Genomic DNA, 136977 nt, shown 5'->3' on the forward strand with positions numbered 1-136977 from the left:
CACTGGGCTGGATGCCATCTCCTCTCTCCCCTCCCACCTCCCAGCTCCTGACACCAGAGTCTATCTGCTAGGGATGCCAGGGCCTATGAATTAATGATGATGGAACCAGAATGGAGGAGGGGAGGAGGCTGGAGGGGGGATGAAGGGGAGGGGGGAAGAGGGCAATGTCCAGGCATCAGTCATCAGCTGGTAGCCTCCAACATGTTAGATGGGGCATAGGAAGCAAAGGGAGAGAGAGCTATTCCCCTCTTAGCAATCTGTCTTTTCTCTCAGTGGGAGTCTGAGCAGGGGGTACAGAGAAACTAGATGTGCTCAAAGTTAAGGAAAGAATTCCTGGGGTAGCAGAGACCAAGTTGGCTAAAAGAGGTGGACCCTATGAGATATCCCTATCACCAAATGGGCTTCTCAAGGGACCAAAGAGGTCAATGTACCCCATCCCTTGCCCCCATGTAGGATTATCTTCCCATAGGGAAGCTCATGGAAACCCCAATAGAGGCTGAAAATAAAACCACTGAACCAGGGTTCCACCCAGTTTGGGGCAGAGCCTAGAGTAGATGGGGCGGACACTCAAGGAGAAGCACAGAGGAACCCATCACCTCCCCATTCCTCTGACCCACCCTGACTTCCCTGTCTCCTCTCCAACAACCCCACCCCTCCTCTTGCCATCTCCAAGGCTCCCTCCACCCCTCCAAGGCTGAGCTCCCTCGTATCATCCAGAGAGCTTCAACCTGACTCATCTCAGAAACACCTGGGACCCCCACCCCATCCTCTTTTCTCAGGAGACATGGGCCTCCCCAGTTCCAGGGATGCACTGCGGTGGGGAAAGAACGAGGGTGTGGGAAGTTTCAGGCTGCAGTTCAACCTGCACCCCAGCCACACCCTGGCCTGGGCCTTGGAATCTTGGCCCCAACCCCATCAAACCCTCCATCAGTTTCTCCCCTGCCACTGTCTGTCTCTCTCTGCTCACTTACCCATTCCTGAAATCAGGCTGGGACACCTCTCACTGGATGCTGGGAAACAGACCATGTAGACCCTCAGGAGTGAGAGGCTGGGGGACAGATGAAGCCCTGAGACTTTGTCATCTATGCCGATCTCTGGAGCCTCATTTGACTTTCTGTCATCCTAAGCAGCAGAAACAGCATCTATAAGATCTGCAGAGAATTGGTTCCCTCATCTGGACACCTAACACCAATTCCCTGAGCTAAGCTCAGGATAGGAATGGATCCAGGGAGGAAAGTTTGCCTGGAACCCAGGTCAGGAGGGGTCCTAGATCCCTGGATAGCAAAAGCGATCTACTAGTTCTCCGCATGGCCCCCTCTGGCTCAAATTCCTTTCCCTCTTGGGACCTAGGGCAGGAGAGAGGGGACAAGAGGGGCAAAGATGGGGGATTGGGGAGGTGTCAGGGAGAGACCCCTTCACCCTCCTCAGTTGGGGTCCCTCAGTTGGAAATTGGTGGGAGGGGACATGAGAGGCTATAGCTTCAGCTCAGTGCATTACAGGACACCGGACAGAGCGGGCCTCCACACACTCGGAAATGCTCCCACCTGGAGCAACAGTGGCTGAACCCCTAAGCCCTTCCCTCTGAACGCTGGCCTCTGGGTCGTACTTGTCCACTGGGCCAGCAGGAAGGGGTGGCATAACCGGTTTCTCCCCCATCCTTCTCTCTACCGGGAACCAAGGATCATAGGACCTGTGTTCTGAGATGCCAAGCAGGCAGCTGGACAGTTTCATTTTTGCTGGCTGCTTCTTGCCCTTCTGGCTGGTACAGATGCACTCTGTCAAAACCAACACTCCCACCGGGATGTGCGGGAACCAGGAACAAAGCTGCCAGGAGCCAAGAGAGCCCGGCCAGATATTTGGTGCAGAAGAACCCAGGAGGTCTGGGGCAGGACGAAGCTTGGCATCCACATGCAGGCTTCTGGAGCCGGCAGGCTGTAGGTAGGGGTGGGAGAAGAGAAGTCCCTCACTCAGCCCTCGCAGCACCAACTTCTTCCGGCCCTGTGGAGCAGGAGCCTGGAGCGGCCCTGAGGGAGCTCCCAGTCTGAGGGGGAGAGACATTAACCTAACTCTCAGGGAACCCCCGGACTAATGGAAGAAACAGGATCTTTTCTCTTTGGGTAGCTCTGAACCTGGGGACACCAAGACCTACCCCAGACACAGAGACTTGAGCATCTACAAAGCCTCGTTATCCACAAGAGGAAGTGAACAGGGAGCCAACTGTGGGTACCCGGGAGTTAAGGAGCACCAGGTGGGGCCCAGCCCTCACCCTTCCTGTCCTGGGCTCACACACGGACATTTGAAGTGCAACACTGAGCTCTCCTACAGAGGGAGGGCATACCAGCCTCAAATCCAGAAGCAAGCCAACAGCTTGCTCCAACAGGAGGGCTGCAGTTCCTCCATCAGACAAGAGGAGCTCCGACTACAAGGGGTTTCCCCTCATCTTGCAGGGACTTTGTCACCAGCATCCTCACTGCCTGTGAGGAACCATGTCCCAAACCAGGAAGGCAGAAAACCAAGCAGAGTGAGGCCCCAAGCTGCCAAAAGAGATGCCACCACAAGCCCATTCATTCATTCGACATTTATTGAGTTACTACTATGTGCCAGATACAAAGATGAGGCTTTCCCTCCCAGCTCCATCCTCTGCCCAGTTCCCCTATCTTCAGCTGTTCCCCAACCACCCGTGGGGCTCTCCTGCTCCTCTATCACAGCCACTCATAGTGACAGGAGGTGTCCCTTTGCCCCCCCCCTCCACCTCAGGATCCTCAGTGCCCATTGGAAACTAAGGAGCTGAGCCCCCCAGGCACCCCCCACACCAGACCTGCCCTGATCATCTTCCCCTGGAGAAGGGTACCTGAGGGAGGGCACAGGACGCCAAGACCCAGAAGGGGGCCTCTGTGCCTGGGGGTGGGGGACCCGCTGAGTGAAGTCGTGCCCAAGCAGGTGGAGCGGGGTCCTGGTCACCACTGTCCTGCACCCAGTCTGGGCCTGAGCCGTGAGCACACGGAGTTTCAGGCACTGCAGGTCGCGGGGGAGGAAGAGCGTGGAGGAGTAGCGGCTGGCGCTGAAAGGCCTGACCCGGGGACAACGGCCGCCCAGCTAAGGCGTGGTGCTGCGGGAGAGGGGACCCGGCAGGGGCGGGGCGGAGGTGCGGGGGGCGGGTCCGGGCCGGGTCCGGGCCGGGGCGAAGCGAGCGGACCTTCTCAGGCGGGGGGGCGGGATGGTAAGGGAGATCTGCTCGGGGCTGGAGTGGTGGGGCCAGACTGTGAGATCCAGGGGTGGGATCCGGGTGGAGATGACAGGGGTAGGGGCGAGGCTTGTAGGGAAGGGGCGGGGCTCGCTGGCCTGGGCGGGGCTAAAGGAGGCTGGGGCGCGGGCGCGCTGGAGGGGGTTGACGAGCCTGCCTCTCCAGGAAGATCTCAGCGCGCTGGAGGGAGGCTTCTTTAAGCTAAGCGATACCCTGGGGCCCTGCTCTGAAGGCGTCTTCTCTCTGAACCGGGAGAACACTTCCCCTCAGGGATTTTCCTGTCTCCCAACTGCAGGAATACCTAGCTGATCACTTCCCATACTCTGCCAGGTGGATGGGCCTCTGGATCTTAGTGAACCAGAGATTCTAGGGATCCGAGGGGCAGGACTGGGGACTCAGTCCTCTGAATGACTGCAGGAGACTTCTAGTAAACCGAACCCCGTACTGGCTGGGTACATGGTCTACCTACTAAGGGCTCTGCCTGGTGAGGGTCTGGAGCAGGGTTGGGGTCCCTCCCTGATGTGACTGACAGGTCTCCTGGCTTCGACCAAATGATACCAAGCCAGACCTGCAACGTGCAAAATGAAAACTACAGTTCTTGCTTAACATTATTAAGAATTTTATTCTGCCAGCTGTGTCTGTGCAGAAAGAGTTCCTTCCTGACGGAGCAGGTGAGAGGCCTGGGGGTTGCAGGACAGGTGTGAGGGCTGACAACTAGAAGGGATGCAAGAGCTCATGCAGTTCCAGCCCGTCAGTCACAGATGATGTCTCCGGCCAAGAGAAAGAAAGGTACTTCTCCAGGGCCACACAGCAGGCTCCTAGCGGAGCTCTCTATGGAATTCAGGTCTCCAGACTCTTAATCTGTGTCCATTTCCTCTCAACTCTGGCACTAATGGGCAGAGGGGGTAAAGGGTGGGGGCAGGGGCAGAAATTTAAAATTTTACTGCAGACCACCTCTGAGACTGGGGCTTCCCCAAATTCAAATCATCCCATGGTATTTATTCTCTATTGTGCAGATGAAGACCTCCCTGGACTAGAATTTCATCTAGGGGGAGGTAGGGCTTTTCTGTCTTCACTTCAAGCTGCTCAGGGACTTTCAGATCAGAGCTGAAAGTGACCCAGGCCCTGGTAGGATTCTGCAGCCTTGGCATACCAAGGGATGGACCCCTCTATACCAGGGTGCACAACATCTTGTCATCACTCTGTGCCCCCTCTGCCACCCCTTCCAACCTTCAGGTGCATGCCAAGAACACCTGGCTTTCCCTGACCAGGACAAGGGAAAGCAGAGTGGGTCTTGCATAGACCCAAGGTCTATGAGACCCAAATGAGAGGCACTTCGGCTCCAAGTTCTCTTGGAGGCAGACCTACAAAGGCTCCATCTGGGACCCAGTATCTTTTACAAGGATCTAGGGGCTCTGTCCCATCAGGAGGGCCCTAACAATCATAGCTGAGGAGGAAAGCTTCTCTTTCATCAACCATGAAATGGACAGGAGCTCCAACACCTGCTCCAGCTGCATCTCCAGGGGCTCAGGAAGAGCTGGGGTTCTTGGCGGGGGGGATCAGCTGACAGAGGAGGCATCTGGATTTGGGCTGGAACTGGCTGTGGACTCCTTGCCCATACCAGCCTCATGGGTGGAGGCATCAGCAGTGGAGGGCTGGGGACAGCGAGGGCTGGGGACAGCAAGGGCTGACACCTTGAAGTTTGACACACTTCTTTAGTTCTTCAGCATGACTTTGAGTTGAACATGTGTCACAAGACTTTGTCTACTCAGCCAGGAGTTTGGAGGTCTCTGGGCTCCAAAGCTGATTTGGGAATTTGGGAAGAAATCTCAAAGTAGGGGCACCTGGGTGGCTCGGTGGATTGAAGCCTCTGCCTTCAGCTCAGGTCATGATCTCAGGGTCCTGGGATCGAGCCCCGCATCGGGCTCTCTGCTCAGCAGGGGGCCTGCTTCCTCCTCTCTCTCTGCCTGCCTCTCTGACTACTTGTGATCTCTCTGTCTCTGTCAAATAAATAAATAAAATCTTAAAAAAAAAAGAAATCTCAAAGTATTTTAGGGAATAAGAAAGGATTCTGTGGGGGGTCACCTGGGTGTCTCAGTCGGTTAAGCCTCTGCCTTCGGCTCAGGTCATGATCTTGAAGTCCTGGGATCAAGTCCCTGCTCAGCAGGGAGCCTGCTTCTCCCTTTCCCTCTGCCTCTTCCCTCTGTACATGCTCTCTCTCTCTCAAATAAATAAATAAATAAATAAATCTTAAAAGAAAAGAAACTAAAGGATCCTGGGGGGGTTATTTTGTTCAGAAAGGAGAATTTATGGAAGCATAGCTCACAACCTGCAATCTGAACCCCAAAACTTCCAACCTCCAGTAGGCAATATAAACTGCAATGTCGCTGGGACATGTTCTTCCTGCCCCTCCATCTGACAGTCACGCTTCCACTCCAGCCTATCTTCCTCCCTAGTCGGTTTTTACTCAGAGAGGGTCTGGCAGTATATCTGTGCTAGCTGTTTCCCATTCTTGCCAGGATCAGTACCTTACACCCTTCTGAACTCCACTAGCCTATTCCCTTTCTATCCTTTTTGGCCCCTTCCTATAGAGAAAATTAACAATAGTAAAAGGAAAATGGATATGGAAATAACAGCCTGTCCTAATGTCTGCGTTTGCAGTGCACTCTATGGGTCAGAGAGACAGTCAGGTTCCTAGAGAACAGATGGCTTCCTCCCCTAGAACAACTCCCTTCCCTGATCCCCATTTTCTAGCAACTACACACAAATCACAAGCTTAGTGCCCACATTAGAAATGATTATCGCGTTACCTCCCCGGAGTGACCACCAGAGGGAGATAGAGAGCAGAGCTTGCTGCCTACAACAGCACCACGCACCACCCGGCCTCCTGTTTTCAATAAGGCACTTTTAATCCACCCAAAGAGTTCTTACGAATTAGTCTAAATTAAATCTCTTCCAGCACAATTTAAATTATATCCCAGATTCCCCTGATGGTAAACCAAGACTCCTAGGAGAAGGAGCCTCTGAACTCTAAAGGGATTCTCAGGCCTATCCCTAAGACTATGAGGAACAGGGACAGGAGAAGTAACAAAAAGATGGGGTATCCCGAGTGGGTGGGAGGAGCAGCGCAGGGACAAGACTGACATAGATATTTTTATTCCAAAAGCACAAGATCTTCAACTTGGCTGATGCCGCAAACCCTTATTTCTTCTTTACCTTGAACCCTCCAAGCTGCCTTCTTGGAACGTCATGAGGCCGTTTGGGGGATGCTGCAATGGGACAGAGGTGGGATAGGGTGGCACAAAGAGAACAAGTACAGGCCTGGTAGAGTCCAGAGTGAATGAAGGAGGGTGAGAGAAATGAAAGGAGCAAAAATTCCGGGTCAGAAGCGAGAAAGCTGGCTAAATGGACTTCTGAGGTCCTCAAAGAGAACAGATACACATGGGGCTTCTCCAAATCACCAGTCTCCAGGTCTTTGGAGGGTGACCCAGGCTGGAAACTTTGGCCTGCAGCCAGTGGAAAGAGGGTAGACACCAGCGGGAAACTCCCAAAAGTCTCACTGAGGCAATGGTGGGCCAGTGGGAGGGTGGGGAGTGGGGCCCTTCTCTGGAGCTGATTAAAGGATGAGAGACCACACAGCCCAGGATGACATGCTCGATGACAGTGGCATCACATCAAAGCACTGATTAAGAGATACAGAAAGGAAGACACAAGTAGAGATGGAACAAATATAGCACATACACCGATTTCTGCGTACATGTGCCCATGTGACAGGGACCAAGTGACTAATGACAGCCTTCCCACACATCCAAGCCCTTGGTTGGAGCTATTGAAGGAGGAACTACTAGATAGTCACACAAGGCCTGGGGGATAGGAAGGAAGCTGAGCCAAAAGATGGGGGCAGGAACCAGAGACCCCGGAGGTTTTGTTTTATGACACAGAGAAGAGAGATTTGAGAGCATCTGTCATATTGAATGATACTTTGGAGACAATGGTATAATTCGTTTTTTAAGGAGTTTTGCCAAGCGTAGTGTGGTCTGATCTTTACATTCACCACCAGCCCCTCAAGAAAACCTCCAGTAAAGATCTAACTTCTCTTCATCTCATGGTTTTCTTTTTCAGAAACAGAGAGAGAGGGGCGCCTGGGTGGCTCAGTCAGTTGAGCATCTGCCTTTAGCTCAGGTCATGATCCCAGGGTCCTGGGATCAAGTCCCGCATTAGGCTCGCTGCCCAGCGGGGAGTCTGCTTTTCCCTCTCTCCCTGCCTCTCCCCCAGTTTGTGCTCTCTCTTGCTCACTCTGTCTCAAATAAGTAAATAAAATCTTTTAAAAAGATGGAGTCTACGGCCATACCACCGTGAACACGCCCGATCTCATCTAAAAACATGGAAAAAGAGAGACAACGGAGTGCGGAGAGGGCAGGGGGAGGGGAAAATCCTAAGCAGGCTCCATGCCCAGCTCGATCTTACCACCCGAGATCATGACTTGAGTCAAAATCAAGAGTTAGACGCTTAACAAGCTGAGCCACCCAGGCGTCCCTCTTCCTAGTTTTCAAGTCTGCATTTCTTTTTCGATGAGTGGTATATGAGAAGAGCCTCCAAGTTAGAGTATGAAAACAGACTCAGTTGTCTGATATGTCGGGGTATTGTTGATACATATCCCAACACTATAGGAGTCTTGCTTGGAACTGTCTTGATTTGTCATCTAGAAACCTGGCCAGGTGCATCAAGTCTCCTTTAAAATTCCTATCAGGGGGCACCTGGGTGGCTCAGTGGGTTGGGCTTCTGCCTTCTGCTCGGGTCATGGTCTCAGGGTCCTGAGATCGAGCCCCGCATCGGGCTCTCTGCTCAGCGGGGAGCCTGCTTCCCCACCTCTCTCTTCCTGCCTCTCTGCCTGCTTGTGATCTCTCTGTCAAATAAGTAAATAAAATCTTTGAAAGAAAAAAAAATTCCTATCCGACACAGTCTTCAGAACAGCTCCCAAGACGGCTGTACCCTCTAGCCTTGTCACTCACTCTGCTCTGCCACTGCACGTCTTCAGCACGTCGGCTCCTCAACACCCCGGAAACCACTTGGTCTATCTCCATCTCTGCCTACACAGACATAGGTGGCTAGCGGTGCCATCGACACATCTTTGTAGCTAAAACAAAGGGCAGGAGGGAGTGACGTGCAGACAGACCAGCAGAAAGATAGAGGACAACTTTTCAGCCACTCTGCTTTCGATTGGAATCTGTGGACATACAGGATTTCTTGCCCCCTGATCACGCCCACAAGGCCTCATCATGAATCCAAGATGCTTCCCAATGACCATGCTCTTGACAGAACAGAGATGCCTTCCCTCAGCACATGTCCATGTACAGACGCACACACCTCCCACTGCCTCTCGGTGGCCTCTCTCCCAAAGGTGTCTTCCTTCCTCTCCTCTCAACCCAGTGAGCCAAGACTCAGTGGCCACCTGTCTCTGGTCTGGCTCCTTCCACCCACGCTGGCACCTGCCAGGGAGCTCCCCGCCCCCGCAGCCCTCAGGAGGCCAGGGCCCAGGGCCTGGGGCAGGGCACGCATGGAACAGGTTGATGCTGTTCTCCTGGAAGTAGAGCAGGAGAGGGGTGGGGTCACGGGGCAGGCGGGGTCCCTGGAAGCCTACATCCTTGCCTCCAGAGAGGCATAAAGCTGTCGCCCATGCTGGAGAGGGACAGTAGCTCCCTCCACCTGCAGACTGAGCGAGTCCTCGGCCCTTATCCCTGATCTGGCTGCTGGACGGGACCTGAAACGGCTGTCTGGTAAGAGCTTGATGACAGCAGGGGAGGTGGGGGTGTTCTAGGGATGAATGAGAACATGGGTGGGTAGGGAAGGGCCTAGGAGTCCCCTAGAGCCCGGGGAGAACATATCTTCATAAGCCTTGCAGGGAGAAGTGAGAAGTGGTCCTGGGAGCCCGTCTCTGGTAAGGAAGAGACAGAAGTTTCCTGATCCCTTCCCACAGGCATCTGACTGGCCCCTGGAGGTTGTCCTGTCCTATCCCGGCCCACCCGGGAATGAGGGGTGAAAAAGGCACCTTGGAGCCCATGTGATTGGCAGGTGGCCCAGGCACCTGCTTGTGTGCCTCCCGCTTCTCTGACTCTGTGAGGGGCCCATGGGGGCAGTGAGGGCAGTTCCAGGCTAGCTGGTGCGTCCTCTCCCACCCACGGCTGGGCCATGGAGCCACCCAGCCAAAGAACCTGGACTTGAACCTCTAAGGCTGGGACCTGAGGCTCTGAAGTTCAGGCTCTTGCAGACCCCACATTCTCCGGGGCCCTCGCACCCCAGTATATGTCTCCCAGGGCCACGTTCATTCATTCATTTCCTCATTCATTCTTTCCACACAACATCTGCCAGGCTCTAGGCCTGCACCAGGTGCTGTGCTCGGTGCCGACGCTGCCTAGATGACTAAGACTCGTTTCCTGCCGTCTGGGAGGCCACAGTCGAGTAGGCGAGAGCCAGGAGAACAGATCATAACAACACGAACAACATCAGGTTGCAGGTGTTTAGGAACAACATCAGGTTGCAGGTGTTTAGGAAGGGCGCGTACAAAGGGCTCTGGGGACACAGGATAGAGTCACTAGCTGCCTAAAGGGGAGGGAGAAGGGATCCACAAAAGAGGTGACCCAGATTGAATCTTAGAGGGATGAATAGGGATTCTTTAGATTGGAAGGGAGTGTACTAGAAGCAGAGGGAGCCAAGGCAACGATTGAAATGCCTGGGTGTACTGGGTGGCCCCTGGCAGGAATTGGGTCTGCTCTGAGGCAGGAGCCAGGGGGTGGGCACAAGGGAAGTGACCTCCACCCAAAGAAGGGGCAACAGGGCAGGCGAACCTCGTCTGCCTCCTCAGGCCCTCGGCACCAGTGGGGGCTGCCTGCCTCCCCGGACTCCCCGGTTCCGGCCGTCAGAGTTCTCTGGGGAAAGGGAAGCTGGGCAGAGCTGCATGGGAGAAGCTTGACTTCCCTCACGCGTGAAACGTCCCAACCCCGGCTCCAAGTTCAAGTTCGTGAGGGACATGAATGAGCCATGCGCAAAGCGCCCTTGACAGGCAAGGCCTGGCTTCTCTATGCAGCCGTGTGACTTCGGACAAGTTGCCTCAGCTTTCTCAGCTGCTCTTCCTCCTCACAAAGTGAAGGCTCCTTGCATTGCTTTCAGCTCTGACATTCCTAGAGTCCCAGCATCTTTAAAGGCACCCCCTCCCCCAAAGCCAGGTGATCGCTCTCAGCCGGAGCCCTTACCATGTCCCGGTCTCCCAGCTTATCACTCTCCTGTCTCCCCCCAAAACCCGACCCTGACAGAGAAAATGACCATCTTTGAAAATGTCACCCGAGCCCTGGCCAGACAGCTAAACCCTAGAGGGGACCTGACGCCCCTTGACAGCCTCATAGACTTCAAGCGCTTCCATCCCTTCTGCTTGGTGCTGAGGAAGAGGAAGAGCACACTCTTCTGGGGTGCCCGGTATGTCCGCACTGACTACACCCTCCTGGACGTTCTAGAAGCTGGCAGCTCGCCTGCAGGTCAGTGCGGGCGTGAGGCTGGGCCCCGATGGGTGGGCGCCAGGTCCTGGCTTATGAGGGGGAACCCAAAGCTCCCTTTGCCCGGTTGTGCTTTGGTGTCACGTAGCCACGAGTTCTCCCAGGAGGCAGGGGAAGAGGGATGCCGCTCAGCCTGGCCCCTTTCATCTTCTCTCTCCTGCAGATCCGACAGACTCTGGGAGCTTTAGCTTTAAGAATATGCTGGATGCCCGAGTGGAGGGAGAGGTGGATGTGCCAAAGACAGTCAAGGTCACGGGGACTGCGGGGCTGTCCAGGAGCAGTACCCTGGAGGTCCAGACCCTCAGTGTAGCCCCTGAGGCTCTGGAAACCTTGCACCAGGAGAGGTGAGAGTGGCAGGGCTGGGGGGCTACCAGGATGGGTGGGTGGCACTTGGAAAGGCTGCTTTGGGCCCTGAGTTAACGAGCAGGGCCCTCACACTGACCTTCACCTATGGGTCATCACAGCGGAGCTCTTAAAGGTGACCATTCTGGGGGCGCCTGGGAGGCTCAGTCATTAGGCGTCTGCCTTTGGCTCGGGTCATGATCCCAGGGTCCTGTAATAGAGTTCTGCCTCAGGCTCCCTGCTCAGTGGAGAGTCTGCTTCTCCCTCTGCCTGCTGCTCCCCTGCTTGTGCTCGCTCTCTCTCTCTCTCTCTCTGTCAAATAAATAAATAAAATCTCCAAAGAAAAAAAAGAAAGAAAGAAAAAGATGACCATGTGGTCCATGGGGGCATCTCCTAACCACTTCTAGCCATCTCTTTCCACTACTTCCAGTACCACTACCCTCTCTCATTCTCTCTCTCTCTCTCTCTCTCTTTCACACACACACACACACACACACACACAAGTATGAGCATGTTCACATTAACTTGCTGTGTGACCTTGGAAAAAATCACTTTTCCTCTCAGGACCTCAGTTTTCTTTTCTGAAAAATGATGTGGTTCCATGAAAATCTCTAGGGTTCCTTCCTAAACTTGACTCTATAAAAGGGAAAAGGTCTTATCTGCTCCCTACTGAAGCTTGGGCACAGCGTTCTGCTCCCATAAATCAAGACATCTGCCCGGTCCTATACCTACACAAGGCAGCCCTTGGGAACGCTTCTCCCATGGCACAAGGGGTGTGGCTGATGCCATGTCGATGCTGGGCACCTCAAATGGGGGTGCTTGCCAGGGGAACTGACTTTTAAGTAGTTAAGTGGTGGTTGAAAGAAGGGAGGCAGGAGGGAAGTGATGGGGTGCTTAAATATTCACACAGCCTCAAAGGAGTGCAAAACACCCCACTAGGAGCCAGGGTGCATTGGAATATCTTTGTGCAAGAACCTTACAATCTAGGGCTTGTGTAAAAAAAAAATCTGTAAAACATAACTATAATCCAGGGTGAGAGATAGTGCCTAGGAGGATTTTGCCTGAGTTTTGTGGCAGGCTGGAGGGACTTCTGGCTGGGGAAATGAAGGGGGACTTCATGGAGGAGGCAGCCCATGATCCAGGCCTTGAAAGATGAGTAGAAATTGAACATGAAGCTCTGGGAGAAGGACATTAGAAGGACACATGGGTGAGAAATCTCAAAACCACTAGGGAGCATGAAGAGCTGCTTTGGCAGGAGCAGAAAAAGTATGAGCAAGTGGAGGCAGAGGCTAAGGCCCAGATCATGGAGGACCCAGGTGCCTGGTCAAGGATGTGGAACTATTCTGTAGGCTTCAGGGGAACCCCAAGGATGCTTTGGGAGTTTTTTGTTTGTTTTTTGTGGGTTTGTTTTTTTTTTTTAAGATTTTATTTATTTATTTGACAGACAGAGATCACAAGTAGGCAGAGAAGCAGGCAGAGAGAGAGGAGGAAGCAGGCTCCCCGCCGAGCAGAGAGCCCGATGTGGGGCTCCATCCCAGGACCCTGGGATCATGACCTGAGCCGAAAGCAGAGGCCTTAACCCACTGAGCCACCCAGGCGCCCCTTTTGTGGGGTTTTTTTAAGATTTTATTTATTCATTTGACAGAGATCACAAGTAGGCAGAGAGGCAGGCAGAGAGAGATAGAGGAGGAAGCAGGCTCCCTGCTGAGCAGAGAGCCCAATGCAGGGCTCGATCCCAGGACCCTGGGATCATGACCCGAGCCAAAGGCAGAGGCTTTAACCCACTGACCCACCCAGGCACCCCTGTTTTTGTTTTTTTAAGATTTTATTTATTTGAGAGAGAGAGACTCAGCGAGAGAGGGAACACAAGCAGGGGTAGTGGGAGAGAGAGAAGCAGGCTTCCCTCTGAGCAGGGAGCCTGATGTGGGGCTTGATCCCAGGACCCTGGGATCATGACCTGAGCCAAAGGCAGACACTTAATGACTGAGCCACCCAGGCACCCCCTGAGGATGCTCTGATGTGCGTGGTGATTAATCTGGCCAGACAGAGGAAGTGTGACAGCTAGAGGGCAGGCAGACAGGCAAGACATCACTCCACTGTCCATCAGAGATGCAAAATGAGGACGAGAACTGGGAAGAGCAGTCAGCATAAAGAGAGAGGAACCCGTCGGGGCTGGGGCACCCCTGGGGCACCAGAATGGACTGGACTTGATGGCTGATTGCAGGGTGAGGGAGAAGGTTTGGTCGGAGATGATGTTGATGGAGAGCCAATGTCCAACACGATAACTATGTTAATAATTGTATGCTGTCCACGGGAAATTCGCTAAGAGAGTCGATCACCAATAATGCACAAAGTGGTACCTGTGTGAGGAGGTAGCTATGTTCATTAGCTTGACTGTACCAACCATTTCTCTATGTAGAGGTATGTCAAAATATTCTGTGGGGTGCCTGGCTGGCTCAGTTGGAAGAGCATGCAATTCTTGATCTTGGGGTTGTGAGTTCAAGCCTTGCACTGGGTATAGAGATTACTAAAAACAAAGCAAAACAAACAAACAAAAAATCTAAACAAATGAACAAAAAAAACTTTTAAAAATGTTGTATACCTTAAATAAATACTTTTATTAAAATAATTACATATATGAAAACATTAAAAAATAACTCTGAGATTTAACCCAAGTGATGACATGAACAGAAACAAGAAGACAGACTTTAGAAGTATTTGGAGAGAAAGACTGTGAGCTCCTTCTGGACATTTTGAGTTTGTGGGTCCAGTGAGGCATTAGCTGAGTGACCACAGTCAACAACATTGCATTGTATATGTTGTACATCTAAAACTAACATGATGATATACGTCAATTATATCTCATTTTATTTTATTTTTTAAAGATTTTATTCATTTATTTAGAGACAGAGAGAAAGGGACCAAGTGGGGGGAGGGGCAAAGGGTGAGGAAGAGAGAGAGAATCCCAAGAAGACATCCTCCACCCACGCTGAGCCTGGGCCCGACGGGGGGCCCGTTCCCACAACCCCAAGATCATAACCCAAGCTGAAACCAAGAGCCAGACTCTCAACCGACTGAGCCACCCAGGTGCCCCAATTATATCTCATTTTAGAAGAAAAATTTTAAGGCAGTTGGATATGAGGGCCCAGAGCTCAGGAAAGAAGTCAAGGTCAAGATCCCTGTGGGGTGGTCGGCCATATAAAGATGGAAACTATAGGAATGAGGTGCGGGGAGCGGATGTTCAAGGAAGTCCAGACAGCAGAGACCCGAGAACAGAATCTTAGAGAATGTAATATTTTAAGCAACCCAAGAAACTAGCACAAGAGACACAGACAGAACAGGTAGGAATTAGAAGGCTGAAAGCTGGGAGCAGAAGCAGGGTGGCAGGGTGGGACCGAAGCCAGGAGAAGACCGAATCACGGGGAGGCTTTGGGCAGCAGGGTTGGTGTTGTGCAGAGTGAGAGAAGGTCTGTGAATGTGGAGGGTGCGAGGTTGTTGGGATTTCTGTTGAGGAGTGGAAATAGAAGCCAAATGATTAATTTAGGAGTGGACAGTGAGGAAGTAAAGGCAGTGTGAATAGGCCCATCTTTTGAGATACCTGCCAGTGAAGCAAAGGAGAAAAAAACAGAAGGGTAATTTGAGGGAGTGGCAAGATCAAAGGACATGTTTCTGGAAGCCAGCAAGCGGGGAGGAGGAACTGGTGTTAATAGCAAGAGAGAGGTTAAGAGATGGGCCCCAGGAGAGATGAACAGGACTAAGAACAGGGAGGAGGGAAGAGAGGGGAAGGGACCCTGAGGCAGAGGGAAAGGGGGGAAGGAGCAAGCAGGGGGCCCTCTTCCGGGCCAGGAGCCATGCCAGATGATTTCCTAGTTTTCCTCTCAGCATCCCTGGAGGGAGGTGTCATTACCCTCATTTTATGGATGAGGCTCCCCGGACGCAGAGTGGCTGCCCTGCCACCTGGGCTTTGGCCTCAGTCTCCTACTCTAGAGTTCTCACCCCTCTCCCTGACACCACCATGCCTCGCCCCTGTGAATGGCCGAGGAACAGAAAAGCACGTGATGGCCCAGGCGGGGAGAGGTTCTGACCCATCCCTTCGTGTGTCTCCTGCCCCAGGAAGCTGGCAGCCGAGCACCCGTTCCTGAAGGAGATGCGAGAGCGAGGGGAGAACCTGTATGTGGTCATGGAGGTGGTAGAGACAGTGCAGGAGGTCACTCTGGAGAGAGCCGGCAAGGCGGAGGGCTGCTTCTCCCTCCCGTTCTTCGCCCCCTTGGGACTTCAGGTTTGGTTCTCTCTCCCTTTCTCTCTCTCTCTCTCTCTCTCTCTCTCACACACACACACACACACACACACACACACCTGTATTTAGCCTCTCCTTGGAGCCTGCATTAAACACATTCATTTTCTCCATCGGTGCCTACCCGGGATACTGAAAATGACCCATTCCGTCTTCCTGCTATTCAAGACTCAGGCCCCTGTCAGCCAGACCCAGGTCCTCTCTCTGGTCAAGGGTGCCCAGTGTGGCCAGAGGCCTGTGCCAGATGCCACAGGGAGCCATCAGGGAAGGGGGAACTCATAGTCATGGGCCATCCCTCATGGTGTTCCTGGTGTACTGGAGAGAGACATTCTCAGTCTCACGGAGCAGACACACAGGTTAAAACCCCGAGAACACAGGCCTGGAAGATTCGATGTAGATAAGAAATGCTCCACATACCTAAACCTAGTTTGTATAAATATTCAAGGGGTGAGTTGGAACTGGGAGTAGGGTTAGTCATGGAAGGCTTCCTGAAGGAGGCGAGCACGGGCCAGATGGCAAAGAGGAAGAAGGAACTGGGCCTGTGGAAACTCTCAGGTGGGATGGAGATGCCCGGGCAGGTGATGGAGCTGGTCCGTCCAGTTCCTTTCTGTGTCTGCACCAGGAAGGGAGATACACTTCGTCAGAGGGATGATGCCAAAGGGCTTCAAAGTGTATCCCATGGAGTCCAGACTAGGTGGAAAGGCAATCAGGGACACAAATGAAAGGTTTTCAACTTCTTATCTCCCCAGAGGTGCTCGGGCCTGCCCCTCCACGTGCCCCACCCGCACCCCATGTCTCAGACTCTTGGAGGGTTCAAAAGTCTTCACTGTCTGATCCTAGGGATCCATAAACCACAAGGAGGCCGTGACCATCCCCAAGGGCTGCATCCTGGCCTTTCGAGTGAGACAACTGATGGTCAAAGGCAACGATGAGTGGGGTGAGCAGACACGGGCGTGTTCTCCCCTCCAGACAAGAATTACCCGCATTAGCACTAAGGCGTCCTGGTCCCCTCTGGTGGCGAACCAGGGAAGGAGTGCTGGAGTTACTGTATTGTGGTCCCAGCTGTCAGGGACAGAACGCAGGGGGGCTGCTCTGAAGAGGGAGTGAAGGAGCCCCTGGGTCCTGAACACCTCCAGTATGCTAGGCACTGGGTTAGCTGGGGGGGGGGGGGGGGGGGGGGGCACAGAGATGAAGAAGCTCCGCCTTCTGCTCTCAAGAAGTCTGTAGCCCATGGAGGAAACAGACCCAGATACCAGCACTAGGATGCAAGGCAGAAAATAGAGTCATCCTAGGATTTACAGAGGAAGACAAGAGTTCCTTCTGCAACAGAGGTAGAGCAGGGGATTTGGTGGGGCCTTTGGGGACAGGGACCTAGCCCTTAGCGAAGCCCATGGACTTGACAATAGAGAAGGGAAGATGGGCAGCCGTTTAAGGGTCCTCCTGCTCTCGCCTCTCTTACAGATATTCCACATATCTGCAATGATAACATGCAAACCTTCCCTCCTGGAGGTAAGTGAAATTGCTTCCCCTTTCACCCTACCCTGACATCATCTGCTAAAATCCTGCACCTTCTACTAGCATGTGCCATAATCCTTCAAGGAGGCCCTCGTTTTGTTTCCCAAGTCCCTTTATAAAAATATCTGCCCTCAACTTCAGGAAAGGGAGACAGAAGCACATAAATACTGCCCTAGAGAGACAGAGAAACTGAAAGAGACCGGAAGTCAGAAGCAGAAATAAGACTCAGAGATACTGTGTGTTCCCAGACTGTATGTGTGTCGGGGGGAAGGGAGTGAGCTAACATAATCTCCATGTGTTTTTATAATGATCACTGATAAAGCTGCCTTGACATCCGCTCTAGATAAAAAGGCACAAATAGGTTTTATGCTGACATATGTACATTGTTTCTGTCTTCAGAAAAGCCAGAGGAGAAGTTCACCCGTAAGTTTTTTCTCTCGTTTCTTATTTTTTTTTTTAAGATTTACTTATTTATTTGAGAAAGAGAGAGAGACAGACAGAGAGCACAAGTGGGAGGGGCAGGAGTAGGGAGAGAGACTCTCAAGCAGACTCCCAACTGAGCAGAGCCCTATACGGAGCTCTCTCCCTCCACCCTGGGATCAGGACCTGAGCCAAAATCAAGAGTTGGATGCTTAACCGACTGAGCCACCCAGGTGCCCCTTGACACAGAATTTTAAAACTCCAATCTTCTTCTCCTCTTCCCTGAAAGACTGACTATTTGCAGGTCTCAGCAAACAACTGTCCCCAAAACATGGCAGAAATTCCAATGGCTTAGGAAAAAGTGGTGGCAGGGGAAGACTTTAGACAGGCTACTCAGGTGGTCTGATGCCGCAGACCTCTGTCCTCAAGGGCCTCCTTAGCTGTAACCTGTCCCACGCACATCTTCTGCCCTGTTGCCCAGCATCTGGCATAGATGAGTCACTGAGTCACAGTGATGCCCACTCAGTCAATCAAGGGGCCCCTTTTCACATTGGATTAGCTTCTTTCCTGCTCCATTCCTGCCTCCCATGAATGGAGCAAGTGTAGCTTCAAGATAGCTGGGACATCCCAGGAAACAGGATGCATTTCCTAACCCCCATTAATGTTTCATCCCCTGGGCATGGCTACTGTTTTGGAGTACATTCTTGTCTTTTCTTTCCCCCCCCCACCCCCAGATGTTAGCCTGGCATCTGATGCTGGTAAGGAATTTTCTGAGTTTCTTCCAAGACTTTGGAATGAGGCAGTGGGCTGCAGAGAGGGAAAGACAAGTGCTGAGTCCCAGGTCTGGGCAACTGGAGCCGCTTCCAGAAGCTATTCACCTGGACATAGGCTTAGGATGCCAGGCCCCTAGAGGGTCAGGCCAAGATTCAAGCTAACCTCAATCCACCATACCCTTGGATAAAGACTCACCCATCCTCGCCTTCACTCAGTCACCAAAGTCATTCTTCTTTGTCGAATAACTCCAGAAGGGGAAATAGACTTTCCTTCTCAACTTTAAGCTGGAGTCTAAGAGAAAGGAAAGTCGATTGTCTACTGTCACGGGATGGGGCTTGGGAATGTGGGGAGAATCAACCGTCCCCTTAGATGATAATGTAGGTCCTGGTCCACCTCCTTGCCCTAGACCATCCCCCATAACACCTCAAGTCAGGGCTCATGGAAACTTCATAATCATGTTCCCTGGTCAAGAAGAGAGGTCAGGCTCAGGCTGGGAGCAGAGCATGGGGACCCGAGGGGGCTGGATAGGAAGGCTGCCAGACGGAGGGCGCTTGGCTTACCATGTTCACTGTCTCAACAGGGGAGGAACATGAGGACTTCAAGACACTAAAAGAAGAAGTTCAAAGAGAGATCCAAGAAGTAAAGAAGCTAAACCAGGCAGGGCAAATCTCCCTGCTCACCTGCCTCAGCAAACTTCTCGGGAAGAAAAAGGAGCTACAGGACCTGGAACTCACGGTGAGGTCCCAGAGGAAGGTTACTGGTGGGTGTGTGTGTGTGGGTGTCACAACTGGCAGAGGACAGGACAGGACAGAGGTGGTCAGCAGCTGGGAGAATCGATTGTGGGTGTCTTCCTTGAGGCTGGCCAGGTGTCCTCCCCACCCCCACCTGCTGCCACTGCCCTCCTCATGCCTCTGGAAAAGGGCACACAGGACAGCTTCCCTCAAAGCACCTGCTGACAGACAGAGGGTAGGCAGTGGGCCAGCAGGGAAAGTCCCCTTCCTCGGAAAGGGGACTGGAACATTTCCCTCCCAGAGTTCAAGGCTCAGGGACCACGAAATCCAGGAGCCCTGTACTTTTCAGAACTTGACACCTTGAAAAAGAAAACAAGGAAACGAAAGATAGTTAACATATCTCAAGGGACTCTGATGGGCCAGGCACGTGCTGGGCCCCTTACCCGTGTTATCTTAAACCGCTGCCTACCTTTCCCCGCAGCTTGAAGGGGCTCTAGACAAAGGACATGAAGTGACCCTGGAGGCACTCCCAAAAGATGTCTTGGTATCGAAGGAGGCTATGGGTGGCATCCTCTATTTCCTTGGAGCCCTAACAGGTAAGTAGAGAATAAGGTCTTCATTTATGTACCTTTTCAGTGATAGGAATGAATCACCCGGATATATGAATGAATGAATGAATGAATGAATGAATGAACAACTCCATGCATGCATGACAGGCAAATTATACCACTGTTAAAGTAGTTTATATCTACATTTAAAGAAATTGGTTAGAGGGCCGCCTGGCTGGCTCAGTTGGTAGAGCATGTAACTCTTGATCTTGAGGTTGTGAATTTGAGCCCCACGTTGGGAACAGAGATTGCCTTAATAAAATAAAACAAAATAATAAAAATAAAAAATTGTTTACCTTCCTAAGGATTCACCTGGGCACCTTGGATCATCTGAGAAGGTAGCCTAGCCTTGCTAATAGAGCTTGGGAAGTAATCCTAGTTTTACCAGTCACATAGTTAAAATTTCTACATATAGCTAAGCTCATCACTTGTTTAAAAAAAAAAGATTATTTTTATTTATTTATTTGAGAGAGAGAAAACGGGGTGAAAGAGAACAGGAGTGGAGGGTGGGGTGCAGAGGGAGAGGGAGAAGCGGCTCCCCACTGAGCAGAGAGCCTGAAGTGGGGCTGGGCTCCATCCTAGGACCCTGGGATCATGACCTGAGCTGAAGGCAGAGGCTTAACTGACTGAGCCACCCAGCCATCCCTAAGCTCATCACTTTTATATAGAAATTTGTTAGCTTTAATTTCAGAGAGTGACATCTTCTCATCTTGCCCCGAATTCTCTTCTTCCCTCTGCATGAAACATTACCCCACTTAGAAAAACTCCCGGGTCCTTCAGGAGTAAGCTGAGATGTCTGTCCTCTTTAAAAGCCTGACTTCAAGTGCCAAGTCCAAAGTAGACCCCTTGGCTATGGGTCCCTTAACACCCTGTGCAGTCCCTGCACCTGGCTTTGTCTTTTCTGCTAGCCTGCAAGTTCCCTGAGTGAAAGGGGTATGATTTTTACCCGACACCTCTAGCAAAGGTGCCTAGCATAAAGCAGCATTCAACCTGGGATAAATGTGTGGATTAATTAACTCTGAAATTACGTAAGTATACCTCTTTGGGGTCTGAAGTCCCCTTTGTACCAGCACTGCATTTTTATATTTATTTATTTATTTACCTCCAGAGCTAAGTGAAGCCCAACAGAAGCTGCTGATAAAATCGATGGAGAAAAAGATCCTACCCATGCAGCTAAAGCTGGTGAGAGAAAACTTCAGGTGCCAAGAGAGTTTGGGAGGGAGTCAGCTGGAACCCGTGGAAAGATATAGACTCGGCCTAACAATAGACTGTCCTGGCGAGCCTCTGTTGTAGGGCAGGGGCCCACGCTCATGGCTCATTTGTCTCCATGTTCTCCCTTGTTTGCTATTTTGCAACTGGAAGTAGAAGAGTGAATTTCTGGGCAGTTATCTGGGTTTTTCAGCTTGAGAAGACAGAACACCTTGGCTTTGCTTATTCACAGCCAAGACTGTCTCAATTTACTTCTGTAAAATAGGGCTAACAACAACAAAAAAAAGGGCTGCTCACCATAACAGGGTGGTTAGAAGGCCCACGTGGAGTTGTAATGTAATGAAAGGAGTTATAGTAAGAGAAAGGTAGCCCTCTTCGTGGTTCTTTTTTTTTTTTTTCTAAGATTTTATTTACTTGTTTGCCAGAGATCACAAGTAAGCAGAGAAGCAGGGAGAGAGAGGAGGAAGCAGGCTCCCTGCTGAGCAGAGAGCCCGATGCGATGCGATGTGGGGCTCATCCCAGGACCCCGGGATGATCCCAGGACCCCGGAATCATGACCTGAGCTGAAAGCAGAGGCTTAACCCTCTGAGCCACCCAGGCGCCCCCTTCTTCATGGTGCTTATAAGTTAGAAGAAAGGAGGACAGGTTTCCAGTTCTTTCTTTTTATGCTATTTTCGTTCCTTGCAGGTGGAGAACACAATGGAACAGAGTTTCCTACAGGATAAAGAGAGTGTTTTCCCCCTGCAGCCTGACCTGCTCTCCTCCCTTGGGGAAGAGGAACTGACCCTCACAGAGGCCCTAGTGGGGCTGAGTGGCCTCGAAGTGCAGAGATCGGGTCCCCAGTACACGTGGGACCCAGACACCCTCCCCCGCCTCTGTGCCCTATACGCTGGCCTCTCCCTCCTGCAGCTGCTGACCAAGGCCTCCTAACTTGCCTTTCCCACCTGCTTCCTGCCTCCTCATGCCTTCACGACCTCCCTGTGCTGTTTTCTTCACACGCAGGGATATTTTAGAGCCGTCAGGCTGAAGGTGATGGAAACCCCAGCTGATTACCCAAGATAAGTGATATCTGCTTGTCCAGCTCTACCTCTCCCCCTACCCTTTCAGCTCCACAACCCATCTGTTGATGCTTAGATCCTCCAAAAGTGGAAAAGTTCAATTTTTTTGTTTTTTGGAAAAATTCAAACCAAAAATAATTCATTTCTTATCCCAATCCTCCTGCTTAGGCTTCCAAAAATCAAGATTTACTTGAATTAATGGAAAATATTATTTCACTTTGGATGAAATGCCTTTTGATGTTTTTCTTAACCTCTGCCAGGAAAAAAATAAACACTGTCATACTACATATAGATCATGTGTATATGAATACTATTATACTGTCCACGGGCCAGTTGGAAAGCCCAGAGAAATATGAAGGTATGGAATGTAGAATCTAGATTCTAAAGTTCGAAAATCATCAAAGCAGCTTGTCTTCAAAGAGGAGGGTTTAGGGTCCTCTGGACTCCGGGTGAAGGACTGGGATGGGCTTATTTGTGATACAAACCCAAGAGTAAGGCAACTTGCAAGTATATAAAAAAGAAAATGCAGATAAGTCTTTAAAAAAAAAAAGAGTACCTAAGAAAAAGACTGGCCCCCAACTTTTAAAAAGAAATGGTGATATTATCTTATTTCACCTTTCCTTCTGCTGCCCTCAATTCAGGGTGGTTGTAGGAGGAAGTAATATGGGCTTGCCATATGGACCTGCAAATATGGTTACTGAAATCTTATAAAACTAGCGGGTTCATACCATCCTCCTCTGTCTAAAGCTGGGTTTTAACATCTTTCACCAATTTCTTTTAAAGTAGTTTTATGGGTAGAGTAATTTCTCCAAGGTTGTTGGCCCCAGGAGTCAGACTCGCCCCTTTCTTAGCCACCCTCTCCCTCCCTCCAGTTCCCTCACTCAACAAAAATTCATGATCAACTGCCAAAAACTGTGTTAAGCCATCCTCCCCCAGTCTGGCGCACCTTCCAATGCCTCACTACATTGCTCAAAGACATCCTGAATAATTATCTGCTGACCTGGTTGTTTTTCTCTTATGATGTATACTTAATAAAGAGGTGAGCTAACACCCTAACTATCCAGAAGGGTAACTTCGTAAGGATGAATAACAAAGCTCATCTGTTTTCTGTTTTCCTCCTTTACCCTTCTCGCCCACCTTCAGTTCGATAGGGTGTTATGAAGAAGAGGCTTTAATGAGTTTATTCCAGTGATGATTCAAAAGTCCTGTTATCCATCCCGCAGCCCAAGGGGACAGAGAGACAATAGGGAGGAATTGGTCAAGGCATGTTCCCTAAAGCCAGAAAAATGTTTTTCCTTCAGCAAGCAGTTGCTCAGTGCAAGGATCTATTTGCTGTAATAATATGACAAGGAGAAGACAAAGAATACCCTCTTTTTTTTTTAAGATTTTATTTATTTGACAGAGAGAGAGAGCACAACTAGGCAGAGAGGCAGGCAGAGAGAGGGAGAAGCAGGCTCCCCGCCGAGCAGAGAGCGGGATGCGGGGCTCGATCCAGGACCCTGAGACCATGACCTGAGCCAGAGGCAGAGGCTTAACCCAGGCACCCCAGAATACCCTCTTTCTATATGAACATAAAGACTATGGTCAAAGTGGGTGCCTGGGTGGTTCAGTGGTTAAGCCTTTGCCTTTGACTCAGGTCATGATCTCAGGGTCCTAGGATCAAGCCCCGCATAGGCCTCTCTGGTCAGCAGTAAGCCTGCTCCCCACCCTCCCCGCCTACTTGTGATCTCTCTCTCTCTCTCTGTTGAATAAGTAAATAACTTAAAAAAAAAAAAAAGAATTTGGTCAAAGCGTATTCTCTGCCCTCTCTGACATTACGGCAGAGCTAGATCGTCTTGTAGGGTCTGACCTGGTTTAAAACTTTGGACTTCCATCTACAGAAGGGAGAAAAGTTCAAAGATAGGGAGGGTTTTCGTTTTGTGTCGTAAGAAGTTGGGATCTTCCTCCTGCAGAATCACTGGAAGATTCCTTTGAAAAGTGGACAGGATTTCTGGTTCCATTTCCCTCCCCTGGGGATTCTTAGATTCTCTTCAGGTACACTATGACTGTGCTCCCCGTTTCACTACAGTGTCGGTTTGGGTGCAAACAGGCGCCCCGACGCACTCCCTGAAGCCTCTGCAAATAGAGGCTTCCAGCCGCTTACCTCCCGCCTCACAATATACGGCAGAGCAGAGCCTCCAGCTGACTACATTCTGGAGCTGTTTTTAATAACCCCGCGCCCGAGGGTGCTAGCTCTGGGCCGTACACAGAGTGGACCCGTATACTTCATACTGCAGTGATTGTACACAAACGCACTCTCCCCCCACCCGCACTCCCAGGCTGCTGGGATTTTATGTCTTATTTTCAGCACTTGCTAAACTCTGACAAGGAACTCTGAATCCCAATGATTTCTCCTACTCCTCCGTTCGGTGCTCACAATCCCTCTTTCGCAGCTTCTTCCCTCGCGCCGGATGCACTGGGCGGCGGTTAAGTACGAGTCTCGAGAACCTCGACCGAGACCCCAAACGCCGGGTGGGGAGATGGGGGGGTAAATGGGCGCAGATTGAGCGAGAGGCGGCCAGAAACCGCCGTGCAACTCATGACGTCATCACGCCCTGCGCTGCGATAGGCCCTACCCACTCCACGCTGGTGAGGGTGCTCTTAGGACTCCGATGTAACCCACGCTGTAGCCTGAGGGGACATCTCGTGGACGCGCCCGAAAATGCACTCCAGAGAAACAGACAATAATCCTGAAGCTCTCCAAATGCCGGGCGGACCCATACAAGCTCCTCCCTGCTCCTTCCTCGAAGATCCGCCTCCATCCTCCACCTCGGCTGTTGATTTCTTTTCCTTTTGTGGACTCGGTCTTCGGCCTGCCAGGCCTGGCGTCTCCCAGAAGGCCCAGCGTCGGGAAGGGGTTTGCAGCTGCTCCGTCATCGTGCGGCCGGTCGCGAGCCCGCGCTCGTGTGCAGGCCCAGCTCGGTTCTTGGTTTCTGGTTCGAGGATTCACGCGAGGCCCTGGTCTCGGTCCCCGGAGTAGGCCGCGACCCCAGGCGCCATGAAACAGGAGGGCTCGGCGCGGCGCCGCGGTGCAGACAAGGCGAAGCCGCCGCCGGGCGGAGGGGAACAAGAACCACCGCCGCCCCCGACCCCCCAGGATGTGGAGATGAAAGAGGAGGCGGCGGCGGGTGGCGGGTCATCGGGGGAGCCTGACAGCAAAGCGGCGGGGACGACGGCAGCGGCTGAGCACTCCCAGCGAGAGTTGGACACCGTCACCTTGGAGGGTACGAGGGCCGGGGACGTGCCGTGGTCACGCATGATAGCGGCCCGGTGATGTAGCCTATCCTCGGGACCCCAGGGCAGCTTCCACCGCCCCCAATTCCTTAGGATCACTCTCAGTGCCCGTCCCCAACCACCCTGACACTCCTGACCCCAGGCCCAATAATGATCCTTCTCTCCAGGCTCTGGACTCCTTTCTTAATCACACTTCCTCCCGCCTTACCCTGGTTGCATTTAGAAGTAAGTCTCACTGGGCCTGTGGGCTCCCTCTCTCTTCTAAGTCCTCTCCAATCTACTCTGTTTACATCCTCCGAACTGATTCTAACGCCCCCAGTATGTGATTGGGCGTTCTAGAAACCAGTGTTTGTATTTATGTGTGCAAAGGGGGTCAGGGTGACGCAGAATAACGGCCCTGAATTTTTAAGATTGTACAGAAGTTTTCTGTTGTCTTAGCTACCTCTGGCAAACTCCTCTAAGAGAAGCCTCTGTACTCCCTATCTTGCTTCCTTGTTTCTGTAATTAAGGCACCCTAACGATCCCATTGCTCTTTCTCTCCCTTCAGGCCCTTATTTTTGTTCTTAAAGAGTTTAAACACATTACAGACTTTCAAGTTTCTAGGTGTCATCTTTGTTTGAATTCTTAACGCTCAGGTTCGACCTAAGCTGTGTACCAATCCCCCCATTTGTTTTCTCCTAGGTGCTTGTTCCCAGCTTCTTACAGCCCTCTTGTTCCTCCCAAGTTCACATTTCACTTTTCTCAGAGCATCCTGTCCACATTTGGAGTGGGCAGAGTGAGAGCTTCCCACTGTGACTCTGGTGCTGTTTTCCTACCTCTGGATTGAGTGGAATGAGACTCTTTATTGGGTTTTCTCTCTTAACTGCAGGAGAACCTTTCTCAAAAACATGGAGATAAGCAAAGTTATGCTTCTGGGTGGTGTTTTTGAGGATGTAATGTTGACTGCATCAGTCCCTACTCTAAAGTTGGGCCACAGGCTCAGTATCTAATCAAGACACTTTTACCTAAAATAATGATAACCAGTGGCAAAGGTGCTACTGGATTCATACATATGTTTCTTATAAAGTACCTCATGTTGTTGTTGTAAAGTAGTTCGTGTTTCATTGTAGGAATTTTGGAAAATATGAGAAGTCTAAAGTAGCAGGGAATAACATCAGCCATGGTTGACACTTTTTTTCTATGAATTTTTGAGCTGCTCTCCTGTAATTGAGATCAAGTTACATAGATAGTTTGGAGCAAGGCATAACTAAATACAGCTGATTTTGTGTGCTTTCATCTAACATATCCATAAACCTAGCATTCAATTTATTCCAGAAAGGTTTATTGAATACCCGATATAGTGGCTAAGCATACAAGCTCTGAAATTAGTTGCCTCAATCTCTGTATATGAGAGTAATATTACCTACTTCATTGGGTCGATATAAAGATTAAAATGCTTAGAACTGTGCCTAGCACATGGTGAACTCATAATAAACCCTCTGTAGTGTTAGCAGTTACCATTATTATGCCATTAAGCAGACCCAGGCGGTCTGTGCTAAGTGTACAAAGGTAACTAAGAAACTACCAATTCAGTGCGTTCCCTTATTCTTGGACACTTGTTGTTTCCAGTTTTTTAGCATTGTAAATAGTTTTGCAACAGTCATCTTTGTGATCCAAGTTTTTATCTACCTTTATGATTATTTCTTTAGATTCTCAGTATGCCTGAGTTGAGAGGACAGATGTTTTTAAAGTTTTGGATGGGTATTGTCCAGAGAAACTACACTGATTTACATTATACCAACAGAAATATCCTGTTCATCCCTGACTCTGTTATGATTTTTTTATAAGGCACAAACTTTAAATATTAAGACATAGAATGAAAGCAATGTTGTGATTTTTTTAAAGGATTATTTATTTTAGAGAGCGCACAAGTGCACAAGGTGAAAGGGCAGAGGGAAAGGCAGAAAGAATCTAAAGCAGACTCCACACTGAGCACGGAGCCCAACACAGGGACCCTGAGATCATAACCTGAGCCGGAACCAGGAGTCGGATGCTCAACCAGCTGCATCACCCAGACGCCCCTCTGTGTTATGATTTTTTAAGTATTACCAGTTTGGTAGTTGAAAACATTTCTATTGGCATTTATTCAAATACTAGTGAAATATATTTTCATATCGGTTAGCTGTCTGCTTTTTGCTTTGTCTATTTGTGTTCATTTTTACTTATCCTAATTTATGCAAAGCTCTTTGTAAAATAAGATTATGACTCTGTAGTCACATTTGTCACAAATATTTTTCTTTTGTTTACACAGTTACGCAGAAGGATTTTTTGCAGAGTGGAATTGATCATTCATGGGGGCGGGCGGGGCGGATTTCTCCCACTGTTTACATTTAGAAAGTCTTTTCCTATTTAGAGAACTGATAAGTCTCCATGTGTTTGTCTTGTTTGTGTTTCTCATCGTTGCTTCTCCTTTCTTACTCCTTCTGTCACCCTCTACCCTTTCCCCCACGCCAGCTTTATTTTTCTTTGTCTCTTGTTTATGTCTTAAAATCACTCAATGGCATCTATAAGTGTTGCTTAACCATATCAGACAAAAGAAATGGTCAACAACATCTTGCCCTTCTATAAGAGGTTCCCTAGAACTACTTGCCTAGAGTGGTGAGAGAATAGGAATAATTAGAAGTAACATTTTTCTCTTCTGTGGTCCTCCTCAGACATCAAGGAGCATGTGAAACAGCTGGAGAAGGCAGTTTCGGGCAAGGAGCCTCGATTCGTGCTGAGGGCCCTGCGGATGCTACCTTCCACATCACGCCGCCTCAACCACTATGTTCTGTATAAGGCTGTGCATGGCTTCTTCACCTCAAATAATGCCACTCGAGACTTCTTACTACCCTTCCTGGAAGAGGTAAGTGAATCAGGTGCTGTAAGGTACAAGCTTAGCCTCAGACCACACCCCCACACCCCCCCTCAAAGTAATTGTTTCCCATCCTAAAGCCCTGTCTTATGATCTGCTGTAGCTGACTAGCGAAACAAAGCAGCCCATTTTAATACCCATTTGTCCACTAATAAGGGAACCATCCTGCCCGGTAGTGTCATTCTTCTGAGTCAGGGAAAAGAGCTGGGAATCAGGACCCTTGCAGCCAAACTCCGTTCCTGCTGCTCCCCAGCACCAGCACTGTCCTCCCGTTGGGTGATGTCTCCATTGTCCTAGGAGAAGGTACCACCCCCTCTCTGCCTCCAAAGCCTCACCGTGGACGTATAAGACGGTGCTTAAGAGCACAGGTTCTGGAGGTTGCATTTTCATCCCAGCTCTGTCATTTGGTACCTGTGGGACTTGGACAAGTGATCTAACCTCCTGGTGCTTCATTTTCTTCCTTTGTTAAATGTGGCAAACAGATTTGGGGGATGCAGGGGAGGAAAGGAGTATGTGTAAAGCTCTTAGAACTGTGCCTGACACAGAGTGAATACTGAAGTTCCTTTGGTGCTGGCAGTGGACTCCGTGTCAGGAGAGGCCTCTCCTTTTCCTTTCTGGCTGTAAAATCCCCCTTATGTCCAGGTCCTACCCCTTCTCACACCTCATTGTCCTTCAGCCATCTCCCTGTATGCTCATGGACTGTTCCATAGAACAGACTCAAAAAATCCCTTGAGGGGGGCACCTGGGTGGCTCAGTGGGTTAAGCCTCTGCCTTCGGCTCAGGTCATGATCTCAGGGTCCTGGGATCGAGCCCCGCATCGGGTTCTCTGCTCGGCAGTGAGCCTGCTTCCCCCTCTCTCTGCCTGCCTCTCTGTCTACTTGTGCGCTCTCTCTCTCTCTCTCTGTCAAATAAATAAATAAATAAAATCTTTTAAAAAAAAAAAAAAATCCCTTGAGGGGCGCCTGGGTGGCTCAGTGGGTTAAGCCGCTGCCTTCGGCTCAGGTCATGATCTTGGGGTCCTGGGATCGAGTCCCACATTGGACTCTCAGCTCAGCAGGGAACCTGCTTCCCTCTCCTCTCTCTGCCTACTTGTGATCTCTGTCAAATAAATAAATAAAGCCTTTTAAAAAAAAAAATCCCTTGAGGTGGAATGATGATGAATTTATTGTTTATAAACTGTTTATAGGAACAGACACCCTCTTCCGTCTTCACCTGGAAAAAAATTTTTAACCCATATATCTCTACATTTACCCCCAACATGTTTTGCTTTTTGAGCTGTTATACATTATGCCAGTTTTGGTGACTAGATCTGATAATAAGTATGATGTATATTTCAATTTCTCCCAAATTTCCTTTGTTTCCACCAAAAAAAAATTGTATCTCATTATTCTTGACCTCATCTCTAGAATTATATTACCTTATTAAACCCTCTCTGATAAAATTTGCAGGGGTTCCAGGTGTAATGGTTTAATCTCTACTTAGACTGTAGGCTCTTTGAGGGGTCCTTACATCATCCTTTCTGTCACCATTATATTCTTTTTTTTTTTTAAGATTTTATTTATTTATTTGACAGAGATTACAAGTAGGCAGAGAGAGAGGAAGGGAAGCAGGCTCCCCGCTGAGCAGAGAGCCTGATGTGGGGCTCAATCCCAGGACCCTTGGACCATGACCCGAGCCGAAGGCAAAGGCTTTAAACCACTGAGTCACCCAGGCGCCCCTGTCACCATTATATTCTGTAAAGATGTCTGTTACACTCCTGTCAGCATTTTTTTTTTTCATTTTTTTCATTTTTCATTTCTCTTGCCAGCCTTCTTGACTTCCTTTGGAAGGAGACTGTGCCGTTTTTATTTTTATATCCCCAGTACCTAGAAGAATTTTGCATATAATAGGTACTCAGTGAATATTTATTGAAATACATCCTGAGTATTAAATAAATTCTTAACTGGTTGATCTGACTGAGCTTTTCCACAGTAATTCCTGTCTCCTCCTAGCCCATGGATACCGAAGCTGATTTACAGTTCCGTCCCCGAACAGGAAAAGCTGCGTCAACCCCGCTCCTGCCGGAAGTCGAAGCCTACCTGCAGCTCCTTGTGGTCATCTTCCTGATGAACAGCAAGCGCTACAAAGAGGTATCCAGGACCAATGAGCCAGAAGAACGGGGCCCCAGCGGTGCATGGGGTTTGCGGGAGAAACTGTTTCTGGTGAAGAATTGGAGAGAGTCCCTGGGTTCTTCATCATCCCCCTCGACTCTTTCCCTCATGTGGGAATGTGCTGAACCCCACATCCAGGGAAGCCCCCTTAGATCCTGTTGAGACACCGTGAGAAGGGGCTGGCACCGTGCTTCTCTGTGGCATGGTACCAGTGCGGTGGATTTTGTTAGGTAAAGGAGATTTGGAGATAGAATCCTGAGTTCAAATCCTAGCTGTACCTTAGGCAAATCAGTTTCTTCTGGATTTATGTCAAATGGGGAAAACATTGTGTTGCCCAACTCACGACATCACTGTTGGAAGTTAAATAAAATACTAGCACAGTGATCTGCATAGAGTAAGCTTCCATGGTATTTCAGTAAGTGGCAGCTCTGATGACAGGACTGAACAGCTCCGTGAGTACTGCACTGCCACTGGCTCCCCAGCTGGGGCCAAGTTCTTTGTCAGTCACAGCCACTGTCCAAAGAATACGCTCAAGAAATGACAGGTCCAGGGCGCCTGGGCGCCTCGATCATTTAAGCATCCGACTTTTGATTTGGGCTCAGGTCATGATCTCAGAGTCGTGGGATCGAGCCCTGAGTTGGGCTGCACATTCAGCGGAGGTGTGCCTGAGATTCTCTCCCTCCCCCTACCCTTCCACCCTCACCCCCCCTTCAGTGTGTACATGTGCCCACCCAGGTGCTCGTTCTCCCAATAAGTAAGTCTTAAAAAAAGAAAGAAATGACAGTTTCCTCTGCTCCATTTCCTGTTTTATTTTTTTCCTTGACTTGCCACTAATTGGTTTTTGTTTTGAGATATAATTCACCCCCTTTAAAGTATAGAGTTAGGGGGCGCCTGGCTGGCTTAGTCAGTAGAGCATCCACTCCTGATCTCTGGGTCATGAGTTCGAGCCCAACACTGGGTACAGAGATTACTTAAAATTAGTTAAATACATTTTTTAAAAACTAAGGGTACAGTTAAGTGGGTTTTGATGTGTTCATAAGGTTGTACAATCATCATCACTGTCTAATTCCAGAATAATTCATCACCCCAGAAGAAACCCCGTCACAGTTAATAATCACTCCCCATCCTCCCCTCACCCCAGCCTCTGGCAACGACTGTTCATCTACATTATCTGATTCATGGATTTTCCTTTTCTGGACATTTCCTATAAATGGAATTACATAACACATGGCCTTTTGTGTCTGACTTCTTTGACTTAGCATGATGTTTTCTAGATTTGTCCACGTTGTAGTGTATATCTATATTCCAGCTCTTTTTATGTCAGGATAGTTATGAACATGTGTGTACAAGCTTTTTTTTTTTTAAAGACTTTATTTATTTGACAGATCACAAATAGGCAGAGAGGCAGGCAGAGAGAGAAGGGGAAGCAGGCTCCCTGCTGAGCAGAGAGCCAAATGCAGGGCTCAATCCCAGGACCCTGAGATCATGACCTGAGCCGAAGGCAGAGGCTTAACCCACTGAGCCACCCAGGCGCCCCTGTGTATAAGCTTTTATGTGAACATACATTTCCAGTTCTCCTGGATTGATACCTAAGAGGGAAGTTGCTGGCTCATAGGGTAGCTCCCTGTTTAACTTTTTGAGGAGCTCCCACCTGATTCTCATTTGGCTGCCTCCACAGGCACAGAAGATCTCAGACGACCTGATGCAGAAGATCAGCACTCAGAACCGCCGGGCCCTGGACCTTGTGGCCGCGAAGTGTTACTACTATCACGCCCGGGTCTACGAGTTTCTGGACAAGCTGGATGTGGTGCGCAGGTACAGGGAGCCAGAGTCTGACCCCAAGGTTAAGAACTGTCCCTCAGGGTCTTCCCTACACTCCACCTCAAGGGAGGACTGATTGGTAGGTCAAGAATAGAAAGACAGGCTGGAAAACATTTCAGTCCTCAGCTTAAAACTGGTGGTGGCTCCCCATGTTCCTCAGAGAAGAGCTGAAGTCATGACAACATGTGAGGCCTGGCGCCTGCTCACTGCCTTCAAGTCTCTGCTTTCCCCTGCTCCCCTGACTGGCTGCCTGGCCATGCTGGCCTTCGGGTTCTTCCTTCTGCCTTCAGTGCTCTTCTCCCTCCTTCCTTCAGCCTGTGTTTAATCGTTACCTTTTCAGAAAGGTCCTACCCTGATCAAGCTGTTTAAAATTGCAGCCCCATCCTCCTCTCCTCCTGCATTCCCCACTGCACTTACCCCAGTTTCTCCATAGCCCGGATCTCCTTCCGTCGTGCTACCTACGACGCTTACTTGTCACGATCATTGTCTCGTCCATTGGAACGCACAGTTGCGTCCTGTTTGTGCACCCAGGACAGTGCGTCACACCGTGGGCACTCGAGAGTTGAAGAGTCAGTGAATAACCAGAAAAGCAGTTTGTGTCACTTGTTTTGGAATTGAGAGAGTACAGAGGTGACAGCCGTTCAAAGAGTCGTTCTTCGAGACATTTGACATGCTTTTCTCGCCTTCGCGCAGCTTCTTGCACGCCCGGCTCCGGACAGCCACGCTCCGGCACGACGCGGACGGCCAGGCCACCCTGCTCAACCTGCTGCTGCGGAATTACCTGCACTACAGCTTGTACGACCAGGCCGAGAAGTTGGTGTCCAAGTCCGTGTTCCCCGAGCAGGCCAACAACAATGAGTGGGCCAGGTACCTCTACTACACAGGTGAGCGAGGGGCGCGGCCCCCAGGCCGGAGGGGGTCTCTGGCTCCCTGGCGCAGAGTGCTGGCAGATGGGGCGCACTTGGTGCCCGAGGGGCCCTTTTGGCGCTCTGGCTTGTGAGGGGCTTTGGGTGACGCTGTTCTCCTGAGCCACTCTGTCCTCCGCACGCAGGCCGGATCAAAGCCATTCAGCTGGAGTACTCAGAGGCCCGGAGAACGATGACCAATGCCCTTCGCAAGGCCCCTCAGCACACAGCTGTCGGCTTCAAACAGACGGTGAGCAGCAGTTCTCCCCCTGCCGCTTGCTCAGCTGATAATGCCTTCGTTCTCCTTCCTTGCGCGGGGACCCGGGAAGGCCTCCTGAACCTTCATTACCCAGGAGTTGCATCTCATGTCCCTTTGTGCATAGCACTGGTCAGAGCGCACGAAGCAGACGCTGCCTGCGCCTCCCGTGGTTTACGCTTGGAAAATTCTCCTTCATAGATGGTTCAGAGTGTTCCGCTTTCCCCGGCAGTCCTTATAGCCGTGCCAGGCCTGGGCCTGGGTTGTGTTGAGAAACCCTAGGCTCTTTCCTGGTCCCTCGAATGCCCATTTGGGAGCGGTGTTTTCTGTGGCCACAGGGAACCTGGGAAATCTCCGTCAGGCTGACACATTTGGGTACAGACAGATCTCGGCCACCTGAGAGCTCTGTCACCAAGTACTTTTTGAGTGCTGACCTTGGTATTAGGCACTGTGAGCTCGGTAAACAGCATTGACTCAGCAAGGCTGGAGGGCCTGTGTAAAGTCGCAGAGCCTGGTAGCCAGGATTTGGACCCACCTTTCCAAACTTCAGACCTCTGTTCCCACCTTAACGTGAGTGCCACCCCCTCGTCCCCTTGAAAGAGAACCAGATGGAGATGTACAACGATTAGGTCCATCTAGTCAAGATGTGGTTTGTTTCTGTTCAGAGGCTCAGAGAAAGACAGGTTTGGTTTTGGTCAAATAATTAAAGACATCTTAAAAATAATTTAATCTGGTTTTTGACGATGGGTAGACTTTCACAGAAAGGAATGGCTTTTCAGACATTCACGGTACGTGTGCAGAATATTAGATTGCTTACAACATGCAGCATACCCTAAAGTCATAAAGATACAGGTAATCCGTATACAAATTGTGCCGTGCCCTGGGGAGAGGCACTCTGGGGGAGCACAGACTGTACTACCAGTGGCTGTGGGCCCCTGTGGTGGAGGCAGCGAGGAGCAGAGGGAGCTAGAGTGAAGTCTTTGGCCAGCAGACTGTGAGGGAGCCACCCCCCACCCTACCTTCCCTGTCACTAAGTTGCCTCCATGTCTTTTGGATTTGTCTCCTCTCTGGTATCACCAGGGCCTTTGTTTGAGCCACTGGCACTTCTGGTCATCTTCCCCACTTTATGAACCCAGTTTCCACACGCCTGCCCAGCTGAACAGAGCTCCAGGCCCGTCTCTGCCTTGCCCGGGAAGCTTGCATTGCTCCCCACAACCAGCCCAAGAGAGTATCACAAGTCTTGTGAGGGAGGCAGACAGGGCTTATGACGACACAGCCGCCGCCACCGATGCCGCCCACTGTACGGACCAGGAAACCCAGGACTCGGTCACTCAGCCTTTCCGAGCTAGTGAGTGAAGACTGGCATTCGGTCTTTAAACTCCAAACTTGGCCTGGCATTCAAAACAGCACGTCCCCAGACAGGCCCCACGTCCCTCATGATAGCCTTCTGAACTTCTTGAGACATGTGCTCACGCTGGTGAGTCTGTCCCCTCGACCAAAACATCCTTCTCTTTCTGCTTCACCTGAATCCTGACGGCGGCGTGTGCGAGTGTTAACTTGTGCCTCTTTTCTGGGTCTCCCCGCACTCCAGGGAACGGGGCAGCATCGGAGGTGTGTGGGGCTGAGTGTCGGCATGGTCACCCACCACCCATCTTTCTTTCTTTTTTAAGATTGATTTTTTTATTTATTAGAGAGCACAAGCAGGGGGAGGGGGAGAGGGAGAAGCAGACTGCCCGCTGAGCAAGGAGTCTGATTTGGGGCTCGATCCCAGGACCCTGGTATCATGACCCAAACCGAAGGCAGACGCTTAACCAACTGAGCCACCCAGGTGCCCCAACCTACCACCCATCTTAACGGCTTACTTCTCTCATGACTCTTGCTGTCACGTGGTTTAGCCGCCTGTGGTCCTGTTTGTCTTGCTTTGTAGGCAGCTCCTACATCACTGGCATGATCGCCTCCATTGTAATTTCCCTCGCTTGGTGCTAAGTCCACAGGAGGTACTATTCACAAATCCCTCACGGTTTTATGGAGAAAAAAGGGCCGGATCTCCCCGCTAGTTCCAGAGTCCACATGGCCTATTCTCGAAGGTTCTGCCCAGCCCCTTCCTGCGCTCCTGCCTCTGCCCAGGGGCCAAGTTCTCTACACTCACCTCCTTTCCTCCAGTAATAGTCCACATCCGTAATCAGCATCTTTGGCAGATTCCTTAGGCCTCTGGCCCCTGTCTCCTTGTTTCAGAGCCACAGGACCTGCCCATCTGACCTGAACTTCCAGAGCATTGCTGTGGCAGTGTGATGTGTATGTGGAACTTAGAGCTCCGTGTGGTCACGGGGACAGCTCTTCCCTGTCCCTGGCTCTGGGTGCAGGCACAGCTCTGCACGGGCCTCATCGCGGAGCCATTTTCCCCGTTTCACAGTGTGTCTGAGTGCACTGAAGCCCTCTTCCTTTCCCTCCTCCCTCCTGCTGGGGCTCCCTGCCCACTGTGTTCCTGTGTCACATACCACCAGGTGCACAAGCTTCTGATTGTGGTGGAGCTGCTGCTCGGGGAAATCCCAGACCGACTACAGTTCCGCCAGCCGTCCCTCAAGCGCTCGCTCATGCCCTACTTCCTTCTGACTCAAGGTAAGGCTGGTCCCACTCCAGAATTGGCCAGACCCCTGACGCCATGACCTCCTCCGTGGGTTTGCCTGTTTGCGTCATCTGATCCACTCCTCTCCCCCTCCAGCTGTCAGGACCGGAAACCTAGCCAAGTTCAACCAGGTCCTGGACCAGTTTGGGGAGAAATTTCAAGCAGATGGGACCTATACCCTAATCATCCGACTGCGGCACAACGTCATTAAGACAGGTGTGGGTCAGAGTCTGGGAGGGCCACTGGGAGAGCAGGGCGCAGATGAGGCTTCTGCGACAGGTGTCCATGGGTGGGTGAAGGGGCTGTGCCCAGCCTGCCCACGCCATTGCTCCTTCCTCTCCCAGGTGTGCGCATGATCAGCCTCTCCTATTCCCGAATCTCCCTGGCCGACATCGCCCAGAAGCTGCAGCTGGATAGCCCAGAGGACGCGGAGTTCATTGTTGCCAAGGTGGGGCTGGCTTGGGGACTGAAGCCGCCATGCTCCTGCTGCATTTCAGGGCACAGGAATGGGAGAAGACTGGTTAAGGAGGGGGTGGCGTGGTCTTTTCAGGGAGTGCTGGTCTTAGAGTGAAGCCTGGCGGTTTTCAGAGAGAAATTGTACACAAGTGAGCAGGTGAGAGTATAAGGCGGAAAGGGACAGGATGGGATGTTCTCAGGTTTAGAAGATGGGCTTTCTGGTGACCTTGCATCCTTTGGGGGCCTGCAGGCCATCCGGGATGGTGTCATTGAGGCCAGCATCAACCACGAGAAGGGCTATGTCCAGTCCAAGGAGATGATTGACATCTACTCTACCCGTGAGCCCCAGCTGGCCTTCCACCAGCGGATCTCCTTCTGCCTCGATATCCACAACATGTCCGTCAAGGTGAGAAGCCGGGGCTGCAGGGGTGGGGTTGGCAGCACGCAAGGAGTCCTCAGAGGAGAAGAGCCGAGTTTCAACCCATCTCTGTAGAGTTGCTGAATGGCAGGGCAGGGGCCTGGTGGGAACAAAGGACTCGCCCTGTGGGCGGGCCTATCAGACCCTTGACTGCCTCTAAGGATCTGGTTGCCAGGGAGGAGCAGGCGGATTCAGAGTGAAGGCTTCCAGATGTACTTCCCGACTGGAGTCCTTCACCTTCTCTGAGCCTGTTTCTCCCATCTGTAAGGCTGAGAGTAAAAGACCTACCCGACCTGCCTTGGGGCTCAGGTCCTGAGATGCAGTCGCTGCCTCAGGGCACTTAGTGAAGCCTGAACTGTGGAGAAGGCGAGGCAGGTATCTCGTTCCACAAAAGGCTGTTAAGCCCTTATGCTATGGCAGGCACTGACCTAGGTCGTGGTACTGTGTGTCAGATTTTTCCTGGTCTCTTCTTGCCTCAAGGAACTGGGGATATTGTTACCTTGCTTAAAATCAGGTAAATGCTGTGGTCAGGGAGACATGAGAGGCCCTTTGCAACCTGGTCCCCTCCCACTGGTGTTCCTCCCCCTCTCCCCCAACTCACTCTCCCTGATTTTCCTTCCTCCCCCTCCCTTGCCCCACCTACCCCCCACCCCACGCCAGCTAGCCCCACTCTGCTCAGGCCAGGCCTTTTCACACATGGAAACCTCTGCCTGGAATGCTTTTCTTCCATTCCCACAGCAGTCTGTTCCTTTCCTCCTTTCCCTCCTCACTGCCAGTCCCCCTCCCGGCCCATTCAGGGACATTAGTCACTTAAACCTCTGGGTCTTCTAATTCTCTCCTTTAGCAGTTAGCTGGTGTTGTAGTAATTCAGTTACATGCCTAGCTCCCCAGTAGGCTCAACTGGAGATTGAATAACCTTCCTCCTGTCGTGGTGCCTGGTACACAGAAGGAACACAGTAAATGTAAGTTAAGTGCATGCCTTCTCTTCATCTTGCTTCTCTCTCTCCTGTGCTTCAGGCCATGAGGTTTCCTCCCAAATCATACAACAAGGACTTGGAGTCTGCAGAGGTAAGGTGCCTTCTGCTTTAGATCTGAAACATCAGACTTCCTCCAGAGAGGGAAGAGGGAGGCGGTTTCTGGAAAGGCTTGGAGCAGCTCCGAAGCTTTGGCAGTCCCTGACCTTGGGCTGGGTGAAGCACTGTGTGAGAGTCCCACTGGTCCCCAGCAGCCCAGCCCTCACCCCACCTCTTGCTCCAGGAACGGCGTGAGCGAGAACAGCAGGACTTGGAGTTCGCCAAGGAGATGGCAGAAGATGATGATGACAGCTTCCCTTGAGCTGGGGGGCTGGGGAGGGTTGGGGTGAGTGGGAACTGGCTCTTTATCTTTCCCCCTTGGGGTACCCTGCCTGGGGAACTGGCCCCTTTCCGTACATGTCTCACAGACTCATATGTGCGGGGGGTGAGGGGTGCAGGGAGCCGGCCACCCCCACCTCACCCCAGGACCCCTTCCCAGCCAGTGACATAGCACACGGTGGGCAAGAAGGTGGGCAGGCAGCCTCCCCAGGGCAGGGTCCTGGCCAGTGGTGTGGGCAGCAGGATGGGAGGGAATAGCCCTGTGCTCTCCCGGGAGTCAGGGACTGGAATTGGGACATGTGCTGGGATGTATGTTTTTTGAAGCTTCAATTATGATTTTTAAACAATAAAAAGTTCTCCAAAGTTCTTTGTGCATCATTTAGTGACCGTACTTTGCTCTCACACTCTGCAGTGTTGACAGCCAGATTTTTCTATCCTGGTCATGGGAGGACTAACCCAGTGTGACTGTGGATGAGGACAGGGCCAAGGGCAGGGGGAACCAAGGGCAGGGGAGTAGATGCTGATCTGACATCAGAAGGGCCTCTCTCCTCTCTAACTGGCTGGCCAATATTGGGCAAGTCACTAAACCTCAGACTCCTTCCCCACATTTGTCCAATAAAGGATTAGACTCCTGAGCTGGCTCTGAAGTTAGAAATCTAGACCTCTAGAGGATCAAGGGAAAGGCAAGGGACTGGCCCTCGGGTGAGGTCTGCAGAGGAGAGAAGGGGCTCCAGAAGTGGAGAGCAGGGCTTTGCTCAGTTGGCCCTTAAGGGATGGGAGAGCAGAGCTGGGTCAGGCAGGACCCGGCTCCCTGTGGCCCCGCCTACTTACTCCAGCTGTGGACTGGAGTGGAGGTGGGGGGAATGGGTCTGGGTAGGTCTGGAAGTCTTGGCCTCTAGGGGTGCTGCTTCCCATCTTGGCTCATTGAATTGTTGCTGTGTGTGTGTGTCCCCTTTCCCCCAGCCCCTGGTACCTTGCTGTTTGTATCCTCTGTTCCTGCCAAGAACTCTGTTATCTGAGTGGGGCCTGGGGGGGTTTTGCCTCCTGATAACGGTGTTCCCTCTCCTGCTGTGCTCTGGCTCTCCAGCCCATGGATTTCTACACCTCCTCCAGGCTTCCTGCCTCACAATGATACATCCCCCTGGCTTCTGAAACACTCCCTTGAGATCAAATACTCCTAGGAGGTGGTATGAAAGTCCTAACTAGCTTGGAGATTCTTAAGAGAGCATGAGGCGGTTTGTGTCCTCCCGGCCCTTTGCCCAGTGCCTCATACCCTGGGTCCAATGAAGTCTTGTTTGTTAGGAAAGGTACACTCTGTTCATACCAACTGAAGATTTTCATCCCCCAATATCCCTAATTTCCGCTAAAGGTGTGTTTTAGACTGGCCTTGCTTTGGTTCCTGATCCCATCCCAGCCGTGGTCACAGTGACTGGGCATTGCCCACTTGCTTTAAAAAGCTACTGCCACCTCTCAGTGTAATGAAACTCTTAAAAAAAAAAAAAGATTTTCTGGGGGTGCCTGGGTGACTCAGTTGGTTAAGCATCTGATTCTTGATTTCGGCGGGGGTCATGATCTCAGGGTTGTGAGACTGAGCCTTCTGTTGGGCTCTGCACTGGGCGTGGACCCTGCTGAAGATTCGCTCTCTCTCAGCCCCCACCCCCGACCCCAGGTTCTTGTTGGAGCACATGCAGTCTCTAAAAAAGAAGGAAAAAAAAAAAAAAGACTATTTTTAAGTAATCTCTACACCCGATGTAGGGCATAAACCTACAACCCCAAGATCAAGTGTCACATGCTCTACCAACTGAGCCAGCCAGGTGCCCCAAGGTTATGAATCTTATAATCAGCACCCAGCCCAAAGTGCCTTAGACCCTCTCCTGGTTGGTAACAGATTGGAGAGTGTCACCCTGGTCTAGAGAATTGGGGGTCATTTGCCATGATTTCCTGGTTCTTGCCCACCTTGAATCTATGGACTAGTTTTCTGTCTGCTCACTGGAAGTTTCTTGTAATTCATTCCCAGTGGCTTGGTTTTCTCTTCCTGGAGAAGCTTAGTGTCCTTTTTATGCCCACAGAGTTCACAATGCACTCCACGTTCTGTTTTTTTGTTTTGTTTTGTTTAGAGAACTACAGAGAAGCACGAAGAATAACATAACAAATCCCCACATATTTCCACCCAAGTTTAATAAATGGTGACATTTAGTTATCATTTCAAGTTTTCTCAACGGAAGAAAACCATCACAGCTCAGAAACCTCATCACAGGCCTTTCCCAGGCCCTTCCCTACCTTCCCTAGAGGCAGCCACTCCAATGAATTCAGTGGGTAGCCCTCCAGTTTGTCTTTATACCTTGTGTTATGCAAAATATGGTAGTGTTTTGCATTTTTAAATCTTTTAAATGACGTATCTATCAAGTAAATGTAACTTGCTCTCTTCACTCAGTCTTGGTTTTGTGATCTAGTGTTGATACCATTCCTAGCACTTTCCTAAGCACTTTGAAACAGCACAAATAAAGCCAGTTAATTCCTTTCCTCATGGAGTTTTCATCCCATGAGGGGCTGAGGTGGAGGCATCTGTGGACATTGATTTATTTAGCCCTTTCCTGACTGGTGTGCAGCGATTTGCTCTGACAGACAAGGCCCCAGAGGACAGCTCTGTGTTCTCCTGGTATGCAGGGACAGTGGATGTGATGTGCAAACTTTTCTCAAAGGGCCAGATGGCACATTTTTAAGGCTCATGAGCCATATGGTCTGTCACAACTATTCATTTCAGTTCTGCCCTTCTTGAAAGCGGCTGTAAACAATATGTAAACAAATTAAGAACACCAGGGTTTGAATTTCATATGACGTTTACATGTTAGGAAATATCCTTTTGATTTTCCCCCCAACTTAAAAATGTAAAACCCGTTCTTGACACGAGGTGTCCATATCTTGGCTCCCAGGCTGAGTCTGCAACAAATGAGTCACCCGAGAACCCTTTGAGAGATGCTCCGGGTCCTGTACCAGATGAAAACAGGAAGCGTGAGGGCAAGTCTCCGGCCAGTTCTGGCCATTGAGAAACACCTGGGAAAGCCTTCAGGAAGCTGGAAGGCGGAATGACTGCCAGGGGTCTCCAGAGCCAGGCCCTTTGCCAGAAGATCATTCTGGTCTGGCTCAGCCTGTGCGACCTGGCTAGTGACAAACCCTGGCTCTCTACCTGGTCTTTATCATCCCATGCATAGGGCTGAAATGTGGATCGAGCCCTCCTCTGGGGGGAACGGCTCTCCGAATAGGAAGGTAATGTAATGGAGATGGTGCAGGCTGGGGAAACCTGACTCTCCGTCCCGGTTGACCTGGCCTGGACACCAACTCCTTCTTTGATCTGAGGCAAGACCCTTCGCCTCACTGACCTGCCCTTTGTCTCTAATGAGAGCGATCCACATCCTTCCGCTCGGTTTGGAGGATGAATGACGCAAGTGTGATGGAAGGTGCCTGACATATAAGAGGTGTCCAATAATTACCAGCTGAATTTTGGATTCTTTCCCTATGGAATGGAGGCCAGAATGCTTCCGGAGACGGGTGGCTCACTCCCCCTGGAAGCAGCCCACTCCATCTTCTCACACTTCTGACTGCTGGAAAGCTCTTTCTGTTGATAGGAAAACTCGCTGGCTGTGGCTTGCGCTCCTTGCCCCACTTCCAGCCCTTGAGACCAGGCAACAAGCCCTTCCTTCGCTCCCCCAGTCAGAACAGCCTGTTTTCTTCAAAATCTGATCCTGAGTCCTCTCACCATCCTGGCCACCTTTGTCAGAATTAACGTATTTTCTCAACCAAACGTCCTATGCACTTGGACTGTAGGTGAATTGATAAGAGTCTGGGTCTAGGTCTGCCAGGCCAAACAATGATTAAGGGATTTAATGGCAAAGAGGCACCTGGATGGAAACATCGGTTGAGCATCCAACTCTTGATTCATCTTCTGTAAAATGGGAAGTGGTTCCAGTACCTTCCTCATAGACTCACTGGAAGTCATACACTCAATAATGTGTGGAGAGTGCTCAGCACAATGTCTGGGGCCAGCGGAGTCCTCTGGAGGTTCTTTGAGGGAGGGTGAAGGGACATGTTTGTGAAAGTGAATGTCCTGCCCTCCGCAGTTCTAAACCCACCCCTGTGCTCCCGGAGAGCTGGACGCAGAGCTGGCCTCAGTGCAGGCGCAGGCACGGTGGCCAGCCTGCGTGAGGTGGAGTGGCCAACCCTGTCCCCCCACCCCACCAAGCCCACCCGGTGGGACAGGGGACCTGAGGCAAGAGAACAGATCAGCAGGTGAAGTCCCTGCCTGCTGTGGCCACCAGGGGGCACCCGTGCCCCAGAGATGGCCTCACCCAGGCAGACACACCCACTCCTTATCAAAAGGTGTCCGTTCCTTGGCTCCCCGCTGAGGTAAATTGGGACGGAAAGTGACAGCCTTGGGTGTGGTCGAAGGATTGCTAGGCAGGCCCAGTGGCCTGTAGGAAACCCTCAAGCCTGAGGTGAATTTCCAGGCTGTAACTCCTAAAATTGAGTCTGCTCTCCTTGACCTTGGGCAAGGCACATCCCTCTCTGGCTGGGTTCAGGGGGTGTAGACCAGATTCCAAGACTTGCGTAGTTCTAGGATTTGAGGCTGTTTGCAGTTTCTTCTTTCTCACCCCGAACCCTTCTCCACCTCAGGGCCGCACACACTCTGGCAGGCGGTCAACTTGGCCAGGGAAGACACGTGTCACAGACCCTCCCCCAGCTCCAAAGCGCTGGGACACCATTGGAGGGAGAGAAACTCCGGGAGGAAGAGGAAGGGCAAGGTCAGGTGAACCAAGAGACCCAGAGCCTCAAGGGTCTTGCTTCATTTGGGACAGACATCCGGTTTCCTCTGGTTTCTGCCAGGATTCCGGGGGCTTAAAGGAATGAGTCACGGGGGGTATTGGGGAGTTCCCAGCTAACCAGTTCAAGACAGGAATCTGGTACGCTGCCCATCAATGTATGGGGTGGAGACAGGAGGCAAGACCCCAGTGTCCCTACCTCAGGCCCCTGGCCCCTCAGGAGGGGACTTGGGAAGGCAGCCTTCTGGGAGCTTGGGGGGGAGAAATGGGGACAACTAGGGGTGCCTGGGTGGCTCAGTGGGTTAAAGCCTCTGCCTTTGGCTCAGGTCATGATCCCAGGGTCCTGGGATCGAGCCTCAGCCCCACATTGGGCTCCCCTCAGCAGGGAGCCTGCTTCCCCCTCTCTCTCTGCCTGCCTCTCTGCCTACTTGTGATCCCTGTCTGTCAAATAAATAAATAAAATCTTTTTTTAAAAAAAGGATTCAATTTAAAAAAAAAAAAAAAGGAAAGAAATGGGGGCAACTAGCTTCTTCCCTCTCAGAATTCGGGGTCTAGGGAGCAGGTAGTTTGGGAGTCCCAAGGGAGAGTGCAAGGGGGCATGCTCCCCCTCCTCTGGCCAGGAGGGAAGTAGGGAGGGGCCGCTTGGAGACCAGCCTCCTACCGGGTCAGGCTGACCAGCCTCCAGCCTCCACCAGGCACAGCCTCCCTCAGCGGTTCTGATCAAACACCCTGGGGCAATTTCGGGCCTGGGTGGGGCTGAGAGGGAGGAAGAGCATTTGAGGGGGACCAGACGTCAAAGAAAGAGCAGGGATTCCACAATTTCACAAAACTTTCGCAAACGGCTTCTTGTCCCAGCCCCCCTGCATTGTCCTGGACACCAAATTTGCATAAATCCTGGGAAGTTATTACTAAGCCTCAGTCGCGGCACCAGGTAATTTCCTCCCAGGCCTCATGGGCTCCCGTATAAAGGCCCTGTGCAAGCCGGTCCCTGCCAGAGCCTGGCGCCCACAGACCCACCCAGACCTTTGGCTGAGCCTACTGCCCAGAGCCCCATGAAGCTGACCGGTGAGTGTCCCGGCCACTGGGGGAGCGGGGGCCGGGGGAGGCTGGAGTGGCAGAGGGGCTGAGGGGCCCAGGTGGAAGTGGACCGCCTGTCTCCTGAGTACCCCTGTCTGCTCTCAGCCCTGCAGCTGCTATTGTGGTATGAGGCACTCTGGCTGGTTCAAGCAGCCGCCCCCCTGGGCCCTACCAGCTCCCTGCCCCAGAGCTTTCTGCTCAAGTGCTTAGAGCAAATGAGGAAGGTGCAGGCTGACAGCACCGTGCTGCAAGAGAGGCTGGTGAGTGAGAGGCGCCGAGGGGACGAGGGGACGTGGATGCTGGGAGAGGGCCAGTGGAGGAAAGAAGAGGGCATAGCTGCAGGGAGGGAGGAAGGGGGAAGTGCTGAAGGGAGGGGGAGGGAATGGTGAGAAGACATCATCAGGGAGGGGCATGGCAAAGGAAAGACCCCAGGGGAAGGGGAGGAGAGTCAAGAGAGTGGAGCTGCGGAAGGCTGGCTGGGAAGTGTCTCAAGGACAGTGCCCGGATGGCCCAGATTCTAGATCACCATGGAGGGCAGAGTGGGGCTGAGCGGCCTGGCAGGACTGGGAGGGAGGGGAAGACCTTGGAGAAACGGGGAGGACTTGGGAAACAAGAGCAGCCTGGCCCCTCAGTTCCCCCTCATGCAGCATCCTTCCTATCCCCAGTGCACCACCCACAAGCTGTGCCACCCCGAGGAGCTGGTGCTTCTCGGACACGCTTTGGGCATCCCCCAGCCTTCCCTGAGTGGCTGTTCCAGCCAGGCCCTGCAGCTGGTGAGTTTCTGGAGGGGTAGAGGGAGTGGAAAGGAGGGAAGAACGGTCTGGAAGTCTCTCTAGATCTCCAGGCCTTGAAAGGAGCACCCGGGCAGCACCCCTTAACTCCGCCACTCTGTCCCCCAGACGGGCTGCCTGCGTCAACTCCACAGCGGCCTCGTCCTCTACCAGGGCCTCCTGCAGGCTCTGACAGGGCTACCCCCTGAGCTCACCCCTGCCTTGGAAACGCTGCAGCTGGACATCGGCGACTTCGCCATCACCCTCTGGCGGGAGGTAAGCCTCACTGCGAGCCACAAGGGTTGGGGGCCTGGACTGAGCTGGTCCCCAGAGATCATGCTGCAAGCCTGAGGATCCCAGTTCTTTGGGGTCAGCGTGGGAGGCTTCTCAGGGCAAGAGAACTCCCACTCCAGGCCCCTCTTGCTGCCAGCCCTTCACTCTCCCTAGATGAGGGCGGGAGCCAGACCCTGATGTAGACCTGGGTTCAAGGCCAGCCTCCACCATTCACCCATCAACCGTGTGGTCTGATCCCGCACACCCTCGCAGCCCTTCGCATTTCCTTCGCTAATCATGCCCACTTAGCAGATCTCCTCTTCCCCCCACAGATGGAAGAGCTGGGGGTGGCCCCAACAGTGCCACCCACCCAGGGCGCCATGCCAGCCTTCACCTCGGCCTTCCAGCGCCGGGCCGGAGGGGTCCTGGTGGCCTCCAACCTGCAGAGCTTCCTGGAGCTGGCCTACCGTGCTCTGCGCGCCTTTGCCAAACCCTAAGCAAAACCTTCCCCAACCAGTGTATTTATCTTTATTTAATATTTATGCTTATTTAAATCTAATATTTAAAGACAAGAAAAAGCAGGAAGGAGCCCCGGACTCTTGGGTCCTTCCTGCCGTCTCTGAGTTCTGTTCTCCTGCTTGTAGTAGGGAGAAAAGCCCCTGTCTTCCTGTCCCCTGGACTGGGAGGTAGCTAGGTAAATACCACGTATTGACTCCTGTGACTGCTCCCTGGCCTGGCTCTGTGGTGGGCACTGGGAAGAACCCCAGTGAACTCCTTACCCCAAGGGTACCCACCTTAAGACCCCTGGGAGCATCAGGAAGTCTCCCATGTGGGAGACAAGAAAACCCTGTTTAATATTTAAACAGCAGTGTTCCCCTCCTGGGTTCCCCCTCGCTCTGGCCTCACCAGCTCGGCTTGCACATGCCCAGTGGGCCAGGTCTTGCTTCTCCTCCTGTCTATCCCCTTCCCCACAGGCATTAGGCCTCGCAGGAGGCCGCCAGAGCAGGGAGATTTGACCCTGGGGTCCCACGAATTTGCTGGGGAATCTAGTTTTTAATATGTTTTTGGTAATACTTTGACTTCCTGTATGGGGAGCCTGGGCATTGTTTCCGTTCCTCAGCTTTCTGGATGCCCTAGAGCAACAATGACAGGCTCCTGGCACCTGCCCCACCCTCAACAGGGTCAGGATTCTGACCCTTCAAGGGCTGGGCAGAGGCTCCTGTATTGGCCTTGCTGGAGGGGGTGGTGGGACTGGGAGTGTTGGAGGGGAAGATGTGGAAGGTTATGTGATGGGGTATGTGAGAGGAATGCTCAACTCACCTTCCACCTCTGCCCCCACTTTCTCACTGTAGTCAAACTCTGATAATAAAATATCTTGTTTGTCTCCAATAAATGGCTTTCCTCCTTCTTGAGTCCAGCTGGTGCCTAGCCAGGGGTGGGGGAGCGGGGAGTCGAATGGTGAATGAGGCCAGAGGGACGGAAAGAGGAGGTGCAGGGAGGAAGGGGGGCAGTCCTCTAGCTCATCAACACTCACGCCCTTAGCACGGGTCTCTCTTGTACCTACTCTGCAGGAACTGGGCTAAGTGCTAGGGACACCGAAGTGGACAAGGCAGGCAAGGTCCCTGCCCTCACCGAGACGCAGTCTAGTGGGAAGACGGAGGCGGATGGGCCACCATACTGGGAGAGAACGTGGGGGGGGGGGGGGGGGGGGGGGAGTCTTAGATCAGGAGCTGAGTTCAAGATGCCAACTTAGGTCAGCACTCAAATTCCCGGCCCTGCACTTGTCTCCCTCAAGCTCTGCTTCTGATCGGGCGGGGAGCAACAGCAACCTCAGGCCAGCGGCCGCTCTCCTGCTGGTCTGGGCCTCAGGGGCCGAGCCTGAGCTCCCAGGGCCCGGGGACAGGTGTGGGTGAGAGAGAAGCAGAGCGTGGAGGGCTGCTTCACACCACAGGCCGGAAGTACTCCTCTCCGTGTCCTCAGCCTAAGACGCACCTATAGATCCAGGGTGCCTCCACCAGACCCGGGAAAGTCCAGATGGCCCGCCGGTCCCCAGTCCAGCATCTCAAGGCTTCCCCTGGGCTCCTCAGGCCCTCCCACTTCCCCCTCCATCTGGCTCCTTAGAGAGGAAGGTCTGGCTGAGAGGACCAGAATCCCCAGCTGCGTGGCTCAGAGCCACCCACCCCCACCCCGCCCCCCGCCGCGTGGTTGTGAAGAGGTTGGGGTTTGGAGATGTGTGAAGACAAGCAAGGGTTAAACCGATCCTGCCCCTCATCGCCCAGTCCTCTTCTGGACAGAGACAGGTCAGATTGAGCCAGTCAGGCTCTGGGTGGGGTTAGGTCTAGTGAGAGAGCGTCAGAAGGACAGGCCACCCTACCCCAGCACCAGCAGGGCCTTTCGCCAAAACTTCTCCCTTCTCAGAGTCAAGTCTGACTTTGGGGTGTGGGGTTAGGTGGCGCGCGCGAGTTGAGCCCTTACTGCCTGATGCTGGTCTGAGGAGGGGAAGCGCTTTCCCCGTTGAGTGGGCAGACACAGGAACCTGAGCCCAGCCCTCCTCAGCCACAGGACCGAGCCTCTTCCTTGGCCAAGCACACGGGCTTCCAAAGAGAAGACGTTCACTGCCTCCATGGGACTCGGGCACTGACACCACTTGGGACTCACACAGGGGCCCACAAAGATCTTTATTAACAAATGAGCTGAGAGAAACGTCCCTGTGTTACAAAAATATAAACATACAAACCCTGCACCTGCAAAATTCCCAGAGGTACATCGACTGTCGGAAGGGGGAGGGGTGTGGGGTGCTGAGGGCCCCGGGCTAACAGCCAGGCTACACACAGTCCTCAGTGCTGGCAGAGGGCAGAGGAAATTATGAAAGGAACTGGGAGACGTCTTAGAGGTCAGATGTCAGGCTAGGGGAATGATCTGGAAATGACATAGGGCTCTTACATCACGTGGATATGAGCAATGCTGTCTCATCTTTCCACACTGTTCCCTCGTCAGGCGCCTGGGGCTGTGGTCCCCCACTCGGCCCCTGCGGGCACTCCCCAGCCTGTCAGAGCGCAGCGATGGCCTTGGCGGCCACCTGGCGGCCCAGGGACAGACTGAGGTCCGTGATGGCCAGAACCACCTTGGGGCTGGACATGGCTGACACCTTCACCAGTTCTGATACCTGCCGCAGACAGACAAATGGCCGCTTGCAGGGGCTGCCTGCTGCGGGCTGCCAGGTCCCGGGAGGAAGGAGGCCCTCCTACTCTGAGGGCCGCCCCCGCACCCAGGCCCCCTAAGAGCCGCTGCCCCCACCTGGGCCTGGGGGCCACGCACTCACGGTGGTGAAGGGCATGAACTGCAGGATGCTGCCTCGGCTGCCCTGCTCCAGGCAATCCACACACTCCTCCATGAACCACTGCACAAACTGAGTGTGCGGGCCCGCGGTCCGCGAGCCCAGGATGGACGAGATGAGCAGGAAGAGGTTGGCTGCGCAGAAGCAGAAGGGCGGAGAGCGCGCACTCCGTGAGGAGGGTCTGAGAAGACGTTAGGCTGGGAGGTGGTGGCACCGAAAAGTGAGAGGAAAGAAGCCCTCAGAGTGCCCCTCAAATGGGGGTGGGGGGGTCAAAAAGAGGAAGTGTGAAAGGAAAGCAAGCAGGGGTGGGGAGAGGGACCCAACTGGAGCCTGGGGGCGACAGGAAAGCCAGTGGCTAGAGAGATGGAGGCACGAGACAGGGACACTAATGGGTGAAGGGGTACCAGGAGGTCCTCCTCTGGCTGGCAAGGCCGCAGCCCCCCGGGCCGGAGGGCAGTGGGTGACTCACCCAGGACTCGGTTCAGCGGGTCTCTCATGTTAACCGTGTGCAGCTGGGAGGCTGACAGGGAGCTGCTCATGGAGCGGTCGGCTGTGGGGTCAAGTGGAGGGAGCCTTAGGCAAAGGTCCCCTACCTTCAAAACCCCCTTCCCAGGGGACGCCCTCACCCGTCAGGTGTGGACGGTCAACCCAGGGAAGGTCCCGGATCCAGAGTCACAGAGATCTCAGTGGGAGATGAGAGAGAACACTTGGTGAGCACTGCCAAGCGCCAATCTGTGGGCTACACAAAGATCAGGCCGCACAACCCTCACACTCCGACTTCATGGACAAAGAAACGGAGACTGGGATTTGCTGAGTAATCAGCCAAAGGTCATAAGGTCTGTGGGTGCCAGACATAGCATCTCTCCTCTACTCAACTGCACAGCTGGCACCTTAATGCCTAAAAGGCCTTAGAGAAACTTCTAGACTCAAGAGAAATTTCTGGAAACAGGAAAAATTAAATGCCACAGAAGAAGCCCTTGGCAGGGAGAGGTAATGAGAGCAAGGGGAGCCAGAGGTGCTCTTCAAGCAGGAAGAGTGGGGAACAGATCCAGCCCCCAGCCTCAGGGTCCGTTTCAGGGGAAGGAAGGCCAGAGCTGGTGAGTCAAAGGCACAGACTGTGCCTGAGGTAGTGAACTCACTTGTGGTGAGTAAAGGGGAGGGAAGGGACAATGGTGTGTCCAGGGCTGGGCTGTGGTCTGGACGGAAGAGCTTCAGTCTTTGGGGGGAGGTCCCCAGCAACCTCTCTAGTCTCTCCACAGGCAGAAAACAGAGCAGCAGTGGTGGGGGGGGAAATGGGACAAACTCCCAGCGCATTCTCTCCAACCAGCAAAGATGCCGGTGGCCAGGTTCTATACCAAGCAGCTCTCCCAGGCGGGAGTGAGTTCCCGGGAAAGGAGGAGCCCACCCAGCCCAGTCCGCATGCTCACTGGGACTCGAGAGGATGTTGGCATCTTCCTCATTGGAGCTCAGCAGTCGCATCAGCTTTGAGGGCTGCATGTCATCCAAGGGGAAGAGACTGATATAATCCTGGAGAGCAAGAGAGGCACTATTACCGACTCCTGGGCCCACAAATCTCCCATTATCAGGAAGGAGAGCTGGAGCTCAGACAGGTGGGGAAGAGTCAGCTCCCCACAGGCCTCAGTGGGCATCCCCAGTAAGCCCAGCTTCCCCCACCCACCCACAACCCCAGTGAGAGTCCTCCTCACACAGTCACCCCTGGAGATGCTTGGCCAGGGGAGCCCCAACAAAGCCATCCAGGGGCGGGGCCGCTGCCTGGGAAGGAGTCTCTGACCCCAAAAGCCTCAGGAAATGTCTGTTGAGCACATCAACAAGTGAATGGAGGGGTCCCCTACCTCGATGTCTTCACGGTGTCTCTTCTTTTGGCGGGAGGATGCCTGTCCCTTATGGGAGGAATAGGAACTCAGGGCACACCAGACGGCTAGCCTGGCAAAGAGTTCCAGGGAAAGAGGGTAAAGTCAGAGGGCCCCAGAGAGGCCCTGGCAGACAGGGCGTCCCCACAGCCCAGCCTCCCTGGGCAGCCCGAGGTGAGGGGCAGCCAGCTGTGCGCTGTGGGGACCCGAGGCTCCGAGAGAACCCTACTTGGCCAGCGCGGTGCCGGGGGGGTCCATGAGGCTGTGCCACTTGGAGGAATCGGTGAGCAGCCCCGGCAGGATGTGGCCCAGCAGGACCAGGGTCACCTGCTGCATGTCCAGACAGAAGATAGAGTAGAGCAGCTCCACTGCCCGCAGCGTGTGCTCCTTCCGCGTCTCCTTCAGCAGCTCCTGGACGGCAGGGCGGGGCGGTTCAGGAGCTGAGGGCTCCTGCCACGGGCTTCCCAGGGCTCCATCCCTCACTCCGAACAGCCTCCAGCCAGCGCTCCCCAGAGCAGGCGGCTCCCCTCAGAGTCCAGGAGCCCCGAGACTGAGACCCGCAGACCAGGCTAGGGGTTATCTTCTCAGCTGTCTCCCGGAGTCTGAGGAGACCCACTCCCCCAGCCTGGGTCCAGGTGGGGGTCTGGCCCCCAGGTACCTTAATGAGGTTGTTGCAGAACCAGTAGACGCCTCCCATGTGCAGCAGGGTGTCAAAGATGTGGATGGAGCGGCTGTCCACCCACCCCTTCTCCAGCACCTTGGCAAATATGTCCGTCAACACCTCCTTGATGGGTCGCTTGGGGGGCAGCAGGTTCCAGTAGGGCATTGTGTCCACACCCGTGGACGGGAACTTGATCTGGGTGGCCGTCTGCTGCAGCACGTCGGCACACATGTGCTCCAGGATCGAGCTCATGATCACCACCCTAGGGGATAGGGACAGGACCTGATGTTCGGGTTCATGCCACACCAGGTTCAACAGTGCAGCAAACACCCAGGTCAGACCTTTCCCAGAACTCAAGTTACGGAAATGTTCCTGGGGAATTAACCCCGTTCTTCACAGAGGGAGGAAACAAAAGGTAGTCACAAGACCCTAGCAGACCTGACCCTACCAGTCCTGCTCTGGCAGGCCTCTCACCTGCTGGGCACAAAGCCTAAGCCAAGGAAGCAGTTTGCTCTCCTCCCCTAGGTTATTCCAACGATATGTTCATATTTTCTCTCTCACTATCTCCAACTTACCCCCATCCCCCAGACCTAAGCCCTGCCAATCCCTGGACATAAATAAATATAATCACTTCCCTCTGGGCTGAGTGCTGGGGGGTCCCCGCCCAGCCCTGGCCTCCTCCCAAAGTAAACTGTTACTTCCAGGACAGGGGCCCAAGGGCTGCCCCACAAGAATCTTCCCGGCCTTTGATAGCTGGGCAAATAGAAGCGTATATCCAGGAATTTTCTCACGAGCAGTCTTTGACTGAGTTAGCACTCAGATCCGGGTGTGAGTGCTCACTGTTCCTGGAACACTGGGTGGCTCTGGGAAAGCTACTGTGACTTTCAGCGCCACTTTTTCCACCTGCACAAGTACCCACAGATTCCCCACTATTCCTCACCCCAGGAGAAGTCAGGGAGCTTAGCACGGGTTCTGTCATAGCCTACCCTCCGTTACTTGTGGGAAGAATGATTTGAGGGAAGAAGGGAGAAGGAGGTGAGGAAAAAGGTCACAGCTTCACAGACCCTCTCCAACCATATCTCAGCACGATGTGCCCCCTTCTCCTCTCTAAGGCACCTCGATGGCTACCCAGTGCGTCCTCTGGCCTAGCTCACTGGTCGCGCGCATGCCCACTGCATGGCAGCGCTATTCACAGCAGCCAAGAGGGAGAAACCACCCAAGTGTCCATCCACTGAGGAATGGATAATGTGGCGCGTATGTACAACGGAGTATTATTCTGAAGGGGATTCTGACCCAGGCTACGACATGGATGAACCCTGGGAACATCATGAAGTGAAACACACCAGGCACAGCAAGACAAACACTAAAGGATTCCACTTGCGCGGGCTACCTAAAGCAGTCAAATTCACAGAAGCAGAAAGTAGAATGGTGGTTACCAGAAGCTAAGGGAGGGGGGAAAAACGGGTGAGTTGTTACTTAATAGGTACAAAGTCTCAGATTTACAAGATGAAAAGGTTCTGGAGATTTGTTTCACAATGAAGCGAGTACCTCAGCCACTGAACTATATACTGAACTAAGATAGTAAAAGCTATGTATTTTTTTTTTTTAATCCAGAATTTAAAAAAGAAAATTAATGGACGGGGGAATGAACCAATACCATTGAACTCAACACAGATGAAGCCGCCAGGGAGGTCTGCCAAGCCTCTGAAAGGCCAAGGCAGCAAAATGTCACAAAAGAGAGGCAGGTGGGAGGATGACAAGGGGGGTTAGGCCCCTGGGTCATGGTTCGATGGGCTCCTAGTGCCTAGACCACGCCATAGCAAAGACAACCACTCTATTCTCCTGGTAAGCTAGTTCTCCGGAACTTGGGCTCTCTGAAGACCAGAATCATAGCGATTCGGGGTCTGTGCTTCTGGGACACAGCAGGTGTTGGGTCATAAACAGTCCTGGCACAGAGACACACACTCAGTGTCACCGAGTCAGAGCACGAACATGGAAATGAGACTGCGAGTGAGTGAGCAAGCAGCACATTTGGGGACATTAAGAGCAGAGGGGGATACTGGCTACTGGAGGTGCTGCCTTCTCACGGCAGACCAACAGTGTTCCAGGAGGGAGGGCACGCAGAGCTACTGACCTCTCGTTGTAGAACTGCAGTGTGTTCTCACTGTACAGCGGCCCTGCCAGCTGGCGGATCATCTGTAGCGACTTCTCGCGCTCATCCAGCCCCAGCATCCGCACGTGGGCCACAAGCCAAGCCACAGCACACACTGCCAGACTGCACACCTTTCCCTTGATGTTATCTGTGATTTTCTGGGGGAGGGGAAGGGGTGACTGAGGCCACTATCACCCCTTCCCTGACCATCACTTTCCCCGGCCTCCGTGGGCAGCTAAGTTTAGCAGGTGGAGTCCTGGACCGCATCCCCCACCTATTCTCACCACAAATATGCTCTTCCCCAAGTTACCTGGGTGGGAGGGAGTAGCTAAGCCTATGATTACAAGGAAGATCAACATCCAAGAATGAGCTCCTAGATTAAAGGGTCTTCTTGTTCTTATAAAGTGTACCAAGCTATCGAACACTGGCTCTGTGTCTCAGGGAAGAGAGAAGGCTGCTGGAAAGGTGGGGCTACCTGGATGGACTCGAAGGCCAGTACCCCATTCTCCCAGGCATTGAGGATCTCCAAGATGGCCGCTGAAATGCTTAGACAGGCTTCGTGCCACTTCATCTGCCTATGAGGGGGTGGGGGTGGGAGAAAAATCACCATGGGGGAGTGTGGGATGGGCTGAGGGAGAGGGTCTTAGCCTGCCCCCACCGCCACCCTTGGAGCGGGCACCCAGCCACTGACACCAGCTTCATCTCTGAGGAGTTGTTGAGCAAGGCCACCAAGGACTCCACTTTGGTGGAGTCAGGCCAGAAGCAGGGGTGGTCAGGGTTCAGGATTTTGCCCTCCTCGGGCATGCAAGTCTGCATCCACGTCTCAAAGAAGGGCACCTGTGCTCCTGTGCTTGACTCAGACAGAATCACCTAGGAAAGGAAGAGAGCGTCAGCAGCCAGTGCCCTGTGCCTCAGTTTCCAGTCCCATTGCCTTTCCTTTCCAGCTTCAAGAACTAAAAACAAACTGGTCGAAGGGAGAAAGACAGGGGCTATGCTGCCACCTAGTGGTGAGTGTGGATGTGACCCATGGGGCACCCATGGACCTGCCAGCGGTGGGGGCACCTGCGTTCTGCAGCCAGACTAAGTAGCTTGAGAGACAAGCTACTGGGGGTGTGTGTGTCAAGTTATTGGTCATTTCCTTCCCCTTCTTCCCACCCCTAATCCTGGTACCCCTAAACCTGAATGGTCTCCTCTCACTCACCTCTGAACCATAGGTCTGAGCCACGTGGCACAACATGAGGAAGGAGATGTCGAAGAGCAAGGCGCGAACGGAGGCTGCTTTGGCTACGGAGAACAAGAAGGCTGACCCCACGGCCCGGAACAGGGCCCAGAGCCCTGGTCTGAATCGGGAGGGAATCAGGATTTGCCTCAAAGGAAGGTCAGTGACCAAGTGGCTCCTTCAAAGCTCTGAAGCTCAGAATCCTTTTCTTGAGTCTCAATTAGAACATCATCCCTTCCTTGGAATCAAAGACTCCTGATACCCTCCTTCTTCCCGGTAGCCAATCAAGTCATAAAGGGGGAGGGCAAGAGACAGAGGTGGTTTTGGAAGAATCCTTTTCCCAGCATTCCCCTCTTTCAAGGCTCCCCAAAAGCTTCAGCCAGTCATTGCTCGGGGGAGAAAACAGCCTCCCCAGGAGAAGCAATGGCCCTTCTGCCCTCCCCTGTTCTCTCTCCCCACCACCCCTCCCACAGTGCTGACTTACCGAGTTCTTCATTGCCGTGTGTTGTGAATTCATTCAAACTGGGGGAGGAAAAGAGGTCACAGCTAGCAGGGCAAGGGGTCAGGGGGCTATACCTGTCCAGAAAGGCAGTCACTAGAGTCTGAATTAGGGGTTAAACTTAAAAAGAACACCACCGCTACACAGAAAAGAACGCTGTTTTTAAAAGATTTCCAAGGCAGGGCGCCTGGCTGGCTCGGTCAGTAGAGTATGTTACTCTTGGTCTCAGGGCTATGAGTTTGAGCCCCATGATGGGTGCAGATATTACTTTAAAATCTTTATATATATATACATTCCAAGGCCCAGAGAATGGCTCACCGGATGGAACAAAGTTCTATATATCAAATTCCAGGTCAAACAAAAAAGTCGACAGTGTTTGAGAGCCCCTTATTAACAACGGGGAGCACCCAAATCACTCCACATCCACCAATCAATGCCTCTCATCTCATCAAACACCTCCACTTCATGCTCAGCTGCAAAGAAAAAAGGGCTTGACATCCAGGGACCTGGCCCTTCCCCCAGCGTCTCCAAGTGGGATCCTCTGGCTTGCTCTGGGCATCTCCAGGGAAACCCAGACCCCAGTGCCTTGCCCCATTCTGCTACCTCCTCCTTCAGGGCTGCCTCCCTGACCCTGGCCAGGGCTCAGACTTCCTTACTTGATGAACTTCCGGGCGAAGGATTTAAGCTTCCCAGTGGCGGCGGCAGCGGCCAGCAGCAGATCCAGACTCTTCCCAGACAGCATGTGGCCCAGGACTCCTAGCAGGCCCTCTGGGGACTTGGAGTGGTCTGCATCCATCGTCTGGGGATACGACAGGAAATCAAGTCCTGAAGAACAACTGAAGACCTCCCCAGATACAGCCTAACCGCAGCTTCCCTCTCTGCACGTCTCCATTAAATGGCATACCACAACCTGCAATTCATTCTACATCTTTCTGACTCCAATCTGGAAAACCGTTCCCCAAATCTATCCTCGCTCTCTGATCCATCCTTCTTAATTAAACTGCGATCGCGGCAGTGAGGGTGGGGAGGGTGAGAGTCTCCACTGCTTCTGTGGGAGCAGGTGAAAGGCCCAACCACAGGACCTGCCTTCCAAGTAATGCTCAACAAAGAGGAGTTTTCAATGGCTTCCCTGCCTTGCTTGTTTCTCTACTTCCAAAGCAACTACATACAAAAGCCAGAAGACAAAGAGCTCTATGACCTCGGTTTATTTCTCTGAAAGTAGAGCCAAAAGAGGAAAAAAGGAAGAGATGAGCCTGGAGGCAAGGGAAGGGCACACGCACCTTGAGGATATTTGTGACAGTGGGCTCTGCCCGGAGGATGAGCCCAGGATTGGGCTGGATGTTGGCATTTTCTCCTGATTTCAGCTGGGGTGCATGCTCCCGGTCTGCTGCGCTGTGGCCACGAGTCATTGGCCAAGAGAAGGGAAAAGACACAGAGATTAGTTCCTGACGTGCTCCGTGGTCCGGGTCCAGAAGCAGAGGCCAGGGAGGAAGCGTGGGGCACACAGGAGAACCTCTGGGGTTGGAGTGATGTTTATGAAAGCACACCCACTGTTCCAACTGCTTCAGTCTGTCACTGATCATTACCTCAATTTTGAAAGTCCACTTGAGATTAAAAGAAGATTTAGGATTTTTACTTTGCTCACAAAAGAGGATGGAAATTCAAGTATAGCACCCAAGGGTGCAGAACCCTGGTGGGCAGAAACCAGTGTCTGCTGTTCCTGATAACCCTAGGCATGGCCCCAGGCACCTGGACAGGGGGGAAGGCACCCAGCGGTCCACACTGGATGCGAGGGAAGGAAGGCAAGCGGCGCCTCGGCCAGCCCGAGGGAGCTCACGCTTACCGCTTGGCCATGAGGTTGGTCACACTGGCTTCAGACAGAAGCCCCTGCTTGCTACATTCTTGGAGTAGGAATTTTGTACAGTCACAGCTGTGAGGGAAAAAGATAATGAGGGGTCGGGGCACACGGCAGGGATTCCTGAGGGGTGGAACAATAGGCCCCTGCATGGTGTCCTCCCTCCTTCAGGACAGAAGAATGCTTCAAGTGCCTGAGGGATGGCAGACGGGCTGCTGCCTCCTGCCCCTGCCAAGGGGAATGAACCAGGCGCCGGTCCGCTGAGGGCCGTCTAGCACAGAGCAGGAGGAGAGCCCAGAGCACCTTCCAGTAGGAGGGGGTGAGCAGGGGAGTCGTACTTGCAGCGCTGGTCAGCTTTGTCCAGCAAGGGTGTGAGCTTCAGCAGGAACTCGAAAGCACAGCTGACGTCCTCGGTAAAGTCCTGCGAAGAGCCAGGAGCTGCCATCTGGCTTCTAGGCTCTCCGCTCCACCCACAGCTTGTGATGCAGGCTCACGGGGACACCCCACTGGATATAAAGCGTGACAAGCCGGTCACAGCCACTACTGGCTTGCAGTGACAGGACAGGGAAGAGTGTAGAGGACCAGTGCTCTACGCTGGCCCTGGGAACCCAGGGCACCTCACGTCCTGTGTGGTCTGGCTGCCTCCACGTGGACAGCGGGGGCACGCGTGGATGCACGCAGATGCTCAGGTGTGCTCAAGCCTCCAGCCTGCCCCCAGGTGCAAGGACACCAATTGGACCCTTCCCTTGACCCCGTTTCTCCCGTGCCCTCGTGGAAAGAAGGATTTACCAACTCCCACACCCCCCCGTCTCATTTCCCCAACTTACCTTGTCCCCGTGACAGTATTTCTTTAACTTCACCAACACCTGTGGGATCTAGAGAGTGAGGCAAGAGAAGAAACAGGAAGATAGATTTCTTCTCTTTCCGCCAGAACTGAAGGCATCCCCTCCACCTCCCTGCTTCGAGCAGAGAGACAGGAACCCTTCCACCTCAGAAAGGAAAGCACTCTGAGGGCCAAATCAGAAAGCTGGCAGGCATCCAAGGGTCCGGTGCCCGATGCCTACAGGTTACAGGGACCCCTCACTTCTGCTGGCTCCACAAGCAATTGCCATAAGCCCTGGGAACCCTGATTCAAGGACCGGGGCCACTTCTCTTGGCCCATAACTGCCCTGCGCCAGTCTGGCTGATGACAGAGCCAAACGGCACCTGTGTGCTCAGAGATGGCAGGCGCCTGCCAAGTCGTCTAAATATAGCTCTGGGACTTTCAGAGAAAAGACTCGATGGGAATTTGCGCTGGGGACCTGGCAGGTGGCGGACAATGCCGTGGGGAGAAATACAGGACAAAGATCCTGGGTGTCGCTGCTTTTCCTGAGAACCATTTTTAGACTGGGCGCTCTGTTGCTCCCACGTCCCAGGTACCTTGAGGAAGGTGAAAGCTGTCCACTTGAGCTCCTCTGTACCCTCGGGAGACTCGATGAGCCCCACGAAGCAAGCCTTCCAGATTTCCAGGACAAAAAGTGGGGTGGGAATATGCTGTGGGATGATGCGAGAGTGAAGCCTAAGAGGGCGCCCATCCCCCTTCATCTTCTGAAGGCCCCAGGGTGGGGGCAGGGTGGGGGCAAGGTGGGGGCTGGTCAGGCGAGCTCAGAGGCCATGCAGGACAGGTGCTGCCCCACTCCAGGGTGAGGAGCAGGGATGTCATGTGAAATGCCAGCACCATGCACAACAGGGATCCACTTTCCACCGTGAGTCAGGAGAAACCCCCTTTCTCCTAGGAAGTACCAGAAGACTCCTCTCCACAGCCCCACGTGGCCAGCCCACCATGTGGACAGAGCAGCAGCTCTGGGCCGCCCACCTGCATGCGCTTCACCATCATCAGCTGTTCCACCAGGGGCTGTGTCTCGCCTGTCAGGTTCATGGTGCCCTCGAGCAGGACCACCGCGTGGACTGTGGGGTAGCCCGTCTTGTGCAGCTGCTCCGAGTGTACAGCCAGCATCGTGGGGATGCTGAAGGGAACAGATACACAGGGCATAGTGTAGGGAGCCAGGAAGAGGTAGAGGGTAGGTGAGAGCAGAGGGGTGGAGACCAGGGGCCACAACTCCCCACCCACACCCAGGGCCTTTCCTCTCTCCCTCCACCCCAGTGAGCCTGGAAGCCCGGTACCTCCTAATGAGCGTGCCACACTGCTCAGCCTGGCTCCGGAGCTGGGGGTTGCTGAGACTGGCCAGGATCTCCCCAAGCTTCAAGAGAGAATGCTCAATGGCAGTCCAGGAGGCTGGTGGAGGAAAGGCAGACCCACGATGGGAAACAGAGGAGAGGAAGACACTGGCCCTGAGCTCCTTAACTTTGGCCCCTGTGGGCCCTCAAAACCACATACGGAGGCTTCCCCTGAGGATGACATGGAGGCCAGGGGCCTGAGGGCAGCATGCACTGTTTCTAGAACGGGGGTGAGCACCAACAGTGAAGACCCTAGAAACCATCCCCAGAGGCCTGCCTTATAGCGAGGGATGCAAGCGGCCAACTGAGAGCCTAGGTACGGCCTAACATAGGTAGTGGCAGAGAGAGGCACAGTGGGGTTCCAGTGGCTGGAAAAGGAGGTGGCCCCAAATCGCATCAGGAGTGGCCACCCTTGCAAGTGGGCCCCACTTTCTACTGCCGTTGAGCTAGATCCCTAACCAGCCTCCTGGGCTCCCCCCTGCCTCATCCTGCCGAGGCCTCTGCTCTCACTGCCCAGCCCCTCTGCAGGTGCCCCCACCTGGCTCATCACCACCTCTCAAACTCACTCTTCCTCAAGCCTTTGTTCAAGCCCAGATCCTTCGACAACTCACCCAGCTGGTCCAACCCACTGATCTCTCCTCCCAAATGCTTGAGCTCATGGTCTATACCGCATTAATTCACACTTAATTATGTGTCACTTGTCCTAGTTACAACTCCAGAGGGCCAAATGATGGATACTGGCACCAACTAGCCCGTTAGCCTCCATGTGGCATGGGGAAACAAAAAGACCTGAGATCCATTAAAATTAAGTTAAATATTCATTTACTTTTCAAGCCACTAAACATTTGTCAAGGGCTCAAGATAGGTAAGACACTGTCAACACAGCCCGTTCTCATGAAGGGGTCATCTCTCTGGACTTTCTGACAGGCAATAAAACACACTTTGAGAACCAACAAATATATGAATCCTAATAACAAATTCTCTAAACAGGTCCTGAAGACCTGGGTGTGACCCACTCTAGCATTCTTGTTACTGGAGAATAAGAGATCCTTAGGTGGTCTCAAGCCACTACAAGACTGTGGCCTTGGGCCCCACATCCAGAAACACCAAAGTCTCCCCTCCCACCAGGTGATCTGTCTCCTCTCAGGCTCTGGAGGGTTCCATTATTTCACATCTGTGCTTGAGTCAAGAGGTGCATGATCCAACAGGCCTGAGAGCAGACAGGTACCGTGTTTAAAGGGCCATGTTAGGCAACACTCGAACACAAGAGTCATGTGCTTTCAGATGAGTAGTGTGGAGACAAACACAAGGATGTATGGTGTGCTTCTCTCGTCCTCTAATTTCTTCCATGTATATTACATACTGGCCTTGCTCCCCACTAGCATGTATGCTTGTTGAGGGCAGGGACCCTGCCACATGCTCCTTTGGTAGCCCCCCACCCCCCGCCCCCAGCACCTGGCACAGTGCTGGGCATACAATAATGCTCAGTAAATACCTGTTGGTTGATTGGCTCGGGTGCCACCCTGCCCAAGTCCCTGGGATGTATGCAATGCTTATGGGGAGAAAAAAAAGGAAGTGGGATGATTTCAGATCCTCCTGGAAAGAAGTGGGATGGCATCCTGCCTCTCCCCTCTCAATTAAAGAACCAGCTATGGGAACAGTGGCAGGTGGGGCTCAGGGGAACCAAGGGGACATACAGGCCTCCTCTAGTTTGGCGATGTGGAGCAGGGCCCGGTTCTTGGTGCTGCTGAGGGTCTTCTCCAGGCGCAGCAGGCACATGGCAAGCTGCTTCTCCCCGGCGGCTGGAGTGCCGGCCTCCAGCCCCTCCCGGAGCCGCTCCGCAGAGGCTGCAGTGCAGCGCAGCAGCCAGTGGAGGGCGCTGAGAAGGGCCCGGCACAGCCCGATGCACTCCTCGGCTTTGCCATGACAGCTACCGGGAAAGGATGCAAAATCTGTCTTGGCTCCAAAGGCTGAAATATGACCCACACCAATGTTCCCCAGAGTGCCTGGCACACCCCTACTAGGGAAGAGAGCTGGGAAGCTAGCAAAGTTCTAGGGAAGACAGCCCTGTCGGCATCCACTGGACAAGATTTCAAATGAGCTGCTCCAAAGAAAGAAAAGGCCTTTTGTCCTAGGGCAGTAAGTAGAAAAGGAACAGGATGGGTGGGTGCGGATGGGCAAGTGGGAAGAAGTGCAGGACCCCATCAAGCTGGTGTCAGTCTGTGGGCTAGGAACTTCTCCCTGACACTAAGATAATGCTGGAAGATTCTGAGCCCGGACGTTACCTCAGTCGGTCACAAAACATGTCCATGATATCCAGCAAAGCCTGGACACACAAGTCCCGGGAAAAGTCATCAAACTGTGGAAAGAACAGCAACAATGCTACAGAACATCCCAGTCAACCCTGGTCTCACACATGAGGCAGATGGCATATTCAGGATGCCTGCTCCTCTATCCTCCAACCTCAGGTTTCAGACTCAGCATTCTTTCAGCATCAGAAAGCAGCTCCTAATTGCCAGCCCCCACTTCCCGGGATCCCCCTCCCTCCAACGGAACGCGGCACTGCCAGCTAGAGGCACCATGTGCTGCCAGTCCAGTCTGAGCTTGCACAGAGCAGTCAAGGAGGCGGGGTCCCATCTGGGACTACCATCTCTCCGCCTCCTGCCCTCCACCTAGCTCGTGAGTGGCTGCAGTCATACCTTACTGATAGCTGTGAGGACAGAGGAGTAGGACACCATCTAGAGAGAAAGAAGAAAGATAAAGTTCAGACTAGGGTCACACAGTTGACAGGATCGAATACTGACAAAGTTTCTGCAGCTCTCAAAAACCTCAACTCCTTCAAGAGGCCTTCCTCAACCCACTGAGAGGCACTGTCCCTATTCCTGATTCTATCAGATTCACCGTAAATGACATCACCAGCATACACCCACTGAGAAGATGAGGGTGGGCACTCAAAGGGACAAGTTCCGTGTTCACAGGCCACTATTGTCCACTATATACAAGGTTCAAGTGACTGCTAGTAGGCAGAACGGACAAGAATGCTGTTATGTTATTTTACTCCTACAAGTTCTATAAAGGATACTTTTATTTGGACAAGAAATGGAGACAAACAAACATTCCCTGCAATGAGCAGGTAGCACCTAGACCCTGAAATAAGGAATTTCATTCTACACACTCTTAAGGTTCTCTAGGACTTATTCTCCAGGACTCCTCCAGGACACCTTCTCTGATCAATCCCAACCCCCCACCCAAAGCTGAAATTTTCCCCTGTGTGCTCCAAGTAACCCCCTTATACCCATTATGCCACAGTGGGTGCCTGTTGCCCCCACCAAACTAGGAGCTCCTTGAAGACAAGGATGCTTTTACTCAGTGACCATCGTGGACTTGCTGAGAATGTCTGTAGAATGATTAAGGAAAGACACATCCTGGATCAGCATTTCTCGAAGTAGCTTCCAAGGTTGCACTGTTCGATAGGGAAGCCATTAGCCACATGTGGCTGTTCAAATTTAAATTAAATAAAATTGAAAACGCAGTTCCTTAGTCAGATTAGCCACATCACCAGTGCTCAACAGGTACATGTGGCTCGTGGTGACTGGACTAGCTGACAAGATATGGAGCGTTTCTGTGATTGTAGCAACTTCTACTGCATGATGGTATTCTGAAGATTCCCCAAGATATTACAAAATCTTACACACACACACACACACACACACACACACACACACACAGCTTCTGTGTGATATGAATTCTGAGAAACCATAAAATAAGTAAAGTTTTCTTCACTATAGGGTATCTCTAAATCATAATACCAATGTATACAGTGAGAATCTCTAAGATAAATGGAGGCAAAGTAAGGAATACTTCCCAAGCTTATTTGACTAAGCGAAATCCTACCTGAACTGCGAGCTCCCTGGGAATGGAAATAGAGGTGAATTTATAGCTGTTTCTCTAGAACCTAGCCTGGGCCTAGCACATAGTAGGTCTTCAGCAAGTCTTTATTACTTTGAATTGATGAATTCTCAAGAGCTAGCATTCTGAAAAAAATGTACTTTAAAAATAAATCTCTATTAGTAAAACCTCTTCATCAGCATCATAAGAATGGAGATGTAGTTCAAAAGAAATAACTAATGTGTCCTGAATGAAATAAAACCTACAGAAAGTCTTCTGTCACACTTTTTAAAATATAGCTACAGCATGCTGATAAAATGGGAATAATACTTTAGAAAGTAGTTACATTTATATACTCAACATCAGTGGCAAAATACACCAAAATAAAAAAGCAGAATACAATGATAGAAACTGTCGGGAAAATCACCAGCCTCGTGGGTTGTCTTCCCTAGAGGAATAGAGATTTCCAAAAATTTACGGAGAAAGTGAAGTCAGCCTCAATGGCCTTAGTATGGTGAATTTCACATGCATGGCAATGCCTTCTGTGTACAATTTCTCCATCATGTGAACAGAGTGCTCTCTGTTCAGACACCTTTAACTACTATTCTTGAACAAACAAGAACAAAACACACAGAGGACTTAAATACACAATTAGTGTTCAGCGCCGCTCTTAGTAAGATGTTCTGTGAACATAGCTGGGGTCTGATGGTGATCAAGAAAGTTGGGAGCCTGCCTGGGCAGGATGACCGTAACGTTCCAGGCAGAGTGTTTGTTTATTTATAACTGATGTCCCCATAGCAAGAGCTTGGCAGGGAAATGAACCTTGTTGGATACCAACCTAAAGGGGGAGCTGGATATTCCCACTGAAACTGACCCCAAACTACAAGAGAACCGCCCCCCACCCCAATTCTGTATGTTCTGAGGGACGCTGTATTTTCTAATGTATTTATGGTCTCCAAATTCAGAATTTCGTCCCGTAAGCTTGTTCTAACAGTATCAATAAAGCACGGCTACTCTTGAGACCTAAAAATCCTTTCCACACGGTGAACTCTGAACTGTTTCCCACAGCAGGATTGGGCCTATTTCACGCTTAATATATCTATCAACATAGGAGTTCTCAGCTACCATCAGCCCCTGAGGTTAGAGCCCCTGTGTGGCCCACTGCACACCTGGCTAGCCCAGACCGACCTGGGGCTCCCTCCTCTCCTCTGCTCGATATTCTACACCCCCAACTACTCCTAAGTGCCCTCCACGTACACAGCAATGGACCGAAGAGCCTCTTAATTCTAAGGAAGAAGCAGTGCCTAATTCTGCATAGCACTTTACAAGTATGGAAGCTCCCACATGGACATTTATTTCTGTTACTTCCGCCTTGCTCTCTCCCCCTTGCCTTCCCATCAGTGTTTACACATCTCGAGTTCTTCTATCTTTTAAAGAACTTCCCGCACACCGCCCCCCATTTCCAATTAACCACCACGCTCTCTCTGCTGCTCTCAGAGACATGCGTTCTGAGCACTCGTCTCTATCTCCCTGCCTTCTGTTCACAACCCTGCCCACTCCAGTCACTTGTGTCCCTACCCCTGCAGGCATCTCCTCAGGAAGCTCAACAACAAACTGCTTGTTAAGCCCCACTGGTACTTCTCAGTTCCGATCTCATGGACCTCAGCACCCAACACCAGGAAACACTTCCGCATTCTTCAGTCCTCTCCTCCCTTGGCTACTCTCGATACCACTCTCTCTTACTCTTCTTCCTACCTCAATGCCCTCTTCTTTGCAGACTTGTATGAGGAATCCTTTCCCTGAGTGTGTTCCCTACATGTGACTTGTTCCTCAGGGATTTGGCTTGGGTCTTTTTTTTTTTTTTTTTTTTTTTTGCTCACTTGCCACCCTCTCTGGGCACTCTAGTCCATGCCCACAGCTTCAATTACCATCTGCAGTTGACAACTCTGAAATTAACAGTGCCAGTCTAGGCCTCTTCTTCTAAGTTCCGGACATGTATGTTCAACTACCTACCAAGTGTCTTCTCTTTGGCACCTTATTTAATAAGGCCAAAATCAGGGGTGCCTGGGTGGCTCAGTTCGTTGTGTGTCCGACTCTTGATTTCAGCTCAGATCATGATCTCACGGCCGTGGTACCAGGCCCTCCTTGGGCTCCATGCTCAGCTGGGAGTCTGCTTGAGATTCTCTCTCTACTTCTCCCTCTGCCCCTCCCCCTGCTCATGTTCTAGCTCTCTCTCTAAAATAAATAAATCATTAAAAATACATGTTTAGGGGCGCCTGAGGGGCTCAGTGGGTTAAAGCCTCTGCCTTCGGCTCAGGTCATGATCCCAGGGTCCTGGGATCGAGCCCCGCATCGGGCTCTCTGCTTGGCGGGGAGCCTGCTTCCTCCTCTCTCTCTGCCTGCATCTCTAACTACTTGTGATCTCTGTGTGTCAAATAAATAAATAAAATCTTAAAAAAAAAATACATGTTAAAAAAAAAAAAAGAAAACTATTTAAAAGAAAAAAAAAGGACAGGGGCACCTGCGTGGTGCAGCTGGTTTAGTGTCTGACTCTTGGTTTCAGCTCAGATCATGATCTCAGTCATGAGACTGAGCCCTGTGTCAGGCTCCACGCTGAGTGTGGAGTCAGTTTGGAACTTTCTCTCCCTTTCTGCTCCTCCCCACCATGCTTGCTCACTCTCTCTCTCAAATAAATAAATAAATCTTAAAAAAACAAAAACAAAAACAAAAACAGCCAAAATCAATGTCCTCTCCACCCATCAGCTGTACCCCAACTCTAACAATGGCCCTACTCTTCTCCTACTGTGTCCTTATGATCCCATCAGCCATGATCTCATCCTCTCTCTCATGCCTCTCATCCTGGTAATCACCAAACCCTCTCATTTGCCACCTCCTGAATGGTTCTTGAATTCATCTTCTTCTTTGCTGCCACTTCCTTTGCTTTTGCTAATATCATCTTTTACCTGAATTACTACAACAGCCTAAATCAGGGATTGGAAAACCATAGCTCACAAGCCAAACTGGACCCATTATCTTTTTTTTTTTTTTTAAAGATTTTATTTATTTATTTGACAGACAGAAATCACAAGCAGGTAGAGGCAGGCAGAGAGAGGAGGAAGCAGGCTCCCCGCCGAGCAGAGAGCCCGATGTGGGGCTCGATCCCAGGACCCTGGGATCATGACCTGAGCCAAAGGCAGAGGCCTTAACCCACTGAGGCACCCAGGTTCCCCCCATTATCTTTTTTGTAAATGCAGTTTGATTGGGGGATGCCTGGGTGGCTCAGTCCGTTAAGCATCTGCCTTCCACTCAGGTCATGATTCTGGTCCTAGGACTGAGGCCCATGTTGGGCTCCTTGCTTAGCAAGCAGTCTGCTCCTCCTCTCCTTCTTCCCCTCCCCCTGCTCCTCTCCCTCTCACTCACTTTCAATCTCTCAAATAAATAAAATCTTAAAAAAAAATAATAAAGTTTCATCAGAACACAGGCATGTCCATTTACTTATATACTATCTATATCTGCTTTCAAACTATGATGACAGAATAATAGTGACAGAAACCACATGGCCTGCAAAGTGGAAAGTATTTACTATCTGATCCTTGGCAAAAAAAAGAAGAAGAAAAAAAAAAAAGCCTGGGGTTCGAGGCTGGCTCAGTAGAAGAGCATGTGACTCTTCATCTCAGAGTCATGAGTTTGAGCCCCAGGATGGTCTAGAGATGACTTAAATAAATAAATAAACTTTAAAAATATACATATGCTGGGGTGCCTGGGTGGCTCAGTGGGTTAAGCCTCTGCCTTCGGCTCAGGTCGTGATCTCAGGGTCCTGGGATGGAGCCCCGCATCGGGCTCTCTGCTCAACAGGGAGCATGCTTCCCCCTCTCTCTCTGCCTGCCTCTCTGCCTATTTGTGATCTCTGTCTGTCAAATAAGTAATAAATAAAATCTTAAAAAAGAAATAATAAGTGCAGCAAAAGGGGCGCCTGGGTGGCTCAGTGGGTTAAAGCCTCTGCCTTCGGCTCAGGTCGTGATCCCAGGGTCCTGGGATCGAGCCCCGCATCGGGCTCTCTGCTCAGCAGGGAGCCTGCTTCCCCCTCTCTCTCTGCCTGTCTCTCTGCCTACTTGTGGTCTCTCTGCCTACTTGTGATCTCTCTGTCAAATAAATAAAAAAATCTTAAAAAAAAAATAATAAGTGCAGCAAAAAATAAAAAATAAAAAAAATATACATATGCCTGGTGAAATGGTCTCCCTACCTTCTGTCTCACCTCCAACTCATTATTTTTTAAATTTCTTTATAAAGAATCTTTTTTTTTTTTAAGATTTTATTTATTTATTTGACAGACAGAGATCACAAGTAGGCGAAGAGGCAGGCAGAGAGAGAGAGGAGGAAGCAGGCTTCCCACTGAGCAAAGAGCCTGATGCGGGGCTTGATCCCAGGACCCTGAGATCATGACCTGAGCCAAAGGCAGAGGCTTTAACCCACTGAGCCACCCAGGAGCCCCTCTCCAACTCATTCTTAAAACTGCCACCAGAGTGATCACCAGAGTGATCTTTCTAAAATTAATCCACAAATTCCCCAAATCCATAGAGTCAAGGAAATCTCCATCAAAATACAACTGGAGGGGGACCTGGGTGGCTCAGTGGATTAAAGCCTCTGTCTTCAGCTCAGGTCATGATCCCAGGGTCCTGGGATCGAGCCCCAATCAGGCTCTCTGCTCAGCAGGGAGCTTGCTTCCCTTCTTCTCTGCCTGCTTCTCTGCCTATTTGTGATCTCTGTCAAATAAGTAAATAAATAAGTGATTTTAAAAAAAATACAACTGGATTTTTAAAAAAATAATTTAACAAGTTGATTTTAAAATTTGGTAAAGAGAATGTGTGAAAACAGTCAAGACATTTTTGAAAAATAAAACAACTAAGGGAAGACTTACCTAACCAGACATCAAACATACTGTAAAGATTTAGTAATAAAACAATAAAGTACTAGTGCAAGCAGAGACAAATATATCAATGAACTAAACTAAAATATCAAGAAATAGACCTCTGTCTGTAAGAGAATTTAGGATATGGATGAATGGCCTATTCAATAAAGGCAGTTGAGCCAAATGTCCATCTGTTCGGAAAAATAAATAAATTTGGATCTCTTCCTCATACCACAATAAATTCTAAGTGGATTAAACAAAATAAATACACAAAATAAAAGTGAAGTGTTGGCAGAAATAGGAGAAGAACATATTTTGATCCTTGGAGCAGGGAAGCCTTTAAGCAAGAGAAAGCCATATAGGCAAAAATGGTTGAAACTGACTACAAAAATATTAAAAATTTCTGCCTGCTAAGAAAGTAAAAGCAGGTGTGCTTGGGTGGCTCAGTAGGTTAAGCGTCTGCCTTTGGCTCAGGTCATGATCACAGGGTCCTGGGATCCAACCCTGAGAGTCAGGCTCCTTGCTCCGCGGGGAGTCTGCTTCTCCCTCTCCCTCTGCCTGCCACCCCCGCTGCTTGTGTGTGCTCTCTCTCTCGCTCTGTCAAATAAATTAAATCTTTTTAAAAATGAAAGAAAAAAAATGAAAACCAAAAAGTTAAAAAAAAAGTGACAAAATTTCATAGATAAGGATTACAAGATCAATTATATTAAGACACTTAAAAGTCAGTAAGAATTCTTCTTGGGGTGATAAAAATGTTCTCAATTGCCTGTGGTAGTGGCTGCGTAACTCTGAAAATACTACAATTCAGTAAATTGTATACTTTAAATGGGTAAATTGTATAGTATGTGATTTGTATCTCAATAAAGCTTTTACAATAAAAAAAAAAAAAAAACGGGCAACTGATATGTGTAAGCAATTCCCAGAGATATACAGAGAGCCAATAAACATATAAAAAAAATGCTCAACATCACATTTAGGGAAATACAAATTATAATGTGATGTAATTTTTTGCTTTCTGGAAAGGAATTTAAAAAAATTCTATCCAACATTGGAAAGGTGTTGAGAAACACTGTCAAACACCATGGACAGGGGACGCCTGGGTGGCTCAGTTGGTTAAGTGTCTGCCTTTGGCTCAGGTCATGATCCCAGAGTCCTGGGATCGAGTTCCTCATTGGGCTCCTTGCTCGGTGGGGAGCCTGTTTCTCTCTCTCCCTCTGCCTGCCTCTCTGCCTGCTTGTGCTCTCTCTCTGTCAAATAAATAAATAAAATCTTTAAAAAAACAAAAAAACAAAAACAAAAAACCCACTATGGACAGGGTGTAAACCAAACCATCCTTCCTAGAGGGCAATTTGCAGGATGTACTATAATTGAATATGGGGGAGTTTTTTTCTTTTCCTTCCTTCCTTTTCTCTCTTTTTAGAGAAGGAAGAAGAGAAGGGGGAAGGGCAGAGGGAGAAGGAGAGAGAATCTTAAGCAGGCTCCACACCCAGCATGGAGCCTGACTCAGGGCACAATCTCACAAACCTGAGATCATGACGTGGGCCAAAACTGAATCAGATGCTTAACAGACTGAGCCACCCAGGCACCCTGAATATGTGGGAATTCTTTAAACTAGCAATTCCATTTCTAGATATCTATCCTAGGGAAACGGTCCCAGAAGTGTAGACAAGTAAGTATAAGAATGTTCAATGAGGGGTGCCTGGTTGGTTAGGTCAGTTAAATGTCTGACTTTGGCTCAGGTCATGCTCTCAGGGTCCTGGGACCGAATTCCAAATTGGGAATCCCTGCTCAAGCAGGGAGTCTGTCCCTCTGCCCCTCCCCACCCTCGCTCATGCTCTCTCTCTCCCCCTCTCTCAAATAAATAAATAAAATCTTTAAAAAAAAAGAAAGTTCAATGAAACAATGAGTATAACAGTAAAAAATTAAAAACCTATATTACAGTATACATGGAACATCATGCAGCAGTAAAAGAATAATGTAGATGAGTATGTGCTCACATGGAAAGCATACATAAGCTAAGAGGAAAAAGGAAGTACAAGAACTACATGCCGCCTGAGGGTTACTACTCAGCAATCTAAAAAGAATGTAAATGAAATCTTAAAAAAAAAAAAAAATTTTTTTTAAGATGTATTTATTTATTTATTTATTTGAGAGAGAGAGAATGAAAGCACAGAGGGGAGGGGCTGAGGGAGAGACGGTCCCAAGCAGACTCTGCACTGAACACAAAGCCTGACCCGGGGCTCCATCTCACAACCCTGAGACCACGACCTGGGCCAAAACCAAGAGTCGGATGCCCAACTAACTGCGCCACCCAGGTGCCCCTCAAAGACATTTATGGAAAACAAAAGAAGACAGAGTATACAGTGTTTGCTATACGGTTCCATTTCAGTGAATTCCAAATACAGACAAGACTAATCTACAGTGACAGAAAACATTTAGTGGTTGTAGGAGGATGGGCTAGAAAAGGGCACAAGAGAACTTTCTGGGAAAACAGAAATGTTCTGTATCTTATTTTAATGTTAGTGACATGGGTATATACAATTGCTAAAACTCACTGAATTCGTCTTAAGATCTGCATTTTTGTTACATGTTAAATAGCTATACACACACACACACATACATAAATGCTACCACACCATTCCTCCACTTACAACTCTTTAAATGATTACCCATCACCCTAGGATAAAGTCCAAACTCTATAGCATCACCCACAGGTCCTTTATCACCCACAGGCCTCCCTATCTCTCTCTAAACCAGTCTCTTTCTTGAAGTGCTAGCCCAGCAGTTCTCAAAATATGGTCCAGGAACCCCTGGAATCTATGAAGTTAAAACTATTGTTTAAATACTGCTAAGATGTGGGGTGCTGGGTGGCTCAGTGGGTTAAGCCTCTGCCTTTGGATCAGGTCATGGTCTGATGGTCCTGGGATGGAGCCCCGCATCGGGCTCTCTGTTCAGCAGGGAGCCTGCTTCCCCCCCCACCTCTGCCTGCCTCTCTGCCTACTTGTGATCTCTCTTTCTCTGTCAAATAAAGAAATAAAATCTTAAATAAATAAATAAATGCATACTGCTAAGATATGATTTGCTTTTTCTTTTTTTATTTTTTTAAAGATTTTTTTTTTTAGAGAGAGAGGGCGGGTGAGCCCACAACCAGGCAGAGCATCAGGCAGAGGTGGAGACAGAAGCAGGCTCCCTACCGAGCAAGTAGCCCGATGTGGGACTCGATCCCAGGACCCTGGGATCATGACCTGAGCCAAACACAGTGGCTTAACCGACTAGGCCACCCAGGCATCCCTGGTTTGCCTTTTCTACTCTCATTCTCCCACAACAGTATGTGGAATGTCCCAGAGGCTCCATGACATATGAATCATATAATTAAATGTGTCAACAATTGGAATATCTGTGTTACTCAGTAACAGATATGTTCCACATGACCAATTCATGACATTATAAAATTACGCATGAGTAAAAGAACGGTTCAAGGTGCAAGAAAGAGACCAATGGACTTTAATGTAACAGAGTATAAGAAGTTCATTGAGTTGAGCCTGGCTGGCTCAGTTGGTAGAGCATGTGACTCCTGATCTCAGGGTCGTGAGTTCAAGCCCCATGTTGGATGTAGAGCATGTACTTAAAAATCACTTAATTAATTTAAGTTCATTGATATGGTTTCACATCACCTGTTGAATTTAGTGTGTCAACAAATATCCAGTTATCTGAAAAGCTTATTAATATTCTCTGCCCCTGGGGCACCTGGGTGGCTCAGTGGGTTAAAGCCTCTGCGTTCAGCTCAGGTCATGATCTCAGGGTCCTGGGATTGAGCCCCGCATCAGGCTCTCTGCTCAAGAGGGAGCCTGCTTCCCTTCCTCTCTCTCTGCCTGCCTCTCTGTCTACTTGTGATCTCTGTCTGTCAAATAAATAAATAAAATCTTTAAAAAAAAAAATCTCTGCCCTTTTCAAACTAAATATCTGATGTCTGAGGACAGATTTTTCTTCATACAATTCAGCCAAAATAACCTACTGCAACAACTGAATGCAGAAGCAGATAGGAGAATTCAGCTGTCTTCTATTAAACCATTAAAGAGATTAGCGAAACATAAAACAATGCCACTTTCCTCACTAGCTTTTTTGTTTTGGAAAATATGGTTTTCATTAAAAGGCTATTTATATTAACATGTAATATAATTTAATAGACTTTACTTTTTGTTACTTTTAAGTAAGTTCATAAATATTTTTTAAATTTCTCAGTTTTCATTTCTAAAATGGTAAATATGGATACATGAAATACATATAAACAAAAGCTTTGTGGGAGTCTCAGTAGTTTTTAAAAGCATAAAAGGATGTTGAGACCAAAACTAAAGCTCTAGCCATACAAATTTTCGGCTCCTAAACAACATGTGATTTTTGCCTCGCAGACATTACATATTACATATTACATATGCTTTTCTTTCTGCTTTTCAACAATCTGCCTGGCTAATTCCTATTAACAATAAGTTCTTAGTTTCAACAACACTTTCTCCAGAAAGCCTTCCCTGATTGCTGACTGAATTCCATGCCTCTCTTACATACTCTCCTAATACTGTCTTACCCTACATCATAAACCCATCCTGTGACTGATTGCTTATTTTCATGTCTGTTATTTCCCACTAAATTCCTTGTGCACTGGGATCACGTCTTGTTCACAGCTATATCCCCAGGGCCTACACCACTGACGCATTCATGAATATTTAAGTTAATATAACATTCATCACAACCAATGAAGTATTATTATTTTCACAAGACAACTGAAGCTCAGAGAAGTGTTGTGTTCAAACAAATTCACCTAGAAAGTGTAAGCTTTCTCCAAGTTTTTCACCTTGAAATCCTCACTCTCTGGAATAGATGGGGCAGTTTACCTGGGAACTAATGGCATACTTCAGGTAGGACAGGATGAGAGGATTGGGGGAAGGTCCAATCATGGCCTGCTCCAGTAGTGCTTCTGCAAGGGGAATAACAAAGCAAGACTTAATGGTTACAGCTTTTCTGGATTTAGCCCTCCCATCCTTCCTTCCTACTTCAGTTGAGACCTGCTAGGTTGAGAATGTCCCAGGTGGCTCCTTTGGGAAAGAATTTCTTCATGTTGATTGCCCACTGGTAGTCACTCCATCGCTCCTTCCAGGCTTGCAAAATGGCTTGTTTCAAGTTCACTACCTTCATGATTTCACTCTGAGAAGGGGCCGGTGGCGGTCAGTTCTGCGTTGGAAGAAACTGAGCTAAGAGAAGGAGAGAGGGGATTCTGAATTAAAGAACTAGGGAGGGCCGAGCTGAATGAAACGGATATAGGAAGATTTAAGAGAGGTAGAGGAATTAGAAAGAAAAAATGGGAAAGAGGATAAGGAAGAGATTCTGTCAGGTTCCTTCCTCCTGAATCATCCTTCCTTCAACTGAAGCACTAAGAAAAGGGTGTCCAAGGGGCTTAAAGAGTGAAGAAGAGGATGGCAAGGGGTTAAGCCTATTCTGGTTGCCTAATTACGCCCTTAGCTCTGGCTGCGTCCCTCAGACCATACCACCCCAAATCCAGAGTTTTTTCTCTAGTTCTTCCACCTACCCCAACCTTGAAAGTATAATTCCCTATTTCCTTTTCATCCACCACCCCCCCAATTTCAAGCCTACCGTACAAGATAGCTCTAGATCCTAGATATCGCCATCTTGGCACTTATCAAAAAGCTTGACTTCTATTGGCTGGGAGTAAAAATCACGAGCCAATGATAATGCAGCAAGAGATAGGTCGCTTCGCGATGTCTTCTGGGAATTGTAGTTCCTTGGACAGGGCTAGAGAGGGCGCTAAGGGACTAAGCTCTCCAGCCCACATTGTTTCTCTGCTTTAGAGAAGGACATGTATAAGCTGAAGCATCAGAGACTCAGGGGGCGGAGGGAACGGAGAGCTCTTGAAAGACCGTTCTCAAGCAAGCGTCGCCCAAAGACGTCACTATTGACCAGGCATTTAAATGATATTCTGACCCCCTTCTTTTACACGCTAGTTACTATGCACAGCAGGGGTGTGGCGTTCGTTCAGCAATACGTCTTCCTCTTTCTAAACATTTTTTTGGGTGTGGAGGGGTGCTCTTACACCCCTGGGTGTACCAGAATCCTTATTTCCACATCTGTATTCCAGAGATGACACTGGGGCTTGATCAGTTGTACACACATCACCATTTAACCCCCAAATTGAATATGGGGAACAGTAAAGAGGAAACTGAGGTTAAGGTTATCAAAAATAAGGAGAATCTAAGAAACTGTCATAGCCAAGAGTGCTTAAGGAGACATAATTATTAAATATAAGTTGGCATCCTGGATGTCATCCTGGAACAGAAGAACACTGGGTGAAAAGTTAAGGACTATGAGTAAAGCATAGACATTAGTTTATAGTGACATATCAATATTAGATCATTAGCTGTTAAAAAATACCATACTGGGGCGCCTGGGTGGCTCAGTGGGTTGAGGCCTCTGCCTTTGGCTCAGGTTGTGATCTCGGGGTCCTGGGATTGAGCCCCACATCGGGCTCTCTGCTCGGCGGGGAGCCTGCTTCCCCCCACCTCTCTCTCTGCCTGCCTCTCTGCCTACTTGTGATCTCTGTCTGTCAAATAAATAAGTAAGTAAATAAATAAATGTTTTTTAAAAATACCATACTAATGGAAGAGGCTAATAAAAGGAGAAATTGGCTATGGCATGTATGGAGCACCTACTATGTTCAAATCTTTTCTAAGTCTAAAACTACCCTTTTTTTTAAAGTTTATTAAAAACAATACAATGTCTTGCTTATCCTAGGGAACAAAATCATGCATAATTATATTCAGGGCTTTAGACATTAGCCTTCTTTTCCCCCTTCAGTGAGAAGCTCAGAAACACATGCTATTCACCTCAGGCTCCAATGTCTGAGCCTTCTCTATATATGGCCCTTATCCCTGCCCTGTCCTGGGGACAGATCATCCCTAACATTTATAACCAGGGACAAGAGTAAACATGGAGGCCACAGCCAGCATTCTGCCACCCCCTACTTTCAACTTCCCCATTCCATACCCTAGGGCTGATATCCCAGTCCTTGAGGCCGAGTCCCATCCCTATTCTCCAGCAACCATTCTTTGGCCACACTTTCACAAAATCAGTCATCAGGGGGGATGAATCTGGAAGCACGGCGCACTCAGACTCTAGAAGCAAACTTTTTGGCCCTTGGGGCAGAGAATAACAGGATTCTGGGTATGGGAGCAAAATTACAACAGGGAGACAAGGACCCCTATTCTCAGGGGTAGAGTGCAGCTGAAGGAGGACCAGATCACAGCCCTCTGAGGTCATTACTGCCTATGGCCTTTCTCCCTCCCCATGTACCCATCCACACTGCCTCCATTCTGCTCCCCTTTGTGCCTACCTAAGTGACACCACTGGGAAATAGTATTTCTGCAAAACAGCTGCCAAATGTGTGGAGCCAAACTTCCAAAGCAGGAAGGAGGGAGAACCCAGACTCCTCACACTTAACTTCCAACCTGCCCTCAGCTATACTTGAGACAACCACAAATCCCACACTCACTCGCTCTTGAGACAACCACAAACCCTGTTCTTCTGCAGCCTCACATGTACCTGGCCTCCCTTCTCCCAGGCACCAACTTTGCCTTTGTCTGCTCCCTCCACCCATTCCTTTCTGGTGACAGCACCCCAGCATCCCCTCCTTTGAGCCATCCCTGGATCCTATAGCTCCTTTCCCATCCCTCATAGCCCAAACTGTCCCTCTTAGAGAGAAGCTGTCAACTTTGGGACTGCTCCTGACTGAGTTAGTGGGTGTTGGTACATTTGTTGGAATATCTGGGCCCTGAGGATAGTGATATTCTGAGCTTAAACCATCCCTCTCTGGCAGAAAGCCTGGCAGATCTCTGGGGGATGGAGGGGTACCTCCTTCCCACTTCACAGTGGCAGGGAGGCGGCGTTTGTAGTCAGGCCATCTGCCTTCCCTGTCCCCCCACCTCTTACCAGCAGCTCCCTTTCTAGGCTTGGCAGGGTTCCCCCCAAGGACTGGACTCCTAAGGGACTATGAGGACTCCCTTAGCTCTGGACATGGGCCATCTTCAATTTCTGTACTTTGACTGTCCTGCCTTTCTGGTCTATCAATATCAGAGACAGCCTTTCCATACACCACCTCTTCCCTCCACACCACGTTAGCTTCCCAGGAACCACTGGCTCCTTGGCTGGATCCTCTGTCCCCAAGGATGGGACTCTCTGAAAGTCCTCCTGTGGGTAAGAGAAGAGGTACCAGCATCCCCTCTGGATAGAAAGGAAACCATCCCTCCACACAGCCCCTCTCAAATGCCCTTCTTACCCCACTTTCTTTTGCTGTCCACTTCTTCCCCCTCAGCACTGATAAAGACTAAGCTTCCACCTCTGCTCCCTTAGTTCCAAGCCCCAACCTATTCATCTTGTTGGCTGGTCTGGCAGGGGAAGGGGTCCACCTGGAAAAGTGGGGCAGATGGAAGCCACCCAGGAGGAATGACATGGCAACATTGGAGCAGTGGCAGGAAAGGAGCTGGTAGGCCAGCAGGGGGGCTTGGGGCTGGGTAAGGGGAATAGGGCTTTTTGGTACCCAAAGGGATGGGGACATTCCTTATCAGGGCTAGAAAAAAGTGTAAGGAAAAGTGGCACGAGTCTAGACCCAGAAACACTGAAATGCTTGGTAAGCGTACAAGGCACAAAGGGTTTCAGCATCCCTTCTCTACACAGGGAAACTGAGTCATTCCCCTCCCCTAGCTGGAAAATTTTCTTTGGATGCTTGCCTGGGTCCCCCCACTCTGGGGAGTTAATTGGCAGCAGGTGCATGGAGAAAGACTTGTTCCCACACACTCATATCCAGCTGGTTCCAAACCAGTCCCCTTCCCTGACCAGTCCCACATCAAAATCCCCACTTTCTATCTCTCTGGAGGGAGGAGGAGGGGAGGGGAGAAGCCTACAATGTGGACCCACCTCAGGGCAGTTCCTGGATCTCCCACAGTTACCCGTGTCTGTCTTCCCACTGCCCCACAGAGGTCCAGAGAGAAGCCAGCCAGGACAATGAAAGGCAGATTTGAACTAACCGTTGGAGTAGTTTCCTCTCCAACTCCCTGAAGGATGTCTTCCCTCTTCACACTCCCAGCTCAGAGAAGAGATGTCCTGTGATCCCCAGGCCTGGACAGTGGCAGGGAAAGGAAGCCAGCCTGTCATTTCCTTTGCACCACCCCTCCTTCCAGGCCCTGAGAACCACTCTACACTCTTGGCCTCCATACCAGCTTGTCCCATCTCCTTTCATTGGAGGGGGGAGGGCTGCATTCTGGTAAGGCTCAAACTCTATGGTAAAGGACACTCTGCTCCTACCCTCCTCCCCTCTCTCCTGGTAAAGGCAGGATGAGGAGGCTCTATGCAAGAGTGTGAAACCAGGGACACCTGGGTGGCTCAGTGGGTTGAGCCTCTGCCTTCAGCTCAAGCCCCACATCTGGCTCTCTGCTCCGCCGGAAGCCCGCTTCCTACTCTCTCTCTGCCTGCCTCTCTGCCTACTTGTGATCTCTGTCTGATAAATAAATAAATAAAATATTTGAAAAAAAAAGTGTGAAACCAAAAGCTGGAAAATTTAGGGGGTCCAATATCTGGCACATATTAAATGCGTTAAAAAAAAAAAAGGTATCAAAAGAATGAATAAAAGTAGAAGAACCCCTGAAAGGCAACCTGGAGAAGATGTCAGCTTCTTTTTCCACTTCATCCCTCAGTTACCAAGAGCGAGGTTCAGCCAGGCCTGAGTCCCTTCTCCTGACCCTCTGCTTTATGACCCATACCCAGGGCACCTGATGGGACAAAGATGATTGGGAGGGGGACATTAAGTGGCCCATTTACCTTCAGCAGGTCTATCGTTGGTGAATTTCCCAGTCTCTCGTCTGCCAGCCAACTGATCCCCAACTCCCATAAACTGTCCCCTTTCTTTTCTCCATTTTCACTACCTTTTCTTGATTGAAAGATCACTGAGGGGGAGAAACACCTGAGGTTTAGCTTTTCTTAGCTGGTTTCCCCTACTGTCTTTCCAGAACTCCTCAATAAATGGGGCTATGTCTGCAGAGTCAGGGGGTATCTGCTGGGTACTTCATCACTTGCTGACATCACCCAGAGCCCAGGAGCTCCAGATGGGGGAGGGGGTGGGATTACTGAGGCCCAGGTCACGAGGTAATTCCAGGGCAGGCTGGGAGAGGGCCTGTCCCCTGTTTCCACCCCCCCCCCAACTCTTTGTGGCTTCTTGGCAGGGGTGGAGGATACTATGTGGGGTCTTGGCTTCCAGGCTTTGGGGGAAGCTCTTCAGAAAGATATCTGGATCCCCTGGTTTCTAGGGGTGGGACCCTGAGAAATCTTGGGGTGCTTCCTAGCAACAGTCTGGGAAGGAAGGAAGGAGGAAGGGAGAGAGGGCGGGGCCCAGGCATAGCTGCTCTGATGGGAGCCCAGAGAACAGGCTGTTCCTGCTGCCTCCTTGGCAACCAAAATCTGAGAGGGAGGGGACCATCAGGCAGATCCCCTTGGAGGGTATCTATCCATCCTCACTTGTGCCCCTACCTCCATCCCCCCCCCCTCAGGGATTCAGCCCTGAAGCAGAGGTTGGGGGGATGGGAGGAGACAGCCTGAGTGGGGGTTTTCTGGCAAGGACACAACAGAAGCTGTGGCTGAAATGACTCTGAGGGGAGCTAGAAGCCTCAAGAAATGGGGGTAGGCAGGATGAGTGGGGCAGAAAGGGGGCTGATGCAACACCAGGCAGGGGCTATAAGCTCAGACCTGGGCTGGATCCCAGCATCTGGCCGTATGCCTGCTTTAGAGGCTGTGTGCCCTTCACTTTGCCCTTGCCCAGGTTGGGAGCCAAGACAGAGAGTTAAGAAGATGGGAGTGGTAAACTCTTATTTTTGAGTTCCAGGTGCCCCACTCTGCCCCTGGTGGGGTAGGGGGGAGGAAAAAGGCACTTCATTTTCTATGGCTTTGGGTCTAGGATTTCAAAAAATCTCCCTCACCAGATATCTTTAGGGCCTTTTGTCAGAGAAACAAACGTGGAGGAAGCTGAAGTGGAAGGGAGACAAACCCATATCACTTTTGTGTTCCTCCTCTGGACTGCATCACCCTGTCCCGATCCAGATTAGTGCTAGACTTCCCCATGGCCTCCTGGTTCTGCCTGATGGATGCAGAGTGTAAACGTAGCTCATCTCATAAAGGTATCCCATGCATGGGGCTTCTAGCTCAATTCCCTGGGCAGTGCAATCCCAAGAGACTATTCCTATCCAGAGTAGAGCACGCACCCTAAGCACTGCACATCATAGTCTTGCTCCCCCGGGGGTATCAGACAAATGTGATCACCGAGACGTAGCATTGACTGGCAGCCAGCCAGCCTCAGTGCACCTAGCACTGCACACTGCCCTGACTTCACGATGCAGCCTTCCGCCCCACACTGCTGCTGTTGCATGTCCACTGCAAGCCCAGGCTGAACCCACAGGTTCACGGACTACATGCTGACTCTGCACACGGTAGACTCAAATCCCCAGTGCAGCTGCCACTGAGCACTGCAGGCTCCCTTCTCCCACTGCATACCCCTCATCACCACCCACTCTGCAGCCTGCAGGTTTCATCCCAGCCACCCTTGTCATCCCCATGATTCCCAGGGGGTCCCAAGAGAAGCACCTTCCCCTCCCCTGTGCGCTGCAGACCCCAATGGTGCTCCACACCCCCCCCACACCCCAAGAGAAGTGTCTCCAACAGAGATGAGGATCCAAGAGCTTGAGAGGGATATGAGCAAGGGCAGCCCTACTCAGACAGACTTAGAACCCCACACATAGCAAGGGATTCTGCCCAGTATAAACCAGGCAATTGGTAGAGCAGTTCCCCTTAACACAGACACACACAGACACAGACACACACACACACACCACCCCAAGAGCAGACTTTGGAGACAGGGCCCCGCCCTGGGAGCCAAGGAAAGGCTGTGGCCCCCGCTGGTAAAACTGGGCTAATGACAGTGGGGGAACCGGCGGGGCCAGGGGGGTGCTGGGGTAATTAGGGTTCTGCCTGGCGCTGGGAGATCCTGAGATGAAAGGGGCTCTGGCGTCACTGAGATGGTTTTATGTCCATGAATGCAGGTGTGTGTGTGTGTGTGTGTGTGTGTGTGTGTGTACATGGGGGGGTGGGGCTGGCAGGGCCTCTCCTTTGGGGAAGGAGATCCATTTTTATGCAGCCTGCCCTCCTCCAGAGACTGGCCCCAGTACCATTTGGTGGGGGCAAACACAGGAGGAAATATCACCACTGCAAAGTGAGAGGTGAGGAGGTAGGAGCAAGCTTTGACCCCTCCCCAGCTCTCCAAAGGGACCAGATTGTTGAGGAAATAACTGATGAGAGTGACTAGAAAGCCTACATTGGAAGAGGGTGACATTTGAAAGAGGAGGCAGTGGATCAGGTAATAATGTTAGAAATGAGAGGGGAACCTTCCAAAGGGATTAAGAACGTGGGTTGATGGAGGTAAAAAGGACCCCAGAGGTCACTTGCCCAACCCTCACGTTTTAAGGTTGAGGAAGCTCTGTCCCCGAGAGCGGTGGTGATTTGCTCAAGGTCACACAGTGAGTTACTGGCGAAGAAGGGCCCCGAACTCTGAAACAAATGCTAAAGCTCCTTAGGGTTTGGTATTTAGACTTTCTCGCCGACTTATAAGGCACAGACGGCCCGTTGATACTCCCTTCTCCATCCCCATGGTGCAAACCCCCAAACCTCCAATTCTTCCAGCAAGCCAAAGCTATCTTTTTAAAATATATCACCGAGCACCCCTCCTGCCGGCGGCGCCTGGAGTGGGGCGGGCGAGCGCGAGCGGGGCGGGGGCAGCGGCGGCCGAGGGGCGGCCGGGCGGCTGGCAGGGGTCCCGGGGCGCGGCGGGGGGCGGGGGGCGGGGGCCGGCGGCGGCGGCAAGGCGGCCTGCAGGGAGCAGCCGCGAGCCGGCCGGGCGCGCGGAGCCCGAGCCCCAGCCGGAGCGGGGCGGGGGAGGGAGGAGCCAAGAGCGGCCGCCGCCTCTGCCGGAGGAGCCGCGGGGCCGCCACACTCGCCCCCCGCCCCCCCCCGCGCTCACTCGCACTCACACCCGGGCGCTGGAGGCGGGCGGCCCGGGCCCCACCGGCCCCCCATGGACGCCCCCGGCACGGGGCGCTGAGACCCCGCGTCGCTGCCCAGCCCTGTCCTGTGCGCCACGCCGAGGTAAGGGGGAGGGAGCGAGGGGGCATTAATATGCAAATGCCTCGCGATTGATTATGCAAAGCCGTGGGGCTCTAGGTCCAGCTCCCTGGCGGGCTGGGGGGCGCCCGGGGGTACCCGCTGCCAGCCTCGGCTTTCCCCGGCTGCCCCGTCACCCTGTCACAGGGAGCTCGCAACTTACGCCCTGGGGAAGGGAGGTGTTGCTAGGAGGTCGCTGGGCCCCGGGGTTCGCCGGCAGAGATGGCGTCCAGGCCTCCCCCTCGAGGGCCCGCCCGGCCTCTGTCCGGCCCGTCTGCTGCGCACTCCCGGGCCCGGCCCCGCTGCCTGCCGCCGGAGCTCCCCCGCCCGCCGCGGTTTGTTTACGGTGCGCCGGAGGCCTGCCCCCCCCCCCCCCCCCCCCCCCCAGCCTCCGAGGCAGAGGCAGAGGCCGGGGCCGAGTGGCCTTTGCAAAGCCGCCTCCAGCTGCGGAGGATTGTATGAGTGGGGTGGGGGGTGGGCTTGCACCGGCCCGGGGAGAGGGAAGTCTCCCCCCACCATTCCACCCTCCTCCCAATTGAGCCTGGCTCTCTGGTTGCAACACTCCTAATTGCAAAAAACGCGGCTTGGAGGGGAGGGAGTGTGTGTGTGTAGCGGGGAGTGTATGTGAGGGTCCCTAGATGATCGAGAGAGTTGCAAGCTGGTGCGGTTGGGGAAGAGAGGGAGGAAGGGACCTGTGTGGTGTGCCCCCCCTTGTTTCCCTCCCTTTGCAACGTGTCTCTGGTGCCCCTTCAGTGCCTGGGGCCCTCCCTTGTCCGGTGTGAAAGAAAGGCCTGCAGCGGGGGGGCAGGGATGATAAGGCCAATGGAGAGGGCCACCATTTACAGGGGTGGAGGTCGCAGAAGGAAAGCTGGTGGGATAGGAGCCTGCTCCTCAATGCTGGCTCTGGCCCCAGGAAGGGGAAGAGATGAAGGGGGCTGTTGTCCCCGATGAGGGAGGGGAAGCAAATGTGACATGCAGACAGAGATATTCCACCACATACAGCCACATCCATGTACACCCAGGGACACCCAGGCAGACTCAAGGACAGGAGCTGCTGGACACACCCACATGGGGACAAGGGAAGAGGCAGGCTGCCGCTGCACCGGGGAACTCAAAGGGGTGGGACACACCCACGGGAGACCAAGAGCGAGGAGACCAATCCATGCACATACCCACGCACAGGGTCACACGGAGATGCTGTCACACACGGGCAAGGAGGAGTCGCTGTCACCCACACAGAAAAAGTCACTATCGAACGCATGCATGAACACAGAGCAATTGCACACAGTTGCACATTACAAAAGACCCTGTCACTCACAGGCACACACGTGCTAGCATGAGCCCAGTCACACAGGCATCATCGCCTGCCTTGACAGTGACTGTCACTCAGTCAAATGCAAATGCAGTTACACATCAACACATGTATACACAACTTAGCAACAAGTATTTTCCTGGACTCATACTGTGGATCTCCAAGGTTCTGTGTACAACAAAATCTGTACTCTGAGGAAAATCAAATTCATCTCCGTGAAAAGACTTTCCTGCATAGTGGTGCAAAACATGCACTCATGATAATATACTCAGTCTCTCAGGCTCTATCGGCTTGTCATCCCCCGCCCCCCTCCTTGATGGTGAGCTCCTTGAGACCTGGGAGAATCACTCCAAGAGCTCTGGATCCCACCCAGAGCCTAGCACAGGAAGTGCCCTGTAAATGTTAATTGATTGACTGTGAACTCCAGACACAGGTGTACTCATTTGCACAGTCCCAGGGACTCAGGTACAGAAGGCATTCACAAGGCTCAGGTCCATGCAGTCACAGGTCCATGCCAACAGCTGTGTCCAGACATCCCCAGATGTGCACACTGTGGCTGTACAGTCAGGCGCACCCCTAGATGCACACACAGTTGTAGATTTTTTTCTCTCAAGCTTCCTCCTGTCTTCCTCTAGGCTCAGCCTTTTTCTTTCTTTTTCTTTTCTTTTTTTTTTTTTTTTTTTTTGGAGGGACAGAGAAACAAGAGCAAAGAGAGCAGGGGCAGGGGGGTTCCAGAGGGCCGAGTCATGGGGCTGAAGCAATGTCCAGTGACTTCCAGCAGCTGAGATTATGCTAGCTGGTGGGGGTGGGGAGTTGGGGAGAGCCAGCTCCTGGGGAGGGGCCCCTCTAGCCACCTTGAAAGCAAATGCGGGATCTAGGTGCTCCTGCCAGGGTCGGTTGCCTGAGCCTTTCCCGGGGGGCCATTGACTTGCCCCCTCCCAGAGGAGTTCCTGCCTCCCACCATGAGTCTGGCCCCTTTTCCCACCTCTGCCCTCCTGTCTAAACTTGGAAGCCTTCCTTAGGAGGCCGTATGCTGGTGAGTGTCTGGGTGAGTGATGTGTATTTTTGACTTGGAATTTCTCTCTAACGCTGTCTCCCTTTTGCTCTGTCTTGCTGTGTCTGATTGTCTCTCTCCTCGTTTCTCTGACAGTCTGGAACTCTCCCCCAGGGCCGCTGCCCCTGTCTACCCCTGCTCTTGTCTCCAGTCTCTGCCACAGCCTCCTTTCTCAGAGCTGGGAACTGGCAGTAATGAGCTTCATACTTTTCCAGTTGTTAATACTCACACCCCGCCCCTTGGTCTGCCTGCCCTGCCTCTGGGGTCAACAAGAGGTTGGGGTGGGAGGGGTGGGGGGCTCAGCTGGCTGCTCAGGATATCCGCTCAGCTGCAGCAGCAAGTTTTGGGGGCCCGAGAATGGGGGAAGGGACTGGGGGGGGGCGGTCAGGCGACCACTCATGCTGACCTCTTGGGGTGGCACACCAGCTGGGTAGAAGCCCCGGGTCTGCAGGCTACAGCCAGCTAGCTCCTAAGCAAGCCCGCAAGGAGCCTCCCCACCACACTGACCCACTGGAAAATAGTCGCCCCCATGGGCAGTAGCGGGAGTTGGCAGGGCGCCCCTGAGCAGGGTCAGCGGCAGAACTCACAATGGCCTTTCTCCACACCCCTGGCAGCTGAGGTCCACCTCAGAGATGCCCAACAGCTGTGCCCTCTGCCCAAGCCTCCAGAGCTGGGTTCTAGAGGTACAGCTGCCCAGATTATGTGGGAGGCTGAGTGAGGCCCTGTCTCCTGAGTGTAGGCTCCAGCCCAGAGTGGGAATTTGAGCAGGGGGTAGTGGGGGCAGGGGGCCTAGAGCCCAGGGGGGGCATCCAGCATTTCTCATGCTCCCCGATAGCCATGACTTGTTTGGATGAGGAGGCATTTGGTACTGATTCTACCCTAGATAATACATAGGCTGCTATATAGGGGAAGTTGGGGCTCAGTGACAGGGGAGACATAGTTGGGTCAAAGAACAAGGTATGATTCTTTTAGCAGATAATACACTCTCATGGTTAAGAGGAGGGATTTTTTTTTTTTTTTTTTTTTTTGAGCTGTAGTGCCTGGGTTTGAATCCCAGCTCTGCCACTTGCTGCTTGTATAACACTGGGCAATCGATTTAACCTCTCCCTTGCCTTATCAATAAATTGAGGATGAGAATATCTCATTCGGTTTTTTGAGGATTAGAGGAGTTAGAATATATAAACTGCTTTTACAAGTGCTTCCTGCATAAGAAGCACCGAATTTGTTAGCTGTTACACAGAGGAAGCCTGTGGGCCTGGGGTCCTCTGGATTTCTTGGAGAAGCTGGGTGGAGAATTGGATCTCCAGATGTCCCAGGAATGGGATGGGGGTTAGGGAAGACAGTGGGTCCCTAATCTCCAGCCTCCTCACCCTTCCTGTCATATCCCTCTCCCTACAAGTTTTTGCAACCTGGAACCCTCCTGCCTCTTGCCCTGTAGAGTACAGCACCCTACCTGTGTGCCAGGGACCCAGCATCCCAGACGCCTACCATCAGTCGGTCACCCAGGACCTAATCGTGGCCGACAGATGACAACTTCCCCATCCCTGCACTGAGGGGGAGTGGCGGTGTGAAGGGCACTGAGTAAGGACCAGTGGGTGGGTGTGGCACCTTGAGGGCCAGGGTCTCTCCTGGGTTGCCTCTCTAACCCTGTGAGTCTGATGGTAAGACTCCTCTCTCCCCCAAATCCCTTTTCTTCAGCCCCTCCCTTTCAAGGTGCAGCAAGGACAGTGGAGGGATGGCCTGTCGTGGGCCACTGGGGAGCCTCGGGAGTGGGAAGCTAGTCTTAAATGGAGTTCTCACGATTGCAAAGGAGAATTGTGCCTCTTGAGGTGGGAGGCAAGTATGCCTATAGTGGAAAGAGCACTGGCTGGGAGCTAGAGACTGGGTTTTTGCCATTCACTGGTTGCTGATCTTGGCCTGGGTTTTCCTCATCTGGAGACAGTGATACCCACCTCACTCTGAGTTGAGAGTAAATAACATAATGTGGCCTGACACGTGTGTTCAATCTGGGTCGCAGCCAGGCTTGATAAGCAATGCCTGTGGATCCTCCTGTTCTTCCAGGGCCTGGCATGCTCCAGGGTGGGGATCCACATGTCCCTCTGGAACCAGAGACCATTCCCTATCTCTCTCAGAGGCGTCTGGGGCTGGTGTGTGCTGATGCCTGGGATGGGTGGGGGGGGGGGAGAGCGTGGTTTGCAATATGATTTCAGGCATTCAGAGTTGTCTGCTCTTCTCCCTGGCAGGCCAAAGTTGGGGTAACAAAGGGGACCTCCTTGTATGCCTTTGTATGAGATGGTCCAGAGGGAGGGGTCAGAAGTCCTCTGGGTGGACAAGGAAAGCAAGATGGAACTTTCTGGTGCCTAGGAAATGCTATGGTTGCTCCCCTGCTTTGAGGATGAGCCCTTAGTCTGGGGACTAGGGACTAGGGTTAAAGGTTAGGGGCAAAGACAGAGCCTCACCCCTAGCAGTGGCAAAGAGCAGCCCCAGCCCACCTCCCCTTCCTCCTCCTGTCTTCCTCTTCTAAGGAAGAGACAAGATCTTGACTCCCAGAGCCTGTTTCTGAGCTGTTTCATTTTCTCTTTTACCCTGGCGCGTGGGCGGGGGATAGGGAACACGGAGCGAGGCTATCGGCTATTGGTGGCTATCGGCATTTTTGTACACATCAGTGAGTGGGTGTGTTGTGCGCGCATCCATGTGTGCGTGTTTTATGCATGTGTGGGCTGGGGAGGGCTCTGAATATCTGCTGGAACCTGGCACCGGCAACCAGCGGCTCTGCGCATGCGGGGTGAGTGTGTGTGTCTGCACGTGTCCGTGTGTGTGCCGGAGACTCAGCTGCATTTACTTGCTCTAGCGCGCGCGCACACACACACGCGCGCGCTTCCTCGCGTTCTCTCTCGCCCTCGCCTGCTGTCTCTTTCGCGCGCACACGTTCTCTCTCTCTCTCTCTCTCTCTCACACACACACACACACAGAATTTTCAATCTCTCTCTCCCCATTCCCTCCCTCCCCCTCTCGCTCTGCTCTAGCACTCGCGCGCTGTCTCTCTCCCCCCTCTCCCTTCCTCCCTCCCCCTCCCTCCCTCCTCCCTCTTCCACTCTCCCTCCCTCTCTCTCCCTCTCCCCACCCCCTCTCTCTGCCTCTGCCAGTTCGGCTTGGGTGGGGGCTAACTCCCGCGTCCCTGGGGTGCCTGGGAGAAACATCCCTGCCTTTCTTTTTGCCTCTACCATTCCCTTCCCTCCTCCGCGATGCTCCCCTGGGCTTGCAGACAACTCCTTTCTCTGGTCTCCTGGGAAGAAGGGAGCAGGGAAGGGAGGACCCCAAGCCCTGTGCCCATGGTGCCATCTGCAGCAAGTGCCTTGGCCCCGTGACATTCATGCCTCCAGCGTTCAGCTGCCCTAGCTCCCAGCTCCGATTACCCTGCCCCGGCTGGCTGCTGGGGGGGAGGGTGGGGAAAATGGGCCATGCCCAGCTTGGGGGTGCTCCTAGCTGCCTTCTTGGCTACTTGGATCTCCTCCTTCCGTTTCTGAGGGGAACTGGGGCAGAGGCAAGAAGTTCTGTGGGTTGGCAGGGAAGGGGCTGAGGTCTTGGGCGTAGGTGTGGGCCTGGGGGATGGAGCTGACCTTTGGACCTGGACACCCACCTTGATGGTGATTGGAGCTGTCCTGGGATGGGAAGAGGGAGAGGAGAGCAGCAGGTGGTTAAGGTTATGGGGTTGGGGGGGGGTGGGATGCACAGTCTTTCCAGTCTTTGATGTTAATACTGGGCATCTGGCCCAAGTCAAGGCTGCTGTTTATGTCTTTCTGTCTCTGATCTGCAGGGGAGAGTTTCCTGTTATATTCTTTGGGGGGGGAGAAGATCTTTTGTTTAAGTAACCATTCGCCCCCATGTCATATCCCCCACCCCATCTCCCATCCTCTAGCCTCCAAGGCCCCTTGGTGAGCCAGGAGATCAGACCTCAGGGTCACTGCCCTTAAGTTCCAGAATCCCATCTCACTGGGGGCCCTGTGAGAGCCCACCAAGCAGTGCTGCCTCCCTCTTCTCCCTCCTTCTTGCGAAGCTGGTGCTGCGTCTGTGTATTCCTCTGCCATCTCATACCTGCCAAATAGTACCTTCCTTCCCGCCTTCACTCCCTTCTTTCCTGGCACCAGGGTAACAGTGAGTTGGGTGGGGCCGTCCTACTCAGTCCCTACCTGAGAATAGAATGGGGTGACCTGGGAAAGGAGAAGGAGGTCCTGGCCCAGAGCAGGGGACCTACCCCTCAAGGCCAGTGTTGTGCTGTAGCCTTCACTCTCACCAGGCGCCCAGGGGCTGTTGGTGTTTGCGGCCACCCGTGGGAGTAACGTGGGCCCTGGTGCCAGTGTGCACACAGATGCCTGTTTGCCTGTGTGTGCCCCTGTGTATAGTTGGGCTACAGTGTACACCCGGGACCCTAGCATCACCCTTGTTGGTGCCCGTGGTATGGAGCCAGGGCCTTATAGCCAGGTTATGGGGGGGATATTCTCCCCCCCCACCCTAGCATCAAGCAAAGGGGAGGGGGAAAGGGAGGCGTGAACCTACCCACAGCACTATTAATAGCCCACATGCCAGGCCACCAAGAACCAGCTGTCACCGTGGAAACCATTTCTGCTCCCCCTCCCCCAGCCTCCATGGGGTGGGACTTAGGCGGGGCGTGAAGCACCCCCCACCCATCTTTCTTTGTTACCTTTCTCTCTTTGTCTCCCCTCTCCTTCATTTGTCTCTCCTCCCTACCTCACCCCTTCTGTCCCCCATCCCCCATCTCCTGGCTGCCTTTTCCTCTACTTCATTGTCATCCCAGCTCTACCCCCACCATCCCTGCCCATCTCTTTGTTCTTGCCCCTCCTCATCTTTCTCCCCCTCTTCCTCCACCGTCCCTTTTGCCCCTCTCCTCCTCCTCCTCCTCTTTCTCCACTTTTCTCAGGCCCCCTCTATAAGTGTGTGTCTTTTCCTCTGTGGTTGGCAAGGAGGAGGGCTGGGCTTTCTTTAGAGCATCAAGGACAAAGTCTAGGGGCCCCAGATAGATGGGGCCAAAAGCCAAGAGCAGACACTCAGAGTAGTGTGTGTAGAATTTGGGGCTAGATTCTGAGGGCCGAAAGTCCCCTTGGGCCTGCAGGACAGCGGAGTGGGGCAGTCCAGCAGTGGGAACCTGGCATAGTGCCCACGGATGCCGCATTGGCTTCTTGTCTCTGTCTTCCCCCCGCCCAGTCGCAGAAGCACTTAAGCTTAATGAAATGCTTCTCCCTCTGTGGGCACCTTGCCCATACTGCCACCCAACAGCTCTTATCTGACAAAGAGGGAGTGGGTGGCCAGCCCACCCGACAGGTGGGTCTTGCCATCCCGCTGTCCAGTCTAGTCTCAGAACCCCGTAGCTCCACCTCTCCTCTTTCAGGCTGAGCCTGCACCCCTGCCAGCATGCACCAGGAGGGAGCTTGGGGAAGTAAGCTGGACTCCAGGAAGTGGGCAGAAAGGCTGCCCTTTGGGGTGGGCATCCCTACCTCACCTTCCCCCCTCCCCCACTGCCCTTCTCCTGCCCACCCCTAACATAGGCTCACAGGATCTACACCTTCCTGGGTGTAGGAAGGGGCCTTCCACTTGCTCTGTGTGGCCTCAGAGGCTCAGGTATGGCCCTAGAGACCAAGGGTCCCCTGGGGTCTCTAAGCTCTTGCTTGGTGCCACATGAGGGTGCCCCAAGCATGAGGGCAGCACCTGGCTCCTCTGCCCATTGCCAGGGGTCAGTGGAGCCTGGTTGCACCGACGGGCACCCGGGCGCCATTCAGCTAGGCACAGAGGTGGGGCAGAGAGGGAGCACGCCCCTCCCCCCAGCAGGCATGTGCAAGCCTTTGGCAGTGCCCAGACACATTTGGAGTTAAGGCCGGGCCGGGGAGGAGAAAGGGAAAATAAACATGGTGGCTTAGGTTGGCGCTCCCCCAGGTGTGCCCTGTAGCAACTGGCAGCGGCAGGGTGCGGGAGGAGGGGGTCCTCTAGGGCAATGGCCCTGGGGCAGGAGCTGCCCTGCCATGTGGGTGCTGCTAGTGTGCCCTGCCTGGCCCGGCCCCCAGTGGCTCATACCTGTGCCTATGTACCCTGGACCTCTTTGCCTGCCCCCAGGGCCCACTCCCCAGGGCTGCCCCTCTCTCAGCATGCCCACTCCTGTGCTCGCCTCCTCCCATCCCTGGGGGCACTTGGGCCTCCGGCTGGCGAGTGGATTTTTCCAGCTTCTGTAAACAAGTGGTGGCAGTGTGCCAGGTGGGCAGGAGACAGGCGGGGGCAGCACCGCGGCCAGGGTGTGCCAAGCACCGAGGCACAGCCTCCGGGGGGGAGACAGGGAGACACCCAGACCCAGAGAGACAGAGACATTCAGATACAGACGGACGGACCAAAGGAAGCCTCTCTGGGTGCAGATAGACATGGAAACAGAGGCAACAGAAAATAGCCCTCGATTGTCCAGCCCAACCCCCACGACTTCCCTGGCCCCTACCCCTCAGTGCCCTGGCTAAGAGCGGCAGGCCCCAGTGCCCAGGCCCTGGGCATCCCCACCCACTCCCTCTCCTCCCCCTACCTCCACCCCTTAGGGCTGGCTACGCCATTATAAATTTATAACAGGAATTTCTTCACAAGCCAAGAAAAACTTGACCTACTTTCTTGACGGCTCCCTGGGCTAAGGCTCCCCGCTCATTGCCCCCTCACCAACCCCAGTCTCTTGTCCAGCCCCCGGTGCCCAGTCCTGGTCTAAGGGGGTAGCAGGGGCACCGCGGGCCACCTTCCTACACTCCCGCCTGGTTCCTCATGGTGGGGGCTCGCCTGGGTGCAGAGGCCCTGTCCTGTCGCCCTGCCCTGCCCCATGACCTGACTTATCTCTGTCTCCGCTCCCACCCTGGCTCCTTATCAGTTCCTGGGGGTAGGGCAGGGGGCCCAGGGGCGAGGTCTCTGGTACAGCAGCCACGTGATGGAGGCTGTGTGTGGGGAACATCACCCTTTGTCCCCCTCTCCCAGGCCCACACCTGCCAGTGTGTGCCAACCGTCCGCCTCCGGTCTGTAGCTTGTGGTCAGAGGGGCAGCGGGGAGGGTGGGCCCGGGCTGACACTATCCTGGACCGCAGCGAGGGGCCAAGGCTGGCCTGAGCCACCAGCTTGCTAGCTGTGTGAATGGAAATGAGCGATCCAGCTGTGGGAGCCTGGATCTTCATCTCTGGGGTTCTGATGCCCGCTTCAGTTATTCATTGAGGTGGCATGATAGTTTCCTTTTCCCTTTCCCTTGCTGTCCCAGTGGGTGGCAGCCCAGCCAAACCAACTGGGAAGTCTGGCCCTCAGACTGGGAACTGTGATTTGGGACCTTATACAGGAAGTTCTGGAGTCCCCCCTCCACCCCAGGGTGGGGGGAAGGGCTGGGACTAGGGAGTCATAATCTGGTCAGCAGCAGGGGGGAGGCTGGCTCCCCACTGTTTCTAGCACCTGTCTCCATGAAGGCACTCAGGTGGGCATTCTGGAGCCCTGCATGCCGCCCCCACGCCCCACCCTTCCTTCTCAGGTACCTCTCACGTGTGTGCTGGAAACTGCTCATCTTGGGTCCCCTCTTGCCCTATAATACCAATGCGTCTTACAGAAACTCTGCTAGAGGTCTAGTAACAACAGCCAACGATTAATGGATACTTATCAAGGGCCAGACCCTTAACTGAATGTCAGGCTTGACACTCATGACCTGGTACATGATTTCCTCGTTCTTTTCCTCCAGACCTTTCCAGGTCGGGGGCTCCAGTCTTGCCTGCTGCACCTGTTGATCTGACGGGTTGTGCTAATCCCCTCTCCATGCTTGCCCTCCACGCCTGCCACCATCTTGTTAGAAGCCCCCAAGAACCCAAACTATTGCCACCAAAGGAATCCTATCTGTGCACTCCCACCACGGCGCTGCCTTATCCCCATCTCTCTCCTGTCTTTGCAGGGACTTCTGGACAGGACAAGACTCTAAAGCTACTCTCCCAGTCCAAGACACCCCCCCCAGTCCCGCCTCGGACCCAGCTTGCCCTTAGCCCTACCACCTGCCACTCCCTGGCCACTCTCACCGCCCGCCCCCCTTGGGGCACAGGGCATGGTGTGAAAGGCCAAGTGCTGAGGCGGGCACCATGGGTGCTGTGCCCTAGGACCTGGGTGGCGGGGGTGGGTGGCCTGTGGGTGTGCCGGGGGGGGCCGTTGTGCCCACCCCAGTCTCTTGGCGTGCTGGAGGGCATCCTGGATGGAATTGAAGTGAATGGAACAGAAGCCAAGCAAGGTGGAGTGTGGGTCAGACCCAGAGGAGAACAGGTAATGGGTCCGCAGCTGGGTTGTGCCAATTCCTGGGCACGACGTGCTCATCACTTGGCTCATCACCTGGCTGGGCAAATGAGAGCTGAGCTTGGGCCTTTTGAGCACCTCTGGAGGGATGAGCATGAAACCAGCAAGCCTGCCGCCTACCTTTGCCCAGGAGATGAGGTCATGGCCACATGTGACAGGGAATTGGGCACTTGGATTGAGAGATGTCCGTTTCTGAGGGGGGGAGGTGACAAAGACCAATTACAGGCAGCAGGCACGTGGCTTGTCTCTTGACAGTGCTGGGAAACCTGGCATGCCCTCCCAGCGTCCCTCAGCCCTCCTCACCTGAGCATGTAGAAGGCAGGCAGTCTTGCCATTTTCCCCCTCTGCCTACCAGACCAGTGTGTGGCCCAGAAGCTATGGTGCCTGGGACATAGGGCACACGCACCCGTGACTGTTGGTCCCAGCCCATGCTTATATTCGGAACCTTTTGGGAGCCCCACAAGCTCTTCCTTGTTCATGAGCAAGAGCGGGCACTGCCTTGGTGCTCCTCCCAGGAAGTGGAAGTGAATGCCAGCTCTGAAGGGTTTACTCACACGTGGAGGAGGACTCAGCCCTGCACACACAACTAGGGATGTGTTACCTGGGAGCTGCGTGGCTCTTGAGGAGCCCAGAGGGTCTCTGCTTCCCCTATCGGCCCCAAGTGGCACAGAGCTCTGTCCCAGTTGGCATGAAGCCCCAAGAGCTGAGTACAGCCTGTGCCTATGGCCAGGGAAGAGGGTGGGGGTGGGGGTGCTCTGGGGAGGAGTGTGGCTGTTGCCTTGGAGACCAGATCTTGAGCCAAGAGGTCAGACGCTCGGCCAGGCAAAGCCTTGGGGCTCAAGTCGAGGTCCCCAGAGGGATGGAGGAAGTGGATGAAGCTGGCACTTGGGTAGGGCACCCCACGTATCCCTCCTCAAAGCCCTCCCCAAACCCAGGGGGGGGCTCTGAAAAAGATCTGGCCTGTCACTGCATGGCTCTCACTTGCAGCCTTCTGTACGCTCCCTACCCAGACTTCTGTGAGTCTGGGCGAGTCTGCTCCTAATTCAGAGAGAAGCAGGAATGCAGGTTCCTGGTCCCTCAGAGCTTCATGCCCTCCCCATCATCCTCCCCTCCCCCAAGTCCCTGCGCCACCTTGTGGCTGTCCCTGGAACTGCACCCAGAGGCTGTGAGTCGTCACTGCTGAAAACAGCCAGCTCAACGGGAGGGGGGGGGGCGGCTAGACGGCTTGGAGTTCTCCCATACCCACTCCTGCTGGTGGGAGGAGGGAGATCTGAGTCTCCAGTGGTTGTAGAAATCAGACAGGGGTAATCCCCAGGGGTCCCACAGCGCAGACTTGCCAGGGACTGTGACCCTGGCCAAGGTCACTGTGTCAGTGTGTTGGGAGCTGCATCAGGCTCCAGGGGGCGGAGCCCTGCAACACGGCACACGCAGGGTGGGTGTGGGAGGTTATACAATCCGTGCACGCATGTAGAGGCTTATGTAACCTGTGTGTGCTGAGGTTATGTAACACGTATGGGCAGAAGCTGGTGACATATATGTGCAGTGGCTGAGGGGTGCTAACACCTTGCATGGAGGGGCTCAGAGGGCTTGTCCTGGTTCTGACGCCAAGGTGCAGCCTCACCAGGTGCAGGTGGACCTCCCGTTTGTTGCTCTGCTAAATGGAGGCCACAAACAGGGTGACGCTGGAAGTGTCTGCTTACTCTCATATTCCAGGTTCCAGGCTCTAGTGGCTCAGCACTATATGTTTTCAATCACTGTGGTTATTCATGACCAGGAAATCAGGCAACATGTTTCCTGGGGGGAGGGGTGGTATTGGTAGGAGTCTGTCCAGGGGGTTGTGTAACGCATGGCCTATCTAGAGGTCCTATAATGCACTTGAGAATGCCCTGAGAGTTTCATGGATACATAGATTCTGGTGTTTATTTACTCTGCTTAGGTTTATTTTGAAGGCTGTGTGGTTATTCACATGCACTGGTCTTATGTTAGGTATCTGTGTGTGCTCTAAAGGTTCTATAGCTCTAAGCATGTCCTGAAGATTCTTTTTGCATTAAGTGTCGTGTATTGAAGGCTTAACCATATGGATTTCTTGTAGATTGTGGGTGTTTAAGGTTCTCAAATGCATGCATGTGTATGTGCACATTTGGGCCCTAGAACATGCCTGTGTCCCAGCCAAGCCCTTTATCTCTCTCCCCAAAGCTTGTAGATAGCTGGACCCTCGTCAGTGTTGTCAGCTGACCTAGGGGTAGAGGTAGGATGAGGACACAAGATGGAGGGAGTTGGGCTTGGGGGATTATGTAAACCTATTGGATGAGAAGGGGGCTGCCCGAAGACCGCTCTGTGATTCTGCCCACTTTGCCCCCATCCAGTGCCAGGTCACCAGATGGAAAGCGAAAAAGAAAGAACGGCCAATGTTCCCTGAAAACCAGCATGTCAGGTGAGCCTGGCTGTGTGTTCCATCTTTTCCCGCCCTCAACCCCATCAAACCGGCCCTGGGATCTTTCGGGCCTGGGTGTGGACCAGCAGCTCCTGTGTCCCTTGGGGAGAACCTCCTAGAGGGCATGGGATGGACTTGTCTGGAGGTGAGAGGGGTGATAAGGGCATGCCCCAGCCTTTGAAGATGGATCAGGTCAAGATGGGCCTCTTCCCTTCTCCGCTAACCCCCTTGCCTAAGGTACCCCCGCCCCATGCCCCCAAATCAGGGTCTGGGCTAAAGGGCCAAGGAACTGTATTCCCCTGAGATGAGCTGCTGACATGTGCTTCTCCTTCTCCTACATTCCCCGCCCCTCAGATGCAGCAAGAGAAAATCCTTGAATGGGCAGTTGGAAGAACTGGGATTCTCTATATTCTTAGGGAAGGGGATGGACAAGGTGAACTCTGATTTGTCTCCAGGATTCTACCTGGACACAAAACCCCGTCAAGGAGGCTGGGCTAGGGGATGGGCCAGGAAGGAAAAGCTGGGGGATGAAGAAAGTGTAGAAGCCTCTCTGCTGGGGGCCCAAGCCATGCCTGCCTGCCTGCCTCCCTTCCTCCCTCCCAGGGTATATCCCTAGTTACCTGGACAAAGACGAGCAGTGTGTCGTGTGTGGGGACAAGGCAACCGGTTATCACTACCGCTGCATCACTTGTGAGGGCTGCAAGGTATGGACCAGCCAGCTCCTGCCCCTCCCCCACCACCTAAGCCCCCATCTCACCCGCCTTAGGGCCCTCCACACCCGGCAAGGACAGCCCTCTAAACATGTCACCTGAAGCCCACTTGTTGCACCACCATTGCTCTCTTTCATCCATTTGTTCATTCATAGTCTCTGCTCTGCCACTCATATGTAAGATACCTAATTTCTCTGGGTCTCAGTTTCTTTATCTATAAAATGGGGATAATCCTGCTACCTACTTCAGAGAGCTGTCGGGAGAATTAAATGAGCTAATTCATGTAGAGTATTTAAAACAGTGCCAGGCACGTCAGAAGCTCTCAGTAGACCCCAGCTATCATCCATCCATTTGGTGTATCAGGTATAAGGGATGTAGTACGCACTCTACCCTCCAGCTGCTCACAGCCTACCAGAGAAAGGCACACTAGAAACAAGCATTGTTTTTCAAAATGTGGTCCAGGGGCAACTGGCAGTGCTAGTTCAGTGCTGAGCCTTGGGCCCCGTTCCCACCGTACTCATTCAGAACTTTTCGTGGTGAAGCCTTTGTGGACTCTGCCTTGAAACAGGTTCCCAGTTGTTTCCCCTACACCTAGAAGAGGGAGAACCAGTGCTTGGGTGGGGGGGGCATGGTGGGGCCCAGAGCAGGAGAGGACGCCCAGCTGCCCCTGGGCAGATGGGACAAGGTCACGGGCTTGGGGAGCCTTAATTAGGTCTCACTCTGTTCATCTTAACCTGCAAGGGTTTTCCAGGATCATCACCTCGTGAAAATGTAAGACATTCCAAGAAACAAATATGTTAAGGCTTCAAGTTCCTCTCTTTCTCAGTATCAACCAAGAGCCCCAGGGATTTAGGGTCCCACAGCAGGGTTCCTGGAGGCAATGCAAGCAGGTGTAACATAGAGCAAGGACCCTCACTCTCCACGACAGCTGAGTTCCAGAGGAGACAGCTGAGTTCCAGAAAGACAGAAATGCCCTGCCCCACAGAGTCTGATGCTGCAGGTCTAGAGTGAGACCCAGGAGTTGGTATTTTTCATAAGCACAGTAGATGATTTCAATGCCCTGCAGAATCAGTGAGCTCGGACCTTTGGCCCATACCTCACTCTGGTCATTCTGGCTCTCCTGCCCCTTTGGGCGGATCGCTTATTCTCTCCAAACTTCAGAGTCATAGTGTCAAAATGGGTTCCTACCTCAAGGGGCTGACACAGCATCGAATGTGATGATGCACCAAAAAAAATAAAAGAGGAAAAAAAAAAAGAGGTTTATATGTGCCCCACAGTGAGTGGTCAGCACGTATTAGCTCTTGGTATTGTTCCTGCCCTCTTGCTTCTTTTTTTTTTTTTTTTTAAGATTTTATTTATTTATTTGACAGAGATCACAAGGAGGCAGAGAGGCAGGCAGAGAGAGAGGGAGAAGCAGCCTCCCTGCTGAGCAGAGAGCCCAATGCGGGGCTCGATCCCAGGACCCTGGGATCATGACTTGAGCTGAATGAAGGCAGAGGCTTTAACCCACTGAGCCACCCAGGCGCCCCTGCCATCTTGATTCTTGAGGTTTTTCCTTTAAAGCAAAGATGAAACCCAATGTCTAGACTTAAACAGTTTCTTTTAAAGCTACTAGTATCCATACACAATGCCTTTTCCTGAATTTTTTTTACACCGCTCTTTCAAGAATTCCACCTGTGTGAGCAGCAGACAGCATGTATAAGGACGGTTTCAGAGAGGAGTAGTTTTATTTTCCGAATTGTTTAGCAAGATGGAAAATGAGGTATCCGTTGGACTTCCAGAGCTGCTCTTCCTTCAGGCGTCCTAGCACCTGACACCATCCCAGGCTTATGACTCTGTACTGTGGTCCTCATCTTACCCCTGCCACCACCACCACCCATGCACCCCTGCCCCTCCACAGCCTAAGAGCTGAGGGTACATATTTCTAAGGTCCTTTGGCCCAGCCAAGGGATCCTGGACTTGCTGGTGTGAGGAGGAGGCCAGCTTCCCTCACTCATCCCCCACGCCCCAGTGAACTGCATGGTCGGTCAGAGAAGGGGAGGTCCCGATCACTCCATGCTCCCTCTCCCTCCACCCCAGGGCTTCTTTCGCCGCACAATCCAGAAGAACCTCCATCCCACCTACTCCTGCAAATATGACAGCTGCTGTGTCATCGACAAGATCACCCGCAACCAGTGCCAGCTGTGTCGCTTCAAGAAGTGCATCGCTGTGGGCATGGCCATGGACTGTAAGGGGATGGGGGGCAGGTTGAGCCAGGTGGCTGCGGGTGGAAGAGTTCGGTTATGACTGCTTCCTGCAGGGGATCTTCAGGGCCCACACCTAGAAAGGCAGAGTGACAATCCGGGTCAGGCTGATGGTGGAATTTAGTCCCTGCTGCCCTTACCCCCAGGGGAAGAGGAAACAGAAGATCCCTCTATGAGCCCTACACGTGGGTCCCAGTGCCCTCTTGCCCTTCTGCACACCAGGGCCTTAGAGTTGTTGGGCAGAAAGAAGTCCTGAGTACCCCAGCCTAGCACAGTGTTGTTGACTGTAAGAGAAGCCACCCCGTTTCTGGGTGAGAGAAGGCAACTTGGATTTAGTAGGGATCGGGGGTAGCAGGGTCTTCTAGTCACCACTGCTGTCATCACCCTTTAGCCCAGGACGTGATAGTCATCCAGATCAGCTCAAATTGGAGTTGACATAGTCCCAGCTGAAGTTGAGTACAACAAGTTGTGCCCCCCAACATCTAGGTGATGGGGGAAGTCACTTAACCTTTCTGGCCTTCAGTCTCCCGACTTGTACATTGGGAAGAGTAGTTTCAGAGCAGGCCGTGGAGGGTGCCATGCAAAGGGCATCGTGTCTCTTTGCCGTTGACAGTGGTTCTAGATGACTCTAAGCGGGTGGCCAAGCGCAAGCTGATTGAGCAGAACCGGGAGCGGCGACGGAAGGAGGAGATGATTCGCTCCCTGCAGCAGCGACCAGAGCCCACTCCCGAAGAGTGGGACCTGATCCATGTTGCCACAGAGGCCCATCGCAGCACAAATGCCCAGGGCAGCCACTGGAAGCAGAGGCGGAAATTCCTGGTAAGGAGAAAGGGGCCTCAGGGAGGGCGGCGGTCAAGTGCCCAGGAGGCAGAGCGAGCTCAGAGCCTTGCCTCCTTCAGGAAGCCTTCTCAGTTTAATCCGATCTGAAGATAATGCCCTCTACAACTTGGCGATCCTGAATCATGCTCCTCTGTGTGGGTTGCTGCCTGTTCCATCTGACTGGGGGCTCCAGGAATACAGGGCCGGGCCTTCCTCATTGAATTTCCAGAGAGCAGGGGCCATCTCTCTTCTTTTTCCTGCCCATAGTGACTGGGAGGAGAGAGTGAGGACAGTTATGTAACAGCACTTGGGGGCACCTGATGGGTGCCAGGCATTGTGTTAGGCAAAACTGAGTGCTAAGTGAATGGTCAGCTGGGGTAGAGATGGATGGTTGGTCGTATATGGCAAGTGAAGGCAGAGAACTGGTGTCTGCTTCCTGGGGGAGTGTGCCAGTGGGTGGAACAGTAGACTGGCAAGAGCACAGGCTCCAAGACCAAGCACATGTGTGTATATAATGGTCAGGAGTCAGACTGCCTAGGTTCTGATCCTGGTTCTATCACTTACTAGTTGTGTGACATTGGGCTTATTACTTAGCTGCCCTATGCCTCAGTTTCCTCATCTGTCAAATGGTGGTAAGTAGAACATTCTCCTCATAAGGTTAAATGAGATATATAAAACAAGTCTCCTTGTGCCTAGCTATTAAATATTCAATAACCATAGCTTCTATTATTATGATATTACTTCTACTGCTGTTATGATCATTGTTATTATTAGCCAACTTGGAGCTCTGGCTCTGATCTGTTCTCTGCCCCAAGGTGAAGGAGAAGCCTCAGGCCCAGGACACAGCTGTCCCGGGTACTGGTAGCCCCACTTCCCCAACCTGCCTTGGAGCTCCCCCTGGTGGGCAGGGAGCCTCAGTGAGAGGTTGAAAGGGGGCTGCAGCCCCAGCTGACCCCCGTCTCATCCTTCAGCCGGATGACATCGGCCAGTCACCCATCGTCTCCATGCCGGATGGAGACAAGGTGGACCTAGAGGCCTTCAGTGAGTTTACCAAGATCATCACCCCGGCCATCACCCGTGTGGTGGACTTTGCCAAAAAACTGCCCATGTTCTCCGAGGTGAGTGGCAGATGGGAAAAGGCGTGGTGCCACACTGGAGGGGAACCTGGGGCTGCTCCCTGGATCCCCCAGCGTCAGCACGTGCTCATCTGAGGTTCGCTGGACAGGGAAGAATTCCTGGTCAACACACAGTGAACACACATCCAAAACACACACACACACACACACACACCCCTGACCAATGCCTAAGGAACTAAGAGGTTCCAAGTGCCCAGTCTCCCCAACCCCTCCCTGCCCTTCTCCCCACCCCACACCTACATAGCTGCTCTGGCTCTAGCAGCTTGAATGTTCTCATTTCAAAGAGCACTAACTCTGGGCCCCAGCTCTCCTACTGGCTGTGTGACCTTGGCCGTGCTACCTAACTGCACACCTCACTTTCCCCCTCTGCAGTGGGGCTGGAGATAATGACGGGAGCTAACTCAGGCATAATTGTGAGGTTTAATGACATGGGGCATGTCCGTGGCCCAGAGCAGGGTTAGCTGTTCGGAGTACACCGTCCTGGTTGAGGCCAGTGGTGACCTCACAGCTCCCAGGGGACACTCAACAAGAGATTCTGGGGGATGGGGGGCATGCTGAGTGTTCCTGTGGCCCTGCCGCTCCGCAGCTGCCTTGCGAAGACCAGATCATCCTCCTGAAGGGGTGCTGCATGGAGATCATGTCCCTGCGGGCGGCTGTCCGCTATGACCCCGAGAGCGACACCCTGACGCTGAGCGGGGAGATGGCTGTCAAGCGGGAGCAGCTCAAGAATGGCGGCCTGGGCGTGGTCTCTGACGCCATCTTTGAACTGGGCAAGTCACTCTCTGCCTTTAACCTGGATGATACGGAAGTGGCTCTGCTGCAGGCTGTGCTGCTAATGTCAACAGGTACCTGCCTTCTGGCTGGGAGGGCTTGGAAGCTTCCAGGGGCCCAGAGCTTGGCTGGGCCCTGGGCCTGTCACTCTCCTCTTCCCTGAATCCTACAGTCTTTCTCTGTCCCCCATGCTTACCTCTGTCACCAGGCCCACTCTATGCCCCCAACCCCTGCTCTGTCACCCATCCCCTCCTTGGTTCTGATGTCCAGGCCCATCTGTTGCGTCCCCATGCCCCCTCTGCTCCTTGTCCCATCTTCACCCCATTCTTTCTCTCACCACCCCCCATCTGCTCTCTGTTGCCCACATTTGCCTTTGTTCCCCTACCTGCCAGGTAGTTTCTGTCCCCCATCCCTCCTCTGTCCTCTGTCCTCTCTCTCTGTCCCTCTTCCCCTCTTCCCACCAAACCTTCTCTTTGCCCCCCTAGTCATGCCCTGTCTCCAGGTTTCCCCCGCTCTTCCCCCTCTCAGTCCCTTTACCTCTCCAAGCCCCCAGCACCCCAGTCTCCTCCTCAGCCCTGCCCTTGCTCCTGTGCCTGCATTGCGCTGTGTTCCCCTCGCTTTCCCCGCTGGAGCCCTGCTGCCTCTGCCTCCCTTCGTTCACTCACCCTCATGCGCCTCCTCCCCTGCAGACCGCTCGGGCCTGCTGTGTGTGGACAAGATCGAGAAGAGTCAGGAGGCGTACCTGCTGGCGTTCGAGCACTACGTCAACCACCGCAAACACAACATTCCGCACTTCTGGCCCAAGCTGCTGATGAAGGTGACTGACCTCCGCATGATCGGGGCCTGCCACGCCAGCCGCTTCCTCCACATGAAAGTCGAGTGCCCCACCGAACTGTTCCCCCCACTCTTCCTGGAGGTCTTTGAGGATCAGGAAGTCTAAAGCCTCAGGCGGCCAGAGGGTGTGCGGAGCTGGTGGGGAGGAGCCTGGAGAGAAGGGGCAGAGCTGGGGGCTGAGGGAGGCCCCCCACCCCTCTTCTCTCCTTCCTCTCATCCTCGGATAGATTCAGCTCCCACATACCCCTCCCCGCACTGCCCGTCCCTCCTCAGAACCTCCAGCCCTGGGACAGGGCAAACACACGAACTTGCTATGAAAAGGACAGTGTGGGAGGCTGGGGGACCGTGTCCTACAGTTCCCAGGACCCCGTCCTCTAAGAAGGTAGGGGGAGGGAGGGAGAACTAAGAGGGGACAAGCCATCTTGACCGTAGGGAATGGAGGAATGTGGGGTGGGGGAAGATGCCCTCTTCTCAGCCCCTACACACACATACAAGAGAGAGCCCCCCCCCCCCCCTGCCCAGTTCCTTGACCGAGGTTCCCCCTCCAGGCTAAGGGCCTCTCTGCTTCCCCAGACGCCTGGGTGCAAAGAAAGGCTTGGCTTGGCTCCTCCCCCACTGGAGGTTAAAAATTAGTCATTCTAACTGCACTTTGGAAACCAGGCAAGGGGAGAAGATAAATGAAGAAAAACTAGACAGAGAGAAAAAGAAAAAAAAAGAGTGAGCGACTGATAGAGAGAGAGAGATGATATTAAGTTATTAACCGAGGCTGGCCCCCTCCCACCCCTAAGCACTTTGAGAGCTGCCCCTCCTCCCCCTAAATCAGAGAGAACTGCCCCCCATACCAGGTCCCCGAGGGTAGGGCTGCCGATCAGAGCTGTGAGTTAACACAACAGGGTCCTGGCCATCCCTCCTTGCCTTGCCCCTCCCTCTGTGCCCCTTTGGCACCCCCTGCCCAGTGCCCCCTCTGCTCTCTGCCACTCGTGCCCGCTGAGTTCCATCTACCTCTCACGCTGGATGCCAGCCGGCCCCTCACCAGCCTGCCCTGCTGCCCACACAGCCCCCCTTTCAAGTGCCCAGTCCCAGGGGCCTCTCCCTGTCCCCCAACCCCTTCCACACCTTGGCACCCACACAGGAAAAACTGTGGCTCCCCCTCCTGCCTTCCTCATACCTGCAGTATTAGCTACAATCCAGATGCTGCTGCCCTGGGGGGGGGCAGGGGGGGGGTGGTATGCGTGAGCTTCTCCCAGAGCCTCCACCCCCTTAGGACCCTGTCCCCATCTGTCTTCTGGGCTCTCTCTAACCTCTGCCCTCTTTCTTCCCCACTCCCACTCAATGCACTAACCCAGACTCTGGGCAGGCAGGCACCAGAATGGGGGTGTCTAGACAAATGGCACTTAGTTGGGGCCCCAGGGGAGGGGGCGGTTGGTGCTCCTCCTTTTTTCTTTGAAGCTCTTTAGGCCAGCCGCCCCTCTGCCCCTAGGACCCCTTTCCCCTCTTCTTTTCTCTAATTCAGGGACTTTGGCTTGAGCCACCTCCCACCCTCCTGGGGAGGAGTGCTCTGTTGGTCTGCACTTGGGTGAGCTGCCCTCCTCCTCTTCCTTTTGGCGATTGCCCACTGCCCACTCCACAGGGGAGAGAGGGAGGGAGGAGGTAGCCCTCCCATGGGTGGGGGGGAGGAGGGCGGGGAGGGACAGAGCAGACCAGAGGGCCCTGGGCTCAGGGCTGCATGTCGGCAGGGATGGATGGGTGGACACAGATGCCCCCGGAAGCCATGGGGAATGGGGCAGGGGCAGGGGGAGGGTGCCAGGGCTTCCTGCGCTTTGCACTATTGGGGCAAAAATGTCTTAAGCAGTGGGGAACCTGCCACCCCACCCTGACCCTCAGCCTGCCACAGCCCCCTATACACACACAGACACACACACACAGACACACACACACAGACACACACACACACGGGAAGGCTATGCTACGCTGCCCATCAGGGCGTGTCCTGCCCCTGCTGTCCAGGTGTTCTGACGGGGGTGGAGGCCTGGAAGGGTATCTGCTGTCACCTGTGCATGTGCCTGCCCTGCCGTTGGGCTCGTGGGCTGCCCCTGCTGTCTTTGTCTGTCTCTATCCTCTCTCTCTCCTGGGGTACTGATTCCTGTATTACTCCAGTCCCATGGGTAAGCCCTCTTGTACCCTTCTCTGGGGGTACACCACCCCTAGGGGCCCAGTGGAATTCCTGACCTGTCTGCTGTCTCCCCCATCCTTCCATCCCCACCTCCACCCTGCCCCCCCCATCCCCATTCTCAGCCATGGACATGGTGGAGAAAAGGCCTTGAAGGGGCTTGGCCTCTTCCCGGCACTTGGGAATCCCTCCCCACCCCCAATCATATGAGCTGTGATCCCCTACTCCTCCCCCTATCTCTGACCCCTCCCCCTTCACTCTAGGTGATGTGGGGCGTATGTGTGCGTTTCTCTGCGTGAATGTGTGAGCAAGTACACGTGGTGGGGCAGGAGCCAGGGGACTTAGGAGCGCCACGCACCTGCTCTAGAGAGGCAGCTGTCCCAGTCCCTGCTTTGGAAGTGGGGGACAGGGCCCTCTCCTGGGGGCCATTGGTGCTAATGAGGGGGATGGCCTTGATGTGGGTGCTCAGCATGCCTCCCCCAGTATTGGCCCAGGGCACTAGGGCAGGCGGGGCGGGGCAGCAGGTGCAGTATTGGTGGGAGGAGGGACTGCTGGGAATGGGCCAGGCCAGGACAAGGGGGTGCCAGAGCCATGACCACTCCCCCGTGCCCACCACCCACCTCTCCATCTCAGTATCCCCCCCCCATCACTCAGAACACACATACCTCATCCAGCCTCCTCCCTGCTCAGCCTTGGGGAGGGTGGGGGTGGAGGAGCCCCTACCCCTTCCCCTGGTGGCGGGTCTACAGGGCTGGGAGAGGGCAGGGCGTGTGACACAGACACCGTCCATAAGGGGGACAGTAATTCCTGCCCCAGGAACTCCTGGGTGGGGGGAGGGGGCACTTCCCTGGAGGCGCTACTGAATGTATGAGAAGCTGGTGCTGGGGTGGGGGGAGGGGGGTTGTGGCCAGAAACAGGGAAGGAGGTAGGTCCCCTTCCCCAGGGAGGGGTGGGGAGACCAGTAGGGGTGACTTGGGGGGGCTCCTACTCCTGCCCCACGTTGACAATCAGTATGTCTGTTACGTGCGATTTTTCACCCCGTTGTGTTTTGGGTCAGGATTTTAAAGAAAGATATTTTTATGGTAATTGTTGCTCGTCTATTTTACTATATATTTATGTAATAAATATATGATGAAAATAACCCCCTTGGGCACCCCCCTTAGACTTGTGTGCTGTTTCCCTGTATCCTCCCATCTGCTGGCAGAGTACCCACCCCACAAACTGACCAGATGGAGAGGTGTGCCCCAGCCTTGGCAATATTTCCACTCCACCCCCCCGCCCCCCGCCCCAAACGAGCACACATCACAGAAGCCAGCTCAGCTGTGAACTATTGGATTTGAGACAGGAATAGAACAAATCGGGGGGCTAGAGAATAAGGGAGGGGTGGGAGAGTGATTTAAATAGGGGAGGATGGGAGGGTCAGTGATGGGGGAGGGAGGCAGTTATTTACAAGAAGGCTCGGGGGGCCAGAGGCTCATCTTGGAATATTTTATAACAATATAAATAAGATTCTGGTTTGCTTTTCCTTTTCGTCTCGTAAAGGAGAGAGAAGTGCAGAGTTCGATTCTGTACAAGGGGGCAGCGGCAGAAGGCCGGCCGGGCGGGTCACTGGGCGTCCACCCGGAAGGACAGCAGCTTCTCGGAATGCATGTTGTTCAGGGTCCGCAGGTCCGGCAGCTTGAGCAGCAGCTTGGTGAAGCGGGAAGTCTCCGAGGGCCGGTTCTTCAGCACCAGAGCCCGAAGAGCCCGCAGCAGCGTCTCCTGGAGCTGCTCCACCGAAGCGGAATTCTCCATGCCCGAGCGGTCTGTGGGGAAGACGACAGCAGTGAGGCGGGCTCCCCGAGCTCCTCTGAGGAGGAACCGGAGGAGGCCTGCGAGGAGGTCTCCAAGGAGGTCTCCGAGGAGGAGGAGGAGGACGCGGCCGCTGCCGGCGCCGCTGCCGGTGCAGCCTCTCCCTGAAGCCCCTCAGAGGGCCCATGGGGAAGGAGGAGGAGGAGAGCGCAACTCCTCCTCCCAGGCCTCCGCCCCCAAGAGCAGGAGGTGGCTGAAAGCTTGGGAGCGTGGGCTCAGCAGGGCTGGTCACCTCCCATCCCACAAGGCCACTCTCCTTCCCTAAACAGGCCAAACGGCGTCCAGGCTCCCTTGCTTTTCGCTCTGTAGTTCCCTCTGCCTGGGCTGCCCTACCCCCTCTCTGCCTGGCAATATCTTACTTGTCCTGTGAGGCCCCACTCAAGTGTCACCTCCTTCCCCAGCTCCCCCAGGCAGAAATAGTTGTCTATGCTTCCAAAGCCCTTGGTTCATGCTTCTACTGTGACACTTATCTCACTGTTTTATAATTAGTCGGGCATGAGTCTGTCTCCCCAGCTAGACTGTGTCTGAATCATGTCTGTATCCCCAGTGCCCGGTGCAGGGCCTGGCATAGTGTAGGTACTCCATAAAAGGTGTGTTGAATTGAACTGCGTCCGCCTCCTCCCCGGGGTCAGGCTCAGGCGAGAGCTTGACCTACCCGCAGAGACGAGCACCACCGCGGTGAAGAGGCCCAGCTCCTCCTCGGTAAGCGCCAGGGAGTTGAGTTTCTCGCTGAAGTCAAACATGGCACTGAGCAGGTCGCCCATGCCCATGGCTCCGAGTTCCTGCAGGCTATAGGTGGTGCGGCTGAGGAACATCACTGTCTGGTCCTTCACGTTGAACAGTGATGCAAAGCGCACCATCAACACCTAGAAGGGGGAGGGGGCAGGGACAGTCATCCTCTGGTGGGGTGGGGTGGGGACCACTTGCCAAATTGCCCCCGAAGTTTTCCAGAGGGTTTAACTGGTGCTGCCTTAGATTTCTCAGGGAAAAGCGAGCGTGGTTTCTGAATGGGCAGTGGGGGGGGGGGGGGGGAGAGATGGAGGGATGGGGAACATCACCCCCGCTTTGGAATCCGGCAGGCCTGGATCTGAGTCTTAGCTTTGTCACTCCCCGTGACCTCGGGCAAGGTCACAAAAGTTCACCAAAGTGAATTTGCTCATGCCTAGAAGGGGGTAGGGGGTAGCAGTGTGCCCTAAGGTGTTCCTTTAAGGTAATGAGATGTGTTTAGACCCCAGCTGAGATGACAGGAGACCCAGCCATCCCAAGGCAGGATGAGGAGGGATTCTGCCCCCTCTGGCAGTCAGAGTCTGCCAGGACAGAAATAGCGGGGTTCCAAAGCCTTTCAGAGCCCCTGCCCATCCCAGACACCAAGTTCTTCTGCTGGATCCTTCCCAAGGTCAAGATCAGGGAGTCTAAAGGGTCACTCACCTCAAAGGTGCCAGCCTTAAGCAAGGTGACCTGGTCGTGCTGAGAAAGATCACGGAAGCCAGGGATGTGCTTGGCAAACTCTACCACCTCCCGCACAGCAGGTGTGAAGCTCATGGAGAAATCCTCCCAGATCTCTTGCACGGTTCTCCCACTGCGTCCGTGTGGGTACATGTTCATGGGACATGCCTGGAGAAGGAAGGGATGTGGGGAGGCGAATATCAACCCGGCTGACTCAGATGGGCTCCCCCCGCCAGCAGGGCTGGACCCCAGTTTTGGCCTGGGTTAGGGACTGTGGTCCTGGAGGATGGGTCTTCGAGGTAAAGTAGCAATCAGGTGTCAGGTGGAGATCAGGGATTGGCAGGCAGAGCCCTTACTGCGGGGCTGAGCATCCTCCCTTGACACGAGGATATTCCCGAATTAGCGTCCAGGCACACCCAGCTGCCTTCCGCTAAATCCAGTCTCCCAGGCCCCCTGCCCACCTCACCCCCAGTGCCCTCACCAGCAGAACGTTCTTGGAGTTGCCCTGCCGTAGACTGTTGGCAGGTGCTTCGCCTTCTGGGGCTGGGTACACATGGGTGGGGCAGAGGCGGTGCCCGTTGCTGTTGGGCTGCTGGCAGCTGTGGTGGGCAGGGCCAGGGGGCCAGGCGGGAGGGTAGGAGGAGGAAGCCTGGCGTAAACCGTTCAGGGCCTCGTTATGACGCTGAGCAGCCATGATATTGTTGTCAGTGGGGACTGGGGGGCAGCCCTGACTCTCCCAACAGTGTGGGGTGGTGGCCGGAGGGCTGCCCGACGCATGGTTGGCATTGAAGTTGCCCGGTGAGGTGCCCAGCTTGTCATGGGCATAGGTGAAGATTTCTCGGTGGGCCCGGGCCACCTGGGATATCACATCCTCCACTGTGGGCTCAGGACTTGGGGACCGGGGAGGCGTCAGCTGTTGTGGGAACTGGGAGAAGCCCACCAAGGGTGAGGGGGCCGGAGCGGGAGGTGGTGAGGGGCCCAGGGGGCCTGGGGTCGGATGTTGGGCCGGCGAGGTTTCCAACGGGCACTGGCTGCTCAACTGGTTGTTGGCCAAGTTCATGGCACTCTGCATCTCGGCAAGCATCCGCTGCTTCTCTCGTTTGGGGATGCGCCCAAAACGCACAGCTGTGACAGGATGAGAGCAGCGTCAGGAAGTTCTCAGACACGCTCACGTGCTTCTCTTCCTTCCTTCCTCCCCAAAGGGCAAGGCCCTGAAGGCCTGGGGTTCCACCTCAAAACCAGAACCGAGGCCGCGCCCACTGAGGGGGGTTTTCCAAGTAGGGATTGCCCTAGGAGGTGGCCAGAGGAGCTAATAGGAAAGAAGTGTGTTTCTCCAAGAGGACAAAAGACAGGCATCCCCGACACAAAGGAGACACGAGATGACGTGTCTCCCCGTTGGGACTTTTTTTTAAACGGAGGGATTCACTCAGAAACTTTGGGTGGAAGGAAGGGAGTGGGGGGGCGTGTGGCGGGGATGCCTGTGGCGCTGTCTTACCATCTCGAGACATGCCGACCGAGAGACACTTCTTGAAACGACACTGCTGGCAGCGGTTGCGGTTGATGCGGACAATGGAGCAGTTTTCATTCTTCAGACATCTTTTGTACTGGATGTTTTGCTGGATGCTCCGGCGGAAGAAGCCCTGGAAGGACAGGGGCAGCTATAGAGAGCATGTCCGTCCAGGCCAGGCGTCTGCATCCAGAAGACTCAGGTCACCCCGCCTCCGCCCTGACCCCCTGCCTCACCTTGCAGCCCTCACAGGCATGCACACCATAGTGGAAGCCCGAGGCGACATCCCCACACACTTTACACAGGAGCACCATGCCGTTCAGCTCTGCGGGAAGAGAGAGGCGGCGGGTGAGCGGCAGGCCTATCCGAGCAGGCCCAGATGGGCAGGACGGCAGTTGGTGCAACTCTAGGAGAAATCCCTGAGGCCGGGGAAGGCCCTGGGCACAGGGGCCCCAAGGCCCCACCTAGGCCTGGCCGCTTTTCCCCCAATCAGCTGGCAATTTACGCACTGGTGATGTTGCTGGTGCTCTTGCTGGGGGACACGCGGCTGCTATCTTCCAGGGCCACTTGTAGACCCCCGGGGGGGTTCCCATTATAGAAGGAGGAGGAGGACGATGAGGAGGAAGATGAAGAAGGGGAGCCATCATCACTCAAGCTGGGTGGAACGCTCCCAAAGGAGCGAGCTGGGTCCTGGGTGAGGGAGCCTGTGGGCGACGGTGGGAAGTAGGCAGAGCAGCCTTGCGCCAGGGACTGGAAGCTGCCATTTGAGCTGTCACTGTAGAGAGACTCAGGGCTGGTACGGCTTGGGGAGGAGCCGCTGGAGCCAATGTAGGTGATGACACCACCTGGCAGGAGAACGTGAGGGAAGAGGGTGTCAGCCTCCATACACCTTTGGTCCCAGGGCACCACTCCGCTCATTCCCCCCACCTGCCTCCCCCAGACACTGCTGGATGCTCAGAAGTTAACCACGTGGAACCCTTAATCTTGGGAGTCCCAGGAAGAGCCGCACTGAGCAACTTCCCAACACATACCAGACATGACATGGCCCACCAACATCCCAAGACCCTTTGCAGGGTACAGTCAGTTTCTGCCTTGGGTGTGAGGCTCTCCCTAGAGGCAGGACCTCTTCAGGCATCTCACATATGCACCGCTCCCCACACCTGGCCTCAAATGCCTTCCCTGGGAATATCGACAGCAGCTAAAGATTTCGTCGTCAGCGGCAGACCAGAGGATGGGATGAGCTGTTGAGATCCATTCAGAATGCCCAGTTTTTCCCTCCCCCCACAAAAAAACTGGCTGCCAATGTTAACACCAAGACCATTCCAGGGATGAGACTATGGCGGGCCAGCGAGCCAACACTAAGGAGAGTAGAGGTCTTACAAGAGTAAACCAGTTACATTCCCCCAAAACTGGAAGACATATTCTCCAAAGATAAGGTCTTGAACCTGCCCAAGCCGGTTCCCCTGGCCTCCAAGAGCAAGAGTCAGAACAGATTCTCCCTCTGAGTCCAGGAAAAGACTTAGCAGTGCACATTACAGGAGGTGGACACGAAAAACAAATTGTCCAGCCTAGGACTTTGGAAATCCCCTTCTAGATCTCTCAGCCTGGTGACAATGACCTTGGCTCTCTGGCCATTCAGGGACTTTGGCCCTCTGGTTACACTGCCAGCCAGGTGGCTGTGTTCCCATGATAAAAGCAGGAGAAAAGGTGACCTGCCTGCCACTCCTGTACCAAGCACTGAGATTGGCCTGCCACAGGTGGGTTGGAAGAAGGGAGGATCCTAGGACACGTGTGAGCCGACACAAGCCATGTCACCGTGTATCCAGAGGCACATGTCTCGCTCACCCACTGACACACACTGAGCTGGGCAGGGCAACCTTAAAATAGCTCAAGGTTGGTCAGGGTGAACCCAGTTCCCAGTAAAATAGTTGCACAACAGATCAGCTCCTACAGTTTCAGGGTTTAGGTAGGGGGTGGGGATGGGATATTATCTGGTGGTAAATGAACATGACCCAGTTCACCCATCCCCCAAAAGGAAGTAAGACCTTCATCCAAAGATAATCCTAACCTGGAAGTGAGGGACATGCCTAAAAGTGTCTAGTTCTAGGTTTAGTTCTATCACAAGCAACTTGATTTGTGACCTAGAGGAAATGAACTCCCCTCTCTGGGTCTCAGTTTTCCTTTCTGTGAAGGAAAAAAAAAAAAGATAAAATCTTCACTTATGATTCTGAGATGTAGCTGTTCTGGGGAAGTCCTTGTGACAAACAGTTCGTGGGGGTGGGGAGTAAGACAGTGGCTGCAGGACTAAGGAAAGAGATGCTCCAGGAACAGTAAGAATTTGGAACGTGGCGAGGCTGAGTCTAAAGGCAGTAAAGTGAAGTAGGTGCAAACAGAATAAAGAGGAAGGAAACGAGGAGAAGGGTGGCTAGATGTGAGGTACCACTGAGGAGTGTAAACATGAGGCCACGAGAGGTCAGGGATGGCTCCATCTTACTCTTCTTCGGTGATGGGGAGAAGGGGGCCCCAGGCAGGCGGACAGGAAAAGGAGGCAGGCGGGGGCGGTGAGTCAGCCCAGCTTCACCCAGATCTTGGCGGGGCGGGGCGGGAGCCGGGCCCTCAGCCGGCCTCACGTCCCCACTCCACGTGTGCGTCCTGCACGTGGCTCCCCAACGAGGAACCCCGGAACTCGAGGCTCCGCCCTCTCCGCTTCCCGTCAGTCGAGAGCAGCAGCCCCGCCCCCGCCCCGCCCCTCCTGGGCCTCTAGGTCCTGGGCTGGGCCCCAAACGCCAGCCCGGCCGGGGCAACTGAGGGGAGGAGAGATGGGAACACGCGTTGCCGGGGCGACCGGGGGGGGCGGAGCTCATTATGTAACGGGGCCGGAATGCAACGACCAATGGGGTGACGGCCACGGCTTCTGCTGAATGAAAACAAACGCAGCACGTGGGCCCGACTCCGCAGCCATGTGAGCCCTCCGGGCCTCCCGGGCGCTGTGGGTGTCCTCCCTGGGGCAGGGCACCACTCAGCCGGCTCCTCAAGTGCCGCTCCCTACTGTCACTGAGGATTCCCCAGTGAGATCCGACCCATTCTCCCAGCCCCTCCCGCCTGGAGCCCCTATCGCCCCACTGCTTCTCAGGTTCCCTTGAGCATGCAGGAACTAGGGGAAGAGGAAGGAGGGGGGTCCTCTTTCCGAGAAGGCCAGGCATGCCACAGCTGCAGGCGAGGGGGGGAGGGGAAGATAGGGGCGTTTGGTGCTCTGCTCCAAAGCTCCTAGTCCCTCAAAACTGTGCATCTTACCACACGTACCCGCTCTCCTTTACCTCCTGCCCGGGATACGAGTCCTTCAGGCTAAAAGGAGCTTTGGGACTCTGAGAGGTGGTGGTGCGGAGCTTCCGGGCGCATTCCCAGGACGAACTCGCTCTGGAAATCCCAGCCTATGGTCCCCATTATGCTAGCAAATCCCCAGGCCGAGGGAGTCGCCAGTCCCTTACAAAGTTCCTCTTGTTCTAAGGTATATATGGAAGTTAGGATACCGTGACAAAGGACGATGATAGTAAAGGAATTCCGGTACCTGTGTTATTGTTGGAGTCCAGGGTCGTCATGTCTTCACCGTCTGAGAGCGGTCATTCAAACTGGACCTTGATACAGACTGGAGGTTGCAATTGCCGCTGTCGCCCCCTGGGCAGTGACTGAGGGCGGGGAATGGACCCCGCGGATCACAAGCAGGATCCGAGGCACCCTGCAGCAAGGTCTTGGGGTGGCCGGACTGCAGCCCTGCAGAAGGGTAGGACGCAGAGGCAACGGAGGTCTGCTTTGCATGGGAAGAGCAGAGTGTGGGGGAGGGGGGAAATCAGCCTGCTGTAGTTCTGGCTGGAAGGTAGCAAGGAGGGTCGGGTCTCTGCAGTGCACGGGGTGCCACTGCCTGACGGCTTCACAGCGCTGCAGGGTAGCGAATCTGGAGCTCCCGGTGCAAAAGTCCCAGAGGGAGAGAGGATGCAGTCAGGAAGTAAGTAGGTGATAGGGAGAAACGGGGCACCCAGGCGCAAAGAAGCGAGACGTGTGCCCTGCTACGTTCCCTCGGCAGCAATATTTCACTCTGCCAATCTCAGCCGCCTTTTGCCCCAGCCTTTTTCCCTGGGACAGAGGGCTCTGCGCAGGCGCCAGCAACCCAGGGTTCCCGGGCCGCACGCGGCACTGGAGCAGGTACCATGTGATCCCAGGGAGCGCCTCGTGCCCCAGTGACACACTTTTCCAGCAGCAGGCACGTTGAGCTCCGTGCGCCTGCGTAACGCTAAGCCTTTCGGGATTCGTAGTCCACTGGCAAAGTGGGCGGACTGCGTTTATTTCCTCCTTTCTGCCTTGCAAAAGCCGTTGCTGGGGCGGGGGAGGAGCTAAGAGCCGAATGGGGTGGGGTGCACTGAAAAGTCAGGGTGGCGTGTTCGGAAAGCCTGTATGGCAGAGGCATGTGAATTCCTGGGGAGGGACTGGCAAGCTTGGCTGTTCCCTGGGAGATAAAAGCTAACAGGCTCTTTCTGCAAACCTTGCAAACGTGAGGGCTTCACGTGATTGCAGGACTGACCTCGCCTTGAGGTTACTGGTGACACAGGGAGAGATGACAAGTAGGGGAGGGAGATATCCCCAGAGTCAGGAACTTAAGCTGAATTTCTGCTGCCGGGCCAAGTCCTGGGACCAAAACGAAACGTGACCCTTTTTCTCTTCTACTCTCCTTAGGGAGAACACCCCTAGAGAAAGGAGTTGTTGCCATGGGGGTGAGGTTGTCCCTAGGGAGTCCCTGTTTGCTTGTATGACACCACCCCACTCATTCGAGGTGACTTTGGGGTGAGTCATTTCCCTTTGTCTGGGAAATAAAAAAGACCAGGGAGGGGAACTTTATGGTGAAAGTGCTTTGAGATCCTAAAGTAATGGGGCCAAAGGTGAGGCAGGGTTCTGGGAGCAGAGTGACACCCCATCCCCCGAACTACCAGCGCTGGAATGCAGCACGTAGATCCCACAGAAGGGAACTCAGAAAGGAACTTGAAGGTCATCTTAACCCCTGCCCCTTTTCCTCACTATCCTTTCCTTGGTAAGAGGAAAATGAGGCCTAGAAGAAGTAGGTGTCTCATGGTGAGACATTCATTCTGAGTTCCCTAATGCCCACTCTAAACAGCAGGGAGATGGGCAGACATGCAAGGGAAACACTGACTAGGGGTTAGAAATAGCAGCATCTCCCTTCAGAGCCCTGGTGAAAATGGGTCTCTCCTGCTCGAGGACTTGGACTGTGGGGAGAGATGGGGCCTCTTCTTCAAGTAGCAAAGTGAGCCTGAACCACCTGCTGCTTCCCACTAACTTCTCCTCAGTCCCAGCATGCTTCTCTGGAGGGTTTTTTGTTGTTGTTGTTGTTTCTGTTTTTGTTTTTCCTGCACAGGAAGCCCTTCCCCACTTGTTCACAGACAACTCCTAGGACAGCATTAGGGTTATGCCCAGAGACATGACAGTCACCAGAGAGGTAGAAAAAGGAGGAGTGTGGGCACCAAGGAAGGATGAACTTGGGTAGTGAGGAAACACGCAAACTGAGAGATGACAGTGAGGTTGACTGGGGGGACGTTATTGAGTAGCTGGCTTGACCACTGACCCTCAGACTCCTGGGAGATGTTCTCCCTAAAATGGGCTCCATAGAATAGTCTAGGCTTAAGCTTTATCCACACCCCACCCCTGCAAGGAAAAGTGGGAGAGAGAAGACAGTGGGCTCTTCCCTGGCCTGCCCTGGTCCTCTGGCCCAGAGCTGGGAAGCTGTAGCCCAGAGAGTGTGGGAGGACCTGGGAGGGGCTAGGACAAACAAGGAAAGAGACTTTTCAGGAAAACTTGGTTCTGACCTCAGCCTTCTCCCTTCCCCCTCCTGCCGGGCTCTGGAGGGAATGCTGGGAGCTGAATGGCTCTGTCCAGTACTGCCTGCTGTCTGTGCTCTTCCCGGCTCTTCCTCACAGCCAGGGCCAGGGTTCAGGTATCTGCCAGGGCTGGATTCAAAATCAGGGCCCCTGGCATGACTTCTAGTGCCCCATCAGCCCCAGCACCCACACCAGCACACTCCCCTTAGTTGTCCTGGACTCTCTCTGAGGCCCACAGCTCTGTTCTTTGCTCATTGATTCTGTCGACCCTGTTCTCCTTGTTGCTCTTTTTCCCTATAGGGAAAGAGCCAAGGGTCCACAATCTCTCCTTGAGTTTGCAGCCAGGGAAAGGAAAGAGGAAGCAGAGGCAGGGAGAGCCGAAATTCAGTCAGCCTAATTCTTGGCAAGGAGCTGGGTTGTTTTGCAGTCTGAGTGAGGTATGAAGGCGGAGGCTGGGAGGGAGGAACCAAAGAAGGCGGGGGGGTTACCTCTGCTCCCTCCTTCCTCTGCAGCACTTCTTTAGGGGCCCTTTTTCTTTCCTGACAAAGAGGTTAACTCTGGGATCTTCCTTCTATAATTGGAGGGAAGGATACAGAAGAATGAAGAGGCAGGACTCTTTGGTTCCAGAATCTTCTAGTCTCTCCACCCTGTTCCTTCTACTGCCAGCAGCTACTGGCAGAAGGACAGAGACCTATGGAACCCAGAGCCACCAAAGGGATGGAGAAAAGGCTGAGAAGTCTGGCCTTTGGAGACCTGGCTGGAATCTAGCTTTGGCCTCTCTTTGACCTCAACCTTGACCTTAAGACAACAGGTGCAATTCAACACAGCCTCCCACCTCTCCTGCCAGCTGGACATTCTAGTTCACTTCTATACACACACACACACACACACCATTCCTCCTATAGCTAATTTCAGCCCCAAAAGAAACTGGACTCTTCATAAACAGTGCTCAGATTAGGACCGTGTGGAATGGATGCAAAGCCAAGAGCTGGCACAGCCTGGGCTCCATGTTACACACGCTCAGATTCCTCAGAGGCTGGGATTCTGGGGACTGACCTCACTCTTGTAGGGCAGGGCTGGATCGTGCGTGCGTGTGTGTGTGTGTGTTTCCAAATATGTCTTCAAATTCTCCTGGATTTCTTTGGACAGCACAGATAAAGCAGAGGAAGGAACGGGATCAAGAGCTCTAAATTCTGGTCAGGATATACATACAATCGTGTGAGTGAGAGGTTGCGTGCGTGAGTATGTGTGAATGGTATGAGTGTTCATAGATGTGTGTTTTGGGTCCAGGATCTATGCTCCCTGCCTATGTGTTGTTCTGGGTAACAGGGCAACACCCTGGGCACATCCTGGGTGGCCTAAATCTTGGGCTGACTGTTTGACTAACTGACTGACTGAGGGTGGGTCCTTGCTGGAAACCAGGTCAGGCTTCAGTAGGTGCCTTCCCTTCCCCCTCACCAAGCAAACCATTGCCCAGAGGAGTAACCTCCCTGCCCAGGTGATGCAAACCTGGGTCAGAAACCCCGGGGATGCCCCAGAATCAGGGAAGCAGGCATGCGCCTGGGAGCGACTCATGCCTTGTCCTTCTAGATTCTTTTCCTATTCTCTAAAGGGCCAGCTGGCTTTCCTTTACCCACCCAAAGCACTGATGTCTTGGGGAGAATTTCAGGAACATGCCACAGGAGGGCCCAAGTCTGAGCTGATTTGTTCTTTAGGGGCAGTGGAGAAAGAGAGGGTGAGGCATGGTCCAGGGCTAAGTTCTATGGATGTGCTTTTGCCTTCAATTCTACCCTCACCTCAGTACTCCTTTCTCTGAGGAAAGGAACTAAGAAGCATGTATTAAGTACCAGCTGTATGCCAGGCTCTGGGCTAAGTGGTTTACATATATTAGCTCATTTAATATCCATAACAAAACTATGCTGCACGCCTCATTCTTCTTTTTTTTTTTTTAAGATTTTATTTATTTATTTGACAGAGATCACAAGTAGGCAGAGAGGCAGGCAGAGAGAGAGGAGGAAGCAGGCTCCCCGCAGAGCAGAGAGCCTGATGCAGGGCTCGATCCCAGGACCCTGGGATCATGACCTGAGCCGAAGGCAGAGGCTTTAACCCACTGAGCCACCCAGGCGCCCCTCATTCTTCTTTTAGAGATAGGGAACCTGAGGCTTTGAGATGTTTGTTGGCTTGCTGGGGATGCAGCAGGAGGCTAGTCAATTTGTCTTGAAGCTGTTCTTGAAGTGAAGCACTAAAGATTGAGAAGATGTCGCCTCAAAAAGTGATGGTATTCGAGGAGATTTTGGGACGGGCTAAAGCTCCCCCATCTATCTCCCCAGCGACCACTGTCAATGTCACAGTGAAAACAGCAGCGTTGGGAATCTGACCCCAGGTCTGAGGGTACAACAATTTCCACTAGCAAGACTGTCTGTCCTGGAGAAAATGATCACTTCGATTGAAACACCAAAACGTCTGAGTAGCCAGCTTCTCCTGGTGTTTCCTAAGCAATAATGCTGCTTGGAAGGTTGGCACGTCAGCAAAAAGAGAGGCCTAAAGCACCCTCTGTCCCCACAAGAACCTCACCTTCCCAGGCCTACGTTTCCTCTTCCCTTACCCTCCCCCCCTACTTTCTCCTTATGTGGTTGTAAAGGGAGATTGGGGGGGGGGCCAGGAGAGGGCGCGACAAACATCAAACACTTGTTCACAGAGACCGCTGCAGAGGTGAGTCATGGAAGCAGGCATCTGAACCCTCTTCTCCCTCTGACTTGGGGATCCACAGCTGGTAAGAAAAGGAAGGTGCAGGTAGGTCAGGACCCTTTTTAAAGCACCATGGTGCTTCCTTCAGGGGGTGTATTAAGAACGGATTTTTTCCTATAACTTCACATGGTGACAGATGGGAGCTATGCTTATCGTGGTGAGCATTTCTTGTTGTTGTTGTTGTTTTTAAGATTTTTATTTATTTATTTGTGAGCCAGTGAGAGAGAGAGAGAGACAGCTTGAGAGTGGGGAGGGTCAGAGGGAGAAGCAGACTCCCTGCTCTGCAGGGACTGCTGGGACTCGATCCTGGGACTCCAGGATCATGACCTGAGCACAAGGCAATCGTTTAACCAGCTGAGCCATCCAGGTGCCTGTGGTGAACATTTTGTAACATACATAAATGTTGAATCACTGTGTTGTAAAAAAATAAATAAATAAAATAAAAATGTTTAATTAAAAAAATGAAAAAGAATGGATTCATTCAGTGAGAGTAGGGAAGGCCCCCAAAGTTGTGCTCAGAGCCTTAAGGAAACAATATCCCACTGCCCCAGGTACCTGCTTGAGCAACGTGCACCTCTAAGTACAGCCCTTCTAAAGCCATCCACCATCCTAGGTCAATGCTTCTTCAGCAGATGTTTTAGGGAACTGGAAGGAGGGTCCCTTTTTCAGAGCCCAGGATCCCACTCACATCAAGGATCCAGGAGGTGCGTGGACTGTCCTTGGTAGTGGAAGACTAAGTCTCAGATCACCCTCTTTCTGGCGTGGGGTTCCTCCCCCTAGCTTGGGGGGGGTGGCATCCAGCACATGCTATGCCGAGGCCATCCTATTGCTGTGCTGCTGCTGGAGCCTACTGATGGTTTTGTCTTCCAGGCCTGACAAAGGCCTGTTTTCTGTCCTTGAGCCTCTGTAGGACTGGGATGCAGGGGAATTTGTGTGGGGAGTGAAGTGTGCCTGTGTGCCTGCCTCTGTTCCCAACCTCTTACCACAAGCTCTAGGTCAAACCTTCTCCTTATCCCCATTCCTTGGGCCTCTGCAGATGTCCTTGTAGCTGCCTGGGGAGGCCAGGGGCTCATGACAGTCTTCGTGAGCAGGACAGACCTCGGAGGAGCCATGGCCTGGGCAGACATTAGTTAGGGACTGTGTGGAGCTTCTGGGAGGCTTACATAAACACTGGCTGGGATGAGGAGGGAAAGGAGGGGTGCAGTGAGCTGCCCAGGAAAAAAAACAAAAACAAAAACAGCCCCCGCCCCTCCAGCTCAGCCTGCATGGAAAGAAGGAAAGAAGCTCATTTTTTCCCTCCTCCCATCCCTCTCCCCTGGTCTGCAGCTGTGAGTTGGGCCGGAAAGACTGCAGTATCTTGGGGGAGGGGGGGTAGGAGAAGGAAAGAGAGAGAGGATGCGACTTCACAAATTTGGGATCCCCCCCTTCTTCTAAACTGGGGGGGGGGTAAGATGGAGAAGTAATTTGCCAAAGAGATTTTCAATGCCACAGGAAGGAGCTTTGGCTCATTAGAATGCACAGTTTGCACCCTGAAAAAAAAAATCTGTGCTGGTTGCAAAAATGCAGACGTGTGTAGGGGACCAGCAGAGATTTAAAAAAAAAAAAAAAAAAAGAAAGAAAGAAAGAAAGAAAGAAAGAAAAAAACGCTAGCTCTGCAATGCAGGATCTGCGAAGTTTTGGTGAGATGAGGAAATGTGGGTCGTGCTCATTTTGTTTGCTTGTTCCTGCTAACCTACTGTCCGCCTGACTCCAGCACGGTCCCACATCCCAGCAAGAGGCACTGTTGCTCAGAAACAGGGTCATGGGCGGGGGGGTGGTGGGGGGGTGGGTGGCCAGAGCAGAGGGCTGCACTGGGGGTCTGGGGTTAGGGTGCTGAGAGATAGACTCTTCTGGGGCTGGGAGGGCCAGGTGGATGGGAGGGGACACTTTCATGCGGGATAGAGCCTAAGCTTGTCTTTCACACTAGTGTTTGTTCTCCAGCTGGACCGGGGTACTAGTGTGAAGTTCCTCCAGATCCCACCACCCCCCACCCCGCCCTCAGCTCCTCCCTATCCCCAGCTGGCAGAGGGACGTTCCTTTTCCCGTCCACTGCCACAGAAAGAACCCTGGTTTCTTGTCCCTGACCCCACAAATCCCTGAACTCTCCTTGTTCTAATCCTGGAATGGGCACTTGATGCCTCTCTGTGTGGCATCCTCCTTCCTAGAAAGAGGGGACGAGGCAGCCTGATCTGGGGAGCCCAGGCTGCAGGGAAACCAAGTCTTGGCTCCAGGCTGACGTTGTCTCATCAACTCCAGTCCAGGGCTAGGGGTGGCCATTCTGCTCTTGGCTTGGGAAAGCCCTTTGTTCCTACGGAGCCTGGGGCCGTGGGCCCAGTGATGCCTGCGGAAACCATGTTTCTTTCCTGGGTATTTGTTCTCCCCGAGGTTCAGGAGAGACGAAAGGAGACAGAAGGAGGATAAAGACCCTGGAGATAGGGAGAAGGAAGCTTAGTGCCCTTTTGCTCCTTCCCCATCTTCCCCCCTGTTTCTCTGGCCCTGAGAGGACAGGGCCCAGTGTGTTTGTGCCGGCCGAGGCTCACGCGGGCTGCCCGGGTCACATGGCCTGGGCATGTGCAGCCTGCTCCATTTCTACCACAACAACTCGCTCATAAACAGCCGGGCTGCTGCGGCGGTGGTGGCGGAGACATGTGCAAGCGAGGGGGTGGGGCACGTGGCCCTGCCCGAGCCAAGGGAAGGCTCTCCGATCCGCTCAGCACTGCCTCTCTCCTCCCGATGCTGGCGCTGCCTCGCCACAGGAAATTCCTAGTGCTCCTTTGCTGCTGCGGCAAAACATGTTTTTGGGAAGTGACTTTCAACAAGGATGGAGTCCGTGGGCTATTTTAAACAACATAGAAGAGATAATCAGTCCAGTCCCGACTTCTGCTGCCTTTGCCCTATCTTTCTTAGATCCCTATCCACGTTGGGGTGGAGGGCTGTGCAGGGGTCACTCTTCCAATTCTCACCTGTTTCTTCCTCTTACATGATATAATATTGGAAGCAGCTAGGTCCCCATGGCGAGCACTGGGGTAGGGGGCTGTGCTTCCCTGCCACAGTGGTTCTCAGGATCCACTGGCAGCCCCAGGATTAGGAGTGCCGTCAGCATCACCTGGGCACCTATGAGAAAGACAAATTGTCAGGTCCCTGACCAGGCCTAATGAATCAGAAGCTCCGGCAGTGGAGCCCAGAACGTGATTCAGATGCATGCTGAGGGGAGCACGCTGGTCTGAGGTTTTGTTCCTTAGCTGTCCGTCCTGCAGGGTCTAGCCCCAGATCAGGGGAATGTCCATGTTTCCCCTTTCGTGCTTCTTCAGCTAGGTTTAGCCAGAGAGCACCACCAGATTCAGTTTGACTCAGTGTAGAAAGCATTTATTGGGTGCCTACTATGTGCAAGGATTCTGAAAGTGAGAGCAGATAAATAGTGGGAGGATGAGGGAGATCTGAAAGGGGAGGGGAAGGTATTGGGGAAGAATAAAGGAAGTGAAGGTTAGGGTCGTTATTATTTATCCTTTCTCCGTCTTACCTACTTTTCGTTCTGTAACTGAGACTCCTATTAGAACAGCTGATTGGGTCGGGGGAGTCCGGGGCGCCTGGATGGCTCAGTCAGTTGAGCATCTGCCTTCAGCTCAGGTCATGATCCCATGGTCCTGGGATTGAGCCCTGCACTGGGCTCCCTGCTCAGTGGGGAGTCTGCTTCTCCCTCTCCTCCTGGCTTGTGCACTCTCTCTCTGTCTCTCTCAAAAAAAAAGACAGTTGATTGTGGCTTAAATTGTTCTGAGGCTGGAGGTAGAAACTGGTCCCTTGTCTATTTTTGGTGACCATGAGAAGCCCAAACTAGTTAGAGCCATAGGTCCCTGACTCCCTGTGCATAGCTAAGAGAATATGAGCACCATGTACATATGTGCACACGCACACACAGCCTCCTGGGGATCTCAGAGACGGGTAGGGAGAGCCAAGAAAAGAAATGAGGTCCCAGAGGGTTGGAAGTACCCCAGGCAAAATGAGTTTAACAGATAACAAGCAGGAAAAGACTTTCAATGGGGGAGGGTGGGGGCAACTCTGGCCTACTCTAGCTTCCTGAGCCCCAGAAACTGTGACCAGAGGAAGCAGAGGGTCTCTAAGGCAAATCACAAAGGCTCCTGAGAATGAAACCTGAGCCTGGAAAGCAAAGTGACTAGGGGAATGGACACTGGATCAGAAGGGTTCCCTTTCACAGGCAAACAGAACAAGGGTGAGGCATGGTGGGGGTGGGGGAGCAGAGATGGTAGCCATGCTCAGTCCCTCTCCTCTGGCCTTTTCTCTTCCATCATACATAGCCTCTCAGGAGCAGAGATGCCATTATTGTCTCAACCATGACCAGTTGACTCCTGGCCTCTCCCTGCTTCATTTTTTGAGGAATATGCTTTCCTCTGGGCAGAGCCCAGAGCCTTTTCTCTCATTTCTCTCTGCAAGGGTTCCTCTCTGTGCCTGAAAGGCTCTGGGCTCAAGGAGCAGACAGCCCTGCAGGCTCAGCCGCAGTGACCTACATCGGCTCTCCCCTAGGCCCTGGGTGTGGGGGCTGAGGTTTCAAGATAGGAACTTGGGAATCTGGCACAGGTCTGCAGATGACGTCAGGGAGAGAGGCTGCAAAAGTGGCACGGAGGGACCGCAGGCAGGGGGTACTGCCGGACTGAGTTTTCACTTTGTCATTTGTGGACAATATCAAAAGACAGTTCAAACCTCAAATACAAAAAGCATTTCTGAGCAGCGACCCCTTGGATGGGAGCCAGACGTCTCTGACAGGCATGGTGTCTCTTCACTAGATTTGTGGTGGTTTCTGCCTGCTCCCCATTCTTGCTGAACCCACCCCAGTCTGCAGGGGCTGGAAAGATTTCCTTGGTTTGATGTGGACCGGTGAGTTCAGATTCCAGCTGATTTATTTCAGGGATATGAAGGCTGAGTAGAAATCCACTCCCAAGCTTTACAATATGGAGACCCATGTACTTCCTTAGATCTGAGGTTCTGAGAAGGATCCAGAAGAAGCCCTGCAACCGAATTACCCCCTTACCTCAGGACCCTGGCAGCTGAACCTCCCCTTGAAGCTACAGGCTTCTGAAACAGGGAGGTAGGTTCTGAAATAGGTGTTTTCCCTCTCTCTCACTATAAATTCAGGATGTTCGCTGCCTCCAGATTGTGGTGGTGACAGAGAATGATCGATGAGCCTTTTACTTAGGGAAGAGAGAGAGCGAGAGAGCGAGCTCATGACAGGGAGAGCACGCAGGCAGCGCAGGACTGGATGGCTTTCCTCTCCAAAGGGCTTCCCCTCCGCCAAGCTCCACCCCCAAAGCCCAGGAAGTCTACAGCCTGGCACCCAGCCAGGGTGAGAACATTCCTCAGGACTCCGACAGGCTGGGGGTTGGGTGGGGGGAATGGTGGTGGTGCTCCCACCCCGTGTTTGGGGACAGGGGAAGAAAACATGCGGGGGAGGAAATGACCACAGAGAGGAGGGTGAGGGTGAGAGATGGGGAGCTGGCTCCCTGTGCCACAGGTCCCTTTTAGACAGAGGGTTGAGGCTGGATGGCTTCCCAAAGGCCATGTGAAGGGTCTGTAGCTTCAGAGTAGATGACCTCCAGGTCACCTCTCTGCTCGGGGTTGTCACTGACGTCGCACACCGTCAGGAGATTCTCTGTTCCTCCCTTACTCTAATGGGGCTGTGGTTGAGCTCGGGAGCCCCGGAGTGGCCAAACTCTGGAACTGCAGCTAGGCTGGGGGAGGAGCCCAACGGGTCTCCCACTGTCTTTCTACCAGGGCCCCTCCCTTTCCCTCCACTAGGCCCAGGACTCTGGAAATAGCACCTGGTAATGGGAGCGCTGACAGATGCTGAGTTATAGGAGAGCAAGTGTCCCTAGTCTCTAATGTTCTAGCTTACTCGCTTCTCGGAAGTTTCCCTTGAAAATAGGTGCCCTCGGACTCCTCCCATTCCCTTCCATACATCGCTTGTTAACATGCCCCCCCCCCCCCAACCAGCTACTTGGCTACCATAAGGTCCCCTTTGGGCCCCAGGACCTGTAGCTCTTGGACTCCTATTCATGACCTCTATGCCTTTGAGGGACAAATGGCTCTGTGATAATTCTGGTTTTAAATTTACCCTTCCCTACGCCTCTCTAAACACTGCCTGGTGTAACTCTTCACCCTAGTCATCTCCCAACCATATGCCTTCCATCACCCCAATTCCCTATCCAATCTCGCAACCTCACAACTCATGTGTGGAAAAGGAGTGGGGGGAATGGACAAAGCTAGGTCAGAATTTTTTCCGAGGAAAACCTGTTCCCTGTTTGGTTTCATTTGACCTGTATTTCTAGCTTTTCCGGGTTAGTCCTCTTGTTCCCAGCATCAAGACTTCCCACTGGACTAATTTTGCTGTCCTGCCCACCTTTCCCTCCAACATAATCCCTTGTGCTCTTCTCATCCAGGACAGATGTCTTTAACGCTGAAAGAAGAAACTCCGCTTTGGAAATAATTTATGTCAGCTGTCGAGGAATACCAGCCCATTGAGGGAGAACTGCTTCCAGTGATGTTGGGGAAGGGGACGTGGTGAAGGAGCCACGAAGCAACTCTAGGAGAGGCCATATTCCCGTTATCCAGACGGTAATTCAAATACTTTTTTTCTTTTAAAGATTTTATTTATTTATTTATTTGACAGACAGAGATCACAAGTAGGCAGAGAGGCAGGCAGAGAGAGAGAGGAGGAAGTAGGCTCCCCGTGGAGCAGAGAGCCCGATGTGGGGCTCGATTCCAGGACCCTGGGATCATGACCTGAGCCGAAGGCAGAGGCTTTAACCCACTGAGCCACCCAGGCGCCCCGGTAATTCAAATACTCTTGGTGCTTGTCTGGTATCTGAAGCTTTCAGAGAGCTCTGCCAACAACAATGAAGAACTCTAGAGGAAATGGGAATTGGAGTAGAGGTAACCAACTGTGCAGTGAGGGATTGAAAAGTCACCCAACTCCACCCCCAAAGTCGTTTTCTTTGACGATGTCCCTTCTCTGGAATTAGCCTCATCTTTTATTTTGTGCGATCCTTAATTTTATTAGCCAGGGAGCTAGGAGGCGTGAAATCATTTTAAGTAGACACATCCACGTTCCCATATTGCACTGCACACCTCAATCAACTTTCCTCTTCTCCCAGCCTGCTGCCCCACATTCACCCTGAAGGGGGCACTTTTGTTCAGTCGTTGGTGCCAGAGAAAAGGGAGCCCCAGGAAGGAAACACAACAATTGGTCACGTGGTTTTTTGGGGGGGCGGTTCTCGCGGGGGTTGCTGGGACAGGGAAGGGAGGTCCACGTGGAGTGGGCGGAGTCCGCTGAAAGTTTTGGCGGGGCTGGTAATGGGAGAGAAATGCCCAAATTTGAGTTGTGATTTTATTAAGCAAAAAAAAAAAAAAAAAAAAGGCAGAGCGGGTGTGTCCTGCCCTCGTAGAGGCCCCTGCGGTGGGGAAAAGAGGAGCAGCACACGAACTTCTTGTTCGCGGAGGCCAGGAACGCAGGGCAGGGTTTCTGCTAGAAAGAGCTCTGAGCTGTATCGGGCGTCGGAGCCGGAAACCTCCGTGGCTCCATACTGGTTCCCCATTCCCCATACTCCCGGAAAAAGGAAAGGTGGCCTCTCTTCCTTGGTCTCATTTCGGGGCCATGTGGGGCTGGGCTAATGCCAGCCACACAACCCCAGTCTTTATTTACCTTTCCAAGAGCCTCAGGAAGCCGCCCAGATGAATCTCTCCTTGGGGAGAAGCCAAAACAAGCCTCTTTTACTACCTCTGCCCCCCAGTTAGCAGGAAAACACAGCTTCATACAGTCTTTAACATGGAAGGGGCCTTAGAGATGATCTTCAATTTTCTTTTTGGTCTAGGAAAACCAAGACCCAGACAGGTAAAGGGGCTTGCTCTTAGCACACCATAGGCACTCCCTTCAAAGAACATAGGTCATAGAAGGGGAATTCTCACCATCCTAGCCCTCCTAAATCGTGGAGTAGTGATAGTGTTGGCTTTAACTCCATCCATACCCTTAGCCAGAGGGCAAAAGGGAATGCTCATTATCTCATTAAAGATAAAATAGGCAGAGGACTATTTAGGCACTTGCTTTATGGGCCCTAAGGTTTTCCTAGGTGCCTTCACAGGCAGCAGCTTCACTTTCTCCCTCTAGGTCTTTACTCTTTGATATCCTTACGTGCCTTAATTCAGGGATTACCACAGTTTAAAAACCTAATGGTTTGGAAGCACAAATTCTCTTCCCTCCTTAGAAGAGCTTCTCTTCCCAGGGCTCAGTTTTCTGGTAGGTTATCTATCTTATCCTGTGGCTTGAAATCAAGAAGATCAGACCTTCATATCCAAAAATTCCAGCCTTTTGGCTTCGGGGGAGAAAAGCATGTTTACTTAGTCTGGAGTAGTGAAATCTTAGACTTTGGATTTCAGAGCTGTAAAATTTCCAGAAAAAAAAATGTGGGGGACTGATGTAGAATTGCCAGCATTCTATATTGCCAAGTAAGGACATTAAAAAACTACTACCACCAATTGCTATTTTACTATCACCCTCATTTCCCAAAAGAAAGTAAATTTTAACACACACAAAATAGGGTGCATGTAATCTCAGAATAAATAACTGTTCTAGGGGTGCCTGGGTGGCTCAGTGGGTAAAGCCTCTGCCTCCAGCTCAGGTCATGGTCTCAGGGTCCTGGGATCGAGCCCTGCATCAGGCTCTCTGCTCAGCGGGGAACCTGCTTCCCCCTCTCTCTCTGCCTGCCTCTCTGCCTACTTATGGTCTCTGTCTGCCAAATAAATAAAATCTTTTTTTAAAAAATAACCATTCTAAGCGATCCTGTATTGATTTACATGGGTCCTATATAGTGTTCTCTGTTGTTGTTGTAGATTGGTTCTAGTTTGGTCCGTTGATCTCTAAACCAAAAATTAGTGTCAAATCCAGCCCAATGCCTCATTTTGTATTTGCCACAAGCTAAGAATAAGCTAGATTTTAAAAAAATTGTTATCTTTTAAAGTAAGCTCTACATCCACGGCGGGGTTTGAACTCATGAACCCGAGATCAAGAATCACATGCTCTACTGACTGAGCTAGCCAGTTGCCTCTAAGGTAAGAATATTTAAACCGGGGTGCCTGGGTGGCTCAGTGGGTTAAGCCTCTGCCTTCAGCTCAGGTCATGATCTCAGGGTCCTGGGGTCGAGCCCTGCATCAGGCTCTCTGCTGAACGGGGAGTCTGCTTCCCTCTCTCTCTCTGCCTGCCTCTCTGCCTACTTGTGATCTCTCTTTCTCTCTGTCAAATAAATAAAATCTTTAAAAAAAAAAAGAATATTTAAATAGTTGAAAAATCTAAAACATATCATGACACAAGAAAATTTTGTGAAATTCAAGTTTCAGTGTCCCTAAATAAAAATCTTTGGAATGGTGGAACTATGATCGTTGCTTGCAATCTCATGCCAGAGCCTTCGTTTCTGACCACTGAATCTCCCAGTCTTTCCCTCTATAGCTGCACAGCCCTGGCACCTTAGATTAACACTCATCATGGAGCACCTGGGTCGCTCAGTCAGTTAGCGTCTGATTCTTGCTCTCAGCTCAGGTCTTGATCTCAGGATCATGAGTTCAAGCCCCAAGTTGGGCTCTATGGCCAGCATGGAGGCTACGTAAAAAAACAAAACACTCATCATAAGCCACTTTCATTTAAATTTTGTCTTGCACTACAATAGCAGAGTTGAATAGTGCAAGAGACATTACAGCTGTCAAAGCCTAAAATATTTACTGTCTGGCCCTTTAAGAATAGATTGGCCAAGAGGTACCTGGCTAGCCCAGTGTAAGGAGTGAGCAACTCTCGACCTCTCAGGGTTGTGAGTTCAAGTTCCATGTTGCGTGCAGAGATTAGTTAAAAAAAAAAAAAAAGTCAAGGGGCACTTAGGTGGCACAGTTGGTTTGAGTGTCCAACTCTTCGTGTTGGCTCAGGTCGTGATCTTGCGTGAGATGGAACCCCATGTTGGGCTCCATGCTCTGCATGGAAGTATGCTTGAGATTCTCTCTCCCTCTCCTTCTGCCCCCTCCCAAAATAAATGAATGATTTTATTTATTTATTTATTTATTTATTTATTTATTTATCACAGAGACAGTGGGAGAGCACAAGCAGGGAGGACAGCAGGCAGAGGGAGAGGAAGAAGCAGGCTCCCCACTGAGCAGGGAGCCTGATGCAAGGCTCCATCCCAGGACCCTGGGATCATGACCCAGGCGGAAGGCAGATGCTCAACCACGGATCCACTTGTGCCCCAATACATGAATCTTAAAAAAAAAATAAGATAAAATAGGTTGGCAAGCCCTGGAAACTTTTCAAATTTGAGGGGCATTAGAATCACCTGGAGGGCTTGTTAAAACACAGACTGCTGGGACATCTGTGTGGCTCAGTCAGTTAAGTTTCTGCCTTCAGCACAGCTTGTGATCCTAGGGTCCTGGGATGGAGCCCCGTACTGGGCTCCCTGCTCAGCAGGGAGCCTGGTTCTCCCTCTCCCTCTGCCTCTCTCTCTTTCTCATGAATAAATAAACTTTTTTAAAAAAGGTTTTATTTAGGGGCGCCTGGGTGGCTCAGTGGGTTAAGCCTCTGCCTTCAGCTCAGGTCATGATCCCAGGGTCCTGGGATCGAGCCCCACATCGGGCTCTCTGCTCAGCGGGGAGCCTGCTTCCTCCTCTCTCTCTGCCTGCCTCTCTGCCTACTTGTGATCTCTGTCTGTCAAATAAATAAATAAAATCTTTAAAAAAATCTTTAAAAAAAAAAGGTTTTATTTATTTGACAGAGAGACAGTGAAAGAGGGAACACAAGCAGCAGGGAGTGGGAGAGGGAGAAGCAGCCTTCCTGCTGAGCTGGGAGCCCGATGCAGGGCTTGATCCCAGGACCCCGGGATCATGACCTGAACCAAAGGCAGATGCCCAGCAACTGAGCCACCCAGGAACCCCATAAATAAACTCTTAAAAAAAAAAAACATGGACTGCAAAGTCCCACCCCAGTGTTTCTGATTCATTAGGTGAAGATTACAAATATTTCAATTAGCTTTCAAAAACAAATCTGGAAAAACAAAAACAAATCTGGTCATTCTAACTTTGCTGGAAATCCTTTGATATTTCACCTTGGTTAATAAACTAAACATTCCTTAGCTGGACCTTCATAATCTGTTCTCAACCCATCTTACCTGCTTTATTCCCTATACTCTGCACTATTCAAGCTAAACTTGTCAATTTCTCTCACTTACTCCAACCTATCCTTTATCCCATGCCTTTGTAATGTTCTCATTTCTGTCTGAAATGTCTTCCTATGGTCTCAACCTTCAAGACACATCTCAGTTGCCACTTCCTCAATTCCTTCCAGAAGATAGTGAACAAAAAATGAAGCTTATATTCTAGTGAAGGAAGACAATAAACAAAGTAAATTATGTTAGAAGGTAATAAGTACTAAGAAGAAAAATAAAGCAGAAAGGGGGAAGGGGGGGAAGAAAGGGGAGGAGGGTATGAGTTTACATAAGGTGACCAGAGAAGGTCTGATGAAAAGATGACATTCAGGGGTGCCATGTGGCTCAATTGGTTAAGTGTCTGCTTTCTGCTCAGGTCACGAACCCAGGGTCCTGGGATGGAGTCCCACATCAGGCTCTCGGCTCAGCAGGCAGTCTGCTTTTCCCTCTCCTCTTGGCTTGCGCTCGCTGTTGCTCTCTCTATCTTAATCTCGTAAATAAATAAATAAAAATATTTTTTTAAAAAGATTATATTCAGGAATATCACTAGAGAAGAGGGCATGTGGATATTACAAAGACGAGTGATCCCAGTGGAGGGAATAGCAAGTGAAAGGACCTGAGCAGACACATACCAGGTGTGTTTGAAGGACAGCAAAGAGGCAAGTGTGACAGGAGAGCAGTGAATAAGGGGGGAGAAGAATAGCAGTCCAAGTCAGAGAGCAGTATGAGGTGTGTGTGGGGGGGAACAGATCGTATGGGCCATAATTATGATTTTGTTTTTCCTCCAGGTAAGATGGAAAGGCATGAGAAGGTTTTGAGCAGAGAAAGAACATGATCTCACTCACATCTTATCGGGATCACTATGGCTGCTATGTTGTGAATACACATTAGTGGGGGAAGGCAAAGGTTGAAACTGAGAGATTAATTACGAGGTTACAGCAATAAAAAAGTGCAATAGGATTACACCTTCCAGCAAGGTGGAAGTTGTGGAGGTGTGTGAAGGTGCGGGATTCTGGATATATACTTTTAAGGGCAATGGGATTGGAAATTGACTGGATATCGGGTGAGAGAGGAGAGGAAGGCTATTGAAACAGAATTTGGGTGACGGAAGTTCAGGAACACAATTTTAGGTTTAAGTTTGAAATGCCAATTAGACATCCAAGTGGATATGTCTCCTAGGCAAGTGGATATACAATTTTGGAATTAGGGGATGAATCCAGGAAGAAGATATAAATTTGGGAGGTGTTTTTTTTTTTTTTTAAAGATTTATTTATTTATTTATTTATTTGACAGACAGAGATCACAAGTAGGCAGAGAGGCAGGCAGAAAGAGAGGAGGAAGCAGGCTCCCTGCTAAGCAGAGAGCAGATGTGGGGCTCATCCATCCCAGGACCCCGGGATCATAACCTGAGCGGAAGGCAAAGGCTTTAACCCACTGAGCCACCCAGTTGCCCCTAAATTTGGGAGTTTGACATCAGTTAAAGATGGTACTGAAAGTCTAAACACTGAAAGAGACCACCATATTCTATGGCCTCCCACCATCCCCAGCACCCCCTTTATTGGTATCACTAACCCCAATACTTTCCTTGCAGATCTTAGGCCATACAAGACGTCTGGTGGAAGAGGGCTGGGGTTCTCTTGGCTTCTTTACACATTCACACCCACTTGTTTAAAATTTCCAGTGCTTCGTGCTTTGGGCCCACAAGGCCAAGACACAGTTTTAATTAGAGGTTTTCATATTAGGCCAAAGAATGTTAGTCATCTCCATTTTCATATAGACTGAAAAAAAAAATACACCTCAACAGAAAAGAAAATCAATTGAAACTCTTTTAAAAACAAGTTTTTCCATGGGGTGCCTGGGTGGCTCAGTTGGTTAAGCCTCTGCCTTCAGCTCAGGTCATGACCTCAGGGTCCTGGGAATGAGCCCAGCATCCTGGGATTGAGCCCCACATGGGCTCTCTGCTCAGCAGGGAGCCTGCCTCCCCCCTCCTCTCTGCCTGCCTCTCTGCCTACTTGTGATCTATCTCTCTCTCCCCATCAAATAAATAAATAAATAAATAAATCTTTAAAAAAAAAAAAAAAAAAAAGCTTTTCCAGGAGGAATTGAGGACTTGTTGGCTGAAGTTGCATGGAAATTGACACACACACACACACATACAATGAACATTGTGAGATTGAAAGAAGTCCTCCGCATAAGAGAATACCCTAAAGGATTCCTATTCCCAGTAAAAATTAAAATCCCCGGGGAGCCTGGTTGAATACAGCGGAGGCGCAGGTGCCTCTTGATCTCGGGGTCCTGAGTTCAAGCCCCACGGTGGTTGTAGATTATTAATAAATAAACTTTTTTTAAAAAGTGATAAATATCCCTTCCAAGATTTTCTTTTGGCTTTGTCCCTTCATGAACATCCAGCAGATGCTGGAAGTGACTTAAGAAGGCTGGGGAGATGGCCGTTGGGAAATAACTGTTGGTAGTTGGCAATACTTCATTCCAGGGAGGTTGTGGCAAGAACTCCCTAGGCAGCAGACATCATGGATTTTCCTCCCTCTGGGAACCAGAGGTCCCTCCGTTTCTGGTCTGGATCCTTCAGAGACAAAGAAATTCATTCTCTCCCAGACCAGAGTGGGGCTGGTGGGGAGTGGAGGGAGTGGAGGGGTTAGAATTCTACCCCCAGGAAACACCCACAGGCTCAGACAGGAGCCCGAATCTTGACTCTGGTCCAGGAGGCTTGCGGGGCTGCGGGGGCCGCGGGGCCCCTCCGGCGAGGGCCGGGCGGGCTGCCAAGGTGCGGGGGGAAGGGGCCGGCCAGCGCAGGCCGGGTACGTGGAGCACTCGGTCCACTGCCCCGAAGGGCGCGTCTGCCTCCTGAAGCCCCTGCCCTCTTCTACGCTCCATTCTCTCGCTCTCCTTTTTCCCGGCGAGCCTCCGCATTCTCCATCTGCCCGTCCCCGCCCTCGCCCTTTCTTCCCTCCTCCTGACCCTCCCCCGGCTCGCCCCTCCCTCGGCAGCCCACCTTCGCCCCGCTCCTCCGCGGGCTTCTCGGTCCTCGCCCCTCATCCCTGGCCTCCCCTCGCCGGCCCCCAGCCTCCAGGGCCCCCGCGGCCCCCTCCCCGCCCCCCTCCAGGCGCCGGCAGCCCCTTTCACAATAGCGCGGCCCGCCTCCCTCCTCTCAGCTCCGGGTTCGCTCCCGCCCGCTCCCCGCCCGGCGCATGCGCCCTCCGGTCAGCGGCGGCTGCGGCGGTGGCGGCTGCGAGCGGCTCCGTTTTTTTAAAGGGAAACGCTGAGGCGCCGGGGGTGACTGTGGGGGAGGGGGACCCCGAGCCGCGGAGACCCCCAGGGGAGGCGACAGACCCCCCTCCCGGAGTAGGAGGGCTTTGGGCGGACCCATCCCTCCCACCCCTCCTGAGGAGGAGCGGGGGGAAAATGGAGGCTCGGGGCGGCTGAGGCGAGCTCCGGGGCGGGGGGCCGGGGCGGGGAAGGGGGGGTGTGGGGTGGGGAGACGAGGCGGGCCCGGCCGGGCCAGGGGGGGCCGAAGCGAGCTCCGGGGATGAGCTCGGGGGCGGCTGGGTGCGAGCTCCTGCCTCTGAGGCGAAGGCGGCGGCGGCGGCAGCAGAGGCGGCGGCGAGGCCCCCATGGGCCGGCGGCGGGCCTCAGCCGCGGCCTCCACTTCTCCGCACGCCGGCGGGATGGCGCCCGGGCCCCGGAGGAGCCGCGCTAGCCAAGGCCTGCTGCCGCGCTGCTGAGGCGAGCCCGCCAAACTCCCCTCCCCCTCCTCCGTCCTCGACCCCCCACACCTCGCCCCTTCCCCACCCCCTCCTCCGTCTCGGTCCCCGGCGCTGCTCCGGACCACTATGACCATGAGATCCGCAGTGTTCAAGGCGGCCGCGGCCCCTGCCGGCGGCAACCCTGAGCAGCGACTGGACTACGAGCGGGCTGCGGCGCTGGGCGGGCCCGAGGACGAGCCCGGGGCGGCCGAAGCCCACTTCCTCCCCCGGCACCGTAAGCTCAAGGAGCCGGGGCCCCCGCTGGCCTCCTCCCAGGGCGGGAGCCCCGCGCCCTCCCCGGCCGGCTGCGGCGGCAAGGGCCGGGGCTTGTTACTCCCGGCCGGGGCGGCCCCTGGGCAGCAGGAAGAGAGCTGGGGCGGCTCGGTGCCCTTGCCCTGTCCGCCCCCGGCCACCAAACAAGCCGGCATTGGGGGGGAGCCAGTGGCCGCGGGAGCCGGCTGCAGTCCCCGACCTAAGTATCAGGCGGTGCTGCCCATTCAGACGGGCTCTCTCGTGGCGGCGGCCAAAGAGCCTACGCCCTGGGCTGGGGACAAGGGTGGGGCGGCTCCCCCAGCTGCCACCGCCTCGGACCCGGCGGGACCCCCACCACTACCTCTGCCGGGGCCGCCACCCCTCGCGCCCACCGCCACCGCCGGGACCCTGGCGGCTAGCGAGGGCAGATGGAAGAGTATGAGGAAGAGCCCTCTTGGGGGTGGCGGCGGCTCGGGAGCCTCCAGTCAGGCCGCCTGCCTCAAACAGATTCTTCTGCTGCAATTGGACCTCATCGAACAGCAGCAGCAGCAGCTGCAGGCCAAGGAAAAGGAGATCGAGGAGCTGAAGTCAGAGAGAGACACGGTACGGGAGGGGTTAATTTACGTTCGGGACGACGAGCGAGTTGTGCGCATGCTCGGGGGAAGGGGGCTGTAGGAGGTTAAGGTATCCCTTGATTAGGGGTAAGGGGGTTGGCCACCAGCAAAGGAGTATCTTAAGTGTCGGGTCCTTGGGAACCAGGCTCACAGACACGTTTGATTGGAGGAAGGGTTAAAGGGCAACCTCCCAATGGGAGGGGGAGGGGAGGTTTCAGGTGCCAAAGGGTTAATTTAAAATGACAGTCCCAGACTTGTGGGAAAGACGTGGAGAGTGGGAAAAGACCTGATTTGTGAAGGGTTAAATATGTAAAGGTGGGATGCATATGTGGTGGCTTTATGGAAGGGGTTAAATGAAAGAGCTTTTGCGTTAGAAATGCATTTTTAGAGAGGGACAAAGCAGCTGTTGCACTGCTGTAGCATCTTTAGATAGGAGGGCAGTAGGCCTTTTAACTGCCAGAGAGGTAGAGGTGATTCACAGTGGAATCCTGTTTTAGTTTTCTTAAATGATATGAAGAGAACCACCGCCTTTGATTTCAGACAGTTTTGAATAAGAATCTGAGTTACAAAACATGACCCACTGACTAGCTAGCTCCCTTGTAGAAGCATGGTGTTGAAGGGCTGGTAGATTTTAAGGCATCAGGGGAAAGTGAGTTTATTAAATGTACTAAGTAGACCCCCTCCCTCCAAAATCCCTGTTTTAGAATCTTAAGAGAGTAGGGCAGTAATTTATTATTTCTTTGTACTTCTGAGGAGCATGACTATATAGGCTTGTTTTCACTGCAGCAGTAGTCAAGAGCACCTTATGCGTTAAAACATACTCTTTCAGGTACCAGGAAAGCTGTGTGTATGTGGGGGGGGGGTGGTGGGTATTACTGTGCTAGCATACCTCACAGCTGCCTAAAAATAAACATGGTTTCTACAATTGTTGTGTTCAGGCTGCAGCAGTCTCTCTCTCTCTCTCCCTCCCTCCCTCCCTCTCCCCTTCTCTCTCTCTCTCTTTGGCGTTGTGTGCGCTAAGCCAGGGAGCAGAGGGCTATTCATTTTGTTTGCTTTACAAATGAATCGCATCAGGCATCAGGCTCTTTTATTGGAGAATGCCTTCTGCAAGGTGGAATGGGAGCTGGGGCAGGTCTCATCAAAATATCTCATGGTCTTGATTTGTGGAAGTTACTCAACATGGAGGTGGCACTGCTCAGCTACTGTACTGCAGTCTGGGGGTGTGATGGTACTGTAATTACAACACATCATATCCTTACATGGGGGGGGCGGGAAGAGAAGGACCAGTGAAGGGGAAGAAATCAAGGAAATGTCACCCACAGACCATGGTTAAGTAATGTTAAGGCTGTGAATCAAAACAGAAGATGAAATGAAATGACAGTATGGCTGACAGGGGGGCTCTCTGCTGATTGTGGAAGTTTCTGCTCAGTTCCTGAGGTAGTGACCCCTTTGCAGACTTCCCCAGGCAGGAAAAGTGGGGTGAGTTAAGGATAGAGTATCAGTCTGAACTTGGCATTCACTGTTTCTGTTGTGTATTGCAGTCTTAGCATTGCTTAAGCTTGTTTCTCTTACTCCAGTTGTTGTTTGGCCTCTACCGAAATCACTGCAGCTAAGTAGATATAATGAAGAGAACATGAATATTGCTGTCTACCCAAATAAAATTCTCACCGTAGTGTTTTAAATAGCATAGTTGGCACCTTTTCTCAGAACGTTCTAAATGTGAAGTTTTCAATGATAATAGATGTCCATTTTCAGTTTGATTATGTAGTTCTCCTTTAATTAAAGTTAAAAGATTTGGCTTAATATTTAGATAAATAGGTAAATTTTTTTCTTGTTATCTCAAATGCAAAGAAATACGCATATTTCATGATCAGTGGGACTATGGATACTGGTTATAATTCTTCCAGATTGAGTGTTCATTGTTTAAATGCCCTGTACACCCCTTTCAAATAACACTGCAATCCCTCATGGCACTGTGACTGTGAGCTTTTCATTCCTTCTCAATATACCGTTTGGACTTTGCCCTTGTATATAGCATTTTGGAGTGAAAGTAAAAAGGATAGTATTTGGAGAAACATAGGGCCTCCTAAAAGAACATAAGGTTAATTCTGGAAAACTCCCAAACTGACTTGGAGCCACATGATTAGCAGTAGAGAGACCATGCCATTTGAAAGGCCTGTTGTGGCCCCTCCCAGAGAAGAGGATCTTCTTTCAAAAGAATGAACTACAAATTCCCCCATGCCCCTCCTCAGTTAAGTTAGCCCTAAAATTAAGCAGAGTACCTCGTCTTCTGTATCGCGTTTAAGGAAAACTATTGAGATTAATGCCTGTCTGTTAAAAATAAGTTGAATTACTATGGTACAGGGAAAGAGGCAGAAGACCATACTGATGCCTAAATGGGGCTAAGTACCTGGGTGTAATTTTTTTGTGTTTTAAGTCTGCATTTTGGCACTCTTTCTTTTAGCTCCTTGCTCGGATTGAACGTATGGAAAGGCGGATGCAGCTGGTAAAGAAGGATAACGAGAAAGAAAGGCACAAGCTGTTTCAGGGCTATGAAACTGAAGAGAGAGAGGAAACGGAGCTATCCGAGAAAATTAAACTGGAGTGCCAGCCGGAGCTTTCCGAGACATCCCAGACTCTGCCTCCCAAGCCTTTCTCTTGTGGGCGGAGTGGAAAGGGACACAAAAGGTGTGCTGATCACTTTGTTACACTGTCTGGACATGATGAGGACATGTGTTTCCAGTGACTGAGAGAAGGGGATTAGGATTTATGAATTAGTTTTAATACCACCGTATCCTGAATTATGAGGTCTTCCATGCTGAGAAACTATCTTGAAACATTCTTGCAGGCTATAAAAATCTGTTAGGAACATTTTGGTCACAGTAGTAATTACAGAATGTAGAGTACATCATAAAGAGAATGGGCAACAAATGTGATGGCTGAGTTTCTTAAAACTATAGCAGTTCACTTCACATTAGGAAGTGTTAAATTCCTTCATCATGTTAGGTAGGAGTGGATAAAGAAGTAAGATCTTACTGTCCTTGGACCCAAAGAGATAAGTCAGACTAGTTGTGAAGGTGGTGTAAATTTTAGAAACTCGGAATTCAGTTGCAATAAAATAGGAAAGTAGACAACAGTGATATAAACTGAGTTTTGTAAGATTCAGAGACATTAAAGATTATTCATTCTGAGGTAGAATAGTGAAACTTTAAGGAGGAGATGGATCTTGAAAAAGAAGTATAGAATTTAGGTTGGTAAAAAGAAAAGGAGGTGGCATTCTAGGAATAGGGGTGGAGGGGAGGAGATTGGTGGGAAAAAGCCAAAAGATAGCAAGAAAAAAGAAATAGAGATTATAATTAACATGGTATAGAATTTGGGGAAAAAAATAAGAGACTGGTCTCTTGTTGATAGGAATGAAATAGACCACAGAGTAGTGGCATCTAATGTTAGCTAAAGGGTCTTGAATAAAATAGGAACCTTCTTAGATTTAGTAGGCAATAAGATACTATTAGAAGTTCTTAAGCATGGAAACTCACTTGTTCAACACTTAACTGAGGGCTGTTATATATACTGGTAAGCATGATGCTGTTCCTGCTTGTGACTGCCAACTGAACCAGATTTTAGATATTTAGATACCTGAACTTGTTTGTTCTCTTACCCCCAAATGTAATCAAATAAGATTTTATCAAGAGTCAATACATTTTATAATGTTTTCTTCCCTATCTAATAGGAAATCCCCATTTGGAAGTACAGAAAGAAAGATTCCTGTTAAAAAGCTGGCTCCTGAATTTTCAAAAGTCAAAACAAAAACTCCTAAGCACTCTCCCATTAAAGAGGAACCCTGTGGTTCCTTATCTGAAACTGTTTGTAAACGTGAATTGAGGAGCCAAGAAACTCCAGAAAAGCCCCGGTCTTCAGTGGACACCCCGCCAAGACTCTCCACTCCCCAGAAGGGACCCAGCACCCATCCCAAGGAGAAAGCCTTCTCAAGTGAGATAGAAGATTTGCCGTACCTTTCCACCACAGAAATGTATTTGTGTCGTTGGCACCAGCCTCCCCCATCACCGTTACCATTACGGGAATCCTCTCCAAAGAAGGAGGAGACTGTAGCAAGTAAGGCATAGAGAACACTTGCTCTTATACCCTAGTGGTGGCGGTCAAGCTAACAAGTGTGAAAATGCCTTTGGCATTTTTAAAAAAGTGCAATCAATAAAGCAGAGTTCTGTCAAGAATGAGTAAGTTAACAGCCAGAGACAGACACTGTGCAGGCATTGCAAATAGATGGAATTACAGCAAAATGTGCTCAATGTATTTGCCTGCTTACAACACTGGGAGATGTGTTTGCCAGTAAGTTGCTCATCACAAGAGCACCAGACTTGGGGGTGTAATCTCCGGCAACTTGCATGCCCTCTGAAAGAAGGGTTTTCTGTGCTGTGAAATGCATAGAACTTATACTTTGCCATGCACGACTGTTCCTGCAATTGATATTGTGTGAAACCTGGGAGGGTGGTCTTTGGGTGTTCTCAGGGGCCAATGGTAATTTTTGGGCTGGGGAGCCAGCTTGGGGTGGGGAATTTCACCTGGGCCTCCGCTCTTTAACTTTATAAACATTTATCTGTATCTCTATGTCCCGGTCTGGGGGGCAGGAGGAATCTGCCAAAGACCAACAGTCTTACTTTATCTTACTATACTTCACAAAGGTTCTAAATGTGAAGAGTTTACTTGGATTGCAGTAGCCCATTGGTTGTTCATATATTTAAATAAAATGGTCTACAAACTATTTTTCAAACAATAAGGACTATCTTGGGATATCTGAGCTGCTTGGGGAGGGTGTGGGGTACGGGACCTTGGTCTTCATTCCCTTTTTTTTTTTCTTTATGGCTTCCACACAGAAATGCTCCCCTATCTCCTACATCAACCAGTAACTGCAATGTGCCTTCAATTGTGTAATGTTAGTCTGTGACAGTCACTGCGGGCGCTCCGGGGTGATGGTGGGGGAAGTCTTCTTGAATAGAGCCACCGCCCCAGGTTTCTACCACTGTGTCTTGCCCTAGCAGGGATGGGGATGGGAATCCATTCCAATAAGACAAGAGCATTCTCCAGGCTTTGTTT

At 52.3% G+C, this 136977-nt stretch overlaps 7 protein-coding genes and 1 non-coding gene across 17 annotated transcripts in view; 5 read left to right on the forward strand and 3 right to left on the reverse strand.

Moving 5' to 3' along the window:
- The first annotated feature begins 8914 nt into the window (after nucleotides 1-8914).
- GSDMA (gasdermin A) lies at nucleotides 8915-21851 on the forward strand. 3 transcript variants are annotated; one of them, XM_032871526.1, is made up of 12 exons: nucleotides 8915-9021; nucleotides 10555-10773; nucleotides 10955-11135; nucleotides 15247-15412; nucleotides 16268-16364; nucleotides 16889-16936; nucleotides 17342-17365; nucleotides 18097-18120; nucleotides 18717-18871; nucleotides 19349-19463; nucleotides 20584-20657; nucleotides 21372-21851. In XM_032871526.1, exons 2-12 carry the CDS (start codon nucleotides 10560-10562, stop codon nucleotides 21612-21614), a joined length of 1341 nt encoding a protein of 446 aa, XP_032727417.1. In that variant the 5' UTR covers nucleotides 8915-9021; nucleotides 10555-10559; the 3' UTR covers nucleotides 21615-21851. The 3 variants fall into 3 exon arrangements, with proteins under 3 accessions (XP_032727417.1, XP_032727418.1, XP_032727419.1); XM_032871527.1 differs by lacking the exon at nucleotides 17342-17365; XM_032871528.1 differs by lacking the exons at nucleotides 17342-17365; nucleotides 18097-18120.
- Nucleotides 21852-24607: 2756 nt separating this feature from the next.
- PSMD3 (proteasome 26S subunit, non-ATPase 3) lies at nucleotides 24608-38255 on the forward strand. The gene is made up of 12 exons (XM_032871530.1): nucleotides 24608-25005; nucleotides 27709-27899; nucleotides 29900-30037; nucleotides 31737-31873; nucleotides 32573-32763; nucleotides 32931-33034; nucleotides 35545-35659; nucleotides 35763-35882; nucleotides 36011-36114; nucleotides 36373-36528; nucleotides 37558-37608; nucleotides 37798-38255. Exons 1-12 carry the CDS (start codon nucleotides 24780-24782, stop codon nucleotides 37873-37875), a joined length of 1611 nt encoding a protein of 536 aa, XP_032727421.1. The 5' UTR covers nucleotides 24608-24779; the 3' UTR covers nucleotides 37876-38255.
- A 3721-nt stretch (nucleotides 38256-41976) lies between these two features.
- CSF3 (colony stimulating factor 3) lies at nucleotides 41977-45809 on the forward strand. The gene is made up of 6 exons (XM_032871809.1): nucleotides 41977-42179; nucleotides 42564-42696; nucleotides 43846-44046; nucleotides 44452-44559; nucleotides 44686-44832; nucleotides 45162-45809. Exons 1-6 carry the CDS (start codon nucleotides 41977-41979, stop codon nucleotides 45324-45326), a joined length of 957 nt encoding a protein of 318 aa, XP_032727700.1. The 3' UTR covers nucleotides 45327-45809.
- Nucleotides 45810-47488: 1679 nt separating this feature from the next.
- On the reverse strand, nucleotides 47489-80990 carry MED24 (mediator complex subunit 24). 6 transcript variants are annotated; one of them, XM_032871533.1, is made up of 27 exons: nucleotides 80861-80990; nucleotides 72498-72683; nucleotides 72327-72409; nucleotides 61340-61378; nucleotides 60926-60999; nucleotides 60338-60570; nucleotides 60136-60192; nucleotides 58587-58698; nucleotides 58279-58429; nucleotides 57843-57956; nucleotides 57251-57298; nucleotides 56762-56844; nucleotides 56412-56498; nucleotides 55849-55960; nucleotides 55225-55367; nucleotides 54554-54591; nucleotides 54052-54134; nucleotides 53542-53720; nucleotides 53326-53425; nucleotides 52833-53008; nucleotides 50696-50960; nucleotides 50267-50448; nucleotides 50020-50110; nucleotides 49594-49693; nucleotides 48636-48716; nucleotides 48152-48300; nucleotides 47489-47995 (listed from the first exon to the last, which is right to left on the reverse strand). In XM_032871533.1, the coding sequence occupies exons 2-27, from the start codon at nucleotides 72625-72627 to the stop codon at nucleotides 47879-47881; spliced, it is 3027 nt and encodes a 1008-aa protein (XP_032727424.1). In that variant the 5' UTR covers nucleotides 72628-72683; nucleotides 80861-80990; the 3' UTR covers nucleotides 47489-47878. The 6 variants fall into 6 exon arrangements, with proteins under 6 accessions (XP_032727424.1, XP_032727422.1, XP_032727423.1 ...); XM_032871531.1 differs by lacking the exon at nucleotides 80861-80990 and adding an exon at nucleotides 73084-73128; XM_032871532.1 differs by lacking the exon at nucleotides 80861-80990 and adding an exon at nucleotides 73019-73050.
- LOC116876132 lies at nucleotides 54213-54317 on the reverse strand. Its single transcript, XR_004384350.1, has one exon. It is a non-coding gene; the product is annotated as a small nucleolar RNA SNORD124 (small nucleolar RNA).
- THRA (thyroid hormone receptor alpha) lies at nucleotides 80480-103687 on the forward strand. The gene is made up of 9 exons (XM_032871539.1): nucleotides 80480-80682; nucleotides 91020-91378; nucleotides 93775-93842; nucleotides 94446-94546; nucleotides 96632-96779; nucleotides 97409-97614; nucleotides 98586-98732; nucleotides 99337-99595; nucleotides 100211-103687. The coding sequence occupies exons 2-9, from the start codon at nucleotides 91326-91328 to the stop codon at nucleotides 100459-100461; spliced, it is 1233 nt and encodes a 410-aa protein (XP_032727430.1). The 5' UTR covers nucleotides 80480-80682; nucleotides 91020-91325; the 3' UTR covers nucleotides 100462-103687.
- Nucleotides 103688-103841: 154 nt separating this feature from the next.
- NR1D1 (nuclear receptor subfamily 1 group D member 1) lies at nucleotides 103842-111574 on the reverse strand. 2 transcript variants are annotated; one of them, XM_032871538.1, is made up of 8 exons: nucleotides 110898-111574; nucleotides 107839-108174; nucleotides 107566-107654; nucleotides 107318-107462; nucleotides 106304-106947; nucleotides 105805-105990; nucleotides 105032-105242; nucleotides 103842-104330 (listed from the first exon to the last, which is right to left on the reverse strand). In XM_032871538.1, exons 1-8 carry the CDS (start codon nucleotides 110926-110928, stop codon nucleotides 104131-104133), a joined length of 1842 nt encoding a protein of 613 aa, XP_032727429.1. In that variant the 5' UTR covers nucleotides 110929-111574; the 3' UTR covers nucleotides 103842-104130. The 2 variants fall into 2 exon arrangements, with proteins under 2 accessions (XP_032727429.1, XP_032727428.1); XM_032871537.1 differs by lacking the exon at nucleotides 110898-111574 and adding an exon at nucleotides 109824-110886.
- A 19171-nt stretch (nucleotides 111575-130745) lies between these two features.
- The window catches only part of MSL1 (MSL complex subunit 1), a 12332-nt gene continuing 6100 nt past the window's right edge, over nucleotides 130746-136977 (forward strand). The window contains exons 1-3 of one of the 2 annotated variants that reach the window (XM_032871541.1): nucleotides 130746-131854; nucleotides 134330-134553; nucleotides 135596-135978. In XM_032871541.1, the coding sequence (XP_032727432.1) occupies nucleotides 131087-131854; nucleotides 134330-134553; nucleotides 135596-135978 (1375 nt within the window). In that variant the 5' untranslated portion in view covers nucleotides 130746-131086. The remainder of the gene's footprint in view (nucleotides 131855-134329; nucleotides 134554-135595; nucleotides 135979-136977) is intronic. The other variant, XM_032871543.1, reaches the window with a different exon arrangement.

The sequence above is a fragment of the Lontra canadensis genome, unplaced genomic scaffold (genome assembly GCF_010015895.1).
Source record: "Lontra canadensis isolate GAN:19392208 unplaced genomic scaffold, GSC_riverotter_1.0 scaffold43, whole genome shotgun sequence".
In the NCBI taxonomy this organism is placed as follows: domain Eukaryota; kingdom Metazoa; phylum Chordata; class Mammalia; order Carnivora; family Mustelidae; genus Lontra; species Lontra canadensis.

Bases quoted from the DNA above. Each gene is read 5' to 3' on its own strand.
- NR1D1 (XM_032871537.1), bottom strand. From the start codon at position 110,532: ATGCCTGGCCTTCTCGGAAAGAGGACCCCCCTCCTTCCTCTTCCCCTA. The intron at 108,175-109,823 runs GTAAGATGGAGC...TTCTCCTGCCAG, and splicing joins CTCCCCATCACCGAAGAAGA to GTGGTGTCATCACCTACATT. The intron at 107,463-107,565 runs GTGAGGCAGGGG...CTGTCCTTCCAG, and splicing joins ATGCCTGTGAGGGCTGCAAG to GGCTTCTTCCGCCGGAGCAT.
- PSMD3 (XM_032871530.1), top strand. From the start codon at position 24,780: ATGAAACAGGAGGGCTCGGCGCGGCGCCGCGGTGCAGACAAGGCGAAG. The intron at 36,115-36,372 runs GTGGGGCTGGCT...GGGGGCCTGCAG, and splicing joins CGGAGTTCATTGTTGCCAAG to GCCATCCGGGATGGTGTCAT. The intron at 36,529-37,557 runs GTGAGAAGCCGG...CCTGTGCTTCAG, and splicing joins TCCACAACATGTCCGTCAAG to GCCATGAGGTTTCCTCCCAA.
- MED24 (XM_032871533.1), bottom strand. From the start codon at position 72,627: ATGAAGGTAGTGAACTTGAAACAAGCCATTTTGCAAGCCTGGAAGGAG. The intron at 58,430-58,586 runs GTACCGGGCTTC...TGTTCCCTTCAG, and splicing joins TGTGGCACGCTCATTAGGAG to CATCCCCACGATGCTGGCTG. The intron at 50,961-52,832 runs GTCAGTAGCTCT...CCTATCCCCTAG, and splicing joins CTGCAGTTCTACAACGAGAG to GGTGGTGATCATGAGCTCGA.
- GSDMA (XM_032871526.1), top strand. From the start codon at position 10,560: ATGACCATCTTTGAAAATGTCACCCGAGCCCTGGCCAGACAGCTAAAC. The intron at 16,365-16,888 runs GTGAGCAGACAC...CCTCTCTTACAG, and splicing joins CAAAGGCAACGATGAGTGGG to ATATTCCACATATCTGCAAT. The intron at 18,121-18,716 runs GTAAGGAATTTT...CTGTCTCAACAG, and splicing joins TAGCCTGGCATCTGATGCTG to GGGAGGAACATGAGGACTTC.
- CSF3 (XM_032871809.1), top strand. From the start codon at position 41,977: ATGTTTGTGAAAGTGAATGTCCTGCCCTCCGCAGTTCTAAACCCACCC. The intron at 42,180-42,563 runs GTGAAGTCCCTG...TCTCCACCTCAG, and splicing joins GCAAGAGAACAGATCAGCAG to GGCCGCACACACTCTGGCAG. The intron at 44,560-44,685 runs GTGAGTTTCTGG...TCTGTCCCCCAG, and splicing joins CCAGCCAGGCCCTGCAGCTG to ACGGGCTGCCTGCGTCAACT.
- THRA (XM_032871539.1), top strand. From the start codon at position 91,326: ATGGAACAGAAGCCAAGCAAGGTGGAGTGTGGGTCAGACCCAGAGGAG. The intron at 91,379-93,774 runs GTAATGGGTCCG...GCCCCCATCCAG, and splicing joins TCAGACCCAGAGGAGAACAG to TGCCAGGTCACCAGATGGAA. The intron at 97,615-98,585 runs GTAAGGAGAAAG...CTCATCCTTCAG, and splicing joins AGCAGAGGCGGAAATTCCTG to CCGGATGACATCGGCCAGTC.